This window comes from Periophthalmus magnuspinnatus, chromosome 4 (genome assembly GCF_009829125.3).
Source record: "Periophthalmus magnuspinnatus isolate fPerMag1 chromosome 4, fPerMag1.2.pri, whole genome shotgun sequence".
Taxonomy (NCBI): Eukaryota; Metazoa; Chordata; class Actinopteri; order Gobiiformes; family Gobiidae; genus Periophthalmus; species Periophthalmus magnuspinnatus.
This window is the reverse complement of record NC_047129.1, coordinates 12,712,410-12,825,956: the sequence shown is the minus strand read 5'-3', so window position 1 is coordinate 12,825,956 and position 113,547 is coordinate 12,712,410. Positions and strand designations below refer to the sequence as shown.

General features: G+C 38.2%; 6 protein-coding genes across 9 annotated transcripts; 3 read left to right on the top strand and 3 right to left on the bottom strand.

Moving 5' to 3' along the window:
* Nucleotides 1–2,129: 2,129 nt before the first annotated feature.
* Nucleotides 2,130–4,927, bottom strand: aldh7a1 (aldehyde dehydrogenase 7 family, member A1). Its single transcript, XM_033965830.2, has 2 exons — nt 4,821–4,927; nt 2,130–4,281 (listed from the first exon to the last, which is right to left on the bottom strand). The coding sequence occupies exon 2, from the start codon at nt 4,274–4,276 to the stop codon at nt 2,648–2,650; it is 1,629 nt and encodes a 542-aa protein (XP_033821721.1). The 5' UTR covers nt 4,277–4,281; nt 4,821–4,927; the 3' UTR covers nt 2,130–2,647.
* actl6a (actin-like 6A) lies at nt 4,914–10,691 on the top strand. Its single transcript, XM_033965842.2, has 14 exons — nt 4,914–5,082; nt 5,625–5,701; nt 5,839–6,013; nt 6,610–6,710; nt 6,800–6,897; nt 7,064–7,158; nt 7,238–7,344; nt 7,515–7,604; nt 8,843–8,904; nt 9,517–9,631; nt 9,719–9,799; nt 9,884–9,979; nt 10,061–10,147; nt 10,239–10,691. The coding sequence occupies exons 1-14, from the start codon at nt 5,058–5,060 to the stop codon at nt 10,317–10,319; spliced, it is 1,290 nt and encodes a 429-aa protein (XP_033821733.1). The 5' UTR covers nt 4,914–5,057; the 3' UTR covers nt 10,320–10,691.
* Nucleotides 10,692–10,831: 140 nt separating this feature from the next.
* Nucleotides 10,832–12,268, bottom strand: mrpl47 (mitochondrial ribosomal protein L47). 2 transcript variants are annotated; one of them, XM_055221148.1, is made up of 7 exons: nt 12,123–12,268; nt 11,791–11,936; nt 11,651–11,711; nt 11,482–11,578; nt 11,279–11,409; nt 11,109–11,204; nt 10,832–11,041 (listed from the first exon to the last, which is right to left on the bottom strand). In XM_055221148.1, exons 1-7 carry the CDS (start codon nt 12,254–12,256, stop codon nt 10,930–10,932), a joined length of 777 nt encoding a protein of 258 aa, XP_055077123.1. In that variant the 5' UTR covers nt 12,257–12,268; the 3' UTR covers nt 10,832–10,929. The 2 variants fall into 2 exon arrangements, with proteins under 2 accessions (XP_055077123.1, XP_033821749.2); XM_033965858.2 differs by having other exon boundaries at nt 12,075–12,258.
* A 188-nt stretch (nt 12,269–12,456) lies between these two features.
* ndufb5 (NADH:ubiquinone oxidoreductase subunit B5) lies at nt 12,457–13,994 on the top strand. The gene is made up of 6 exons (XM_033965862.2): nt 12,457–12,607; nt 12,871–12,953; nt 13,058–13,124; nt 13,205–13,266; nt 13,594–13,700; nt 13,788–13,994. The coding sequence occupies exons 1-6, from the start codon at nt 12,490–12,492 to the stop codon at nt 13,906–13,908; spliced, it is 558 nt and encodes a 185-aa protein (XP_033821753.1). The 5' UTR covers nt 12,457–12,489; the 3' UTR covers nt 13,909–13,994.
* A 584-nt stretch (nt 13,995–14,578) lies between these two features.
* On the top strand, nt 14,579–32,789 carry usp13 (ubiquitin specific peptidase 13). Of its 2 annotated transcripts, none has more exons than XM_033965808.2 (21): nt 14,579–14,912; nt 16,670–16,795; nt 17,994–18,054; nt 20,059–20,180; nt 20,761–20,903; nt 20,998–21,182; nt 21,612–21,709; nt 21,794–21,984; nt 22,139–22,210; nt 22,479–22,584; nt 23,088–23,213; nt 24,189–24,342; nt 24,746–24,920; nt 25,012–25,100; nt 25,368–25,490; nt 26,662–26,685; nt 27,095–27,238; nt 28,422–28,591; nt 29,929–30,118; nt 30,679–30,763; nt 30,836–32,789. In XM_033965808.2, exons 1-21 carry the CDS (start codon nt 14,802–14,804, stop codon nt 30,930–30,932), a joined length of 2,592 nt encoding a protein of 863 aa, XP_033821699.1. In that variant the 5' UTR covers nt 14,579–14,801; the 3' UTR covers nt 30,933–32,789. The 2 variants fall into 2 exon arrangements, with proteins under 2 accessions (XP_033821699.1, XP_033821700.1); XM_033965809.2 differs by having other exon boundaries at nt 14,621–14,912; nt 22,479–22,572.
* A 1,496-nt stretch (nt 32,790–34,285) lies between these two features.
* pex5la (peroxisomal biogenesis factor 5-like a) lies at nt 34,286–103,875 on the bottom strand. 2 transcript variants are annotated; one of them, XM_033965872.2, is made up of 15 exons: nt 103,593–103,875; nt 67,053–67,157; nt 58,240–58,351; nt 55,298–55,507; nt 53,883–54,006; nt 53,706–53,799; nt 53,309–53,338; nt 51,832–51,927; nt 41,717–41,833; nt 40,959–41,102; nt 40,245–40,315; nt 39,084–39,299; nt 38,201–38,366; nt 36,275–36,432; nt 34,286–36,000 (listed from the first exon to the last, which is right to left on the bottom strand). In XM_033965872.2, exons 1-15 carry the CDS (start codon nt 103,611–103,613, stop codon nt 35,799–35,801), a joined length of 1,866 nt encoding a protein of 621 aa, XP_033821763.1. In that variant the 5' UTR covers nt 103,614–103,875; the 3' UTR covers nt 34,286–35,798. The 2 variants fall into 2 exon arrangements, with proteins under 2 accessions (XP_033821763.1, XP_055077105.1); XM_055221130.1 differs by lacking the exon at nt 53,309–53,338.
* Nucleotides 103,876–113,547: the final 9,672 nt, after the last annotated feature.

Below are 113,547 nucleotides of genomic sequence, written 5' to 3'. Positions count from 1 at the left end.
ACTATAAATAGCTCATTGGAGCCCTGAAAGGTATCATGTACAGTGTTGCCAAATAGAGGAAATATTTGCATGGATGTAAAGCAGGTGAAGGTAGCGGACATGGATAACATGTGTTACAACGTTAGTATGTTAACAGCGATTTAGGTTTCTAGGTTTAGTTTTATTGGTAAACTTTTTTTTTTTTTTTTAACATGGTTCTTTGAATTTTTGGTGTAAATCTAGGCTTAAATTTACAGAAGTCCTGAAAGATGAATTCTTCTTGTTTTAATCAATGATCTTGCAGATAAATAGGTCAGTAAACTTCATTAACACACTGCTGATACTGTGTTACTGTATGTCCATGCTTAAAAAGAAACATTATTTATAGATATATAGTCCTTACAGCAGGTGTCTGAACAAAAGTACTGCTAAAATCAGTGATCTTATCATATAGGCCTATCAAGATGGATGCAACTTTGAGTCTTTTTAAATTAGCCTGCATATTTCTCTGTTCATTCCCATCTTGTGTTCAGATACAAAGACACATCCTGATAACCTACATTTGATACTTTGACTGTATCAAAGACAATTAAAGTTGTAGCAACAGTACAACCTTAAAAGGCTTTATCAGGGCCGTCTTATCCACCAGACATCTCCCAGGGAGGCTGGCCGTTGCCTGGGCAACCCTCACAAATGGCAACTGACGTCAAGAAGGTAGGAGAAATACCAGGGAGAGCCAGAGCTGCAGTGCATAATGGATTATTGAAAGAGGGCCCTTTTGGAGAGTGCAGAGGAAGGCTCGTCACTACTATCACCCTTGTCAATTTTTTCTTATGTACAGTACAGAGTATAGATGCAGTCTGATTTAAATTGCCAAGTGGGCATGAATAACTTCACATTTTTATTTTCAGGGAACAGAGGAGATCAACTGGCCAAATGGGGATAGACATTTTGAATAGACACACAGGACACTTACTCCATTTGGATTTTCTAACCTTTGTGTCTGACTTACTGCTATAAATACAGAGGCCTATGACATTCAAATTGAGTAGTAAAATACTGAGGGAGTAAACTGTACTGGACAAGGGTCATGTTGCACACTTTGCACTTTTCATCGTTTGATAAATCTTATTTTATTGCATGACTTATGTACCGCATTTCCAGTGGCCAAGATCAACTGTGTAATCAAACTGTATTTTGGGGTTAAAAGTAAAATAAATTCCAAATGAGTAAAATAAGTTACATTCTGTTCAAATTTTCAACATACTATAAATCCTGCTGTTTGGTTACATTTATGCCCCGACAGTGGCCATCTTTCCCCGGGCAGTAGCCTAATCTCTGAGCTATTGTTGGATCGCGGACTCTCAGGGTGGCATTTCTATGAAGAGCTCTACTTGTTTTGGTGATAATGCTTTTCATGTAGTGTTGAGAGTCACACTATCAACTACAGAACCACAGTGCAAGTCAAGTTTGGTGACGAGAACTGTATAGTAGCCTACATAACTGTAAACTAATGGAATAACATTAATTTAAATAATTGGCAACCAATCAGGATGTGTTCAATGACTTTGCTGACTCTTGTGTTTTGTAAATCAGGTGTGTTACAACTACCTTAAGCATAAATTACCATGCTGTAACTAGGGGGAAAAAAAAAAAAAATTATTAGGCCATTATTACAAAGAATTAATAATTGTAATACTGCAATTACTACCCCTCCTATTGCATTTTCACAGGTTTTTAAGGTTTACTTTACGTCACTAGACAAAACATACACAAAAAACAATATTAACAAGACTGATAAAGTACCTGATTCCAGTGCTGATGATTGGCAGAGGAAGTAAAATTTCCCTGGTTATATCCTGAATGGCTGAATGGCATGAATTATGGGTGGTGTAGTAGCCTGTGGTATTGGCTCTCTGCTTGAGTGGAGATGCTGTTGGGAGGAGGATCACTAAAAAGAGACAGAGCTGGAGTATGAGCAGCAGAAGGGGAGGGTGAGCTTATGGACACGTGTGGCATCTCTGTTAAAGGGATAGAGTGTATTTAGCCACTATTTTAGACCACTACCTACAGTCTTGAATGAACACTATGACTACTATGTTTTACTGTATTGTTCGTGATTTATCATTTGAAAAAAATTCTGGCCATGTGCGTGTAAACATTAAGTATTTTTATTGAACAAATTTCACAGCTGAAGCAACATTGCAGTTTGAATTTTTCTTCAATACTTTCATTACATAATGTCTACTGAAATTATTGTTTAGAAAAATAAAATTATTTAGTTACTATTTCTAAATATTGCTTTGAAACACAAGAACGCTTTGACCTTTCAAAAAAATCTTGAACCGCAAGTCAGTATCAAACCGTCAAATCCCAAAAGGTGTAGTGAAGCACCCCAGGGTGTATCCAAAGAAATGATAATGCTATTGATCATATACTAAATGTACAATTTTTTCCACCATCTTTAAAAACTTGAAACAGTCTGGTTTACATTTTTTCAGAAGTGCTTAATTTGGGAGTAATCAAAACCAGAAGAACTCTTTGGTTTTCACTTGACCCTTTTTTTAATTGTATATATTTCTACCGGATGGCAAATATTTTTGAGACAACACCATCACTGTGGGGGTTTAATATTGTGTGTTCATTTGATTGAGGTCGTTTACGCCGTTTACTCAAACTTGATTCCTTGAGCAAGAGGAAGATCCTTGCTGTAGTTTATTGTGCATGTTGAACGCCTCATGTACTGCTTCCAAGAGTCACTGCCTGACTCTCTTCCCCCTCCTGTGTGTTTCTCCCCACCGAAGGCTCCTCCAATCTCTGCTCCACTGGTAGGAATGTTGACATTCACAATGCCGCAGTCAGATCCTTTGGGCCCCAGCCAGCGGAAAACGCGACCCATGTCTTTGGTGAAGATGCTGCTGGAAAGACCTTGTTTGACCTCATTGTTCCAGGCAAAAGCCTCCTCTTCAGTGTTAAACTTCAGAACATAGAGGATGGGAACAAAGGTTTCTGTGTGGACAATGGGAGCATCGTGAGCCAGCCCTGTTATGATAGTAGGCTCAACGTAGTTACCAGGGCGGTCCATTACCTTTCCTCCACAAACCACAGTGCCTCCTTGTTGTTTGGCCTGCTCAATAGCTGCCAGATACTGGTCTACGGCTTGTTTGGTATGCAGAGGCCCATAGAGAGTGCTGGGGTCCCAGGGATCTCCGATGCGGACTTGTTTGTAGGCTTTGACAACTCTTTCCACCACAGCGTCATGGAGACTTTCATGCAGCATTAACCTTCTGGTTGTGGTGCAGCGTTGGCCTGCTGTTCCTACAGAGGCAAACACAGCAGAGGGGACCACAAGATTCAGATCTGCATCTTCAAACACAATAATGGCATTGTTCCCACCCAGCTCCAGAAGTTTGCGGCCGAATCGTTCCTGCACCATCATGGCCACGAGTTTGCCCACATGAGTGCTGCCTGTGAAGGACAGCAGATCGACACGCTCATCCTTGGCCATCGCTGTGCCAATATCAGCGCCTCCACAGGTCATGGAGCAGATGGCACCTGGAAGATTATTTTTCTCCAAAACTTCAGCTACAATCTTGGTAACTGCAACACTTGTGAGGGGTGTGGTGGGGGCTCCTTTCCAGAGGCAGACATTACCGCAGGTCAGTGCGATGGCATTGTTCCAGCCATAAACAGCAACAGGAAAGTTGAAGGCAGTGATGATGCCTACAAGACCTACTGGGTTCCACTGTTCAATTAAGGCATGCCCTGGTCTTTCTGAAGGCAGAATGGGGCCACCAATCATTCTAGATAGGCCTACAGCATAATCACAGACATCCACATATTCTTGAACCTCACCCACACCTTCAACATAGATCTTGCCCATTTCTAGTGACACAAGACTGCCAAGCACATTGATCTTTTTTCTTAAAGCATCACCAATCTGCCTAACAATTTCCCCTCTTTTTGGTGCTGGAATGTCTGCCCAGATCTTCCAAGCTTCTCTGGTCTTCTGAATAGTTTCTTCATACTCTGCCATCGTTGCCTGGGTGACTCTTGCGATTGGTTCATTGTTGGCAGGACAATATGATGTTATAACTTCCCCACTGCCACCCCAGCTTCCATTGTACACTCCGGGGTTGTCTTCTGACAGGCCTAGCTCCTTGAGCCAGGAGTATTTCTGCTGATTTATTAGAAGTCCTGACATAGCTGCTGACTGCTTGTAGTAGACCGATGCAAATTTGTTTCTGAGAAGAAGCCTGCTGTGACGGGCAATAGTCAGAGTGAGGCAGCGCTGCATGGGTGCTAGGGACAAACACAGTTAAAATTAATTTCACACAAGGAATACTACACACTGGCAAATGAATAACCCTCCACTGCATTGAATGTAGCGAAGAAAATTGATCTTCAAACCAATTCAGAAACTTGCTCAACACTGTCCCTACTTTGCGCCTGCGCAATCCATGGCAAAAAACACGAGGCTGCACAGTTGGCAGATGTCCATACTTAAAGCAAACTCTGCTTAGAACATTTATCAGTCGACTCTTGTAATGAAAATAATTTACTACTGCGTTTGAGATGTGTGTGCGCATCTATTCGAGTGAATAGGCATTCTCTTGCGAGTTTAACACGCTCTTGCAGTGCAAACACACATGCATTACAACTGTGAAACGATGGCTGCGACTAGTCTCAAGTCTACTTTTCAAGGTCCTTCAGTTTAAACGTCTATAATTTAATTGTGCTGACGTTCACACATTATTGTGCCATATGCATCGACGCAAAACCAGCTAGAGTCAATATTTACAACGTTTATAGAACCACATTAAATGCCAAACATCACTTACATTGATATGAAGTCCACAGGCCACGTCCACTTGGATCAGGAAAAGGAGTAGGTGCGTCACGGGTGAAGCGGAAATGAGGCTGTGCCGCGCTCTGATTGGACACCTCTCCAGACGCACGGTGGCGCCTGCTTTGTCCAAATATACATGCTAACAAGAGCCTTTGTTGTGATTTGCTCGTGACTATTATTTTGTTTCTTCAACACCTTTAAGAAGGTACGACTCTGACAAAACAGGAGGATGAGTGGAGGTGTATACGGCGGTGGTGAGTAAAATGTGTTAAAATCATCCGGTAACTGTCCACGCTGTTTCTTTAGCATTAGCGGCTAACATGGCATAGTTAGCTACACTCTTCAATAAAAAGATTGTAAATGCACTTAATTCCTGTCACTTTAACTGTACTACAGTCACCGATCAGACTTTTATTCTTGGCTCTTTATATAAAATGATTATGTATAATGCCAAACGTCCTTATCCATCGTATGCGCTCGTTAGGAGAATGAATGGAGACCGATTTACGCACCGCTATTGTTGTGCCTAGAAGAGTTTGTATTTTGGAAATGCTTTATTTGGGGATGAATTCAAACTGTTATGAATGAAAACAAAAATGCTAAAGATAAAGCACAGTTTTAATACTGTTTGTTTAAATTACTGCTCTTGTCACCCCCTTAAACTAAATACTAGCAATAATGTTTACACGTCCGGACTGTATTGGCAGCCAGTTATCAGAGTCATTGCTTTCTTTCATTTCATTTTGGGTGTTGATATGAAGATAATTAAATGGTCACACTTTTCTTATTCCTGTAGATGAAGTAGGAGCTTTGGTGTTCGATATCGGTTCATATTCTGTTCGAGCTGGGTATGCTGGTGAAGACTGTCCTAAGGTAAAGTACTTTATTAAATTACCTTTTAATTGGATGTCACTAAAAATAACAATATTGCTGGATAGTGCTAAGATAAATTACGTTGCCTAGGTGATGTTGTTTTGAATAGTGCTGACTTATTGTTTGACATGTCACAGGCAGATTTCCCCACCGTGATTGGGGTGACACTGGACAGGGAGGATGGCAGCACACCAATGGAGACTGATGGTGACAAGGGGAAGCAGAGTGGCACCACTTACTACATTGATACAAACCAACTGCGGGTACCCAGGGAGAATATGGAGGTCATGTCACCGTTAAAGAATGGAATGAGTATGTTTTATCACTTTAAATTCAACAACCAGAAAATGTGTAAGATAAAAGATTAAACTTGGACTTTATGATTTTAACGCTGAGTGTGTGGCTTAAGCATTCGTAACACTCTGAAGTAGCTGACCTATTTAATAAGTCTCCTCAGGACTGGTCTGGTTGAGGCTGCTAGGAACGCTATTTTGAGAAAAGTATTACACCATCCCTAATTGAAGTGGAGTAACACAATTGGAACACAGAGATCCTAAGAGGCCAGACCTGGAACAGAAGTGCCACTTTCAAATTATTATTTTAAAATAGCTTATTATTGCTCTATTTTCTCTCAACATCTGACCCAACTCTGATAAAGTCTGCTCATTATTTATGCATGTCAAAGGCAGACCTAGATGCCATGAACAAATCGCTTTTCATTCATTAACAGCACCTCTAAAAAACGACAACAAAAAACCCCCAAATGTAACCATAACTATCATACTGTATTTTGTTTTTTATACATAAAAAAACAATTACCTTTTTTATTCATTTCAGAATAACCATGAATGAAGTCATAGTGAGATGGTCATTTTTTTACATAGTTGTTTTGCCTCTTTTGTATCCAGTTGAAGATTGGGACAGCTTTCAGGCTATTCTGGATCATACTTACAAAATGCACTTCAAGTCTGAACCAAGCATGCACCCAGTGCTCATGTCGGAGGCATCAGTGAGTAATGTTTTCAATGTTTAATAGAAACTCTTGCAGCTTTAACATTTTATGAATAATGTAGTTTTGATTGCACTTTTTTCCCCTAGTGGAACACACGAGCCAAGAGAGAAAAACTAACAGAGCTGATGTTTGAGCATTATAACATTCCTGCCTTTTTTCTCTGCAAATCTGCTGTTTTGTCTGCGTATCCTTTACAGAAAACATTGATTAAATGCGTTTGTGAATTTTGAGCTAGACTTTAATCATTTTGTTACTTTCTGTTGTTATTTTAGATAGATAGATAGATAGATAGATAGATGCACTGCATTTTTGTAATATCTGTGTAAGCTTTCCTATACTCATCAAAATAGCTTTGCAAATGGTCGATCAACAGGCTTGGTTTTAGACAGTGGAGCCACACACACCACAGCAATACCAGTACATGATGGCTATGTTTTACAACAAGGTAAATACATTAACAGCAATCAAGAAAGCTTGCATCCATAATTTAAATATCTCTTTAAACACTTTGCTTTCTCTTACAGGAATTGTAAAATCACCCCTTGCTGGTGACTTTATGAGCATGCAGTGTCGAGAGCTATTTCAGGAATTAAGTGTTGAAATAATTCCTCCTTACATGATCTCATCAAAGGTGTGACTTGGTTCATTATTTATTTATATATATATATATATATATATATATATATATATATATGATTTAGATAGATGCGTTAAACTTTTGTAATATCAATGTATTGTAATATTTACAATACATTGATATTACAAAGAAAATTTGTAACCGCTTTTTTTCATTGATCATAGGAAGCTGTTCGGGAAGGTGCCCCAGCCAACTGGAAGAAGAAGGAGAAGCTACCTCAAGTCAGTCGTTCATGGCACAATTACATGTGCAATGTAAGTAGAAACCTTTCATTAGATATTCCACTTGTATTGCAGTTGTGTTTTTGAGATTAACTCGTTAATGCCCAAATGAGATTATGAGATTCCCATGCCATTTGCAGTGTTTTAGCATGATCAATTATTATTTTCTATGAAAATTGCCAAAAATTACATGAAAAAGTGAGTTCTATGGTTGGTCACAGTTGTGACTGGTGAGTTAAATACCTTGTATTGTGAATTAAAGGAGCCATAACATATATTTGATCTATTAAACGTAAAAAAAAAAAAGACCTCTATTTTTATATTAGTCACTGAGATGCTGGACACATTTATTTTTAAGGACATTTTAACATTAAAGTGTTGTTTTCAATTCAACAGATTTTGCAATTCATATAATACAGCACAATTACCCAAAATGAGAAAGATGCTGTTCTCACTTATAAGGGTGGGGTGTAACCCTTTCTGAGGTAACCTTGGATGTTTTTCAGACTTGTCTAAACGGCCCTGGATGTTCTTCAAGATTTCTCTTTATAGATTATAGAGGACCTTGGATGTCCTTCAGACTTGTCCCAATAGTAGCTAATTGACCCTAGATGTTTTTCATATTTTTCTCTTGAGGTTATAGAGGACCTTGGATGTCCATCAGACTTGTTTCTGTAGCTACTAGCGGACCTTAGGTGTTCTTGAGACTTGTTTCTATTGCAGGGAGAGCATCTTGGATGCTTTTCAGACATGTCCCAAGAGCATGTAGAGACTCTTGGATGTTCCTCAGAGTTGTTTCTAAAGCAGCCTGTTTCTAAAGCAGCCAGAGAACATTGGATATTTTTCAGGCTTGTCCCAATATGAGCTAGAGAACCTTGGATAGTCTTTGGACTTGTTCTAAAGGACCTTAAATGTTCTTCAGATTTCTCTCTATAGGTTGTAGAGGACTTTGGATGTTCCTTAGACCGAATGCCACAGAAGCAAACATCCCTATTGGGACAAGGTTCACCTGCTGCAACTAGAGGACACTGGATGTTCTTCAGACATGTCCATTGTCCAGCTAGAGAATCTTGGACATTCTTGGTTAAATTTGGTTTAAAATGGTTGAATTTAAGTAACTCTACTACCATTTTATTTGAGAGAATACTGGGTGTAGTCTTCTCCTGAAGGGTGTAACTTTTACGTAACCATCTCTGGTCAAGTGACAATGGTTACAGTTGTGACCAATGGGTTGAAATGGGTTAACAACTATTCCTCTTTATTATTTACAGTGCGTCATCCAAGACTTCCAGGCTTCTGTGCTGCAAGTTTCAGATTCCCCATATGATGAGCAGTAAGCAAATAATGCATTATAGTATCAAAAATAGATATCAATGAATACTGAGGGGGAAAAAAAATCACAAAATAGGACAAAGTTTAACCTATCCTCAATACTTTTAGAATGCTCTTGCTCTAATCAGCCGTATTAAAAGACCACAAGGTAGTAAAAAAGAAACTACCATTATTTTGTGCTGAAAAATTACACTTAAATGTGTTATTGTGGTATAAAATAAGTATCAAGGCTTAACTTTTTTGTAGCATTTAGACAAAACTATTACAATAATGAATTGATTGCAACTGATTAATCCTTTAGATAATCATCAACTAATTTAGTAACCAGATAATTATTATCCCTTATACAGACTCCAAAACATGTCCTGTTTTATGAGAAAAGGATTATGACTCAGACAGAGGAGTAATTGCATCAAAATAACACTGGAAACATATTGTCGGGATGTCCTAAAGTGGCATCACTTTAATTGGGTCAAATTTACTAAAAATCTTTTTCATGGCCCTTTTATAAATCTATTATTTCTTGCTAATATATAAATCTTTCAAGCAATAAGTTGATTAGTTGAAGTCCAAGTGTAAATCCTTGTGTCTAATTCCCTGTCTTTTCCTTTAGGGTTGCGGCCCAAATGCCAACCGTGCACTATGAGCTCCCAAATGGCTATAACTGTGACTTTGGAGCAGAGAGACTAAAAATCCCTGAAGGGCTTTTTGACCCATCAAATGCAAAGGTGTGTGCCTAGATTTTCTTAGTTTTTAAGCTTTGATTTATTTTATTTTATTTTTTTACTCAAATCTTCAAATCTTAAAAATTTTAGGGATTGTCTGGAAATACGATGTTAGGTGTCGGTCATGTTGTAACAACCAGTGTAGGAATGTGCGATATCGACATTCGGCCGGTAAGGCTAAATACATTTTTCTTTATTCCACTACATTGCTTTTTTGCATAATAAAAGTTTTACACGTTGAATGCTGTGTTTTAGGGTTTGTATGGCAGTGTTGTTGTGACAGGAGGTAACACTCTAATCCAAGGGTTCACAGACAGACTAAATAGAGAACTCTCCCAGAAAACACCCCCTGTAAGTATTCTCTAATATGTCTCATTCATCAATTACATGTGTTTGACTTTGAGATTAATTTTGTCTTGCTGTTCTTTGCAGAGCATGAGACTGAAACTGATAGCAAATAACACTACAGTTGAACGTCGTTTCAGTGCCTGGATTGGAGGCTCAATTTTGGCATCACTTGTAAGATATTATAGAAGCATCAGTGCCAATTATAAAACTCAACGTTATATAAACTAACTTTATCATGGAAATGTGCTTTTACCTGTGTTAGGGGACCTTCCAGCAGATGTGGATATCCAAGCAAGAGTATGAGGAGGGAGGAAAGCAATGTGTGGACAGAAAATGCCCTTGATTAATTTTTTTCCAGCTGGACCATGCCACATGGTCATCTTGTCACTCTGGTTTGTTTTTTCTGATCCAGGACACTGGGTAGATCAATTTTTGTATGTTAATGTGATTGCATCATCCTAAATATCTAGTGGAGCCTGACAATTTTAAGATTGCAGGCTCGTGGACTTTTCCCAAATACACAGAAGTTCTCTCATTTGAACAAAACTACACAACCAAATGTATTCATTTGACATTTCATGAAACTAAACAAGTTTCCCAGTGGTTGTGGAAATTCACAGCCAAAGTATGCTTCCCATTGTTTGCTCATATACATGTATTTAATTTACTTGTTGCCATCCACAATGCATATTTTAATAAAACATTATTTAGTAAAGGCTACACTTTTTTATTGGTAGGTTTGAGATGATGTCACAGTATTCAATAGCCCGATTATATTTATAATGCAGATGGGGGTAGGTAAAAAAAATAAAAAATAAAAATTGCAAAATAAAAATACATAGACATTTTAGTTTTAAGTAACTTTATTATTTAGCATGGTTTATAAACATTAACAACTTTCAAAAATGTACAGTGTTAGTTGTAGAGATGTGTTTCTTGAAAGGTTACACTTTTCAGGATGCAGAGACCTTCATTTGGGGAAACTTCTCTTTGAGTTTTTCAAGAGTTTCTTTCTGTAATGTTTTCTTCCTAGCTCGCTCTCGCATGTTCTTCTCTATACGTAACCTGCAAGAACAGTACATATTGGATTAGTATTTTAATTAACAGTTAGCAAACAAATATTCTTTCTAACCTTATATGGGGCTCAACAAATTTCGGAGTGTAAAACTGCTTCCTCTTGTAACGCCTATTCATGTACCATGGGATAGCATATTCTTTGAAACGATACCTGAAAAACCGAGCATTGACTTTCACAATTCTGAGTGACGTATAGCTTTAGGCTGCAAACATAACATTTTCTACCAATAGATGTATCCAAATTTGTTCTTCCTCCAGGCTCCTGGTCTACCCTTCTCTTGTCCTGTTTGTAGCAGCCGCACTGCAGTCTCTCGTTCATTTACTACAGTCTCCAGTCTTATCATGGATCTTTCAACCTGCCACAAAAACAAATATTACAATCTTAAATACAATTCTGATTTGTTTCAACTTCTACATCCAACACAAACCTTTCGTATTCTCTCTGGACTTGGCATTTGAAGCCGCTGCCTTTTAGCTTCCTGCTCAAGTGTCAGCAACATGTTCTTTTCTTTAAGGAGTACATACCTGAGACAAAAAGTATATATAATATACTAATTGCAAAGTGAAATTCATCAACACCTTTTCAGCAAAGTTTACCAAAGTTTGTGTAAATCTTCATTGCTCTTCGTCCTTAGCTGTTTAGCAGTCCATGGAGCACCTGTAGAAATCAACAAAAGTGTAAACATAAATGCTGTCTCAAAGACCACTGCTGATTATGTGCCAAAGTTGTACAGAACCTGACTTGACAGTAGTTTCACCCCTATTCTCAGGAAAGTCAAAGAATTCATCCAGTCCTCGCCTATTGATGGATGTGTGCAGGGTCCGACAGTGCAGATCAGAGCAAGCAGACAGGGATACTGAAGAAGCCAGGGGAGATATTCCTCTAATGAGAGAATAACATTAATGCAGTATAAAACAAAGCTTAACTGCAGGCTATAGTATGGTAAACATTTAGCTTCATGACATGTGCAGCTTACAAACACATTGGCTAAATAAATGTAAAGAGGTGTGAATAGCATACCCGTAAAGACCGACGTAGCCTAAATGTAAAGAGGTGTGAATAGCATACCCGTAAAGACCGACGTAGCATTTGTTAAAATAAAGAGTTGACTGTTGTGGTTTAGAGGCTGAAGCTATTTTCAAGACATTTTGAAAATTTCTACATAGACTGAAAATTCGTCCCACAGCCGAGGACGTCGCCATTTTTACTGAGTCCTTCCCACATTACCCAGCATGCATTACTCATACACAATATTTAATAACACATTAAAAATGTTATGTCTTTCGAAAAGCTGATACACTTTGACTGAAAATTAAACATTCCAGAGAAGTAATATTATTTATTTTCTTCTTTTCCCATTTTGTTCCGTGTCGGTGCCTGTCAATAATAATATCCAATCACAGAGCTTGTTGTTGGGCAGTGCTCCTCAGCAGAGATGGTGGGCATGAGTGTTCTCAGGTCTGCTGCTGCTATTGCAGCCAGACTGAGCCCTCTCAAATCTGGAAATAATGCCGCTAATTTGCTCAGTCGAACAGTCGCAAGAACAGATAAAGGTGGGATACATTTTGATTGTTGGTTTGGTATTTTTTATCATTATAAATGTGGCCGTCTCGTCATGACCTTGTAGCGGTCTGTTAGCGTGCTAACAACAGTGCTACCTTACTACTGTCAACAAAGCTGCTCAAGTTGAATGAAGTGTGTCTTTATTTATGTTGATTCAGCCCAGTATCTGTCCCTTTTAAAATGTTTAAAAAAACATAGGTATACTGATATGTGTGCATAGTATTATCTCAATGTTTATTTCAAATCTTTACAGTGGCGGTACGTTGGGGTCATGGAAAGAAAATGTTTATAGTAAAACCATCCGACTTTTATGACAGGAGATTTCTGCGTCTTTTGGTGAGTTACAAACGTTTAATTTTATTCATTGGAAATATGCTTTAAGCTTTTTATACTTAGTTTGAAAATCATTTGCTGACAGATTTCCTATTTTCAACTTTCAGCAATATTATGTCCTGTTGACTGGCATCCCTGTGGCTGTGTTTGTCACGTGTGTGAATGTTTTTGTTGGTAAGTTTAATTTTATTTCTTTTTTTCCCCTGAATGCTTCCATTTAATATTTATGTCCTGTCTGTGTTTTCTCTGTGCAGGCGAAGCAGAACTGGCTGAGATTCCTGAGGGTTATGAACCTGAACACTGGGAGTACTACAAGGTGATGTTACATTACCATTGTTCTACTCTGTGATTATCAGGACAAAATGGTTACTTAAAATATACCAATACCCTAACTGCACTGACTGTTTCCCTACAATAATAATTCCTGCACCCCTTTGTGTGTATAATATTCAGTGAGATATCAGAGTGACTTAGAGGTGATGTAGAGGTTGCCTGATATTTTGAGTTGTTGTTATTGTTACCTTGATGCTAAATGTCAGTCCAGAGTACTCTGATACCCTGACTCCTGATGTTGATGCCAATACATCTGTTTCAGTGTTTACTGGACAGTATCCTGACCTAAAATTATTTTGTCTCTCTATAGCACCCCATCACCAGGTGGATTGCTCGGACATTGTATGACTCTCCTGTAAAAGATTATGAGAAGATGATGGCTGCAATTCAGATGGAGAAAGAGAAAGCTGATATCAGGTGAGAACAATGCTTTAATTGAATAATGTTTACCTCAGCAAATGCTTGATTTGGTCACTTGTGTTTGTGTTGTTTTTTTTCTTCTAGATTGATGGAGCTGGAAGTTCGGCGACAGATGAGGCAAGAAGGGGATGGCCCATGGTTTCATTTGGCAACTCCAAATAAGGAGCTAATTGACAATAGCCACAAAGCCAGTCCTGACAATTGATTACATGATACTGGTGTGTGACCACAACATATTCGCTGTTGTACAGTTTTTCTTCTTGCATAAATAAAATATCTATATGTGTTTAATTTATCATTTGTATCCTTCTCCAATCAAAAACACAGATGGCTAAAGAGCAATGCTGGAGATTTCTCTTACTATGACACATGTGACACATTTTATATTTACTTTGAAAGCACTACAAAAACTACGTATTCATTGAATCAACAAGTAAAAGCGAGTCGCGACCAGCACAAATGGTTTGCAATACGTATTTAGTCCACTTGATGGCAGAGCTGTGCAGTGTAGCTGGACAATGGATTTTATTAAGAAAAATAACTCTTAATAATCCTGTAATTGGTTGTGTGCACAATTGTGGTAATAGGTTAAAGATTAATAGGAGTCACATTGAATCATACCAGTACATACATATTTTTACTTGGATAACAATACTTACTCATATCCTGGCAGCGTTTATTAGAATATTTTTGTTTTATAATTACTGAAAAATACTATACACACATGTGCAAATTTTATTTTACTGAAAATTTGGCAACTCAAATCACGAGCTTGAGATCTCTGCAACCGCCAAAACATAAGTGGGCGTGTCCCGTGCGACCAAATATTCCAGAGCGCGTCATTACGGTGAGGCGAGCAATGCGCAGGTCAAATGATTTTACAGGAAAAAAACAAAAGATCAAAATTAGCTTAGCATTACAGCTAGTGGCACTGCTGTCTCTCCGCCCCATCGTCATTTATTTTTATGTTTTTAGCGTCACATCCCCCTGGCTGGAGGAATGTAGAGAGACCAAGTGCTTTAAAAATAGCATCCTCTCCTCTGTCAGCGCTGCTCCGGTGGCTGGCTGCACTGTGGTGGGAGAAGCAGGAATGCGAACATGGCTACAGATCTAGGAGAGCTTCTTGTCCCGTACATGCCCACTATCAGGGTCCCCAAAACTGGAGACAGGGTTTTCAAGAGCGAGTGTGCCTTTTCCTTCGACTCTCCCGTAAGTGGCGTGTGTGTGTTTTGGTAGCGGGGCAGGAGTGTGTTGGTTTCGGGGTGTAGTGTGCGTGCGTCAGGGTGTAGTGTGCGTGCGTCGGGGTCTGCCTGCCTCACAATCAGTGAACAAAACACGTGAATTCGCCTGTAGTTTGTGTCACAGAAAAGAGATGGTTAGACGTCCAATCCACATGAGCTTTAAGGCAACTTAATGTAATAAACTGAATCTTCAATACATCACTTTGTCAAGACATCCTTTATTGGCAGATGAGGGAGATCCATATCTTTATTTTAGTAGTATTTACCTCGTGTGTGTTGTGGTGCTGCTACTGTCATGTTGTCTATGGAGAAAATAGATCTTATTATTTTTTTTATTTTTATTTTTTATATTGGTGTTGAGAAAAATCTGTTTTAATTTGTCTCTGCATCTCAATTGACCATTATCCAACGTTGTCATGGCAACAAATTAGCTAGTTAAAAGAGAAGTTTTAAGTCCTTTAAATTGTGAATCCTAAAATACAACAATTTGTGTGATTTTTGTTTATCCAGAGCAGCAGAAGTTGTTGTCTAACTGGTTCATAGACACCTGCTCAAAGTCTTTATCAGCTCTGTCATTATAAACAGCTGCTGTTTGTGACTTTACCGTAAGCTTCTGTTTTTCTAATAGTTATGTGTATGGGACTTAACACTTAAGTTGATGAATTCAGACTTATTGTAAACGTAAGTCCAATGCTGCAGTAATGTAGAGGTCAACAGTTTGTGTTCTTGTACATTTTTCACTTTTTCATTATTAAGTCTAGACAGAAAAAGAAGATTTATTTATCTGTCCATCTTCATAAAATCTTCTCTAAGAACAATGTAAATGTTAAGCAAATTTCTCCACAGAAACTGTTTTAAAGGTGACTCAGCTGTCTGGAGTTCATCATGCCGGCCTGAGGACTGGCTTATTTTTATCTTTGCACTGTTGAAGCTCATATGTCACTTTGGGCCACTTAAAAGTTATCACGTGGATTCATGTAGTTTATATGGCCTATATACTACTTGGACATTTAGTTAAATTTTTAAAAGCATTGTTGGTGTATAATGAAGGGAAAAAATGATTTCACAATTTCCAAAAGGTACACCCCCCCTCCTTACATTTTGATAGGCAGGTGGAGCACTTAAATTAGGGCCCTATATTTTTGTTTAAAATCTTAAATGTAGATTGTATGAGATGATAGAGTGTTGCAGGTTTTTTGCATCTCCTTTCACATTATACACAAATCTTACATTCTGAATTTGGAACATGTCGACAAGTACTCTCAAAGCAATTTTACCAATTTCTGCCAGTTATTTAAAAATAAAGAAGCAAACCATTTGGATTTATCCCTTAAGCTTTAACTGATATTGTTTTCTCAATTCACAGCTCTCAATATTCTCTTGAAGTAAATTTTTCATAGCTATTAAGTAGGGATGGAAAAGAAGATACATTTGCCACGATTGTGCACATGTTGAGTGATCTTCTGAGATGTTTACCATGTTTTGAATTTGGCGTGAACAAAAAAGTAATTTTAAAAAAGCATTGCTAAAATAAATAACAAATAATATTAAAATATAAATAAATCAAAAATTGTGTGGCCAAACTTGTGAACTGAGTTGCATTCATTTGTTTAAAATTCTGTAAAATTCCTGTCTTGGCTCGTTCTCGTGGACGCCATCTTGAAAGAGCTCTACGTGGTGCTGATGGTGACTTGTGTTGATTGTTGTTGTTTGTTTTGGTGACAGGAGTCTGAGGGCGGTCTCTATGTGTGCATGAACACATTCCTGGGCTTCGGACGAGAACATGTGGAGAGGCATTATCGCAAAACAGGACAGAGTGTGTACATGCACCTCAAGAGACACGTCAAAGAAGTGAGTGCTTTCTTTACTTAATGTCATTATACTCATACTTGCCTCAGTCCCATGTGTGTCAGGATGTAGTTAATGAGGAGTTAATGTAAACCTCACTAAGGCTGTTCAATATGACAATCTATGACAATCTACATTTTTTTGCACTATTCTCCATTTAATACAGTTGTCTTCTCAAATGCACACACAGCTTTTCCCACCCTTATGGAAGCCAGTTGGCCTCCATAAGCTCCATAAGAGTGAATGACAGCTGGATTTAACCAATCACAGTGAAGTGTGAACTTTCAGAAGAAGCAGTTGACACAAGTGAAAAATACAAAGTGCAATGTTTTGCTATGTTGCTCCTCTCTAAGCCTCACAGTTTATTCAACCATATATGTTAAACACTTGCTTTTCTTTATTATGGACCTGCAGGTATTGATTTACCAAATCAGTCATCTCTGCATTCAGCCTTTATTTGAACAGACCCACTGAGTGTATGAACTTTGTTTCTTCCATAAGTGAAGTTTCAGAAAGGCCCTTCAGATGCAGTGTCTCATTTTGAATGATATTTTTAAACTAAAGAATTATATTTGGTGACTGGGAAAAATAGATAGGAGATGTGTAACAAAAGTTAATTTCATATTAATTCAGAGAAATTATGACCGGTATGTGGTAGATTACTTAATTTTAGGAAACAACAACCTGTTGCGTCCATGCCCTCTGACTGGTCCTAACAGTGCTATAGCTCTGTTGCTATTTCCATTACTTGATCTGCTCAGAAACAGCTGCTGACTTCTGCAGTCTCCTGTGTCCACCACCGTTTACCCAAGAGTCCCCTCAGTCCCCTATGTGTCAGCATTCTCTTTATTTCTCTCCGCGTTAGCTTGGCCCCCTCTAGACCAAAAAAACTAAAATGTCCTCATAATTTAAAGGAACAATAAAAAATAAATTATGTATCATACGTTTAAATAATCACTGGCAAGTTATGTGTGTTAGAAATAAATATACACTGACATGACTGTAAACAGTCTGCCAAAGCAAGCAACGTTTCATTATGTCCGTCTCATGTAAGGGACTTCCCCACTGTCTTGTAATCTGACCTTCAACTTGACATGGCATCTATTTTCAAAAATGTTTTCACCTGTTTAATTTATCCTGTTTAAATTGGAAGTATGTCTGATTTTAAACTATTTCCACTCTTTTCCTTTTTTATCCTTAGAAAGCCACAGGAGCTGCTGGAGGGGCCATTCCTAGAAGAAGAAATGGAAAAGTCTTCCTAGGTAAGTTGAGTGTGGTTTAGATACAGTTGTATGTTATGTGGCTTCTGTTAATGTTTACTCAACAGTAGTTACCCACCAGTTGTTCTGGTCTTTACCCAAAATGCCAGTTATTTCCCATGACGAGACCTCTTCACCCCTTGTGCTCTAAATTTAGACCATTTATTTGTATGTGTGGTTGGTAACTGTTCTAAATCAAAGTGCCACATGCGTCGGCCGGACTATGCTTTGGTGTTTGGGGCAGAGGAGGGTGCCTTCTGTCAGTGGTCCGGTCTCACAGCTGCCACCTCCTGTCAGGGGACATGACAGGCTGACACACTTCCACCAAGCCGTGGGCACACCAGGTGTCTATGTCTGTGGGCTGCCTTTATATGAGACTGATGTTAGAAATCTTCATTAATTTAAGTGGCAGTAGTTTAGTTACAGCACAGCTATGAATGTACATCTTGTAAATGGGAAACCCCTGAAGCAGCTTGTAAATACTGCACAGTGCCTTTCCTAAACACCTTTCATATAACAACAAGAGACCAAGAAAAACAAAACACTCACAGTAATATAATTCTAAATAAATCAGGATATGAACTTGATATCCACATAGGGCTTATCGAGCGTAACTGAAGAATGTATATAATTTAGAAGCCATCAGCAGTACAAGATTTTGGTTCATTGAATTGTCCTTGAAGCTCTAATTTCAGTGTCCCCTTAAAAATAAACAAAGATGAGGGAACTTTAATGTTTCTCTGCCCAACTTGTTCCAAGTCTGTGGCTCTTTACATGCCACTCTAAAACTAGTACACGTCAATTTGCATTTGTTTCTCTAGTATTTCAACTTGATTCTTTTTCTTGAGGAGAGTATTAGTTCCTAATAAAGCAAAAAAGTCCTGGGATAGTTCTTTCTTAAATGATCTCTGATGTGATGACATGCATGTTTTGTCTATGTTCATCTCTATAAAAGCCCTCTGATCCAGAGTGCTTACATTATGTGTCACTATGAAACAAAGGAAAATAATAACACTGTGTCAAAGATAGTCCATGAGCTACATTTCATGAGTCATTACACAACTTTAGGTAGGGGTCAGCACTAGCAGCACTTTCTGTGCGCTCAAGTTCATAAGCATTTGTAATACGATGGGAAATGTTTTTACTTGTCAGTTAGGTATGGAACAATAAACAGGAATATTGTTTATCGATTTTTATAATCGTGATAATTGCCAACAAAGATAATCACCAGAATGTGCAGATGATCTCTTCTAGGGCATTGTTGTTTTCACTTATAACAAAGTACAATTTTATAACAGTTTAAATATGGAACTTAAAAATTATAAATATTCATATCCATAAAATTTTTCAGCAACTTTAATAATTATTGTGATATAATCGTTAATCACACGGTAATTGTGACACCTAATTTCAATATCACCCCATGCCTTTTGTCAACTAATGCTGTCGACCAACATTTATTATTAGCTAATTATTTACCGGTAATTGTAATTCTAAATTATCCAGATTTTTATGGACCCAGTAGAAAGTACATGTCTTTGAGTGATAGTGGTAGTTTGGGATTTGGGAGTGAATTGAGATTTTACCAATAAATGTAAAAATATTTGTGATTGTGTGAACTCCTGTGATCTTGTGGTCTTACTTTCATCACAGAAATACTTTATAGCACAATGCATAGCTCCCTTTTTAATTCACTAATTGATGCGTAGGGCATGTCAATCAAGAATTCCTTTACTCATTTTGTCAAATGTCTTGTAGCACTTGCATTACTCGAATAATTGACATCTTTTTAATACAAAAATAGTGTGTAAATTTAAAAAAATAAATGGTGCAACAACTATAACGAGCTGTTGCAATCAGTTTAAGATAGATTTCTATTTCTGTCGCTTGAAGTCATGTGGTCAATTATAAATATGTAATTAATATATAACAAACCAACAAGGAAAAACAAGTCTTAGGTAACATCAGCTGGGTTTTTTCCATCTGACTCTGTGTTTCCTCTCCCAGATTTAGAACTAAACCGTGATTTTAACGGGGAGGACTATGAATATGAAGACGAGGCCAAACTTGTCATTTTCCCAGACCACTTCGAAATCCCTTTACCAAATATTGAGGAGTTGCCCGCTCTGGTCAGTGAGTTGGTGAAGTGGGATTTGTGTGTTTATTTGCATGACAATAAAACAGATGCTTTGTATTTTAGTGAAGAAAAAGTTTAGTCACCACTTTTTTAATAGCCTGCTTCCTGCATGTTTTTGGCACGCGCTGTGTGAATCCATCGATGGCATGTTACAAGCATGATATTGTTTCATTTTTTGTCAGCAGTTAACCATGTTTTGCATTTAATGGTGCATTCTGTAATTTTTCTGGTGAAAGGTCCACCTCCTTGGAGATGCTTTGGCTTTGCCTAGATTGTTCGTCAATATGGATTGAATGGATCTTGGAGACAAGCAGGTTCCGCCACCAGGCCAAGTCAAGTTGTAGGTCAGGTCTGTGGAGAGGCGACCCTGTTGATAGTTAGAATGCCTGTTGTCAAGGTATTTGTAAGCAATACATGAAGGAAATGTAAGACCTGTTTTAATGCAAACAGTGCACCGCTCACCAGAAAAGTGATATAGTGCATCTTTAATTACCTTTTTAAGATTTCTGTATTTGTCAACTTAAAATCCACCATGAGCTAAAATCAAATATGTGTGTGTTTTGTGTGTGTAGGTAACAATTGCATGTGATGCAGTGCTCAATGCACCATCACCTTACAAGAAACAGGAGCCTGAGTCCTGGGAGGAGGATATCCAAGTGTCTAGACATGCCAGAAGCCTCAGACAGCTGGACAATGGGGTCAAAATCCCACCAAGGTACAATCAAATGTATATATTCTCTGTTTACTATTACACCACTTGCATTACAAAAAAAAAACATATCTGCACTATCCTTTGTTTTTGCTTGTAGTGGGTGGAAATGTCAGAGGTGTGAGATGAGAGAAAACCTTTGGCTGAACCTCACAGATGGCGCTATTTTTTGTGGAAAATGGTTCTTTGACGGCAGCGGAGGGAACGGACATGCTCTGGACCACTACAAACAGACTAATCACCCACTGGCAGTCAAACTTGATACTATTACCCCCGATGGAGCTGGTATGATCACTGTGTACTTTTTAAATAACTGTGACTAATTTGTATTTCAAAGTATATCAGTATATTTAGGCCTATTGCGCTAAAAAAGACTTTCATATTACTATAGAAAATATTGTGATAAAGGGTAATATTTAAATCAATTTTAGAAGGATAGTACACTCTTCTGAAACACACTTTCAAGAAATATATTATCTGCTATAATAATATGACACAATGAAACATACTAGTAGGTCACTAGTACCAATAAAGAGTCATAGTTGTTGAATTATTCTACCCTTTGCTACTCAAAATTAACAAAAAAGCAAGAAACAACAGAAAAACAAGTGTGTATTCTGTATTACGTTATTGTTGTTGTTTTTTTTTACCTAAGTATATCAAGTATTATTAAGTATATCATTTCTTTTCATGGTTGCTTGGTCCTGTGGTTAGATGTCTATTCGTTTGAAGAGGAGGAAGCTGTGCTGGATCCACACATATCAGAACATTTATCACATTTTGGGATAGATATGCTCCAAATGCAACAAAGGGTATGTTCATTTGATTTTAACTTTATAATGTAACTAAAACCATAGCATATTTATGATCCTTCTTGTTCTTATTTGCTCTTACAGACAGAAAATGGTCACCACACAGATAACAATGCCAGACCACGGGTGAGTGAGTGGGAGGTGATCCAGGAGTCGGGCATGAAGTTAAAGGCAGTTTATGGTCCAGGCTACACAGGCATCAAAAACCTGGGCAATAGCTGCTATATGGGTACAGTGCTACAGGTCCTCTTCAGCATCCCAGACTTTCAGAGAATGTGAGTGTTGTTTTCATTAAGAATATACAATAGTTAATAACAGTGTACTTCCTAAATGGCCTACCTAAATTTAAGTTAATCTGGCCTTCTATAACAGCCTCCATACTGTTCCTGTCTGACTTCTGTTTGACTGTGGCTTGTATTTGATATTTAGGTATGTGGGAAATCTTCAGAGAATATTTGACTATTCACCTCTTGACCCCACACAGGACTTTGCCACACAAATGTAAGTGATTCCAGTGTTACATGAGGCTGTGTTGTAATCCACATACAAGTTTTGAAACATGTAAATGACAGATGAAACTAAAAATAACTGTATTTAATAGAAGACATTTTGTATTGACAGTAGTTTAATAACATGATATATTGTACATAGGCCACTGTTGTATCTGTTTTAACTCATCAAAAAGATATCAATAATATACACAGAATGGGACATTGTTTATTAAACAACAACAACAACTACTTCACATTTGAACGTTTCTCTTTGTCAGGGCTAAATTGGGACATGGGCTTCTCTCAGGCCAGTACTCCAAACCACCAATGAAATCTGAACTCATTGAACAGGTGATGAAAGAAGAATACAAGGTATTAAACTGGGTATGTCCTGCTTCTGACTGCGGTCATAACCAAACACATTGTTTGGTGGGAGTTTTGCTTAGAGATTGAGCTTCAAGCGCTATGATAAATGCTTTTTTAGGATGGGCTGGATTGCTTTTTGTCTTCTAATGAAAATTAACTTATTACTTTGCCTTCCCATAAAAGTCTTGTAAACGTAATTAATAGAGCAGCACTATGAATTTACTCTTCCCTGTTGTCTGATAATGGAGTCAGCTTTAGACACATATTGACAGCTGCTGTCAAGGGGATTGGCATGCACTCTTCTGGGGAATAATTGTATCTCATTTACAAATCTTAATTTAAACAGGACATCCTCCTCTTATGCTATTTTATATGAATTTGGGAATTATCTGTAGTTGATTTACATGAGTGTCATCTGTTCGCTTGTGGATGGAGTGTTTATGTAAATTGCGTGTTTTATTGTGTGCATGTTTTACTCAGTTACAGACATCAGTTTTGATCCTTATTGTTTTTATTTACAGTTACAACAGAAAGGCGTCTCACCTCGGATGCTCAAATCCTTGGTCAGTAGAGGTCATCCAGAGTTCTCATCCAACAGACAACAAGATGCACACGAGTTGTTTTTGCACCTCATCAATTTTGTGGAGGTCAGTGAAGCTGTTTATTGAAGCGTTAAAAGAATTAAGGCTGCAACAACTATTTTAAATCTTTGGCCACATCTTGAGCTTTATTCAGTCCAAAGAGTTTTGATAAATAAATGAAAGAAAACATGCATTTTCTTTCATTTGTTATATGCTGTTTATTATTCAAAGATAATTAATCAAACAGCAATAACAACCAAAGGAATTGTTGCTGCCCTATAAAATACCTGTATAAAGTACCTTGTAAATTCATATGTTTGTGTGTTCTAAGGCTTTTCGATACATAGATCTGATTGTTCATCTGAATGTGTTTCGTATCTATGCTTAATATTTCCTTAGCCACATCTGTTTCTTTTATGTAGAACTGTAATTCCATAATTCATAGTCCAAAGTAAGATAAAAAATATTTGTCAGGTATATTCAGTATGTATTGAATCCAATTTGGTCTGGCACATGGGTTCGAGAGGGTCTCCCTGCGCTGTCCAATCTGTGCTATCTTTTTAGTTATTTTTAGCTCAGTGCTATCTGTTACACTGAAGACCAGATAATGCTTCCTATTCTGCTCCAGCCACAGCAGACATGTCCTGACCCCAACTGCCACTGGAAATTGTTTTCAAATCGTTACATTTCCCCGGGACTCACTTACACAGCCTTTTTCACTGTAGGAAAACTACATCTTCAATGGCGCCCCCTTTCTTCAAGTTACTGGCCCTGTCTGCAGCTGTCCTAAACATATTTAGTAAGGCGGTCAAAGACTGAACATGTCTGAACCCAGACCCAGTCAGCATGGATACTTTTATCACTTTGTATTTGTGTCACTGCTTAGAATAGAAAGTCGGTTAGCAGAAGAGCGAGGGAGCAAACATATATATTGTAAAGTAATGACTTCTCTGAATAGAAACGGAAAATTACTTGGTTATTTATTCTTCATTCTGTCTAAAGTCTGAAAGTCTAACTCCTTCTTTATCTGTCATTTCCCAGAGAAATAGTGGTGGCTCAGAAAATCCCAGTGACGTCTTCCGGTTCCTGGTTGAAGATCGTGTTCAGTGTTGCCAAACACGGCGCGTTCGTTACACTCAGAGAGTCGACTACTGCATCCAGCTGCCTGCTCCAATCGAAGCTGCCACAAACCGAGGTAACTGCACCCGCATAAGGCTGAGAGCCACAGCTGCTCCAGGCCAGTGCTCCTGACAGGAGTAGGATTGCCCTGCAGAAAGGAGCAGAGCTCAGGTGGACGCCTCAGGGAGAACCAGCAGGGTCCCAAAATCCTTCAGCACCAGACTGAGAACTATAAAGAACAGGAACATCTCACACTGGTCTAGATTTTGTTGTCTGTGTGACATTCACACTGTATTTTCAATGTACTACACACAATATGCCCCACAGTGATAACCTAACAAGAAATGTGTTTAAAATTATTCACAAAATATGCATTTATTCCCATTGAATAAACGCTATAATATAATTTGTTATAATAAGCTCTATCAAATCTGATATTGTTTATTATTTACTATCATTAATATGTTTTACATTTTCAGAGGAACTGCTAGCGTATGAAGCCAAGCGAAAAGAGGCAGAGGAAAATATGCGCCCTCCTCCTGAACCAGTGCGAGCGCGGATCCCCTTCACAGCCTGTTTGCAGGCCTTCACAGAACCAGAGAATGTCCCAGACTTCTGGAGCTCAGCGTTACAGGCCAAGTCAGCTGGTGTCAAGTAGGACATGTTTACATTTATTTATTTTGTTCCCTGTTAGCTAGACATTTGTCAGTTAATGATACATTGTTTCTTTCTGATTTTCTTGTAGGACATCTCGGTTTGCTTCGTTTCCAGAGTATTTGGTTTTACAAATTAAGAAATTCACATTTGGTGTTGACTGGGTACCAAAAAAACTAGGTACAGTAACAACAGTCTAAATGCATGAAAGAGAACCCCATACAACCTGAAATAACAAGCACGTATTCCTGTAATACCAGAACTGTCCATACGAGGGCAACATTCACCCACAACTTACTTGCATGTTGACAGCCATTACTGTATGTAAGGTGCTTTTTTGTTTCTGAGTGAGTTATGAGGCTCTTTAAAATCATTAAATTTAACTAGTGTAAATGTATCTGAATTTGAAAGAAGGATAGTTAATTAGTGTGTTGGCTTTCCACACAGATTTGGCCATAGATGTTCCTGATTTCCTTGACTTGAGTCGATTGCGGGCCACAGGACTCCAGGCCGGAGAGGAGGAGCTTCCTGATCTCATGCCTCCTATTGTTCTACCTGAAGATACTAGAGGTACATTTGATTTCAGATGCTAATTTATTACATTAAAAACCCTCTTAAAACACTGACTAATTTGTTTGTCCAACTAAGAGTAAATTCCGCTGTACTCCCTAGTCCCATGCATGACTCACCTACAGTAGCCTACATTTTGCATCCATGCATAAAAAAAGGGAAAAAATGAATTGGTCACCACTGGAGGGATTTTTGGACCTGCATATTTAGGAGCACAGAGCTGTAATTAAATTTAAAGGTCAATGACTTCCTCAAGCACCAGACATGGTTATAGATCTTGCATTTCAATCGACAGTTTGGAAAATTCTGTTACAGCATAAGCAAAGCCGCGTAATTCATTTTAAATGGCATTGTCTGAAGCTAGATAGAGTTGTGTGTTTCTAAAGCAGTTTTCATCTGCAGGTGTAGCGTTTTGTGAGTGTTAAATGGTGCGTGAAATTGTCTCTAATATGATATTTGGCTCAAAACTGCTGCCCTTCCTTCTTGGGGGCATATTCAATAGGATCTCAGGGGGCAGGTGGGCCTAAACAGTTACTGAGTACGTGTTGTTCACAGTGAGGTCGAACTTAGTACAGTATACAGTATGTACATGAGAGGCAATTAAGTGCTTGATTAGTGAGGCCTAGTTTATGGCTGCAAACATATGTTACTTCAGTTGAACCCTAATGGGAAAAGTTGTACTATAGATTCATTTCAAAGCATTTTATTTATTATACAGGAAAAAAAAAATCAAAAATGAAAAACAGTTAATTAGGTCTGACATAGTTAAAAGTGTTTACCAGAAGGTTGTTCATCCACAGCAGTGACATTACAATCACAACAAGAGCACATACAGGTTGCCAGTGATTAAAAGTGGCACTGTCAATCAGAAAAACTCTTTACACTTTTTAGTGAATTGTCTTGATTTTAAAAGTATGGTTCATTTTCAGTACTGTACCGCGATAAATTGTTCTTCACTTGTCAGGGTTAAGTAAGTTTCTGGGTGACAAGTTTCCAAAATCAGACCTGTGTAAACAGAAGTGCAGTTGTGATTGCTGATGTGTGAAACTGTGAGGACCACTTGTGTTGTGTCACAGCGGGGTGGTGACGAGGCACAAGCAATTTGTTTTCCTCAGCACTCACCTATAAAAAAAGTCTTCTGCGAGTAATAATCATATTTCTTCTTTTTCAGATAACTCCATGGGCTCCATAGACTGTAAGTACTTTTTAAGGTTATATAGTGTATTTAAATATGTAGTTTGTACATAAATTACATATTTTTAGAGCAGTGGAGAGATGATTAATGCTACAGACGACCGAGCTAGGCCCCTGACTGTGTATATATACTTGAGCAGGTGCTGCAGCTGCTCTCTAAATTCGAGATACTTCCAAACAAACTTTACTTTTCCGTGCAGCTTGTTTTAGTCGCACTCATTTCTCTTCGTGATAAATCATGCCTTGATAAAATAAGCTCCCCAAGGTTCATGCTTGTGCCAGCCTCTTTGTTTAATGAAGCCCGAGGAGGGAGAGATACCGTAAACTCTAGTAGTTGTTTTAAGTGGAGTTATTGGTAGAGCTGAATTGGCTTAATTTCAGTTATTGATGTGGCTTTGTCACATCCCCAGCTCCTGAAATAGATGAAGCTGCAGCAATGCAGCTGGCAGAAATGGGGTTTCCTCTGGAGGCCTGCAGAAAGGCTGTCTACTATACCGGCAACATGGGCCCAGAGATGGCGTTTAACTGGATCATAGCCCACATGGAAGAGCCCGGTAACCAAACACGCCAACACCAATAACAAACTAGACAATATAGCAATTATTTCTTTTTTTCACTTTTGGATTCATTATTTTTGTTTCTAATCTTACATTTTTTTCCCCATATGGCATCTCCATTTATGCCTGTCTCAATAATTGCTATAGCGACTTATTAATCAGTAGATCATAGCTGGAATCATAGCTGGCTCAATGCTTGTTTGTTTATTTATGTTTGTTATTTATTTATTTATTTATTCATTGGTTGGATCTTTTCTTTGCACTAATGAGGAACCTTTTTTTTTGTATTGCAATAACATTTGAGTGGGACAAATGATACATGATGGTACATTGGGAATAGGGATTACTTTGCAACATTTTATTGTTTCAGTTGCATAAAGCAATTTCACTATTTATATTTTCTCTAGAAATTAATTGCACTTCAAAACATTTTATCAAGAGGCTTCTCTCCATTTTGAACACAGCAAGTCTGCCTCCTAGAGTGCAGAGATTATAAATAGTATACTATACATGGATTGATGTCCTTCTCGATGTATCACTAGCAGTTATTGCTTGCTTGGTGCTAGCACAAGGAGTGCACTGGCTTGTGAGTGAGACTGATGATTTAAGACAGCCTAGAAGTATTCCCTGTCCTTTATAGCTATTTTACAAATATTTATACATATTTATGCACTGGTTAAATCCCTAGACATCATGTACTGTGGAGTTGTTCTCCTGAGGCATTTTTGCTTCACTTTTCCTCTTGCTTCGTGGTAAAGTGCCTCTAAACTGAAAATTAGAACAGCACCCTGCCTGTTTCAAAATGTGTCTCACATCTGCAAAATGGGTTGTGTTAAGTTTTGATGGCATTGAGAAAACAGTTGTCATTATGTATTCATTTTACTGAATCACTGGAAGTCACAAGCCATTGCCCTCTTGGGGCTTGTACCTAACACATATGAAAATGAACAAATCTGTATTTATATTTATCATTACTTTTCAATATTATTCCTTGCATTTTTAATTTATTAAAGAGTAAAATAAAAATCTAAATTTTGATCATTTTGATAAGCCCTTAGATAATATTGCATGTTAAGGTACACAGTATGAGGCCTTTTTAATGTTTACTTCATATTTGTTGTGATCTAATATATTCTTGTACTGCTTACTTAACTAATTTACCATTGTGGGGTCTCTGTAGACTTTGCTGAGCCACTGACATTGCCCTCCATGATGGAACCCGGCCCCTCCACCAGTGACAGTCCCATGGGGGCTATGCCACTGGCCAACTCTCCTCCAGAAGAGAGCATCTCCATTCTCACATCTATGGGATTCCCTCGCGCACACAGCATCCGAGCACTCAAAAACACGGTCAGCTTTTTTCATCAGTTACCCTTTGTGTTCTGCATAATCTTGAACGATCATATTATGAGTTTGAGGCAGACAGAGGGTTGTCAAAAAATATATATTCCCAGATATTAATCATTACTAGAAACTCACAACTAGGTATTTATTTGAGCACAAACAGATACTGAAATCAGATCATTCGGACAAAAACTGGACCCTTCCTGAATTGCCTTGATCTAGAACTAGACCACATGATGTTATTAGAAAAAAAAAACAACTCTTTGTGTATTGTGTATTTATGTATTCAAATAGGATTTTTAGTTATCCTTAATGATATTGAAATCAGTAGAGTCTTGAGCCTGTTCTTTAGTATCGAAATAAAGTTACAAATCTTAATCATAATATTTGTAGGGGGTCTACTGTATGGTACAATAATATCAATCACAACCATTAACCAGATTATTTCTGAGTAGATTTGGATTTACAGTAAAAGATCGTGGTGGCTTGTGGTATTTTCTAGTCACAACTGGAAGGCTAAGTTGTGATGAACATCTGAAACCTCTGAAACATACCTGGCTGGCCTACTTGAATGCCTTCCAGATTTGCAAATGTTGCAGGTCCCATGTGTCAGAGAGAGTAATGAAAAATCTCTGCTCAAGTAGCCGCTGTTTACAAATAGTCCCTACAGTGCATAGACACCTTTGCTGATGTGAAGAACTAAATCAAATGGAAAGAAAAATAGAGCCATTTTAGGTACCTCACAGTCCATCACACTGCATCTGTAAACATGCTCTAAACATCTTGCCTTTTAATCTGTTAGTCTAGCTGTTTTTTTAAATGGCTTCACTTTCTCACATGTCTTGTTTCATTTTTCCACCTGCCCCTCTGTATAAATAGCAGCTGGACCGTTAGTAAGACTCCAAAATAGACTTCCTTGTTTATCACCGATCTCCCTGCCAACCGTGATATTGTTAGACTCAAAAAAATGAACACACATATTTCTCATGTGGGGGGAGAAGGCGTGAAGCACACAGGGGTCTCGAGGCCAGGTTATTTTTGGACTGAAATTAGCAGGAGGAACTTTTCAACCTCACTGACCTGACATGAAGAGACAACGACCCATAGCTCCATTCAGACCAGTCTCCACAAATCACACCTCTATTTTTGTATGAGAAGGAAAATTCCCCAGGGAAAATCTGGCACGTTACCTCTAATGTAGATGTTGTTTGTAATATAGACTCTTAAAATAAATTCTGATGGTGTGTTTTCTTTTAACCACAGTGCTCCTCCATTTCTTAAGCACATGCCTTTATTGTTAAATCTTTCTCAGTGGTAAATTACATTTTCTGATTATCTTTCAGAACAATAACCTTGAGCGAGCACTCGACTGGATATTCACCCACCCAGAGGAGGAGGAGAGTGACGCCCTCTCAGACATGGCTGACACTGAGCCCAATGACAACGCCTTCTCCAACGCCAACTCACACAGTGACTCCACACTGTCCCCAGACAGAGACACAGCAGGCCCTCGGGTCAAAGATGGACCAGGACGTGAGTTTAAGATTTTACTGTTACTGTCTATTGGTGTTGTTCAAAGAGGAAACAACACTACAACTACATTTGAAAGTTTAAGTGCCCACGGGATTAGCATATTTACTAAAGTTTACTACATGCATAATGGGTTACATACGAGTGAACACTGTGCACTTGTCTGAAGTCCATAAAAATAGAGATTGTTGTTTCAGGAAAAGCTGTAGTGTAAATTCAGTTTTTAATAGGGCTGTAATAATTAATTAACTAATCCTGACTAGTTGACAATAGAAAATTATTGACTCAATCTACTCTAAAACACAAACGTAAAGACCTTTATAAGAGAAAAACAGTGTCAGTATTGACTCAAAATGTCAAAAAAAATAAAATAAAAAATTAGAATTTTCATTAAAAATATGCTTTTCAGCCTTCATTCACCACATTTCAACGTTTAGGTTGATAACATATTTAAATAGTCTTAATTTACAAGAGAAATAATTGTTTGACTTGTCGACTAATCAAATCAACTACTTGCGGCCCTAATTTTGGACATTGATTTTTTTATGTTATATATTTTTAAGGTTATGAGCTCTTTGCCTTTATCAGCCACATGGGAGCATCAACAATGTCAGGACATTATATTTGTCACATCAAAAAAGAAGGACGGTGAGTAACATACTAACACTAATCTACTTTGTTTTTAACAATTTGCACTCAGTTTTTTTTTTGTTCTTTTAGGTGGGTTATTTACAATGACCACAAAGTGTGTTTGTCAGAAAGGCCTCCAAAAGACTTGGGTTACATCTACTTTTACCGTCGACTGTCGAGCAGTTAAAGAACCTCAGTCTTCACTGGTAGACGACTGTAGCAGTGGAAGCAATGTACAAAAGAAATTTCAGACAACCAGCTCCTCTTGATGTCATTCAGGAAAACAACACCACTGGTCAGAAAGGGAAAGCTTATCGTGCATTTGTGTTGGCTTTAAATGTAAATTTCAGTTTTTATGTGTAAATGTGAAGGTACAGAGGGATTTGTGCAATTAATGCTGCTGGAAACACAAATGCATATCAAAACCCATGCCTTGAGCTACTCTGCCCAGATTTTTATGGTACTTTTTGTAAATTAAAACTAAAACACTTACTACCAGCCCTCATTGTTAAACAGAATGCTGCTTGTGGCTAATATTTGAAGCTACAGTGTGAGGAATGTCCTGTACAGACACAATGGTGTGGTTAGATACCAGAGAACAGATGTATGAAAGTTTTGTCTGGATGAGAGCATCAGATATCCATAAATAGTTGTAAAATATACCGCTGTAGAATATACAGTATAACTGCCTGACTAATGGCTCTGACCTGCCCCACTTTCAGCTAGTTATGACGCAGGCAAGTTAAGATTTATTGAGAAATCTTTTCAGTGTCATATTTTAATGCAAACCGTTGTCAGCCATAGCCGCTGACAACAAGCAGATCCCTCACACAAAGGCAAAGCTCTTCTTCTGAAACTCATACCACACTTTGTACTGACGTAATAGACTGGAGACTGGAGTCACTGGCTGTAAACAAGTGAATGAATGTGGTTCTGAAACCTCATTACTCCTTAAACTGGACACATGCGACATTTAAAGTGAAAAACCTGCTTACCTTGTACAGCCCAGCTGCAGCTTAATATATAAAAGTTTGCAGCCTTTCTATGGTTGCCTTCTTTTATGCATCTCAAGACAATATGCACAATAGGCAGGTTGACACAGTATTATAGTGCACTTTTAAACGTTTCAGTTACGTTAAACTGCACAATAGTTATTTATACCAGATAAATACAATGATGTGCCGAATGTATTCAGAATAAGGTGCTCCCTGCAACTAAAACCTCCCTCTTATCTTATTGTCATGTTATTACAATGTAACCTCTTCACGAACTCTATATATTGTTTTACCATACGCTCTACATTACCAATCATTATAGTCAATAACAAGTCCACATTTTGCAGGTTTAGATTTGAGTTCTTCTAATACAAAAACACTGTGCTTCATCTGTCATAGTTACTACAGGTTTCAGTTCAGAGCCTATGCAGTGTGAATGTGTAACATATCTCTATGCAAGTTTTGTGTTTCAGCTGTTCTTCCAATTCAGTCATTTTAACTCAGAAACCAAATGTCTACTGTTTGTCACCTCAAAAACAAAAGGAAATCCTTTTGTTACAACTGGATATTTGTATAAGCTGTTGTCTTGTTTATCAGTGTATTGTCATGTTCAGTAACTGTGCAATTGTTCTTGCTTCTCAGCACCTTTTATTTCTCTATTCTGAGTTTTTCTCCTTCCTGCTTTCCCACCGGCTACACTCACTTTCTTCAGCAGTTGTTAAGTTTGTCAGGCAGTTCACTGTTGGCATGTACACTAATCCTGCATTTAGACATTTCGATTGTACAATTGTACCATTTAAGTTTTTCTCCTTTTCAATTGACTAAATGTCAGGAAGGTTCTTTATCAGTTTTTACTCTGTTGCCTTTTTGAAAACAAGTTTGTGCCATTTTAGTTTTTAAGACCTACAAGGGATTATTTAAGTTGACTTTTGTAATGTACATGTTTATCCAGGTGTGTCAGTGTTTGTGAGTAGGGTCATAATATGTAATCTATGGCGCTGTTTACTTACTCTGTTTGGATAAATAAAAACACTTTTGTTGGGATTTCAGAGCATCATTTACACCAGTGTTTCTCAATCTGGGGGATGCATTCTGCCTCTAGTGATACATAGGGCCCTCTGCAGTTTAAGTAGTTTAAGTTTTATTTGGTCTCATTTTCATTTAAAACAGCCTTATCCATGGTTTAGTCTCATTTAAGACCATGTTTAGCCATAATTTAGACCCGATAAACTCCATGTTTAGATCTGGTGATACCTGGAAAGCAAAATAAAGTGGTACTTGTTGAGAAAAAATTTGATATACACTGAACACCAGAGCAGAGAATAGAAACAAGAATTTATTTGAAAAGATTACTTTCATTATGTGGATTTAAAGGTGCTAATGCTTTCATTGTGATTACATACAGTATATAATGCAATATAGTCAGTTTTCAATAAATATTTGGTCATATATAAAGGGTATCATTTGCCAAAATATTGTTATACATAAATTCATTGACAAGCCAGAACAAACTGCCTTTGTGAAGACAAGATGCACATGTACTGACTGATCTAAAAATATGCTTCGTAAAAGTCTTTTAGAGGTTCAAAGAAAAACAAAGAAAAATCTCCGACATGCCATGAAAAAGCATTTTTAGCTTATTTTATTTTTTAAAAACCAAAGTACATATGGATTTGGATTTGACTCAAAGTAACGTAATCCTAATTTGACAATTTATAGGCAGAGTATATATTATTTAACCAGTATACTGTGTTTATAAGTCAACAAGCAGGTTGAGAGTACCGATTTATAAAAGAACATTGTGTAATGCAGTTTATATTCCTTAAAAAGCATGTCACTTTTATGTTAGGACAAAAATAAAGCACTTCCATGTATTGCGTGCATACAACTCAAAATTGCATTCAAAAATAACTGTATAGATCTATCATGCAGTCCGCTTCATTCCTTTCGGAGCATGCGTTTCACAAAGTCAGTTCACCTGAGAAGGTAATGCAGTATTTTCTACAGAAACATCATCCTTACCAGCCATGTCTGAGTGTGTCAAAGTTATACATTACACCATTTTAAAGGTTTCTTTAAAAATGTTTTTTCACTATAACATTGTAATCAAAATAAAAAAAAAATAACACCCAAATCACCAAATACCCACTGTTGCATAATGAAAAATACAATTGATCTCCAAAAGAAAACAAAATCTTGCCGATATCAAGTTGTCTTTTCAGTTGACTCTTGACATTAAACAAATGAAAAATAATAAAACAATTCTCAGTAATAATAATCATCAGCATAATATGGCCATCTTCCCAACTGGGTCAGCAATTAAAGTTTTACTGTGGGATGTGCAGTTGTGGCAAACATTTTCACTCTTATATTCAGATGTGTGCTTGATTTTGTATCTACAAATATACAAATAGTACATGCCCACTATTAAATGTAACTGATTAATCTTATTATTTTAGTTTTATTACCAATAATAACAGTTTTGCCAATTTGCCATATAACTGAAACAAAAACTGAAAGTTCTGTCTAAGGTGTTTATCGGACATTTATTTAATTTGAAAAAGCACACTTCCGTTTGCTCTTGCAGTTTTTGAATGAAACATTTTCATACAGAGCACAGCATCAGAGCTGAGCAGTTAGGAAGATGAATGGCTCTGGAGCCAGCCTCTGGTTTCCCCTGATAGCATTCTTTCAAAGCTCTGAAAAAACACTTCCATTTGGACCGCTGAGGCAGACAGGAGCACAGACCATTCAGGATGGCAACAGAAAACATGACCTTTGCATAGGTTTGGAGAGAAAGCCTAGTTACACCGCTCACTCAGAGCGAGTGCACACCTGTTCAAAGCTGAGGTGAGGGTGATAGTGGAGATGATCCATCATACTCTGTTGCAGAGTGAGGATTTGCCCGTTTACATACAGCAGAAACTCAAAGCTACTGTGTTTCTGCAGTACAGAGTCAAATATATGTAGTTATAGAAAACTAAATTTCACAATAGTAGATAAGTATTCATAATGTTTGATGACTGAGGCTACCAGATTTAATTAAGTGAACAAACTCTTATTGCCAGTGGCTGTTCTGCAAAGATACAAATTACTACATTATCCTAGATGGTAAGCTGCTTCCTTGGCTTGCAGCTATACATCAGCTACCTGCTGTTGACTATTGCAAAACCGCACTACAATTTACACAGCTGTGAATATTAATATAAGTAGGATATTCATGTGTAGGATGTATGCTTCTACTGGTTATGGACTGGTTTGAAGTTAACTGCTCAACCAACTTTATAAAGGGAGCAAAGAGCCATCAAGTTTTAAAAACAGACACAAAAAGCAAATTTAATCTTTTAGAAAGTTCAGAAACAGGCAGTAGTTTTGAAGTACCCAAAGCATTGCCAATGGCTTTTTGTGTTGCCACATAAACTGAACAACTTTTCATCAAATCTATTTTGTAAGGCTGAAAACCAGGCTGCCACATTCCATTTGGGAATGTGAAATTATCTTTGTGCAAAGTGCAAAAAGAAAGATATCATGATCATTTTATGGAAATGCAATAGGTGCAGCAGTTTGTTTAAAATAAAACAATTTGGAAACATGATTTAGAGCTCCAGTTATGTTTCAATGTGGCTGATGACTAAAACCACTGTTCAGAGTGCAGACAGTTGTGAGTGTTTAAAAATCAAGTCTGTTAAAGGCTTTGCTCAGCGACCACTTAAAAACAGTGGGGTTTGTCCACAAAAATGGGCTGTCTATCCACCTCTGCTTCTGTTCCACCTGATGAGTGGGTTTAATTGATGTGTTCTCTAAGGCATTGCTCATACAATCTGTGCCTGTCCTTGTGCTCTTCAGGGAAATTGCAATTTGCGGTGCAAATTGATCATAATGCAGCCAGCAAAAAAACTTGGAAGAACCCGTCGTTGACACACAATCCTGACTGTATTAAATACTCAAGTGTAAAAACTCACGGCCAGGAAACTGGTCCACTCTTTGCTGAAGGGTGCACTTTGGACTTTTGGCTATTGGTGTAAAGTTAAAATATGTTCACCTCGTTTTCTCTCATCTTAAATGTCTAGGTTAAATGCCCTCATGAGTAGGTCTAGGTCCCCGATGTTAGCAGCCTGGAACAGTTCGGGCTGGTCCATCATAGACAGAGCTATCCTCAAAGCAGCCCAGATATTCCCTGACATCACCTGGTGGGACTGCTGCAGACTCTGACTCTTCCTCTGAAGGCTTAAGGCAGTTAGAAAGTTACTGGCCGCCTCTCTGGGAAAATAAAACAAACAATTCACTTTTATTGCAGCCATTTTGTTAAAAAAAAAGCAAAAAAAAACACCTGCCAAAACAAAAAAGAAGCAACCAGCGTCTTAAATGTACCATCAATCGTACTGTAAACCAACACTTCAACGACCATGAGGTTGCTGCCTAATGTGAGCAGTGAGAATCATTGTCATGCTTCAGTTAGGCATACCATTAACCTAATGGAATTGTATTCTATTTTTATGTCTAGTCTGACTGGGTAATTGGCCGCAGCGCTCACCTGTGTGCTCCCAGGTTGATGCAGCTGATGCCCAGGTTGTAGCGGGACCGGATAAAGCCCGGCTGCAGCTCCAGGGCACGGGTGTAGGCCTCCACTGCCTCCTCACTCCGGTCTCCATTTGCCAATGTGGCCCCAAGGCGGTTCCACAGTAAGTAGTCCTGCCACACATTTGGTTGTAGGAAGAATATAGATTACATATTACTGTTTCATGCATACATGCATTTTCTGCTATATGCTTGTAATAATACAGTCACAATTATATGTTGTCCTTTCCTGTTTATTAGGAGACACAAGAAGCCTATATTTTTGGACCTTAAGTGGAATACATGCACAGTGGTTCTTGTCACAGAGACAAAACAAAGGAGAGACTCCAGAGCAGGACCTTCAATCATCTCACAGAGAGACAAGAGGTAGTGACAGGCTTATGGCTGTGCTAAATACTATATACTATACTACATACATAACACCAGTTTGGACACATCCTCTCATTCAGTGTTTTTTCTTCTTTATCTTTACTACTTTCTACATTTCATGCACATATATATCACATCAAATATATAATACAAAATATATGGAATTATGTAGCAAAGAAAACCAATTTAAATATTTGTTTATATTTTATATTCAAATGCTCAAAGTATCTGTTTCCTTTGTTGTCAGCTCTGTAAACCTTTGGTCTTCTTTCAATGTGCATCATGATAAAGTCTCCTGAAACGGTTTTCACTTCACAGGTGTGCCTTGTTATGGTCCAGAAATACGAGTGGAAAAAGTGATAAAAGCAAAGGGTTTTACATATTTTAAATTTAAAACAAGTTTTGAGTTTTTTGAGTTTATTTTTTGTTTATTAGATTCCACATGTGCTCATTCATAGTTCTGATGCCTTCACTGAGAATCTACAATGTTAAGGAAATAAACAAGATAAATGAAAAAGTGTGTCCAACCTTTTCACTGGCACTGTACAAACATATTTTAATTCTCCTTGTGCAAAGTGAGAGTTATTTAAGGAGAGATGAGTAATATAGGATGTGTCCTTGTCATTATTTCCCACCTGCAGCCAAGGGACACACACAGAGGTCATGCCTTGCTGCAGTATAGAGGCCTTTTATCTTTGACTAAACCAAGCAGTGGGGTACAATTATCCCCTCTTGTGCTCAGAACTATGTTTCCACCAGGGGGGCGCATATTACCAAGTCAAATGTGAGGGCTGGTTCCACCCCTGTGTAATGTCGGCCAGGGACAGTGCGGTGAGGACAGACACTGGGTTTGCATGAAGGAAGTTGTTTTGTGTTGTGCTGTGTACGTTCCCAGTTTGCATGAGCCCTCCCTTGACATTTCTTGTTCTCTCTCTCTTCCTGGAGCACTTTAAAGTTGCATAAGCACGCATCATTTACAATTTTAATATCTTGGAAATGGGAAGAAATGTCAGACAATCATTTTTTTGTTTTGTTCTTTTTTTTTTATAATACTATATAGTTTCTGAGAGCGAGTTTGTTGAAACATTGCGCTGTATAGTTAACATTATTTGCTAGTGTGTTCAATGTGCGTTTGTAAAATGATCTGCCATAGCTAGCCATGATTTAATCTATCTATAATATTTCTGCAAAGCATTAAATGTGGGAAAATGTTTTGGTTGAGGTACAAGTGATGCACAGGTTTCTGTCCTTTTGTTAATTTTGAATCAAATCATTTTGCAACTTTTTTTTTTAATTTTAATAGACACTATAGACTCTTTTTACATGTCTTTGAAACATCAGCATCAATATTATCTTGTAAACAGTGTATTGCTCATCTCTCTTTAAGTCACAAATCATGTAATATGATCTATCAAATTTTGTTCTAAGTAGACAGCTTCAAAATTCATAAAACATCCCTTGCAAGCTGCCTGTCCTACTCCTTGTCTCGTTCTTCACTGTGTATAAAAGTTACCTCTGGCCGCACTGACAGCGCTGTGTTGAAGGCGTCCACGGCTTTGTTGAACTCTCCGCTGAGGTTATAGAGCACCCCGAGGCCCGTCTGCAGGTCCGGGTCGATGCCGTCAGACGTATGTTGAGCCGCCTCCAGAAACAGCTCCTTCACATCTGGCAACAAGGCGCTGCACACACACACATACACACACATACACACACAATGGGTTTCCATGCTTCTTGGGACATTACATTCACTTACATTCATCTAAGAGACTGATACTAACCTTAACCATAGTCACTACTAGCCTACCATAAACCAAACTTCAACTATTTTAACCCAAATCTGAACTTTAAGGTACTGATCTAAAAATAAAAAAAATGTACATCATGTGGACCTGCTTTTGACCCCATAAGTTAGGCAGGTCCCCGTGATGTGAGTGTATACAGAGTTTAGTCTCCACAATGTGATAAACACTCACCCCCGAGCAGACATTACAATCCAGTGAGACAGTGAGTGGACTGATTAACTTCCACATTTGCACTAATCATTAAATCTACAAGGAAATTCATTTGTGTCTAGAGGCCTTCATTTCTGGTTATTTACTTCAAAGTGCAATATATTACTTTTCTGGTGGGAGGTTAGCCACCTGCTTGCCGCCATAGAGAGTTATATCTTTGCATAGAATGTGGCATTGAACGTTATCTCAATAGAGGCGAGTAGGTGACATAAACTGGACAATTACAGGTCTTATCTGTGGAGAGGTGACCCGATATAAGAATGTATATTTTCACAGTAAAAATGTATATGTTTCAAGGTATTTTCAACAATAAATAGTCTAACATAGTGCACCTATAATAACCTCTATTAAGAAGGGCTATTGCTGACCCACTGCCATCCTCACCTTTCATGTCGGCCCATGTTGGGAACATGAGATAGCCTTCGATGGGAGTTGGGGGAGCCCAGATGACTTTTGCCCTTAAGCAGTTGTTTATACTTTGGGTTGTGTCGTAGCCAGCGGAGCAGAGTCTCACAGGCATCATGGCGCATCCCAGTGTTAGTGAGGCTTACGGCCAAGGCCATGAGGGCCGTGAGGTTGTTAGGGTGGAGCTCCAAACACCTGGATGGGAAAAGCACTAATGTAAATCAGAGGAGACATTACATAAGGTTTGCACTTCAAAGTTAATGTGGCTTTGGTCATTAATTTGAACCGACCAAAGCAAAAGAACATGAGGGAGAGGATAACGATTAGAGGCTCAGGGTGGATGAGAGCTCACTCAGCTGCAGCCAAGTTTTAGAGTGTATTTGCATTAGTTAAATGTGTTAGTGGTAGAACCAAACAAAACATTAATTTTTGTGGTAATAGTCTCAATGTATCTCTATCTGTATCTTCAATAATTAAATAATTGACAGATGATTCTATATTCAAATAACTTCTAGTATAGACTAAGCTACATAATATTGCCTTGGATCCTGACTCAAAATCTGGGGCTGGGTCCCTGGGCACAACACTAGGATCTCCCACTACTGCTGACAGGTTTCTCAAAGGCATTGGTTGAGGTATTACATGAAAAGAACTGAATTTCCCACTGAGACAAAGTTCTAAGCCTAATTAACAACTCATATGATAATTTGAACTTAGATTTTTTTTTTTAATTTTTTAAAGTAACTAAACTGACTTTTTTTTGAAAAGGTGAATATAATGAATTTTTTCAGACATCAATGTTTTGTCTAGTCTCACACCTGATGATAGGTGTAATTTGTGCGTTCACTCTTTTGAAAGTGGGCCACCCCTGACTGTGCATCTCTTATAACCTGTCTGGAACATTGGTCTGTCAGGTAAATTTCACATTTCACTTTTTAAAAATCTTTTATTGTTTTTTGTTCTACTTCTTTTATCCTTTTGACCACTGCTGGAACTGTAATTATCTTAATTAATGCAAGAAAAGTCTTACATTTCCAGATATACAAGCTATTAGAGGATGAATATTTTATGCATTTATTCATCACATTTGCACATTTTTTATCAGTCAGACAGTTTAGAAATGGTCCACTGTTTGCCTACCTTTGGAGGGAGACAATTGCTGCTTGCTCGTTCTCATTTTCAGCCTGGGTGGTCCCCAGCACTTGCCAAGCCTGCAGGAGCAGAGAGGATACCGTGATCTCAGGGGAAGATGAAGTACACATTTTGGTTAATGTAACTCACATAAAGTGCTATATTCTGTTTATATGAGTATTGTATCTACTGTAAAATCACAATGTTTTGTGTAAAATGCTGTCTTTGAAATAAGGGACAGTATTATTTATAAACGATTCAGAGGTCTTTGCAGTCAGGCAATAAGCCACTAAGCACCCAGAAGGAATTTCTGAATCATATTAGTTCCATACACCGCAGGATAATCCTCTCCTTGGAATAACTGGCACATTTCTGTATATTCCAGGGGATTCAAAGTACTTTGTATGAAAGCTTTGCTCTTTCAGCCTGCAAAGAGGTCACTCCTTATGAGAAGGCACATACACACGCAGTAACTTGCTAAATGACTTATTATTCAGCTCAGTGACTGAATGGAAACACTCATCAAAAAGCTGAACAAGTTTGTGGTTTGCAAAAGCAAACATTTCTCTTGGCATGCAAAACATTTGTGTAGCTGCTGTGTCATTTTATTGACAAAAACAGCTTGTTTTAGTCTGATCTTTTCTGTACTTAAACTAATCAAACTCAATAAATGGCTTCCACAATACATAAGTGTAGACATACAATTATACTTAGTATATTCACCTCTGAGTCATGAGGGTCTTGCAACACCGCTGCCTCCAGCAAGAGGACAGCGTTTTGTAAGTCTCCTTCCCGAGACTTCTTCTGTCCCTCCTCAAAGGCGTTGGGCATGTCCTTATAAGGATTATCTGTGTGGAAGTAGTACCCCTGTCAGCAGAAACAGAACAGTGTCAGTGTGTCTCCTCCACATTCAAACAAGAAGTCCTGAGCTGCAGGGACACAGCAAAGCTCCAGCAGCAGGAATTGATCTTTTCTGATGAACTTCAAACCAAACCCCCTGTGAACAGATAGTCTGTTCTTTGTAAATGTTCAGTCTGATTATCCTTGTGTGGTATTACGGCATCAGAGCACCAAGACCTTAAAATAGCTTTTCTTTGGGTCGGGAAAATATATCGCTGTAGGAGAGACTGAACGTACAGCCCATAAAAGTATAGCATAAAGTATAGCATATTGATGAACTACTCCCAAAAAGCCTTGAAATGAAAGAGAAACATTTGACTGGACATGGGTTGTCCTGGTTTAGTACATATCTAGAGCCCAGCGCTATACTGACCCATTTTCTTGTAGGATAGACACCCAATCAATAGAACATCTACATCTACCAATTTAAAAAACTTTCCAGAGAGATAGAAAAAAGTAAGGACAATCAGTATTCACTTGATGATAATGTTGATGCTGATGATGACGGCCCTTTGCTCCTTAAGAAGAGCATTTTGAATTCATTTTCCTGCTGAGTAAATGATTGACAGGTGCAGGCTGACCTTCTCATGTGGAGACACAGAGGAGGGGATCTGCGTCTGCTCATTCTCTGTTAGCCAGTTCCGCCGCGCTAGCTCCTCCCACTCAGCCTGCATCTTATCCCAAAACTCTGTGTCCGACTGCACCACATACAAACAGAGAGATAGAAACAACTGTTAAAATGCATATGAGAGGTTAGACTTTTGGTTTAAACATGGATAACATAATGATATTTCACTTCCTGTTGTCAAAGCGCACCTTGCCATCTGATAAACCTTTTTATATAGATTTCTGGCATTTATGAATCAAATCCCTGCTATGTCGTCAATATATTTTAAAACTCAGCACTACTTCCTCTAACTTTCCTTCACAACTTTACTGGTTTAAAACTGTAATTAATATATATTTTGTATTACCAAACAAAACTAAATCCTTATTAGAAAAAGATTTAAGAAAAACTTGTCATAACTGCACTTGTAACGCACAGTGAGTGATTAACAACAGTCATGTGTACTGCTGTTGCTACGGAACATATAAATCCCAATAACCCTGGTGTTAATTAATGTAATCGTGGTATCTCTGTAAAGCAGATATCGAATGTGGCAGTGTGAAGTCTAAGATAAGGCCTTCACCTTTTCATAAGCTTGACATTTCATTGGCTATTTGCTGGCATTTCAATTAACTGACAGATTCTTTGAAGGTTATCATGGAGGGATCAGCCAAATATGCTGCTTCATCTTCTGCAATAACTTTTTATTTTATGTTGGACACTATAACATTAGAACATTTCTCATTTCTCATTTCTTTTTTGTTGTTGTTGTTGTTTTTGTAGAAAATACCTACTCGTCTCCATAGAGAAATTATTGCTTTGCTTCAAATGTTACAACATTAAACATATTTATCTATTCTTAATATAGACAAGTAAAGCCATCAGGCCAAACTGTAGGTCAGATCTGTGGAAAGGTGATCCCACTCCAATCAGGTTTTAGACCCCACCACAGCACTGAGACTGCTCTTATCAAGGTGACAAATGACATCCGCCTGAACACTGATGCAGGCAAAGTCTCAGTCTTGATCCTGTTAGATCTGAGTGCTGCTTTTGACACTGTTGATCATGGGATCCTCTTACAGAGACTGGAGGACTGGGTGGGCATCTCTGGTACGGCACTAAACTGGTTCAAGTCCTATTTAGAAAACAGGGAGTACTTTGTTGAAATTGGAAAATGTATATCAGATAAAATGTCCCTGACCTGTGGGGTGCCCCAGGGTTCAATCCTGGGACCCCTGCTGTTCAATCTCTACATGCTGCCATTAGGCCAGTTAATACGCAGCAATAATGTGTCTTACCACAACTATGCAGATGACACTCAGATCTATGTCTCACTAGCAGCAGGTGAATATGGACCAGTGGATTCACTCTGCCACTGCATCCAACAGATCAGTGTGTGGATGCAAAACAACTTTCTCCAGCTAAACTCAGACAAGACTGAAGTTATCATCTTTGGCCCACAGAAACATAGAGAAAGTGTCAGCAGTCACCTCCAGTCTCTCTCTCTAAAACCTTCAAATCAGGCTAGAAATCTAGGGGTAATAATGGACTCAGACTTGAACTTTAACAGCCACATCAAATCAATAACATCTGCAGCTTTTTACCACCTAAAAAACATTGCAAAAATCAAAGGTATACTGTCAAAGCCAGACTTAGAGAGACTTATCCATGCATTTGTCTCCAGTAGGTTAGACTACTGTAACGGCCTGCTCACTGGCCTCTCCAAACGAGCCTTAACACAGCTGCAGTACATCCAGAACACTGCTGCTCGGGTCCTGACTAGAACCAGGAAGTATGAGCACATAAGTCCTGTGCTCAGGTCTCTGCACTGGCTTCCTGTAGCTCAAAGAATAGACTTTAAAGCAGCTCTGCTTGTGTATAAGTCTCTCCATGGCCTAAGTCCAAAGTATATCTCCGACATGTTAGTGCCATATGAACCATCTCGCAATTTGAGGACTTCAGGGATCGGCCTCCTGCTGGTGCCCAGAGTCAGGACTAAACATGGGGAATCAGCGTTTAAATTTTATGCAGCTAAAACTTGGAACAGTCTTCCTGAAGATGTGAGACAGGCCTCTACTTTGACAATGTTTAAATCCAGACTCAAAACAGTTCTGTTTAGCTGTGCATATGACTGACAGGTTTTTATTCTGCACTCTTCTCTTTTAATGTTGATTTTATGATGATTATTTGTGATTATTTATGTTTGATTTGTGTGATTTTAATGTCTTTCTTATTCTGTAAAGCACTTTGAATTACCTTGTGTACGAATTGTGCTATACAAATAAACTTGCCTTGCCTTGCCTCACAATTAAAGCAATAAAAACACCCCCAACTGAATAAATGAAAAATAGATCTGAATCAGAAGAGGTTTAATTGCTACGGTCAGTGAACAAAGAGACAAAACAAGTTTAATGTCATACTGTGGAACATTCCAGGCAAACAGGCATATCTAGCGGCAGAGGGTAGAACCTTCACCAGAAAAGTTAACATTTTTACAATTAAAATTCAATTACACTGGTCTTCCTATGTGGTGGATGAAGTGCTCAATTTTGTTACTTAAGTAAAAGTACAAATACAGAGATAAAAAATTACTCAGGTAAAAGCAAAAGTAAAAGTATTAGTAAACTATTCATACTTTAAGAGTAAAATATAAAAGCATTTCACACAAGTGTTGTTAAATGTAGTGATATTGATTAAAAAGTGATACATATTTTAGTCAGCAGTTGCAAAATGGATCAATGTCTTCATTTATTCATTTTTTTGTGAATTTTGTCAAGCCGAAGCTTTAACTCAAAAACTTTAGTCAGGATGTTACCATGAACATGGTAAAAATAACCCCTCAAAGTACTTTTTACTTTTCAGTCCTGTTCAAAAATATAGTGAAGTAAAAAGTACAGATACCTGATCTGACCACTGCAATGGTCAGGTGGAGGAGAAATGGGTCAGGCTCTTTTGATTGGCTTATTTGAATATTGACATCAAGGTTATGGCAGTTTTTTATTAATCCAAAATCATCTTGCAATCAAACTGTGTAACATTATTCGATTTGTCTGTTTCTCCCAGAGTCCATAAATGGGTTGAGTGATTGTGTCAGGATTCCAGTTTTTCCCTGTGTTTCTGTGTTGTGTCTGTGCCTGGAGCTGGGCGGAGAATATGACCCCGCCCACTTCTCACCTGCAGCCAATCAACAATCAAGCTACAACCTCTGCAGTACTGCTCATTTCTAGACACGCCACCAGATCGTCAAGTTATCCTCCAGTTTATCCTCCAGTCCACCCTCCCGTGACCCTGTTTTTTTGGACCCACCGATCACCTCAGCCTCCGACCCAGCTCTGCATCTTTTGATGCACCACTCTTTACAACACATTGTCAACATTGCTCACTTAATTGCGCTTTGCTTGTACAATTGCCAGCATTTAAATGGAGCAATTCAGTTTCCAAATGACAAAATATGTAGACAGATATATTCCCTTGTAACACTTCAAAGGGTGTTGTTTGGTTTACACAGAGTGGCACTTTAATTATGTGGGATGAGGCAAAGACGCACAGCTCATTTGAATCCAGAGTAAGATTAGCGAGGAGCCGGAGCTGTGAGCCTAATTTCTACACCTCTGACGAAGTGTTACGTGAAATGGAAAGGAGGAGAGAGTCTCAGCTGTCATGCAAGCAACGAGAGGAGGGCGCGAGGAGCATATTTTACAGAGAATATTTACAACGTGGATTATCAAAACAACACCTACTCCTCTGAACCGTTTTCTGCTTCCAGTTTTACAGAACATCATTTCAAATTGCCTTGCCTTGGATTATTGTGTTTCTCGTTTAGATAATAAACATAATTTGGGATTATGGGCAGCAATATTGGGATACATTTATTTGAAAACTGAAAAAAAATAAAAATAAAATAGGGTGAGTTGCTGAGTTGCCTTTAACATCAGCTCCAAACATGAAAAAAATGCGAAGATGAAGAAAAATCACTGATGCTAAACAAAGCAATATATTGAATTTTATGATTACAGAATGTCTTATAGTCATTAAAATGCAATAAATAACGTTTTTGGTGTTGGGCCTGCTGCCAATCCACAGAGAGGTCTTTACTTCACCTAGAATGGTCTGTAGATGACATAACAGGATGAGGTATTTGTTTTAAAATGTCACATTAATGCCATATTGTCATCACATCTCAGGCAAAGCTATAGCATCTCCATGGAGTCAAGCAAGTGGCAGACCCTTCACAAGAAAAGTCGCATAGTGCACCTTTAAACATTCACTTCTAAGAAACAGAAAGTCCAATGACATTTTTTAACCTCCCTAAATGTTTGATTATGATGTGACTGTAAGCACATGCACAGGAGCTAACTTATCCACTTAGCCTGGAAGTCTTACATTACCAGTCTCCTTATTTACCAGTGACACAGATCGAGCTCATGACAAACTCTTGCCTCATGCGGAGAGCAGGGCTGTCCTGGCCTTTAATTTTAATGAGCCTCCCACTGTTGTGCTGCGTAGGCCACTTCCGCGGTCACTCAGACTAAAATAGGCCAGAGTCAAGCTGAAACTGATAAAATGCTAAACAGATGCCCGGAGCAATAAATTACCCTTTATGATGCTGTCAAGAATGCACCGAGCTAAAATAATGCTTGTATTCATGTGTGATTACAAGAACAAGGAAACTCTGGTTAATTTATGACAATGACTTAATGTTCTTAATTAATTTAGACTCAAGTGGACCTCTGGCAAAGTTTTGTTTTTAAATGGTTGCACAGGGGTTGTTAATATTAGCAAATTAACTTTAACATAGGAATACTCTTCATATCTTATTTCTGGAGAATGAAGCTATTCATATTTTGTACTTGGTGCCTGTAACAAGCTGTGATGAAATGTGTATTCTCCAAAGGTGTAAGGCGACTTGACTTGAGGTCCAAACAAAAGGACTTTGACTGCAACTTGGACTTGAACCAAGGACTAGGTCTGACTAGTTTCAAGTGCTCCCCTCCCATTTTGAACCTGATCCCCTCTCATCATTCTCACACCATTCTCTCACTATTCTCTCACTCTCTCACCATTATCTCACTCGCTTACCACTCTCTAACTATTATCTCACTCTCTCACCTTTCTCACACCACTCTCTCACTCTCCCATCATTCTCTTACTATTCTCTTACTATTCTCTCTCTCTCTCTCACACCATTCTCTGACCTTTCTCTCACTATTCGCTCACCATTCTCTCTCTCTCTTACCACTCTAACTATTATCTCACTCTCTCACCATTCTCACACCACTCTCTCACCCTTCACTACTCTCTCACCATTCTCTCACTCTCATCATTCTCTTACTATTTACTCTCTCACACACTATTCTCTGACCTTTCTCTCACCACTCTCTTACCCTTCACTACTCTCTCACCCTTCACTCACTCTCTCACTATTCTCTTACTATTCTCCCACTCTTTCACCACTCTCTCACAATACTCTCACTCTCTCACCACTCTCTCACAGTTCTTTCACTATTTTCTCACTCTCTCACTATTCTCTTACTCTCTCACCATCCTCACACCACTCTCTCATTATTCTCTCACTCTCTCACCATCCTCTGAAGAGTTTTTAGGTGTCATCCATGCCTGAGTATTTTATCAATCGCCCTGGGCCCTGTTCAAACCCTCTTTACATTTACCTGTAAGATTCTGTGCTCAGCTCACAAGCCTACGTCACCCATGCTCCCACATGACAATTCTCCATAAATATACAACACATGATACAAAAATGTACACAGCAAGTTGACAAACCTGATGTGATGTGCAGTAGTGTCATGAACAGAATTTTTTAACTGCCCCTTTTCCTGTACTGTATAATTATACAAGAACTGGATCTCCTTATGTGCACTAATTTGATCTTGCAGTTGTTTGTCCTTCTTCTGGAGAGAGCCATTGAATTTTTGTAACTCCAAGTCTTTTTTTTTTTTTTTTTTGGTTGATTCACCTTGAATCTTACGCTTGTAGTCCAAAGAATTGTTTATTTGGACCTGGCTCTTGAACGGTCCAGGTTAGTGTGGGGCAGAGCAGAGTCTCCAGGTTGAAGTCCTCATCGTAGAGGTGGGCAGTATGTATAAATATTACTAAGCATACATATTACTGTTGTTTTCTATTTATTATATCTGAGAGAGGGTAAGTATAATCCAGGTATGCATATCACATTTATTTAAACCACCATTCTTTCATGAAACGCCTTGATTCATGTTTTAGATGACATATACAGTGACAAACAGGTCATTGATTACATTTTAAACAAGACATAATAGTGAATAATTTACTTTGTGGGGAGTTATTTTCATTATTATATTATATTACATTACCTATTATATACATTTAATTATGTTTGTATTATATTCATGGTTTATTATGTTTGTAAGGGGCATTACATTCATGGGTGATACAGCACTTTTCACAACTCTCAGAGACAAAGGCGTAGTTGTGCCTTGATTGTACAACTTGCATGCTAATGTGCACTTCCTGATTAGTGCACATTAAAATGTTTTCTAATTAGACCTAAAGACCTGCTTATACAATATATCTGTGCCAAGGCAAGACAAATTTTGCTCAAATACATTATAATACACAATACAAATTGAGTAAAGGGCCTTTAAAGGTGCCAATTTTAAGGCTTCTGTCCATTTAAAATATATAATTAAGCCTGAGCGCCAGAAGGCAGCGCAAAGCAATGGTCATAGTAGCTCGTAAGTGAACTGATGGCAAATGAAGTGCCCATACTGACCAGGGACCCTCGCCATAATTTAGCAATGTGCAAGTGCTTTCTGAAACTGTATATTTTATTAGCTTAAAAAAACGGAACATTGTTCCCGTATCAAAATATTATTAGGCCTGAGACCCTACAGGGCATAGGGTCTATTGGTCTCTTGGTCTTAAAGTTGAGTGCTTTGTGCTCAGTTTCGTCCTCTCAGTTTCCCCCACCATTAACAACAATATCTAAGCACGCAAGTCATATTTATAACTGGTAAAATGAATGGAACTCAATGAGAGGACCCAATGTCAGCACTCGTCATTCACCATTGACCCCATGGTGACGTGGGAAATGTTGAGAGCTTTCAAAAACATATAACATGTTGCTGCTTTGAAAACAGATCAGACCAGAAATTTGACCTCCTGCAATTAATAAAAATTAATAAAATTCATGTGTGCAAGAATTAAAAATATATATGTAGCGTAACTAAATATATATATTAAATGTCACGAACACGCTACCTACAAAAGTCAAAATACATTACGCCCATGGGAGTCATCCATGAAATTCGTTGTTGTCATGTGAAGCCAAACAAAAAAATATTATGGTCATACCCCGTGACAAACCTGAAGCCGGCCATCTTGGATTGACATTGCATTTTACCTATCTCCTCTGAGGGTGTTTCATGAACAGGGTTGAAAATCACTGTGCATCATCTAAAGTGGGGCATCAAAAGTTAATATCATATCACGGTTTACATGCAGCAAAGCCTCAAAGTTCTGTCAGAACTTCTGGTATTTTACAATTTCAATATTTGCTCCAGTTCGTGCAAACAAAGTCCGATTGGGATCAAATTTGAATCTGTTGTAAAACTTTCTTGACTAAACCTACGCATTGTGAAAGATAATGTTAGCACCCCCTATGGAATAACAAATACATTTGTATGGAGGACTGAAAAATTCCATTTGATCATTCTAATCAAAAAAGTTAGCGAAAACCAAGTTGTATTTTTAACTGTGTCGCCATGGTGATGGATGAAAGCGCCAGTGTTAGTCTAATGGCAATGATCCAGCATATTTTCAATGGTGTCGCTACATCAATGCGTGAAAGTGCATATGTTATTCTTATGGGAACATTTCCAAAATTTCAAAGTAATACAACAACTGATTAGCATCATTAAAGAGTGTGAAATTTGGCAGAGTGACTCTTCAGGTCATCACTGTCAAAAAAGTCGGGAAGCGCATCAGCACTTCCAATGTGTGTTGACTTTGACTGTTTGGTGACAAGTACAACCAAAGGCGCAATAACACAGAGACAAGTGGGGCGCTAGTGCTATCCTTAGGGAGTACTGAGTTGACCGAGCGCAAAGTGCAGCCTGCGAGTAACCTGTAAGCTTGTAGCAACAAAATGGTGCTCCAACATCCAACGAATCCTCAGACCAATAATCTTTACTGCCACTGAGGGACTGATTTTGTGCGACTGGCTACAAAAACACTGCTCTTCCAATCCATATTATTACCCTTTAACTGTCCCTGTGGCCCTCTGCTTAATAACTTTTTGACTGTCACTGGCCTGGAGTAATTGATGTTCTGCTCATTTGCTGTAGCCACTATACACAGAATGTAGTCATAAAACTAGCAGACTATACAGTTTGTAATCTTTGAATACACTGCACAATCTGAGCAATGCTGACAATGAAATCAGTTACTCTTTTCCTGACTTCTCTGTGCCACATTCAGTGGTGGAAAATAATGAAGTAAAAGTAGTAAAGTATTGCACTTAAGAAAAGTTTTAACTATCTGTACTTCACTTAAGGAGATACTTTTTACTTTTACTTCACTACATTTGAGAGAAGATATCTACTTTCTACTTCACTACATTTTTGAACAAGACTGAAAAGTAAATGTATTTTTGTTATTGTATGAGACCTGCGGAAAAGCCTGAAAAGTTTTTTTTTTTTATTCCAAGGTCATAGTTTGAGAAAACAAAAAATACAAATAAAAACAGCTAGAAAAAAAAGTAGTCTCTGTTGAAGAAAATTCTGCACAAATCTTTATCAAAATCACTACATTTGCAGCTTTATTAGATCTCAAACTCTCCGCAAAATACTTTTACTCTTTAAGTACATTTTTATCGGGTACTTTAATACTTTTACTTAAGTCGATTTTTTCATGTGATACTTGAGTTTTTTTTTTTTGTGTGTGTGTTCCGGTATCTGTACTTTTACTTAAGTAACACAACTGAGTACTTCTTCCACCACTGGTCACATTTCTCTAGATTTGCCTGATGTGAAAGGCTGGGTGCTAATTATATTCTTTGTACTATTTCTGACGCCATTTTGCTCCTTAAGTGTGGAGGCGTATGCATATGCACAGCTGCTATAATGGATCTGATCTTGTTGTGAGATGTGACACTAGAGCTAACTCAGTTGACCCATGCATTAGGACTATGGTTTATTCTAAAAATGTATTCACTCATGCCTGATGTGCATAAAAAGTAACATCATGTAACATCTGTATAATTGCCAAAGACCCATACTTCTGTCTAGTCTGCTACGATTCCTCTCTTGCTCACTTTAATTATTTATGGACTATTACAAAACTCAATAGTTAAGGGCTAAAAAAAGATGAGAAAATGGTACGAAACTAAAGCAATCTTTTTTTCTTTCAGCCAAAGTCTGGAGCAAAACAGAAGTTTCAAATGCAATGCAATATGTTTTCTTTTGTTTGGAGAGTGTAATTAACTTTTCACACTGTGCTCCTTTTGGAAAATCTTGAGAACGTTTATGATAACATTTGCGAACACCAATTTCTGAAAAAAACATCTGATAATTTCTTCAGCAAACAATGGCCTCTCTTCTGTTGGTGCAGAGATCCTTACAACAATTTAGTGACGAGCTAACACATGACCATTAGGAATATTTCACATCTCACTACATGCTGAGAAAGAAAGCCATATCTCGTTACAGTGGGCGTGTTCTCCTCTGATATTTGATATGTCTGCCAGTCGTGGCCTACTGTCCCTTTGTAATCTGGTGGAAAGTCTTAAGCACTAAGTTTCTAGGTCAGCCACTCTGTGAACTTCAGTGTGCTTGTTGGACATATTTACAGTGTCAGGTAGCACCAAAGAATGAACACTCTGCAAAAAGTTGTTAAAATTTAAAAGTAAAACAAAAGAGACACCAATGCCTGAACCACTGCTTTATGATTGTGCCTATGTCAGATGATCATTCAAATTCTGGTCTAATAGGCCATTATTTTGAATCCTCCTCATTCATACTCTTGGTTTCTGGAGACACCTGGCCAGTGTGCACACACATGATAGATGTGACGTGTACTAAGCAGCACTTTGCTTACCTCAACGGCAGCCTTGGCCCTCTCAAACTCCTCCTCCAGGGACTGGTGTCTGGACAAGAGGGCGCTGCCCCATCTCTGCTCCTTAGTAAGGCGAGCCTGTCAAACATGCACAGTTCATATATGCAAAAACATGAGTATATACAGATAACAGACATATGTTCTAAGACACACATGTGCCACATGACATCAGCCACATACAGCCCGCGGAGGGAGGGGCAGGCAGGGAGAGTTGCAGGGTCAGCTGTCTCTGCTTTCTCAGGAAATATCCTCCATTCACAGAGCCCTGACATGCTTTGGAAGCTCAACAGATTCACCACTGTCAGCAACTACCTCCCCTTTAGCCTAGTCCTCATCCAGACGCCATGCTGCACAGCCTTCACTCATCCCGTGCACCTGCACATGCAAAGTCAGGCTCCCACATGATAGACTAGCACACCATCCTTCCATCCCTGTGTAGTGCGTCTATATTTCTAATGGTGAGTCAGAGCAGACATTAGGCATGTGGTGATGTTTGGTGATTGTGAATCACACCTGTATAGTAACTGTGAGGGGTAAATGGTTCAAATAACCTCCGTTCGGTTGTGATTGGCCATAGGCCTTATTATAGTAATGGCTATATGTATCCCAGGGCAAGCAAAGCCATTATAGAGACTGAGCAATCCAGTGCTTCTGTGTTGAGTCAGTGACTTCCTCCTGTGAGGGCTGCTCGGCATATGAAGGCCAGCTATTAGCTACAACTATTCCCATCTTCACAGCAAGCCATTATGCAGGATTAATTGAGGTTACCTAATCTCTCTATTAATGGGTCCAGGAAATATAATGTACTTTTCTCAGTCATTTTAGAAAATCATATACTGTCAGGTTATTTTGAGATCAATTGTCATGGATTTTATGACATTCCTTGCTGGTATTGCTTTTTACTCTATATACCTTAAACTTTCTCCTACATACACAGGGACTCTTGTAGCTGTCAGTCAGGAAACCAAATCCACTCTTTTCAGTGCCTGTGTCTGTGAAGCATGTAGTAAATCTTTAGTGAAACAAAATGCCTGTTTGTTTGCCAATAACTTGCTTTCATCCTAGACGGCCATGTTTAATTCCAAATCTATTATTTATATGAGTGCTGAAAAGGTGATGTATGCTTAGCCGGCCTGGTGGGATCAACACTAATGGGCTCAGAGTAAAGCTGATGAATAATTCACAGCCTATTAATCTAATAATGGCATCAGGAAACAAGACCCCTAATGCAGACCTACACAGAGACATCAACTCAAGGGGAAAGCACTTGACATTTGGACCTCGGAGCACCACACAGAAGCAGCCAACAGGGTGCAAATAATTCTCATCTGATCTGTTTTGGTTTTAAACAATTTGAATATAAATAAATGAGACTCAGATGTGATGCTGCTTTTCTGGTGCAAATGCATAAGTCTTTCAATATAATACTGTATGGAAGGATGCATATTGAGAGGCTTACATGTCGTCCACTAATATACTGTCTGTTGAGCTGAAATGGAAAAATTAAACTTGTTAGTTAGTGGCACTTATGTATATAAGTATATGTGTGTGTATATATACAGACTACTTTGTTACTATAAAGAACTGCAAAATCTATGAAATTAAAATGATCAGTGTTTTCAAATAAACTGCAGTTATCTTGTTATGTGATCTATGATTGAATGTAATTCTTCTATTTGTTTAGTAGAATATTTCAGTTATCTCGCTAATATTAAGGCTCCTTGACATGTCTAAAAAGCAAAAGAAAAATAAATTTAAAAAATGAATATTTATTTTAAAAAAATATATTGCTAATCTAATCACAATTGTAATACATCACAAATGCAACACTTGTTAGAAACTTGATGAAAACTTACTTGACTTGCAAGGGCAGAATCCGCATCTGCTTTGGTATTTAACTCCAGTGCGTTTTTATTCAGTGGTTCAATTTGATTTTTACACTCTGTGGACCTAGATAAGAAATCATAGGTCACAATGTTAAAACTGCATGATTGTTTTTTTTTAATCTTATGTATCATGAGGAACAAACTTACCATAGAAACTCATTAGATGCGTTTTTTGAAGAACGCCGTCTCTCCAGCTTCCATTTCTTGTTGGCATTTCTTTCCACATTTGGATTAAGTTCCTCCCATTTATCAAGCTGTGATGCAATGGTAACTAATAAAAAACAACAAAAAGTTTAATTACTAGCTTTTCGCATATAACCTTACTTGGCTTATGCATGTTGTAATTGTATTTTAAGCAATGTATCATTCATGTGTGTTTGAATACTATTATATTAATTTGAACAGAACTCATTTCAATGTGTAATTTCAATCAGTGCTAAAGCAATCATTTTGTATTTTGCCTTTTAAACTCTCATTTAAATCTCTTTGCACAAAACAGTAAGAAAAGCCAGTGGGTACTAAATGATCTGCCCCCTTTTTTGCAACTCATTCATCACATCGCTATGAATTATTCATCTTATCTGTGGTCTGACTGTGCATATTTAGTTATCATAGGAGACTTTAACCTTTTCAACTTGCTAATACAATCATAATTAACAGTTAAATCATCTTCTTACTGTTTGTGTATCAGCTAAGAGACCTGTTTATACATGTACTGGGTCATTCCTACAGGGGATGATGGGAATCGTAGTTGTCACGGCCTGGGGGAGCACATGCAGGGAGATTAATGGTTGTGAGCTTTAAGGCCTTGTACCTGATTTTTTCCACATATTTGAGCAGAGTTTGTCTTGCCCCAGATATACGGTACATGTATATTGTATAAGTAGCTCTTGGTCAACATAAGTCTCCCGTGTGCTGTCTGCGTCTAATTAGACAGCATATTATTGCGAGATAATCAGGAAGTTTACATTAGCATGTTAGTTAGCTTTACCATTACAGCAAAATGCCACTCCATTCCACTCTGCTGTGAAAAGCACTTATGAACCCATCTTGGTGGATAATTGGGATATGCTAGCTTCCCCTGGCTTCCTGTGGCTCAGAGAATAGACTTTAAAGCAGCTCTCTGTGTACAAGTCTGTACATGGCTGAGAACCAAAGTACATCTCCCACATATTAGTGCCATATGAACCATCTTGCACTTTGAGGACTTCAGGGACTGGCCTCTTGCTGGTGCCCAGAGTCAGGACTAAACTGGAGAATCAGCGTTTCAGTTTTATGTAGCTAAACCTGGAACAGTCTTCCTGAAGATTCTGTCAGCTGTGCACATCACTGAAATGTTTATTCTGCCCTCTTCTCTTTTAATGTACATTTATGATGATTATTTTTGTTTTGATTTGTTTGTATTGTGATTTTAATGTCTTTCTTATTCTGTAAAGCACTTGGGAGGACTAACTTCGGACCACTGCAAACCAGTTAAAATGAATGAGTTCTGTTTTTCACATTTTTAAGAATCTACTTCAGTTCCTTTATGTGTGACAGAAGAGGACGTTGTGTATTTGAACCTGAGTCTAGCGACGCCCTCTCTGGAGTCCGTGCGTCGACCGCTGTCTGCTCCACCTCCACTTGAATGAGCTCCGTCTCGTCTGTTATCTTTTTATGTGAGTTTTTTTTGTGACTGTTGCTACGGGAGACCAGTGGTATCTTCTTGTCTTTACTCTGCCTTCGCTCTCCAGGTTCACTCAGATCCAAGAGGTCCAGACTAGAAGACAAAACTGTAAGAGAGACACAAGTATTAGAGTAATTCAGTGAAAAAATATCTCACGATGAATGACACCATGGCCAAACAATAGTGAAATCCTTAGTTTTCTTTCATTACCATTATCTAATAGTGTATGAAATCACATTGTCTGAATGCTTAAGTTAATGGGACATAAACAGCAGGTAAAAAGACACTGTTCTTTTAGGTTTCATTTTTTGGAGGATAGATTAAATTGAAATAACTTGTCAAGATTCATTTTTCTAAATCTCAGTGTGCATGTTGTTAACTTTATGTTTTCAATTGAGTCAGCTATTTGCTGCCAGCTGTGGAACATTATTGTTTACTGTCACTTTTCAAGGCTCGCTGCAATTCTATAGGTAACTCTAATTAGTATCTGAAAAAAACAAAAGTGAATTCCACATCAGATGACTTCATTATAAGTTGGAATTTCACTCAATGAACAAATGAAGAGAATATGCACTTAAAGCTACTTTTTGAGAAACCAGATTTTTTCTTGGTCCCTCGCTGTGTTTTTGTGAGCTTCAAACTAGTGAATGACTGCATAATTGGCGCGCCGCTGTTTCATGACAACCAACCGGGAGCATTTGTTGACTCAAATCTCTGAGTAATTAGAGGGTGCGCTTGCTTTCCATGCCTGGTGCTCTTTAGATGACAAGCACAATTACAAATCAAGGATGCACACTCTTGGGGAGGTGCCTGAAGAGTTTTAGCATAGAAAAATAGTGAAGCAGGTTGAACATAAAAGGCAAGTGATGTTGACTGTTTCAGTGTCCTTGACTCTGGTGATAGAGATAATAAGTGCAAAACTTATTAACTTATGTTTCAGACCGGAAAAGTTTGGCCATGAGAAGTTACTCAGTTGAACTTTGTTGTAAACATACTGTATTTTTTTCCTCCACAAAAATCCCCCCGGCTTACACTGACACTGAATAGACCGATATAGTGGGTGGCCGAAATTCAGCCTGCGTAGAACACAATTTCATAGTTTTATTTGGAACAATTTCATAATTTTGTATTATATAAAATTATGAAAATTTCTCCTACATTTCCTTCAAATATTGGTAGAGCTTTTTGACCTTATCTGGCAATCACAAAAATCACTATCACCCATGAAATTGATGTTATAACTACTTGCTTTTACAATTTATTCTCAGATATTGTTAGAGCTGCATTATGTATAATTCGGTGGTGATTACATCGTCTTAAAATTTAGTCTAAAACTTTGCCAAATTGCCTTTTTATTTATATCCTAGCAAACGAAAACAAAAGGAGTATGGTACAATATTATTGTAAATAGTTGAAAGCAAGTGTAACGAGAATGTGACCTCAAGACAATGTAATTTTCACAATAACCTACAGTTTTTCTGGATTCTGAATGGGTTGCTTGAGAAAAAAGTGCCCTGATATCCCAGGTGTATACACTGAGAAATGCTGACAATGAAAAACAAAGACTTTGAAGCCAATTGGATGCAGTTGCAGAGAAGAGAGGCTGGATAATGAGGCTGAATCTACATCGCTGTGTTGCATGGGAAAGCCTGGTTGCTATGTTTATGTAATGTGTTTTTTGAAGTGCTTTTCCCAGCCCCACAAATACGTGACACTTAAAAGGAGTAGATCAGCAAGAGGAGTAATTAATGCATGTGTAAGAGAGTATGGTAAAGCCCATAACATGTTTTATGCCTTCTGTTAACTAATGTTTCATTTCATACCATTGATTTCCTTGTTAATTCCCTCTCAGTAAATCTGTCAATCACATCTCATCCCCATATGATAATACAGGCAAGACCATTCATGCATGGAAGCACAGATGCACTAAATTTAAAGCTGCACTATCTAACGAAATGCATCTGTCTCCATGGAAACAAACCGATACCACCCCAGGCCAAGCTACAGGTCAGATCTAAAGAGAGGCAACCCGCTCACAGTAAGATATTTTTGAGCAATGAAACACCTGTAGCATACTTAAATATATATGCAAGATCAATACGTTCAATGCTGTACTGTAGAATATTACAGTCAAAACAATAACATGTGGAGACAAGTAGGTAACAGAAACCTGAACAAAAACAGAAACGTGTCATAATGCACCTTTAAATGCTTAAAATTCCTTACTTTTGTTATAATGAAGTATAATACATGTACATGGCTGTTTATCCATTTTGAGAGACCATGAACTTTTTAGAGACAGAAGGTTTCGCATCATTGGCCGACACTTTGCCGCCTGAATCAGCACAGTTAGTGGCCAGTTCTGATGTGATGATGCCCTCAGTCGCAATCTGTTTCACCAAATCACCCGATAAAAGATCATCACAAACTCATGTGCAAAAGTCAAGATGGAAATTCATGTGTCAGTAGAATACATCTTCCTCTTAACGTGCATATGACCGGCTTTCATGTTTTTCTAATTATGACTTGGTTTGGCGGGATAGTACCTGTGGTAAATATGTATAGTTTTCCGTCAGGCAAGTGACAGTTTATGATGAAAAGTTGAAACAAAAACTAAATAATGGTGTCGTTATATTTTGTGTTTGTCCATTTACGCCTACTGTGTAAATTAGACAAACTTCAGGACACTTTATGGTATTGTGTTCAACCAGGAAGTAAAATCACAAACATTAAAATTGTCAAACTGGGTCAAACAGTTCAGTTAACTGTAGGAAAATAGAAATCCAAGTATCTAAAAATGGAAATTGTGATAAAAATTGAGAAACAAAAATTCTTTACCAGCAGTGTTGGACGTCACAGGGCGGGACACTCCATCGCACTTGGTCTCACAGAGGAAATCATCAATAGAGGGGCTGAGGAGGGGACGGCTCTCTTGTTGCTCACTCACCAGCTGCAAATAGACAGGATTTCTGATATGTCTCTGTATTTAGTTCATATTAGCGTCTGCTGCCGGTTCAAATTTTTTAGCACACTGTTTGGAACAACAGTTATAACATGCAATAGGTTCTGTCACAGCAGCACACTAGCTCACTGTGTCTCAAAGCTAACAGTCACTTTCATTAAAATCAGAAAATATAAACTAAACAACCTATTAAAATTCAAATTAATAAAAAAAAAGACTATCCAATTATTTTTATATGTAGAATGCTATGTAGAATTATTACGCCTCAAAATTAGCATTAGCATTAGCATTGAGACACAAACATCCATATTTTCTAAACACCCACGTGTCCTCTGCTGAAATATTCATTTTATTTGTGTAGTTTATAACATGCAGCTCCCTGTCCCCTGCCTTATCTTTAAATATTTATTCATTTTAGTGTAAGTCTGCAAAAACATCATAGAGATAAATTTGGACAGGAAGAAGTGACGCTAACAGTGACGTTGCCGGGCACTACTGAGCATAGAGCCTGTTGAAATGTTCAGAGATTTTATAAGCATCATTCAAACATAATTCGGTTCATAGGTTCTGTCTACTTTCTCACTTCCCAAAGGCATGCATGTGAGTGAACTGATGACTCTTAATTTCTCCTTATAAATGAATGAAAGAGTGAACCATCTGTCTTGTTTTATGTCTGTGGTATTCTGGTTTGCCCCCATAACTGTGGACTAACTGCCCAGGTGATGAATGTACTCCAACTAGGTCCATGTGGCTGGGGAAAGCGCTGTGGAGCAACTGTGACATAAATCACCAACAAATTAAAATTGCAAAGACAGATATTATAATTTCCTCTGCAAACAACAAATAATTCCATCCCATAAATCTTTCTAACCCTGTAGTGTTGGCACGTTATGAAACGCATGTTATTCTTGTATTAGATTAGCAGTCCATATTTCAGTCTTTTCTCAAATGTTAGTGCTCCTGAATGTGTTTACAGTGTGCACCCTAAACAGAATCCTATACTGCAAATCATAAATCGAATTGAATTTCAATGTTTGACAGAAAAAAAATGAATATTTAGATTTGCACAAACTTGTTCAGCCGTATTCCAGCCTCCCTTCACCTGCTTAAAACAAGCAGAGGATATTGGATGAAACACATTTTGCACACTAATTCTCCATCAGTGTTCCTTATCTTACTTCCCAATCTGTGGATATGCTAATCAATTTTCCTGTGACACGTTCATTTGAGGTGGTGCCTGTGCAGTTGTAGAATAGATTATGTCCAATTAATTACCCATGGCCTGAAGATTTGACAGTGCAGGTGCAGCTGGTGTTCTCTATGCTTCATCATTGGAAAGCACTAATGTTTTGGGTTAGCCTGCAGCACAGGCTAGGTTGCACTGGCAAAAATAAGCCTGGCATTTGTTATTGCTAGACAATTTACAGACAGAAACAGAAGGTTCAGTTAGCAGCTATGGACAATTATTTAGTTGGTCAAAAATATGTAACTGGAAGGTACACTATTTGTTTGTTTTCATGGAGAAGTTATAATACAGTACGGCATTTAATGGCATTTATTTTTAATCCTGTGTTGTGGAGGATTCCAGGCAACCAATAACCAACCAATAACATCTCCACAGAAACAAGAAGGTGGCAGAAACCTGCACCTAAAAAATTACAGAGTGCACATTTAAGAACAATTTTGGATACATTTTGTGGTTACTAAAAGGGTATCATTATTGCTCCAAGTTCTCTTTTTTTATTAGCAAAGAAAAAAAAAATACAGACATAAAGGGGTAATATTACTTTGAATTAGGGCTCCTTTGCAAAAAAATGCTGACCCAACACAGGTAATCTCTTTCCCACTTGCTCATAAGAAATAATACAGGTCTGGTTCAATAGTCGTAACCGTCAGATTTCAGCTCCGGCCCAGCACATTCCCCAAAGACAGCTGTGGCCACTCATCATATTGCATTCTGGGAAGCTTAGTATTACTGGCTGATATATAATTAGTCTGTTATGCACTGTGTAAATAGTATTATTGGATTCTATAAATTGGTTTTGGTTCTGGCTTAAAGGAGCACATGTAAAAATGACTTTCAATACATATTATCTATCAAACTCTTCATATCAACTAATTCTGCAAATATGATTGTGAACACTGTACATTTTAAAAAAGTTACAATTTTATTTTGAAAACGTCATTTCAAAGGCTGAGTAAATGAAAGATGGTCAAAGTAACATTTCATGATTTTTGTTGGGTAAATAACATCTGAAATGTCTGAGATGTCTTTTCTGCATACATTTTGTTAGATCTAACTGACAGACTGGCTAAAGGTCATATCTGTCAAAATCTCCAGACATGAGCTGCATACACTTCTCATCTGGCTCATTAAATGTGTTTTTGATGGAACATGAATTCAGATAAAACTATACCGAATGTGATGCATACTGGTCATGACACTGTGGATACATGTTGTCAGAGGAGGTTAGACTAACCATAAAGTAAGAGTGTTACTTCAAAATAATATCACTCAGTACAAGTACAAAGTAGTGGCCCAAGGCATTACTCAAGAGTAAAAAAGAATTTGGGAGAACTTAAGTAAGAGTAACTGCCTGGATCTAAGATCTAATTTATAATTTGAAATTAATTATTAAATAGACAAAACATGAAATCATGCACAAAATCTGGAGTCCACAAAAATTTTGAAAAAAAATTAAAAAAAGATTCTTCCACTGTAACTATCCACCTCTGCTTGTTGTGATGATACAGACTATCTATTTTCATTTTTATGTTGCATTATATTGTATTATATATATATATATATATATATATATATATATATATATATATATATATATATATATATATATATATATATATATATATCTATATAATTTTGGCACATCACTAACCTTTGACTGCATTGTTCCTTGCTCTTGATATGTTCTTTATTGAAAGCCTTGAAATCTGACTTATACCCAGAACGTAATATCAAGATGTCCCTATTTTCTGTGATAATCATTGCATGTCTAAAGATACAAGCTGTTCAGGTGCACTTTGTCGCTGCATAATTATGTAAAATCTTGTATAACAGGGTACACAGTTCTTGCACTTACTGTAAACATAGGAGTTGGAGCTTTCCCTATGATTGTCACAAGGATCAATTTTAAATAATGGGTTTGAGAGCAGAAGATGTGCATTTACCACTCATCCAGTAAATGAGGATAAGAGAGCTTCCCATATTCATCAGGGGACATACACCAGCCACTTTGCTAGATCGCTAACACCAATTACTGGTTCACTATTAGCAGCCCATTATTAGACATGGCCTCTTGACACATTATAATAAAGCTCTCCAGCGATCCATGAATTTTCAAGCTTTTGCGTGAGCTTGTTTTTGATAATCATCATTAAAAAAATATGAGGAGATATGTTCACGATCACAAAATTAAGTCATGGAAAATGTTGTGCTAATTGCGCCACTTGGGTCTGACTCATTTTGCTGTTGAGGGAATTGTGTTCTTAAACTTGGAGTGCAGAGAATGGGAGTGAGAAAGTAGGAGAGTGGGTCCATCACCTGCTTGTCTACATGGAGATGTTATTGACTAAAATGTTCCACAGCATGGCGTTAAACTCATCTATCTTGTATTTATTATTCAATTACAGCTGTTTTTTTGTTGTTGCTCAAAACGTACAGAAACGTGCATCCTTATTGCATGTGAGCGGGCTTGCCTCTCCTCAGATCTGGCCTGTAACTTGTCATAGCCTAGTGGCAGATTTTCAAGGTATTCATGAGCAATAAAGGCATTAGTAATTGAAAATACAATAGATCTTTCATTTCATACCATGCTGTAGAACATTGCAGGCAGAGCAATAACATCTCTATGGAGACAAGCAGGTAGTGGACCCTCCAGGAAAGTTACATAGTGCACCTTTAAAAAAGAGTAATTTAAATAGCCTGAAAGCATGTTGAACCTCATCTATATGTTGCACATATATATTATCCAGTTTTAGCACTTCTCAAGAGGAAATGTTATGACTTTCATTGTTTGGTACAGCAGCATCTGTTTTATATTTTCAGAAGACCTTGTTCTTGTGGGCAGCAGTGACCGTGCTGTTGGACCTACTCCCACTGGTCTGATCAGCAGCAAGTTTTATGAGTCACGCAAAAGTCCTCAAGCGGAACTATATGAAGACAATGACAAGAACTTTGTTTTAAGTTTGTGTTGCTTTGAAACTGTAAGATCCACTCTGAACATTATTTCACTCCACTGGCCATTACACTGAGGGACTGCACAGACATCATTGTACTAAGAGCTTTTTAAAGTAGGCCCACATAGATCACTATTGTAAAGAATATACAAAGAGGTGCGACTAAACATCAGAACATTAACAGTTATGATATTGTACTTGGCGATCCAGGCGTACAGAATTATAGATGACAAATTAGTATGCAAATCACTGCGCAGAAGGAGGCAGATGATTCCTTGTGGCTACCCCGAGAGGGAAAAGCTGAAAGGGAAGAAGATAATGCCAACTTTATTCCAATTGAAATCCATAGCTCTAAATGTCATCTAAGGACACAGATTTTTCATAATTTGTAATGAAATACTCCTCCTCGAGTTTCCCATGATTTCCTGTTCAATCAGCATATGTTGTTATTAATAGTCTCCCTTAGTTTGCCCTTAAAGCTAAACCTTGCCCAGTCATCTTTAAGAACCCTCACCTCTGACTCTGAGCTCCATTGGGACTGTATAAGTGGTGTCAGTTGGACAAATGGAGTAGAGTGGGCTTGACATATGGCGTAAGGAGTGACTGTCACTTAGCCTCTGTCATTGGCCAAGGGACATCAAGCTGGGAGCACGGCAAACACGATCGCAAAGGCAATGTCTTATCAGTAACACTATATAGAGATCAGTTTGTAATAAGTTATCATTTTAAACATTTTTATAAGGTGCCCTATGTATCTTTTGTGTGGTCAGTAACCATGGAGATGTTTTTTTGCATTTAGTTACATGGTTTTATTGCTCAATAATACCACCCCCTTGTCTCCTAATAATAGGAGCTAAGGGGGTCTAAGGTCTTCGATGTGGGTGCTCACAAAAGTTAATTTAGAGCCTTTTAACAATGGAGCACACCCCCACCCCCTACCATGTTTGTTTTGCTGTTTAAATGTACTTTAAATGTAGTGAGCCTCTGCAGTGATTTATAAAAGATAACATGGAACTCTTTTTATTGTAGTCTCATTTTGAACTCTCTGGTTGACATTTGAATATTTTTAGTCGAGATTGGATGTGCTATAAAAAGTGGGGCAGAAATCTTTGGGGGAGCTATGGGCAGCTTGAGGGGGCCTTAGCCTCCTTCATCAGAAAAGTTACATAGTGCACCTTTAATTTACAAATCATCCTCCAGTGACTTGAAAAGGAATGCAATGGTAAGTGAAAGGATCCTGAAAGCTTTCCTCACAATGGGCATGAAATATTCACAGAACTCTCACAGAAACATTCTTGACCTGCAGCATCTGCTCATGTCTTGTTCATGTAAACAACAAAGTACCATTAGGGACATTTGTAAAAATGTTTTGGTTTTATAATTTTCTCTGATTCTTGCTACTTCAAATACCCCTCAGGGAAAGTTTGTCCTTGTGAGTAAGTTTAAAAATAAAACGTAAGACTAAACTACATGGAAATTATTGCTATGGATCCAAGACATTATTGTGCAATATTCATTAAAAATGTAACATCATGTAGCGTGCTCTGGGCACTTTAACAATTTAAAGCTTTGGACGCTACAAAGAGAAGCTCTGAGGATCACATTTAGTTATGGATTGTTCTTAACTGGTGACCTTTGACCTTTTAATGAATTCACTTGCTTTACCTTTTTTCAGGGTTCAAAGTTAACTGCAGCGTATCCTAACATCTTTGACCCCGAGGTGGAGAAATCTACACATTTCTTGGCGCCTCCATCACAATTTACATTTAATCAATATTAGTGTGCAACCAGTGGCCTACTGTTTTCAGTCACTGTTATAAGTTAAATCCACCCGTCACTCAAAGCATGACCAAATCATGGGTTTCAGGACATGATTATTTCTTGATTTGAAGCATTTTGTGTGGACGACAATATTTTTACTTGAATTTAGTTTGTGCTATAACAGGGCCATTGCCATATCAATTACTCCAAATCAGCAAGAACTACTAGGCCTGAAAGCCAAGAATTAGAGATGTGGGTGGGAAACAGTTGAGGAAATTAATCATATTAAAAAATAACAATAGACAGTCTGTCCTGCCCATAGACTGTATATATAAATGACAACAGACATCCTAGCTAACCTGGTAGCTGCCACATATCAAATAGGAAGTAAACATGGGCGCGCTTCTGGCTCCATCGACTCCATCCAATTCACTTTACATTAGAAAACTGTCACCCCTCTCTCTGTAACTGCTGCTGTCAGTCTCGTCATTTTGGCCTTAAAATGCTTGTATTAACCCACTCTACATGATCCAGGTATTTTTATTTTGTTATTGTGTCCGTAAATCAAAATATGAACATTAATAACAGACAAATCAGTTCAAACCTATTGCTAAAGCCAGCTCCCGCTAGCTCCCGCTAGCTTTAGCAACAGCTTTGATTGACAGCATTGCTAAGCGTCTGCTCCCTGCTAAACCAGCGGTGCGGGCGGGAAGGGGCGTGACCTTCAGTAGCTTCACTCCACATTGGCTCTTTGGTTGCTATGATACTCGTGGTCAGAAATATGGAACTTGGCTCCAAATAGGCTTCTATAACTGCTAACCTTGATGAACTTCATTTGACTAGAGCTGAACACTACGGATGACGTTACACTCTGTGACTGTATAAAGAAGTGGACTATGATCCTGACAGGCAGATTACATTGTTGTGCTGCTAAAACATTGGTTATATATTGGTTTTAAACATATGAATGTGGACAGGACAATTGTTATAAATATAGGTGAGTAGATTATAAACAGCATTCAACACGGGTTCAAATGTTTCCTTTGCACCCTTTCACATGGCATCAACAATCTATCCCCAATAATGTAAGGCCTTTGTGGCTCAGTCTGTATGGTCTAGAGCTGCACAAATTTTGGGGAAAAAAAAAAAAACTGATTAGATTTGCTGCACAGGATGCACATTGTAAACAATTCATGTTTGAGAGACTGAACTGAGAGAATATTAACTGATGAACTTATACAAAAAGAAAGATTATTTTGTTCTATTATCTAAAAAACTGCAGTCTTTAATTGATGTGATTGGTGATGCACTGACTCAGGTTGTGATTTCAATTTTATTTGAGTATTTTGCGCAGCCCTTGCCTAGACCAGAGTGAGCGTGTGCTATTTAAGAGTAAAAAAGTTTCTGGGAAAGTGCAGAGTCATGCTGCAACTTTCCCCTCTTGTGTGATGACTGTACAGTGCTGACTCCAAGTTATGTCTGTTCCACATGGCCTGGGACATTATCTAGCAGCTTATCAAACCAAAACAGTGAATACTCAAATAATGAAAGAGTTAGGGCATGCTTTAAAACAGATACATGCGGACACACACACAGCAGCACACACTCAATCAGCACAAAGCACAAAACTGCTGGAGCTCTGACTTCATCAGCTTACACTCAGAGAAGTAAAAAGCTCTTGAAGCTTTTGTAGCATAGTGTTTGCAGACAGCTGTCTAAGCCCAATGCCATGTTAAAAAGCATGGCATTTTGGAAAACAACTTTCACACTGTGTTTATGCTGAAGATTAGCTGCTTATGAGGTGTAGACAGTAAAAACTGTTTTTCTGACCCGATTAAATGAATGAATTTGCGTTGACCCTGCGGTTAATCCCACTCCTCCCTTTGCGTCTCTGCCACATGCACAATCAATGTTAAATGAGTGAGAGAATTCAGAGGTTAATTTGAAAGCATAGCAGTGTTTAAATGCCATGCAGTAATTATATTCTTTAAGAAATATTGGAATTGGAGGGATGCGATGTACTTTGACCAGTGGTGGAAAGAGTATTGAAAATTTGTACTCAAGTAAAAGTACACAAGTACAAGGATACTTTGCCAAATTTGTACCTCCAGTTTGTAAAAGTAAAAAAACTACTCACAGCACTAGTTACATTTTATGAACTTTTAGACCCGCATTTATGAAAAAGTGAATATCTTTGAACTTTGGCCAATCAGAGCAGGAGATGCAGTGCTGTTATGTAAAAGAGCAGAGACACTGAAGAGACAAATGAGACTTGTACAGTACTCAATGACTTATATTTATTTATTTATTTATTGGTTTATTTGACAGGGACAGTGTACATTAATAGCATTGCTGCAAATGCACCAGAATTAGCCAAAAGGCTATTTTTCATCTGTTGTCCCTGGACAGATGGCAAACCTATGATTTAAAATGTAAGTAAGTACTAAATTACAAGTACAGGTCTTTAAAAATTGCCAAAAAAGTACCAAAAAATTTGTTCAGTTACAGTAATAAGTTACTTTCCACCCCTGGCTTTGACTTGTATTGAGTTGAAAATAGTTGTAGTGATGTAAAGTTTGATACCCCATAGAGCAGCTTTAAAGAGAGGAGAGGCTGAGGCTTAAGTTAGGACAGTTCAGAATTGTAGCAGCCTTAAGCGTAGATGCTAACTGAGTAGAAAGAAAAGGTGCCTCGGATGGCAGGGGAGAGGGTGCTGAAATGCTGTGCCCACCTTAGTAGTCACTGCGAGGAGGGGCTTGCCTTCTGATGACGCCTTACTGGGTATCTCCTTCAGGACCATGGCAACAGTCTTATCTGCAGACCTACAGTCTTTCCCCTACAACAGTGAAATCAACAACGACTCAATCAGGAAAATTGGACAAACCAAAAGATTAGCCCCTCTTTAGGGTATTATACAATATATAACACTTTATTGTCTTGAGTGGATGGACATATTGTGTGACTGGCTAAAGACATTTCCACAACACTATGGTGATGGGTCACTGTATGATGTGGAGGTGTGTACACAGTGATGACAAGTGCTGTTCGAGTGTGACAAGTTTGAACACAATTACACACAGAGCCATGTGTTCTGTGTGAGCAATGTGGGACAAGTGGTGAGGGATAATGGCACCTTTAATGGGGAGGTCACGATTTGCATTTAGTGTACATGTCGTCTTATGTCTTCATTTTCTAGGCAGAGGAAGGTTGAGCCAAAGACAATACTCAAGCAGGGGTACTCTCACTTCAAAATAATATTCAAGTAAGTAAAAAAGTATTTAGGGAATCTTCTAATCAGGAGAGAGCAACTGTAAAAGTAACTGTCTGGGCATCTGATTTCTATTTTTAATTTGAAGATGATGCACGAAATCTAGTGTTTTCAAAGGATTGACCAGAAAAATGACCAAATCTATACCAAAAGTGCAGGAGTGGAGTGAAGAGTAACTAGAACTTTTACTCAAGTACTGTTATAAGCTGTCTGAAAACTACTTGGGAAGTACAAAAAGTATTAAAAACTTACTTGAGTAAATGTACTACCCACCTCTGTATTATCTACATGATAAATTAAGACAACTGGACTTACTTCCTAGATGTCATCTCTGCTAATATATGCATGTCTCTGAACAACAACTGCTATAAAAGTATATTTTTCGCAGTAGCATTGACAAAAAAATCCAGAGTAAGAGATTGAATATCTGCTTCCCGGGAAAGTTGAAGTGTTTCATCAGATTGAGCAAAAAAAAAAAACAAAAAAAAACTATAGCTTGTATCTCTTAAATAATGCAGTGCACAACAAACCACATTACTCTGACTAGGCACATGCAAGTACAAGGATACTTTTTGTACTTACAGCATGTAAAGTACTCAAAGTACCAGTTACATTTTATGAAATTTTAGACCCGGTTTTATACAAAACTTTATCAATTAAACTATGTAAAACTGAGTGTAGTTTCTTTTTAACCCGTTACTACCTAAGCCTATTTTGAAGACAAATTTTCCAAAAATGTATATCCATTTATAAACTGGTCTATTTCAGCAACCCCAAGGTGGATTTCAATGATTTTTGTACCATTGTAAAGGGATCATTGGGCAGAATAATTTGATATGTCATTTATCCATGTATGTGTTACTGATAAAGAGGAAATTAGGATGAAACACAGCAAAAATTTTGATTTTTTTAGCCTCGCCTAAAAAAAAACATGTTTTATGATGAATAACTCTTTGGAATGTTGCTAACATAGCCTTTTTATTTCATAAAATAGAAACCAAACATGTGAACATTATCTCTGCAAAGGTTGAAACTGATTAGATGAAGCAAATCAAAAAGAGAGAGATTTTAATACAGGTATGTCAGGCGAGGTGTCCATTTTGGCACCATTTGGCACCATTTGGCACACATAGTGCCATTTGCATTTCTGTCATGTAAAAGTTATATATTTCATTTTTATATCACTAATGGTGTTCAGTAGACCTAAAGAAAACATTTTTTGGCATTTTAAATTTTTTTGTATTAAATTAATAATTATTAATTAATAATTATAATAAATATATGTGTATATAAATGTTTCCCCTACAAATAAAATGACCGCATAAAGCATTTGAATGATTTTTTAGAGATGAATTTAGTGAAAAAAGCAAATCTAAGTTTGTCCGGTGCGCTCTGTGTCCTGTGCGTCAAGGCGCTGTTACGCACACAAGCGTGCTTACTGTACGCGCGGACATTACTCCCCAGCGGATTGGTCAATATGCATGAGTGACACCTCTCTGGAATCGTGAAAGCCAATAGAAAAAGGCTATAACTTGCAATACAAGATTGACAACACAGCCAGCCAACCAGAAGGGGAAAAAGAAAGCCACGTGAAAGTGCCATGCTCCTCCATTGGTTTACAGTAAGCGCTTGGTATGACCTATACATCACTATTGTACCGCTCAGAGTGGCGGAAGTGACGGACAACAGCCGGGGCTAACAGGAAATAGCGTTTATTTACTAATGGAATATACTTATCACGGCAAGACGACAAAGGTAAGACAATTTTTACTAATGTGGTTTTGAAAAGCAATGTTTTGTGATCTGATGCGCTGGCTTATATCTCCGCGATGCTTTGGTGTACAGTGCTGGGGCTTATATCTTTGGAATCGGTAGAGTCTCCGCTTTCTTTTGAGGCTTTCTTTGTGTGGCTAGCGTGAAGTACAGCTGTTATGGAGCCGTAAATGCGGCGAGTGGTTTGGCCAAATTAAGTTTGGAGGATTTAGTTTTGTGGTGTTCTCTTGGGTGTCATCTGAGTTGTGTTTGTGGACGGTGAAAATAGTTTACATAGCCTTGTAGCGCTAGCGGTGCTGTTTAATTTGATGTGCCACATTAATGTATTCTCCGTGATTAATGTGTTGGCTCATTGCTAAACAAAAATACATTTCCCAAAGTCCCCCATTTGGGGGACCCTCGGTAGTAACCACAATCTAAATATCTTTGAGCTTTGGGCAATACTTGCTTTCCATTTACAATCCTCTATTTTACAGAGAAACTGCACAGTTGCCAATCACTTCAGGGTCACAATAGAGTATTCTAGTGCTATCTCTAATAAATGAATACACTTGCACCAGGGCAGGGCATCTGGGATAAAGTCGATGCCAATGTATTTTTTAAATTACTCAGCACTGGGAGTGAGATTATTTACTGTTGCGAGTGACCCCAGAGAGAAGTAGATTTATCTCAAGGTGAATTATATCCTTTGCAATATACGCTCATGTATACCTTTGCATCTGTCACTGAATTAACTGTCTGGCTGTTAAACTCTTGATGACAGAGATGACATAAGTGAAAATCTCATTGCACCAGAGGTCACAGTGATGTGTCTCCATGTTATAGTTATATCAGATCAATACTCCCACACTGATTCAAAATATACATGCTGGGTTTCCATGCTTCTTGGGATATTACACTGACTTACATTTCCTGGACACTAATCCTAACTTTAACTATAACTATAACTATAACTAGTGTAACCTTAACCTAAATTCTAACCTTAATCAACCCATATTTTAACTTTAAATCATATTGTTGATCTAATAATAAGGGATTTATTATAGTAGCTCAGTTGGTAGAGTGTGATTTTAGCTCCCGCAGTGGAATTTTATCATTTTGTTCTTGGGCAAGACACTTAACCCACCTCCAGTGTGTGTGTACACTGGTGTATGAATGTGTGCGTGAATGGGTGAGTGGTTCTTTGATGTAAAGTGTTTGAGTTCCTTGAAGGTGGAAAAGCACTATATAAAAATGTGACCATTTACTATGACCATAAAGATCTGAATTTTATCCCCATAAGGGCGGCAAGCCAAGGATAGAGTGTGTACAGAGTTTGGTTCCCACAATGTGACGAATACATTACACATTAGACTAAACATCTCATCCACAAAAAAAAATCTCCAAGCTCAAATTGCTGATCATTCTTCATTTGTGTTGCCACGGAAATGACCACAAGGTGTGCCGAAAAACTGTTTCTTGCCAGTTAGCACTTTTCACGTCCATTATCTATTACCTCCACGTCTTGTGTTTGTGCTGTACCTTGAGGGAGTCTAGCCTTGAAAGCCTAATGCCATTAATACAGCCTTCACAGCCACCTGCGTTCACTTTCCCTACTTTCTCTCTCACTATTTAAATGAACATCTGTGAGAATATCTCGCTGGCAGAGAGTTACAAAGCCAGGGATAATTCAGAAACGCTTCCAACAAACCACAACATAAGTTTTTTTTTCCACTGAGTGACAGATGATGCTATTTCAAAGCGCTGCTCTGTGGTGCCAGTAGTGTTGATATCTCCCTCCCACCACTCAGTTTGTATTGGCTTACACATTTGGACAGCTTTTGTTGTTGGGTTTTTCAGTATTTGTGGAACTGGCTCCTATTTCGCAGTAAATTATCAAGTCGTTAGTTTCCAGGAATTGTTTACAGCTTCTCGACACAGGGATTTTTGCTTATGGGGATGCACATAATACCCCATGGTGACAACATGACTCTTTACACAAGAAGCAATGCTATCTATTCCACTGAGACTCTTTCTTTTTGTTTAACCTTTTCTCACACACATGTTAAAAAATGTAATTTAAGTTTAACATAGCCAGATCATTTCGTTCAAAATTCGTTCAAAAACAAGTATTAAGCATAACGCATAAAATCTACAACAAAACACCTGGCCACTGTGGGATGGCAGTAGAAAATGAACTGGAGAAGAAGCAGAGATACATATGAAGTTCATATTGTTTTAAGAATATAAAAGTTATAATCCTCAAGACTCAGGACTGCATTAACCATTCTGAGTCATAGTTTATGTAGAAAATATTTTTAAGTGATTTAAAAACATGTGATATCTATCTGAATAAGGTAACACATTGTATCCTAATAGAATTTTTTTTTTTTAATGCCAAAAATGCTTAATTTTATTCACATACATGAATGTTCAGGCTATGGCAATATCAAATCCCATATCATCCTTATTAAAATGTATATTGAATTTTAAGCTGCAAAGTCCAAGTCTTTAGTTATAGAGTTGTGCACAGGGTATATATTAAAGGCAATAGAGGCTTCTCAATTTCATGCTGTGAATAAGCTGAACTAATACTTTAAAATACACATGAATTATATTGTGAGGGGGTTTCTAAGCTGTGCAGCTTCCAGTTTTGGAACGTAATGAAGTAAAAGTAGTAAAGTACTGTACTTAAGTACAAATTTTAGGTATCTCTACTTAAATAAATTTTAAAGTGTTTGCTTTTACTTCATTACATTTTGAACAGAATGTTCAAAGTACAAGTATTTTTTATTATTATTTGAGACCTGTTAAAAAGCCTGAGGGGTTTATCTTTAACGAGTTTGTAATTTGAGCAAACTAAAATATTAAAGGGCTACTTTCATACTTTTACTTGACTTTTTCATGTGTTACTTACTTTTACTTGAGTATTTTTTTGCTCCCATATCTGTACTTTTACTTAAGTAACAAAATTGAGCACTTCTTCCACCACTGGCAGCTTTTACGTTTCATCTATTACATTTATTAGTTATTTTACTTAGACACGACTGGGCCCACATTTTAGTTTTTTACGCCAACACTAATCATATCCTGAAGCACATCTTACAACGATAAAATGCCCCTTCTTTCTTTGAGAACACATTATCGCCCACTTGAGGTCACTTGAGCTCTGCACTTGAAAAATGTGACATTAGACCATTGCCAGGCTAATAAACATGTCCAGTTTGGAGACATGATCTAACTATCCTGTTCAACCAACCAAATGCACTTTCAAGTTTACTGTTATTCACATGGAAAACATATTACACTGTATGACAACTTTGTGTTTCTAAATTATGTCTATTCCTCCTCAGTGGCTTGTTTTCTGTATGACTGAGAGCCATTCAGGCCACTGGACTAATTAATAGCACAGATTTAAGCTGTTTCAAATGTTCACACAACCTTATCTAATGAAGCATAAGTTACACTTAACAAAAGACCCACAAGCAAGCTGAAGTTATTTTCATTTATCGCCTCATTTACCCAAAACAATATTTAGTGTTTGAAAAATTATAGTATGCAATCCATACCCATACTGTACTTTAATGCAACCACTGAAGCTTCAGCAGCAGCTCCTATGTTAGTGTCAAATTTAGCCATATTATTAATAAAGATGCACCGTGTAACTTTTCTGGTGGAGGTGGAATATCTGGAATTTTTCACAGTATGACATTTAGCTTATCTATCTCCAAGGAGGCAAGGGCAGGAGTTATAGGTCAGATCTGTGGAAAAACGATCCCGCTCACCGCAAGAATGCATGTTTTTTCCAAGATATTTTCATAGCAACAAAAAGACTTACTGTAAGTTAACAAATGCAAGACTGATATATCAAAGCAATACATCTCCATTGAGGGAAGCTGGTGGCAGACCATCCAACACAAATGTTACACAGTGCACCCTTAAACTGCCATGTTTAGCTTGAACTGCATTGCTAAATAGGTCTAAAAGTGTTTGTCTGTCTGATATCTGCCATCACCCAGTGCTCACAGCGTGTTATGGACTTAAGCCCTGCTGAAGCTGGAAATCCTCAAGTCAACAAAAGGGGTTTGAGGCGATTTGCTCAAAGCCGTGCTGTGGTGCTTTTTCTGCACTTGTAGCAGTTCTGAGCCACCGGGCACGTCCACTCAACTCCTACACACACCTATATGCTTTAAGGGACAACGGTTTAACATAGTAGTTTTACTTTTTTGACCATTGAGAATAACAGTGGTTTTAGCATCTCTAGATTATTCCTGTAGCATGTATCGTCAACTCACCCTCTCACAAAATACATTTAAATACACATATATTTAGGATTTGGTATATAAAGCTTGAACACAGAAACCCTATCATAAAACAAACACTAGTTGTAAATGTTAGCTATAACGTTCCAGTGTCTTGAGACCATGCTCTTAAAGGCCACATATATCAGAATCTATGTGATCTTCTGTGTTTTATCCAAACAGCACAGTATAAATGTCACAGAGCTGTGCATTTAACACATCTACAGCCCAATATGACAAGCTCTAAGTCGGGGCCATACACAGATATTTCATAAAACTTATTAATCTGCACTTTCCACAAACACACAAGATCTAATCAGCCTTATTAGAGTCTCATACAGGGAAATAATCATTCACTCTTTCTTTGTAAACCTAATTTGGCTGGTGTGTTGCAGACTGTATTTCATTACAGAGGATGTGCTTTCACCAAAATTACATGACACTGTTGGAGAAGCTATAGCCACTGTAATGCCTTATAATGGGGATAGATGTGGAAAAGTGGTCCCTTGGGGTTGGAGGACAGCAGCTTAAACAGGACTAGTGTGTAGCTGTGACTGTTATGGGCATCCACAGTTTACAACATTATAGATCACCTTGCTCTGGAAATACAAAGACTTTGGTATCAGTGTTCCTGTAAAGTTGGCAAAAACGACTGTACCTTGTTAGGCAACAAAGTACAAGCCTAAGTGAACAGCTGTCAAACGCCTTATGAATAGTTTCTGTTAATAATGACACCTTCTTCATTATAAGATATAACCAATTATATTTAATTCCAGCTTTTAATGCCATGTTTGGTTTGAGTAACTTAATTCTTTGCATCACCCTCCATGTGCAGTTATGTCCATACATTTTTCATTGGTCAATTGTTGAAGATGATATTGGACTTAATTAAAGTCCAGTGATCTTGCTGCTCTGGGACAGACTTGTTATAAATAACAGCAGAGCACAGAGGCAGATTTTTTTCTGTAATTAATGGTTTCAATCTTTGCTGACATTTAATGTCTGCACTTTTACTCATTCGGGAAGAGAATTAAATTGAGATGGTCTTTGTTTATCGACTGTCTGGTCTGCTATAGAGCCTTTTTAATTAAAATGGGTCATGTATTTCATTGATCAAGGGGGATTTAATGACGTTTTAGCCAACACTATAGGTCTCTGCTCTTTTGAACAAAATTTGTATTTGTATGTTTTTATGACATAATATTGAAACTAAATGTACAAATGCAGTGAACTCTTTCAATCATATATTTATTCATAACTGATAACTGTTACGTAACATCAAGCAACGAAAACCCATAACCTCCCTGTTGATACTGGGGTTGCAAAGCTGGCAATGGATGAGTGATTATCACTCTCGCCTCACAGCAAGACGGTTCCGGGTTTGACTCCCAGGCTGCCTGAGATATGTACAATAGGTAAAAGCAGCTAAGCTACCCCTGACCATGCCAAGCTCACGATCTGAAGATGGGCCCTCTGGTACTGTGGTGCCCTCTGCTCCTGACAGACTGCCCCAGGGGCATTGAAGGATGGGTCAAATGCAGAGGGACAATTAAGTACCTTGCTTTAACCTTTACCTTGACCTTTTACCTCCCCAAGAGGAGATGTCAGTTGTTCATGAAACTGTTCAGGAGGATGTGTGTCCTCCTGGAGATATGAGATCTAACTTATAAGACATCAGAGAAGCAAAGGCAGGACAGAAAACCCTACAACCCTTTCCCAAATCCCTAACCATCCCAACTGGAGCTGCAAAAAATAACATTGGAATTGAATTCTTTCAAAGCTGTTTGTATTGAAATTAAGTCAAATGTATGTTCAATTGGAAACAATATTGGTCCATATCAGTAAGGTAAGCTCAAATTGCTCAGTTTTCATCATGTTGAGTCAAACTAGCAGCAAGACCAAGTTGAAAACTGCTAAACAACTCTATTCTACCCTATTGAATGAAACCAGATTACATAGATTAAATACTGAATCTAGAAATGCCCAAGTTGTGATGTAAATTTATATTTAAAACTCCCAACAACAGCCCACAAATCAATCCTAAATGTTACAAAATATGATCGCGCTTAAAAGCAGCACCAGAAACATTAGTATTGCCCCAGTTTTATCTGACAAAGGACGGTGTCAGAGGTCATGAGGTCACAAGGTTAAGATGAGAGGATTACATTTACAAAACAAATTGAATCCCTACTGCGCTGGAACAGAACAGAGCATGGGTGAGAGAGCAGTAGATATCAGAGCATGTACGATGGTCTATATGAGTTTTCCCTGTGGGCAACCGCAGCTCGTGCTCAAATGTGAACATGAACCGAGGTGATGCTTATAAATGATTAACACAGGATCACAGAGCATGTAAAAAGCATGTCAATTTCAACTTAGGCTATGTGGGCACACGGACTCTAGGAGCAACTACACCCTACACCAGGAAGTATGTTTTTCCTCATTAATATAGATGCGGTGGACACTGTACACCGACACGAGTGCGAGAGAGGCAGCTCTGCAAGTGTCAAGATCCATGTAAAAAGGGGCTTGTGGTATTCGTTACAGATCATTTTACGGAGCCCCAAAAGGGCTGGTTGAAGATTTAAATAAAGAGAATTCTGAGAAACTACCTTGCGACCCCAAAAATGTATCATGTGGTCCCAAAAAATTATCATGTGATCCCAAGAAATTATGTCCTGGTCCCATAAAAAGTATCTTGTAATCCTGTGAAAGTATCTTGTGATCCTGTAAAATTTTCTTGCATTGAATGAATGAAGATGGAATGAGAGACCATCTTAACTAAGGTCTCTGCTGTATTCCATGCAGTAGAGATGATGGGTCTCTGGGTGCACAATTCAACTGATTCAATGCGCACTTTTTTGTTCTACCAGCAGGCTGTCATTCTGCCCCAGTAAGGCTATGTGTAAAGCTCAGCACACTTCACCACCTGACCTCACTGTTGTGGTCACGAGGTTGTGATGAGAGCACAGATAACTATCTGTGTGCTCTCAAACTTTCTGTGCCACACCTCAACCTGCTCTCCACTCTGCAAACATCACAGCCAATAATGTCCTTTGTGCGGCCGGTCATCAATGGCCAGTGAGCAGGGTTGTTTGATGATGCAATCATTACATTTTTATCCTTGTCACCGGTATTCAGTGATTGCTTATTTTAGCCTATTTATAATTAATTTGTTATTATTGCATTCATACATTCAAGAGCAGAAATTACAAAGGACTTATGTGTGCTACATGTATGGCACAAAAAGTGAAGTGATTTACGCTACAAAACAAGAATTAGTTTCTGAAGTTATGACGCTGTCTGTTACTAATTCCAAGGGTCAGCGCTGGTTTTATTGTTTATAACTAACCACAGGATTGAGCAAATAAAACAGACAAAAATAGAAAGTTGAAATAAATGAGTGGACCAGGGACATCTGTGCGTAAGCGACAAGTGTAATGGCACACAGCTGGTATGTCTGCATGAGCACCTTGTACACTAACATTACACATCTGTGTCCAAAACAAGTACAATGACCTCACGGATAAATCCACAAATGCTTTGTGGTGCCATAAAACCACACAAAAAAAACACGCTTAAGCACATGCACGTGAGCACTCACTTGGGTTCAGAAGCAACATCTCTTTCATGCTTTGTCTCCTCACTGAAGAAAAGTGCAATATTTCCTCCTTAAGTCCTGATGTCCCATCGAGTGTCCAAAAGTTCTGTCACAATTCTTTGTCTGATACAAACAGTCTGGGCTCCATGCATAAAGCGCTCCAATGATGACATGATCGTTCTGCTGTGCAAATGTGTTCATGAGTGCACAGGACAATATTCGTGTGCGCGCTTCAAGATGAGCAGCTTTTATGCACTTGTTAACCTGGCACCTCCATTGCGCTCTCATCATAGCCCTGTGAGCACATGGGGGAGATCACATAAATAAAGAATGTGGTGGAGTACGTGAAACTTTACGCACAGCATCTTGTGCCACTCCATTGGCACAAGAGCTGGCTGCACATGGAGCAGCTTCTCCTCGTGGGCACACTTAAGATGAATAACTTTCACCTGCTTCACTTTTTAACCCAGCACCTTCACTGCATTCTCAACACAACCTTATGACCACACATCGGGAGGTCGGGTAGTGAACTGTGCTTTACGCACAGCGTGCTCAATTGGCACGAGAGGAGGACACAAACAGAGCCACTTCTCCTCTGGAAAAATAGCTGACCAACCCACTCTCACCACCAGGCAGAACAAATAATGCAACAATTGAATTGTGCGCCCAGAGACCCACAGCCTCTACGGCATGGAGCACAGCAGAGGCGCAGTTACAACGCTCTCTGCTTACCTGTCTGCCTCTTCATTCATTCAATGCAAGAAAGATTCACAGGATCACAACATGCTTTTTACAGGATCGCATGATCATTTCTTAGGATCGTTGGATAGTTTTTCAGGACTCTCCGTATTTAAATCCTCACCTGGAGCCCTTGTGGGGCATTTTGTTTACCACTAGGCTAGTCACACAAGAGGGGTTTTGGCAAAGGGAGGTTTCATTAACTACAATATGATTTAGTTAGGGGAAAAAATAAACAAAACACAGCTTATGAGAGTTGCTTTGCGAGGCTGATTTAAGACTCAGAATAGTGGCTAATGCATTCCCATTTCTCATTATTTTTGCATAATTTACCATAGTATTATTTATATTGTGCAGCTCCATCAGCTTAAACAGAGAAGCAGTTTTAACGCTGTAAACATATCGTAGATGTGGGCTAATATAATTTGCTTTCCTGTCACGCTAATTAAACATCCATCGAATGTGTTTTGTTACTAACGATGACTCTTTTCATTTGTGTTCATTTATAGCATTGTTTTTATCTCCATCCTTCTTATGATTGAATAAACTGTGAACATAAGGACATTTATGTAATCCATCTGTCTCTTATGTCTCTAATTGTAATACTTGCATAATAGTGGCACGATTCATGTTCACACGCTTGGATTAGCACACTTGTACTTTCTGACTTTAAGTTGCACAGTCTATTCCCCGGAGATGTCAGGTACTGTGGCACTACCAAATAATAGGCTTTTGTTTTGACGTCCACTCTTCACTGCAGGAGGAGAGTGATTGTGTTAAAGCTGACAGCGCAAACTATCGAGCTTCTATTCGCTCTTTGCTTCACGATTTTTTTTTTTCCTTCCTTGTGTTTTAGGTTGAATTGAGGGGGGCGGTACTTTATGGACGTGTCAAATGCAAGGACGACCATGCCTGAGGTGTTCATAGGAGGAGAGCCTTGACCTTGGGGTAAGCACGCAGCCACATCCTTATAAACCCCGTCAGCACTAAATCAAGTGTCATTTTTAAGATTCAAAGGAAAGCGTGTGGTTGAGCGATATAGTTTTCTGCTTGCGCAACATAATATTCCTGCTGGTATTTAGAGAAAGTGTCTGTAGATGTAAGAATTATGTAGTTAACCCATGTCAGTTTCTTATTAAACACATTGGGTCACTGTATTTTACTCCATAGCATCCATATGGGTACCTGTGAGATACTTTAGCTGTGAGGTACTTTACAACAGTTCACAAGCACAGCAAGAAAGTTCAACCTCAATTTTGTTACTATTTTGTTACGTAAAAGTACAGATATCAGAGCAATGAAATACTCAAGTAAAAAATTCACATGAAAAATTCTACTAGAATACCCCTTTCAAAATGTAAAGAGTAAAGAGTAAGTTTTGTGCAGGTCTTATAAAGCTTCAAATGTAGTGATTGATTGTGATAAAGATTTGTGCTGAATTTTGTTCAACAACTGAAAAGATTTTTTTTTTCTCCTAGCTCTTTTTCTATAATTTTCTTCATTCAAACTACAAATGTGTTCAAAATAAAAGGTTGAGGGGTTCCTCAACCTTTTCAGCAGCTCTAACAATAATAAATACAAAAAAACAAACAAAAAACTTTTACTTTTCAGTCCAGTTCAAAAAGGTAGTGGAGCAGAAAGTACAAATACCTTCTCTCAAAAGTAAAAAGCATCTACTGAAGTAACGTACAGAAACCTAAAATGTATACTTAAGTACAGTACTTTACTACTTTTACTTATTTATGTTCCATCACTGATTCTGAATGCCACCAAATGAAAGATTAACTGTGCCAGCAGAAAGTTACTCAAATGTATTTTTGGCACATGTAGAGTTACTTCCCTCCTCTGCATAGTGATAATGCAGAAAATACAATGATTAAATAGCATCCTGTTAACTACCTCAAGGACTGAGACTGACTCTTGTCTATTGTCTGATCTCAGTGTGAGTTTTTTTGGATAGAACTGTATTTTCTCTCTTTAAAATGATGAAATCAGCTTAGTCCTACTTACATCAGGGATGCAGCTGTATTGGACGTTGCATCAGCTCAGCAGGTGTACTGTCTGTACACAGCACTCTTGATTTATGGTTTGTTCTTCCTGTTCCCATCTGGAGGTTTCACTCACATATTTTTAACCTAACCTTAAGCTGTCACTGTTATGTCACTCTACTTAATCTCCATCTGTTTGTTCTCACTTATCAAATTGTCCAGCTCATGGTCACACACAGTAAAATCATATGGTCAGTCCTTCAGTCTCAAAGTAAGAAGGTGCTGTGGATCTGCATGTTCTCAGTGTCTGCACAGATTTCTTAGTGGGACTATCCTCATAAAGATTTAATAAAATTAAATTAAATCAAATATTTCTGTGATACTTTAGTTTAGGAACCACATCTTAATTGCTAATTGTAATTGGCAAGTTAGTTAGTGTTCATTCAGGTATTAGGTCATGTTTATAAAGTATGTATTAAGGCATAAAGCACCGACAACATGATGCTACAAAAAGGGGATTAATCCTGTTAATGGAAGAAATGGGTTGATGCCAATAAAAACAGCCACAACAGTCTGAATAAAACATTAACATGTACTAATATTTAATATCTACTACAAAGATCTAATTAACTTATACCCCTACCAAGTTAGCCATTAATATGTGATCATTAAACTCAAGTGTTAACAATATTTATGCCAAATCTATTGTATTGCTAACAGACTTGTAAACAGTGGTGGAAGGTAACGAAGTACAAGTAGTAAAGTACTGTCCTTAAGTAGAATTTTTAGGTATCTGCACTTTACTTAAGTCAGTTTTACAGTGGATACTTTTTGCTCTTACTTTACTTCATTTGAAAGCAGGTGTTTGTACTTTCTACTTCACAACATCTTTGAACTGGACTGGAAGTAAAAAGTACTTTTCATATGATTTGAGGGGTTATTTTTCTCATGTTTGTAGTAACATGCTGACTAAAGTTTTCGAGTTCGAGCTTCAGCTTTGAGCAAACAAAAATAAATACACAAAATTTGTAATAAAAATTATTACATTGATTCTTATTGCTTCTGTTGACCGAAATCTATATAATTATAAATGAATATCACTGCATTTAACACTTAAACAAATTAACAACATTTGTGTGAAATACTTTTACTTTTTACTCTCAAAGTGGATTTTTAAACAGGGACTTTAATACTTTTACTTAAGATTTTTTCACATGATACTTTAGTTGAGTAACTTTTTACCTCTGCATCAGTACTTTTACTTAAGTAACAAAACTGAGTATCCACCACTCCTTGTAAATATGTAAAAAATTAACTTCCATCAATTGCATCCACCATCTGTGAATCAGAGAGCCAAGAGCCAAAAACAATCGCGTCAGCATTTTTAACGCATGTTTGCTCCTGACTGGATTCTGCCATTTCAGAAAAGACAAAAGTTTACATATATTTTCTTCTCCCAGTGGAGTGTAATAAACTGATAAAACAATTGAATCTCTATTTTGTGCAAATATAGAGCCAAAGTCTATCTAAAGCGTTTTGTTCTTCTTGTTCATTTAAAGAAAGCCACTGTTCCCTTGCACTCACTTCCTGACCCCAATTAGTCTGTTTCCCAATAAAAGCCACAGGGATCCGGCTAATGGTATATCTGTGCTGGTAATTCCTCAAAGCACAGCAAAGAGCACAGCTGGAGGCCCATAAAGGAATGTGTCTTTACTTCTTTGTGCAAGTAATTTATATTTGCATTGCTAATTCATTTTTATGAGAGCGAAATATACAAAACTACTATTATTGCAAATTACAGGTATTACAGGCAGATTCTTCTTTATTGGCCCATACATGAAAACTGTATACTAGTAAATGCCACTGCTAATGCCAATATAGTAGTTATGTCCATTTAATACAGCTATTTTTAATGTGAATGAAAAATTATACTACAAAAACAATGTTACTTCACAATGTGCATATGGAAGTTAAATATTTTAAAATAATTTTCTAATACTCAAATGCAAATAAATACTCAAAAGTAGTATTTAAACATTTATAATCTTTACAAAATCCTGAAGTAAGCTGGAATTCTGAAAAAAAAAATTGCACATACCATTGGAAATAAATAATAAACACATTCTACTCTCCAGTACATATATATATTATATTTTAGTCTTTATTTAATGTAAAATGAGTATATTTAAAATGAATGACTCCTGGCATCAGCCGTCACATGGCACTTGGACTGGCTCAGAGCAGAAAGCTGTTATAATAATGTCTGAGTGGTAACACATACCCAGAGGTCTATAGCTCTCTCTCTCTCTTTTTCTCTCTCTCTCTCTCTTTTTGTCTGTCTCTCTTTCTTTCTCTCTCTCTCTCTCCCTCATCACCCTTCTCTTCCACTTTCTCTTTGCTCTTTGCCTCACAATTTGACAGAACAAAAGCCCCGGTCGTACAGCTCCAGTGGCCAATTTCCTCCTCTAACGTTACCTGGCCATTAAGGACAAAGTATGGGCAAAGACAGAGCGGTAGCCCGGCCGTGTCATTACTTACTGTGCCTGCGTCTGTAGCTGCTAATGATGAGGGATGGCAGCGGGCGGAGGAGGAGGATCCCCTTAGTGCATTGTGGCGCGCAGTACAGTAACCTGATTACTGGGAAATGGCATTACATTCTCACTGCAGACTGTCCTAGATCTGAGTGCCAGCAAGATCTTTCTACCCATCTGTCTGTCATCCCGGTGTGCTTTGTTGGCAAAATGCTATCTATATATTACAATAAAAGGGCTTGGCTAATTTAATCCCCAACCTACAATAAGGCAGAAGGCGATCTTTTATGACATCATAATTTAGTTGAGAATAGTACGCCAGAGAGTAAAGATGATTTGTGAGCACAAACCTTTCAGGTGGATGCTTATAGACACAAATAATAGGATGTTATAAATTTGATGTCTGTAGTTTAGTAAAAAATATTTGCAATGGCAATATGTAAAAGAAACATTTCTTGTGTGTTAATAGCTTTAGCTTTACTTCTTTTTCTTCTGTTAGTTCCTTAACCATAAATAATTAATATATTTTTTTGTAGGACATGTTTTTGTAGGATAATTTTAGTTATAACTGAGAATATATTAGTAAAGAGATTAATAATTACTAAAGAAACACTGGTACACGATATAAGGTTTGTGAGACAATGCTTATGGAGTACTCATGGCATAGAGGACCATGCCAGTTCAAGGTACTTTATTTTTATACTTTGAATCTCAAAGTACTGTATTAGAACTTTTGAATAGTTTGACTGCTTTTTGACCATTGTCCCAGAGGCTGAAGGGTTGTATTCAATAATGTAAAACTAGAGTCTGCTCCATGCAGTAACACCAGATGAAGTTTGATTTTTAATATTATTTACATGCTACATACTACATTTATAAGGAGAGGAATTACTGTACTTAATAATGTTCAATGTTCACAATTCAAAATGAGAAATCAAGCACTTCCTCCTCTACTGTTCATTTCACAGTTCTATCTCAAGTATCTACGGGAACAAAATGGGCATAAGGCTATTTATAGATCATGAGTGAGCTGGAAAGATAGACACTGACAGATCCCTGGCAGTGAGAATAATCCTAACTGTCATATATCAAGAATTTCTTTTTTTCCTTCTTTCAACTTGGTTTGACCAGGTTCTGCTCTTTGAGTGTTTGTGTCAGGTTTGAAGTGACAATGAACCTCTACACAGCATCTCTTATTAAACCCATTGGACCAGCAGCAGACCGGACATGCCAGGCTTGTTGACTGTGGTGCCTCTGCTGTACTCTGCCACTGTGCACATTGCTCAGACAAAGACCCAGGAGGCTCTTGTTACCTTGACTGACTTTGGCCAATTAAAGCCTTTGAAAAAACATCCGCTCCAGGAATAAAGAATTGTGTAGCGGGAAGAGGGTAGGTCATTATTGGTGAACCTCTGCATCACAACAACTCCACACTTGCTGATGATGACACTGTTAGGTTTATTTTTCAGGTTTTTTTTTACAGCTGGCCAGCTTTGATGAAATTGTTCAAAGTGTTCTTATAGCGTAGTTGTCTCCAGCTTGTCAGGGTAAAGTTATTTTTATTCTCCCGAAAGCAGGTTCCTAAGCAGGCCCGGGTCTACATAAGTTTAAAAGTGTTTGCACCCTCATTTTAGGCAGGTGAAATAATGACATTTAATGAAAGAGTACTTTATTTGCACTGTTTTGAAACTTGGATGCACTTCCAGTTAGTTTTGGTCTGGATCCAGGCCTATTCCTGAGTTTTAAAGTAATGCAGTATAATCAGCCAAAATATTATTACCTTCTGCCTTTTTGTAGAAGCACCAGTCCAACTTTTTCAGGCCATATCACTATACAATGTTGTAGCTTTGAGTTTCTAACAATACACACAGACAACCAGTGCCCCACATCCCCAGAGATTATTTGGTCAGATGGTCACTTCATGCAAAAAAATATTTATGGAAATACAATACAATCCACTCATGTGATACGGAAATTTGCCAAAAACACTTAAATAAATGTTTATGTATGTAAATAAGAATATTTATTAGTGTATATGATTTTGAGGAGGAGTTCCAGCATTAGTGTTGGTGCTATTCTAGTCTTGTAATGACCACATTTTCAGAACAAAATTGTGATGCTTAGTATTTTATAGTAGAATTTCCTACAGCTGTTCTTTATTTTCCCACTGAACCTTCCTAATACTAACTCTGACACACTGACATGCATGGGAAGACCACAAAACAACATCGGGTTTGGAAAATTCTAACCCAAAATAACAGCAAGATGGATTCTCGCGATACACCTCACGAGCGCCTAAGCGAACCAAAACAAACATGATGACAGCTACAGTTGTACTTCAGCCTCTGTTAGCGACAATACAGACTATTTAGTGTGTGAAAAATGTGCAGAAGGTAAGTGCTTTGTGCATTTCTGGACAGGGAAGGTCTGTGCTTTTTCTCTCAACTGCGTTGAAAAGAAAAGTTAGATTTTTCAGCTTATAACGCTGTTGTGACGCTTCGACCAGTCAGATTGATAAATATGAAGAACTCCCTTCAGAGAGCTGCACATATCAGTATGGAGTGAGCCAGGTTAAACCAAAATGCTCAGTCATTTTAAATACTGCCCTTAGTCTTTGTTGTGAAAAAGTCGATTTTTCTGCTCCTCGGCCAATGTTGCTCTCAAAACAACTTATATACCTTTAAGTTATTACACTGTCTGGCTCACTCTAATAAAGATGCAGAGAATTGTTTTGTTACCTCCGACATTTCATTAGTAGACTGTTTGCTCCTCCTGTGTAATCATTATAACCTCAACATTCTCAACTCTCAACAGCAGATGTGCTCAGACAGTGTGTGGAAATCTCTTATTTCAAAACATGATGGCGATTATGTGCATCAGATATTCATTTAATATAATTTATTGTTTAAATTATTGGAATTTTTGGACATGAGACTGCAGTGCCCCTTTAAACACAGACTGCATCAACTGGATAAATGTCAATCATGTCATATATATTTAGATTGAAATGTTTTTCTAAAACCCTGCAGCTGTAATTGCTAATAAAACAGCTTCCCAGAATCCCGTTTAGACCGCGCTCACACCAACAGTGACATTAGCGACCTGAGCGATCAACTCCCATTAATTTCCTCTGCACACTTTTTCAGTCAAAATACACAGAAAATATGCTTTTATTGATGCTTTTTGAGAACTAGATCAACAATACATGCCCACAATGCATTGATTAACCATCAGAGAGAAGACTGGCTTGCATTGATTTTACACTTTTTAAATTTTCTTCCATAAACTCTTATGTCTGACCTAACCAGGCCAGAGACAGTGAAGACAAACACATGTTTTGGGGTAGACCTGTTCTATTGGCTATAATCTGCTCTAGACTTCACCATAGAGAAACACAGAGGCTGCAGCTGCTCCTCTGCGCTCGCTGCCTGTGTGTCATCACTCCTCTCTCCACAAGGCAGCTCGGCTGCCGAAGACGTGCAGCTCTCGTTTAATTGTGTGCAGTGTTTCAGGCGTTACGTGAGACACAGGGAGAGGGACAAACAAGATATTAGCGATGCTTTTGCCGTCTTGTTAACAGAGCGAAACAAGCGAATGCACTACCTTAAGCCATGAACCAGGCCAGAGCCCAATAATTGCAAATGGGAATTAGCCTAAATCAATTTCAGAGCCTATATAATTCCTTATTTTGCATCGTTTTTTTTTTTATTTAATATTTAAACCGTGCAATGCAACATTTGGGTGTATATTGTAAAGAGGCTTAATATTTGTATGTCTTTATAAACCTATAAATTGCATAAATTAGGCTACATCGCACATAATAAATCCTCAGTCAAATGACATTCAACTGTCAAAACTCTGGGACCACTAGAAATGTTGATGTCAGTTTCAAAAATATGATTTTGTGGCATCCCTAATTATTATAAATCAGTTTAAATTGGACTAGGCCATTTATTTTCCTGCATATGAACGTAGTGTCTCTGTCATTTTAGTTATCCTAAGGCCCTCTGTCTGTCACTGCCTGGTACATGCTTTCTGGTCTTTCACTGAAATTGATCAAAGCCTGCTGTGCAAACAAGATAAGCTGCCAGTCCAGGCTTTTGTAATGTTTGAGGATGAGTGCCCCTGCTGTGAGGGGAAATAAAAGCTATTTGGAGCCATCCATTTACATATCAAAAATGACCGGAGAACAGACAACAATTATGCAGTCATCTTTCTTCGATTAGTCATCATATCTGAAGATTTACTTACACCAACATTTAGAGACACATTTTTGCTTTTTGTGGAAGACATTTTAGGCAAAAGATTAGTTGAGTATTTGGCCAAAGTACACCAGGAAGCTTTTGGACTTTGAATGCACTCTCTTATCCAAGTGATTAAGCAGAAAAAAAAAAAAAACAAACAAAAAAACACTCTTGGACAGAAGCAGAGAAATTAAGAGAAATTACAATCCAAGATGGCCAACTCCAGCTGATACATGGCGTAGATTTTCTAGTGTGATGGTGATGCACGTGCTCCTCATATGCCCTGAGTGCTCCATGAATACAAATGAATTGATTACTTCAGTGCTTCTGCTTGAGCCTTGCTTATTCGGGCACCTCACTTACAATGATGCAACAAGAGACAGACTGTGTGTACTCTCCAGTCTCCACAATAATATTTAGCTGAGTCAAGTCAATCTGATCTGCTGACTTTAGCGTTGCCTGGAATAGTTTTACAGTAACTATAAGCCAGCGCATTTCTCTTAAAGGGATGCAACAACCTTTTATGCTAATGTAAATGTATTGTAAAGATACGCCCAGTGCAACCACTAGAATAAGTAAACAGATGCACATAAAAAAGCACAGTAGACCTAGGTTCTCTGAAACCAAATTTATCAGTTCAGTCATAATAATCTATAAAGGTTGATGACTATAATGGTAAATTCAATCATGTGCATGCCCCCATTGCCAACAAATTCCAATCAACTGATAACGGGGCTTAAAAATACCATATGGTGAGTGACTTTCTACTTCAAATCTTTGCTCAGTATAGTGTGGTGTGTGAGGAGAGAGACAGATGTCTATAGACAGCTCATTGCACTTCCAACACAATGAGGAGGAATCCGTCCAGAGATAAATGCCTTCTCCAGTATCATTGATCTGAGTGGAGCCAAGATACCATCAGACTCAAAATGGCAACACATCACGGCTTACAAACATGCTTGCAATACAAGGCTACAAATCTCTGTCAATAAGGACAATTCAAGGTAATATGTCTCACTTTTCAGGCTAAATGTTTTAGCACTGACGCTTTTATTAAATATGGCGGTTAATCTCTCCAAAGGTCAGTGGACTTGAGCCATCTATTGCAAGTCAAAGCAATAATAGAAAATCCGTGCCGGTGGTGTGTCTCTGGGGCTAAACTCAAACCAGGTCGGATTTTCCCGCTGAACGCTTTATAAATCCGTTATAAAGTGTTAGTGCGAGGCCAAACTCAGGGCCATGCGAATCCATGCAGAGCAGTTATGCAAGGTGAGATGCAACAGTGATTCTCAAACCCAAAAATACATAATAAACTTAACAATGACTGATGACACTGGAATTAACCAGGGCCTCAAAAGTCCATAACTTAAATGTAAGCCCAAACAATATTAATGAAAGCTGCACTATGTAACTTTTCTAGTGGGGTAGGGTTACATGTTTCTCTCTATGGGGTTGTTATCACTTTGCTTGGAATGTTTCAGAGTTTGACATTAAAAGGGCTGTACCTATTTTTGTCATGTAATAAAGTAAAGTTGGTCTTGTTCCAGAACAGAAATGTTATATAAAAGCAACTCTGGGGCAAAATGAGACTGCTTTGGGCTGTCTGCATCTGCATTTTTATCATCTAAGAACCAAAACTGATGCGCTCTTAGCATGCTAGTTGTTGTTAGCATTACTATGAAGGCGAACCTCTGTTCTGGCCTCTGAAAGTTAGGAAAAACACTTCTTAAGTTCTAAAGTTCTGAGCAGGGAATAATTAGGATGCTAGGACTCCATTAGGAAAGTGAGGAATAAGTCTGGACCGCTGTAAACTGTTTACAGCGGTCCAGACTAATTCACGGCAGTATAAATCAGGTACAGCGCCTTTAATAAAAGTTACATAGTGCCCCTTTAAATAATATAAATCTTTCATGTGCCTCCAGACCAAGCTGCCTACCATCTATCGTACACGTGCCACAGTTTGAGAACCACAAATATTTTCCAATATTTTTCACTTTGTTTGTACCAGAGTTATTGCCTTTTTGTTTTGGGGCATTCTTGTCTTCTTCCAAGCAGCAAGCTCAAAGTCCGTGCTCACTTCATTCTTCGCTGAACAATGTATCGTAGACAAGGCAGCCCAATGGCATCACATGTAATTAAGCTTATCTGATACACTCTCACCCGTTGGCAAACACACAGACACTTCAACCCTTCCATGCCAGATTATTGAAGACAGTGACATGCGTCTCTTTACAAATAGGTGATAACATTGACTTGCTATTCCAAGACCTTCCGCAATGGCTGCTGTAGAAGAGAAAGAGCATAGAACAGGTAACATTATTGGGTCATCATACTTCTTGTATGTTTGTATTGGAGTAACATGGAAAGTGGAAGTTATGGGAAGGTGTCAGGATGTTGAAGCAGGGTTTGATTTTGAGGCGTACAACTGATAAGGCTGTATAAAGTTGATTCTTCATGCATTATATTTTACTATTATTAAAGAGCCTATTATGTAAAATTGACTATTGTGAGGTTGTAGCCATGTTAACAAGTTGTTACCTCATCAAAAACATACCCGGAGTTGATTCATTCACATGTTCGAGTATTCCTGCGTTAATGGGCTGTCTACATCTCCAAAGCTCAAAATGCTCTGTTCCACCATGTGATGTCATGAAGTGGTAGCTAACAGCAACCTTTGACCTTTCGTTTAGTAGAGGTAAGCAATCCCAACGCTGAAACTATCTAAATGACTCTATCGAAGGTGTATGGAGTTTAAAAACACAGAGGAGCACTTCCTGTATTACTACATGACATCACAAGGTGGAACAGAGTGTTTTCTGCTTGAGAGAACTCAGCCTAAATATGCACTGTGTGTGTGTCTGTGTTAAATACGTGAATGAAACAAAACACAACTCCAGGTCTGTTTTTAGCAACAACATTATCAGCGTTTTATGGGCACTTTAAAGTTGCACAAGGTAACTTTTCTGGAGAACTTATTGCTTTGCCTGCAAAAAGGGGTCTTCCGCAGATCCAACCTGTAACTTGGGCTGGTGGTGTCACTTGCTTGTGTCCATGGAGTTGGATCATTTCAGCGCTATACTGTGGAACATTCCAGACAAAGAAATAACATCTCCATGGAAACAAGTAGGTGACAGTGCACATTTAAAAATAGTTTGCATATTATATTGCTCATAGTAATATATTGTATTGCATATTCACTTCATATGATTTTGTCCCTAATTTAGTCTGGTTAAATTGTGGTTAAATTTTTGTACTAAAAATATCCAAATTATCACTAATGCCAAGTATCAACATCACAGTAACAGTAATTTGCCATTCATTGTGCAGCACCCGTTTGTTATGCATGTTCTACTTCTCCCTAATTTCTTCCTAATTTTACAGTTTCCTATTTTCAAAGGCACTTATTGATTACAAAGTGGGTGCCTGATATGACACCAATCACGATGAGCTATATCAGCATCAGCTCTCCAAAGGCTGTTGTTATTTTTGAGGCTGTTCTGAAGAGCTTCATGTAAATTCCAAAGAAATAATCTCTTAGGAGGTGATCATCAAAGAGGTTTTTCCCCCTCTTACTGATGGCGATGGTCCTTCAGGAAGTGTGTGATGGGGGTGTGGTGGTCCGGACAACCGCTCTTCACACAAGACTCTATGTGGGCATTGGTGCTGATTGCTTGAGAGGCTAGCGATGACGTCATGCAGCTTAGTGTGTGTTAGTGCCTCGTGGCCTTTGCCAGCCTGGAGAGTTTCCACCTCAACGGATGATTTATTCAAACTTCGTGCAATGGAACAACAGAGGAGTGGCAGCCATTATGGGACTAACATGTGATTTTCCTCCTACAGTTTCAGCTTATATATGGAATGAAAGCCTTGAATAAAGTCAGCCAAAGCAATGGTGATAATAGGCATAATATTGTTCTTCAAAGCAGGAAATACATCCAGTTTTGGGTTCCGTTGAGGAGCATATTTACACATAAAACATAGTCTGTAGGGAGCTGACAAAGCAGTCACTTCTTACCTTTTTGTTTGCTGCAGTCCATTATTTTTATTTCTCTCATGTTTGTTTGTTTATTTTGAATCAATTTATTTGCATTTTTATTTTCTCTATATCTACATCTGCTTCATACTATATATAAAGATGAAAGCAGGTATTGGGAAAAAAAGTATAGTACAGGTACCAGTAAAGCAAACCTTGTATTGATCCCGACTCATTTTCAGATTCTGTAATGTAAAGTCACACCCCCTTGGGATAGAAGTCAATATTCCTGTGTTGAGCTTATGGCATATTCATCAAAAATATCCAATATGAATTGTGCAATTTTTCCAAATGAGTTTCCCCAAAATAGAAACATCACTTCCTGGTGTAAACAATGCTGTAATTTATTAATAAGTTTAAACTTATATTTTATTTTGAACTTTTATCTCCTCTACAGAGCAGCTTCCTATAGTGAGTTGTGTCCTTTTGGTGACACCCCATTTGTCTCCCTGAGGTACAGCCTGCTTTAATTGATGGACTATCTTCTTATTAGTCGGGTTGGTGACAGTATGTTGAAGTACAAAGGTTATGTTGGTGAAGGATTACACCTTAAAACGTCTTATGTGTTGTTGTGACTTATTAGGAGAAGGTGAGAGTCTCTCTAAAGTTCAGGTCTTGTCAGTCCATTGTACATAGGTTTGTGATGAGAATCATGAACCATACACCTATTTAATGTCTTTTCAAATCTTTTATTAATTAATCATTTTCATGCTGCAAATATAACACTAGCCCTGAGACAGTTCTTGGTAGCTGCTTTGCTTTAAATATCCAGGCATTTTATCTTGAGAGCTTGCTTATCTTTTGTACATTGCAACACTATTTCTATATACTGTCCACTCTCTTGTCCCCGTACCATACATCCGCTAGAGATTCTACTGCTCATATGATGAAAGGCATTCACTGGACTAAATCTGCCACAGAAAGCAGAATGTGAGTAATTAACTGGGCTCATGTTTGTGCATAGGTTTTTATTAGAATCACTGACCCGGCTTGATCTACATTTAACAAGATTAATGAGTGTCTATTCAGCGAGTTATATCGTTATGGAACAAATTATTATTCACATGATATCTGAGCTACTGTGATTGCTGCTCACGACTCAAGCAAATGACAGAAGCTTTAATTTAACTTTGTGTATTTTATTATAAGACTAAATAATTTCTTTCTCCAGTACAAGCATAAGTATGAGCAGAATGTATCAGTACAGAATGTGCCTCTCTACTCCATCTAGTGGACAAAGATAGGCGAACAAGAGATAAAACATTAGCATCGACTTGGATAACTATACAAGGTACTGTATTTCAGAAATATATTTACACACATAGGTCCATACTGAGCCTCTCCTGCCGCTGTGTTGGAGCTCAGGGATTTGACTTATTGGCTCAATATAAGTGCAACTGTCAGAACCCCCTGAGTCAGTTCTTAACATGAATACATTTTGATACTCTGCAAAATAAAATAAAAATAAATAAATTAAGATGTTGGTTATTATTATTATTATTATTATTATTATTATTATTATTATTATTATTATTCATTTTGGGTGATTGGGTGATTATTTATGTTTTGATTTGTGTGATTTTAATGTCTTTCTTATTCTGTAAAGCACTTTGAATTACCTTGTGTACGAATTGTGCTATACAAATAAACTTGCCTTGCCTTGCCTTGCCTTCATTATCTGAACTTTTTCAGCATTTATGTTTACAAAGACAAGGTGTGTATGAACTATGAATTTGTTTAGGACAATGAAGTTATGTGGAGGAGAACTAAATAAAGCTCTCTTCTATCTAAACTTTCTCATCAAGGTGAAGCGAGGTGGTGTTCACCTGGTGCAGGACAGTCATGTGACCAGCACAGAGGACACTGAACTGGGGTCTCTCTGGTGGATGAGGCTTAAACATAAACGCTATTTTAATACGATTATGCACATGTTAATCTTTCCATCTGTGTTTCAGACAACCTTGTAACTGTCCATGGCACTGCAAACTGAAGTCAATATGGTAAAATCAAGGTCTAATGCAACAAATGTGTTTGTTCTTGCTTTCTATGCCACATGAGGCTTTTCTCTGCATAAATGCACAGAGACACATCGCTGTGACCATCAGTGATAGATTGCTCTGACACTGGATGAATTGGAGGATACAATAGAGCTACATTTTTCTGTCCACAGGAGATGGAGTGAAAAGGGAGAGCTTTAAAAGGGACCTTTGCTCTGAGATGTGCCTTTGTTCTGCTGCTATGTTTTTACATGGCTAAATTGCAGCCTTCATTCTTTGTTTGCCATTATACTGCACACAATATAACATGATCTTAAAGTAATTTCTACTAGAGATTAGGTTGTCAAAAGTATCTAATACTAAGCAATACTAAAACTAGTACCAAAACTAAATGCTCATTTGAACAAGTATCAATACTAAAGAATCACATTCATACGACAGAAATAACCCCTCTCTGAATAGCTTTAGAATGATCTTGAGTTGTATCAGAACAAGTATAAGACAAAGACTAGTATACGCCAATGAATCACTATGGAATTATCAAGTCTATTCCTTAGTATGGAAGTCAAGTTTGAAATTTTAATATCGTGACAACACTATTAGAGATAATGTATATTACATAAACCCAACAACACTGCATACTATGGATTTCATTATAAATGTATTACAAATAGCTTACCATGTTAAATACCTCAAATATCAGTGTGTACAAATGTGTTGCATTTTGATAGCAGTAAAATTCTGTTAATGTTCCAACCTTTGATGTTGTTTCATTGTGTGTTTTCACAATCACAACAGCCCATTGTGTCATTGACCAGTTTCTGTACAGTATTCTCTAGAGCCTTCTGTTGTCCCTCCCTCTGTTGTGTTCAGCTGCTCATTTGGTCTCCTGTGCTGCTTTGTGGAGGACCAGACTGTGCGCTGGGGCACTGTGACCTTCGACCCCTTGTGTCATGTGCGCACATATGAATCACAAGCCTGTGCCTTGCCTCATTACCTACACTTGTATGGAGAAGCCAGTGTGCCCGCAGGCTCACAGATGCCCTCCCACACAAGTGTTAGAGTGCATGTTTTGGGAGCAGCTCACCTCAGGAGAGGGGCCGTGGTTTGATTATGAAAATCCTCCTGTCTCCAGATCTTTTGCTGGTGTACCCTTGAACTATGCATACATCCCATCTGCACAGCCAGGTGTCAAAAAGCCCAGATCCATTTTCTGCCAGGAATGTGTGGACATTAGTATGCTGAAACTAATTTAGCTATAACACACATAGATCATTATTTTATATTTTGTGCATTTTGCCTTGGCAAACAGCAGATTTTCATTGACTTGGTTTGTTGAAAAATGGTTATATAACATTTTTGAACCATGTGCCCTAAAGACTGGCGTTTTTGGAATAATTGCAAAAACATACAGAGCAGAGGGCAGAGATAGGCTGTAGGTGAAAACAGGAATTTCCTGAGCACTAAAGCCTTAAATGCAGAACAATAGGATTACTCAAATACACATGAATGAATGTCAATACAACACTGTGTAAGCTAATTATGAGGGAACATAACACACATAATATGCCCCCCTTTAACTACATGGGTCCCATATGTATTTATAGACACTTTGCTTCTTGCCTTTGACATAGTATACATCGAGGAAGTCATCCAGCATTGACAACAAGATAAAGAGACATGACAGTGTAGTATTATTAAGCATTCATTCATTTTTCCTGGCTTATTCCCATTAGAGGGGTTTCAGTTGGCTGGAGGCTACACGAGCATCAGTGTTGGAAATAATGAGGTGAGTTTGAATTTTCAGCACTTTAGGTCCTCTAGGCTTGAAACATGACTTTGTGCGTTTCCTTATTCTGAGCTCTTAAGAAACTGTCTCTAATAAAGTCTGCGCATCAGTAGCCAAATAATATGCAATTAGTTATAACTCATATGACACAAGTAGACCTCAAAGCACTGCTTCAACTGCTCCTTCAAGTGGACCACAAAATGCTTACATCTCCACACTATAGCTCATTCAGTCTTCCTATTATTAACATTTCCAAAAAAATAATAAAAAAACATTACAATTCAGTAAAAGTTAAAAACCATTACTTTCATGTTCTTACCAAGCTGCAATTTCAAGCATATTATCATAACAATTTTGCCCAATTTATTCTCAGTGGCAAACAACAACAAGTCATTTTTAAGACAAATTATCAGGCTACACAACCAAAAGCCATTGAAATACATCTAACAGCAAGAACAGGGCCATCAGTTCCACTTGTGCAGAGTATCTTGCTTGTTCCCTTCCTAAGTCGACATTAATGATCATTAGAGGGCAGTAATCAGTATTTGTAGGTTTGTGCTAATTGCTATAATAATACGGGGACATTTCTTTCCTATCTCATAATTATCAGAGAAGGCTCGGGGTGAAAAGCAGAGGGTGAAGATAGAGTGGCTAGGCTGAAGTCTGCAGGCACATGTCGGCAGTGCGTTTGTCAGATCTGCTGCTAGAGGCGTGCAAACGGATTCTCTGAGTTAAACTGCGACAGGGAAGTGCAGAGATAGAGACAAGAGCCATGATTCATCTGTTAACTGTGTGCCACCAATTCTATATCTCACTGCTGAAAATAGTCTCTGCTTGCTGCTATAAGGGCCTTATGATGGCTCTTGCATCGTTGGTAAAATGGAGTTAATATGTGGTGTTTAAAGGTGCACTATGTAACTTTTATGGTAAAAGGCCTGGCATTCTTGTAATGAAAATGTGTTTTGCCTGAAATGTTCTACAGTATGATGTTACTCTTGCCTGGGAAAACCAGACTGATATCCCTGTGCATTTTTTATACAGATTGATATCAGTCTGGTTTTCCCCTCCTTCCGTTGCGCCTCAAGCCCAGCCAAATCATTGTGCAATCGGATTTGGTTTTTTTTCAGTGATGCCAGTGAAACGAAGGAGCTCAATGGTCATCTATGATTTACAAATAAAATACAATTTATCTCACCTTTAGTTTAATGCTTCGCTCATTGATTCTTCAAAATCTGCAACGTTTTTCAGCCCTCTGTTATATTTTTTTCCTTTATTTTTTCCAACACAGGCGGACCATGCATGTCCCCGATTGGCAAATCCACCTGTCAATCATGCCCTTTTGAAAACAGCAAGATTCACCAGACTCACATCTTCGTAAAGTATTGAACAAGTCTGTTTTCTGAAACTCAGACAAGTGTTATACATATCCAACTTGTATTCATTCAATTATGGGATTTAAAAATTTATATTATATGTCTTGAAATGCATTCTAATAAGCAGGGTTGCCTCTCTACAGATCTAACCTGCAACTTGCTTGTCACTATGGAGATTGAGATTTAATGTCTTACTGTGGGACATTCCAGACAAAGGAATAAAATCTCCATGAACCACCAGCAAATTTAGCACCTTTAGGAGCCTTGTACAAACTTCAGTTAGATTTTTATGAAGGGCACCTGGTGCAGAAGTGATTCTGTAAAATGCATTAGTATAGTATAGTTACACAATATTCTCCATAATCAACACACATATAGTCAAATGCTTTTGCTTTGACTGAAATGAAATAAGTAGCCACCTATATTTTTTGTATTAATTGAAATTAGGCTGTAATGTTCTCTTACAAACAATTATATGGTAATAAAACAGGTAATAAAATGATAGCTGGTATGCTTTGAAGTAATGCAGGTATATTAAGTGTACACCCATTCCCCTTTATAGTAAAGTGAAGGTGACGCTCACATCTGCCACACTGATGTGCGCATGTGTTTATCAACATCCACAATCGCCTCTATCTCCCCCAAGGATCGGACACTCTCCCCCGCTGCCGCCTGGAGACGCCTGCTATCTGGAGCAATGAATTCCCAGTTGGAGAAGAATGTTATGAATGGCTCAGGCGAGTGAGATGGATGGGCTATCCGCTTCCCCGCACGCCCCTCTGCTCTCACGGTAACAAAGATGCTGGGGCTTGTCCTACTTTTGTGGGGGGAAAAAGTGGCTTTGTACAGTAACTCGCGGGACTTTCCATGTGGGGTTTAGAGGGCTGCTGCGTTAACAGACTCAGAGAAGATAGATGCCCAAAGGAAATCTAACAAGAGAGAGAGCTGTGAATATAGGTCCTTAACAGTGATGCTTTTGAGAAATGTTGTCTGAGAACGCTGTCAGTGCTGCGGTGACATTTGGCAGTTGAGTCAAGAGTTCAGGCCAAACCCTCCCCATAATAATGACTCCAAGACATTTGTACGGTCTTCACTGTCTATGAGGTGAGACAACACTGTTATGTCATCCTGGCTGTGCTGAACAAAATATTAGTCTTGCCGAGCTTAAAGGGCCCATAGTACAATTTTTTCTGATCTCTGTTATAATATTGTTTCTACATCACAAATATAACTGGAGTTGTGTTTTGTTTCATTCACTCACATTCATTAACACAAAAACCCTGCATGTTTAGGCTGAGTTCTTCTCTCAATCAGAAAACACTCTGTTCCACCTTGTGATGTCATGTGGTGATACAGGAAGTGCCCCACTGTGTTTTTAAACTCACACACACTCACACACCTTCACTTGAATCATTTTGATCATTTCAGCTCTGGCATTCAAATCTCTACAGAACTAAAGGTAAAAGGAGCTGTGAACTTGAAAATTACCAATTAATAATAAAGTGTTACTCAAACATGTGTGAATGAAACGCACAAGTCGAGGTATGTTTTTGATGAGGTAACAACATTCTGCCATAGCTACCAAGAGTCAGTTTTGGGTAATATAGGACCTTTGAACTGAGAACACCACTCTTTGAATAGACACTGATGTTTTAGTAGGTGGAGTCTTGTCTGTATCTCAAGAGGACGTAGTTTATTTAAGCTCCCTAGTTAAAATTGAGATCCACTGATATGTTTTTTTGTTTTTTTTATGGTTGATGTAGATACCAATTGTTTAGAAACTAGAGAAATCGATGTCAATAAGCCAATATGTTTGGGCCAATATGTAACCACAACCTTATTTCACTGCAAACATCAGAGAAGTGTGTAGTCACATATGAGCCTATAAGGTAAAGTTTCAGGTTTAGGGTAATTTTCTAGTTTTATTATTTTATTACAAAACAATCTGAACTGGAGTGTGTATCTTTTGGTAATTGAATGGATTTTTAATAAAATTCTGCAGAAAACATTAACACATTGTATTCCATTTGTTGTTTTCTTTAGTTGAATGAAGGAATAAATGATAAATCACTGCCAAGAAAATCCATATTCTGACATAAACCATTACAATCTCTAATTGGAGTTGCTGAAGTGTGTCAGTAAGGCTCCTACTGGCACTGAATTCAGGCAACCACATAGTACACAATGAATTATCCATTTTTAATCAAGATGCATTTAGGTTTGATCCATTTTCATTTTTGGAGATGTTTTCACTCTCCTATCTGACCCCATCATCATTACATTTAGTAGCACTGATACAACAAGGGCAGAGCCTGAAAATCTGTAAATATTCACACAGCAAGAACAAATGCTCTCTGCTCAATCTGCTTAAGGCCCCAATGCTGCTGATGTGACCGAAATCCTTCTTAGTCGCCCTGTAGTCCGCTTTACCAGTCCTACAAGCTGATCATGTTCTCTGTAGCACATTAACTACTCAACCACGGACTACCACTGCTGCCAAACACTGAAAACTGGGTGCCACAGCGTACACAGACAAATTCCCAACGACCATAACAAGAATAGTTTTTGTTGGCATTTCTAATTCTATCTCGCTGATGTTGCCACTTTAAAACATTAATCAAGAAGAAGGCTGACTCTTCACAACTGTGGGTCCCAACCTGGCGATGTTAGGTAATTTAGCTGGTACATTTAATCCGGGTAAACAGAAAGCTAGTCTAGTCAGTCATATAACATTACAAGAGATTACGTATAATTTTTGTCCATGTCAAGTCTGGATGAATGGATTAGGCTGCGTCAGACCATCAAAAATATGATTTATACAGAAGATGGGCCAGAAGGGAGCCATAAAGGAAAAGAACTTGAGATTTTAAGAGTGGCCCTATGTCACAACAGAAATTAGGACCAGATCTTCACTCAATGGAATATGTTCAATCAGTGAAAATTGGGAATTCACTGTGAACTAATCTCTTGTATGTGGATCTGATATTTCTGGCTCTATCTTGTAATACATTTAGCCAATATCAGTTTCCAGCTCTGTAGTGTATCATAACAAAATTATGTAAAAAATAACTAAACGTTTCTATTATTTTTCCTACATCAGATGCCATTTGGACAATATAATGTTTATCTATAGATGTTTGGCAAGAGATCGTCCATATGCTGTTATAGGCTTGACAAAAAATACTATTCAGAAGGATTAAACTCTGCTGCTTTTGAATAGAAAGCTGGCCACACTACACATTTTTACTTCTCAGTCCAAATTCGCTTAATTCAAAACCAACCCAAAGCCACAATGTGAGATGCTATGACGTATTCACGGCTAATAACGGTTTGAGCAAGTCTTCCATTATCGGCATCTCCTGTACTGTAATGCATGTGAGTTCGTTCCAGCTATGTTTGACTGATTACAGTGGGCTCCGAAAGAGGCAGACCTATTAAATCACCATTAATCAAGAGCTCACTTCTTTAATCAAAGCGGCATTAAAACTCCCTCAGCGGAAGTATTTGGACGACCTCCTTTGTCGAGTATTAACGCTGCCCACAACTGTAGAACATCTGGACTTCTTATGAAATGTCAGCAGTTATGACCCTTGAAATTACCAGAGAAGATACAGTACGCATGCTCTGTCTGCCTGTTTACCAAGCCATTGATTTGATTGATTTTACCTTACTTCCAGTATTCTATGAAATACAGCTTTATTTTTCTTGACTGGTATATGTTGAATTTGTTCATATATTCTGCTCATTTTAGACAAGATAAACAACATATCCAGTCTTAAAATATCTCTATGTTTGTGTTTATATAAAAGGAGGGCTTTAAAATGGCAGAGGCTGTAACATAATGGGAGTGGGTGCTTCCTTACCAATTATTCTTGAATAGTTTTGCCATCAGTTTAAGATTTGGCAATAATTACAGTCTATCTCCATTAGGACTGGACAATCAATGAAATTTGAATCAAGATCATTTCTACTCATCAAAGATCAGCTGAGATCTTTTTATCTGAGAGGTCTAGACAGTTCATACTTTGGAGGAATACATTGGGCTATTGTTGGTCACATTGGTCAAGTAGCGCTTTTCCATCTTCAAGGCACTCAAAGCACTTTCAAAGAACTGCTCACCCATTCACACACACATGCATACAGGAATGTACACAGACACTGGAGATGAGGTGGGTTAAGTGTCTTGCCCAAGGACACCATGACAGCATTTATCTGTGGGCACTGGAATCGCACTATGAATCTGTGGGTCAGTGGATGCGACCCCTCAACCAATGATGTTTACGTCGAGAGTGGGATTCAAACGACCAATCTTCGGATCAGTGGACAGACACTCACAACACAAGTGAGAGACTGTTGTGTTAAATAGCAATGATAAAAAGTCCTTATTGATTATATTCAGGAAAAGAATACTGAAAGCCGTTTTATTGGGTTTTAGTAAGAAAATAAACTTCATTTAAAAACAAAAATGTTTGTAACCTATCAATTACCTATTGTTTAGATTTTACAGTGTCTCAACTCTCACAGGATTGGGTTTGATGGACGTTTTATGATCTGTGACGTTACCAAAGAGATTAGAGTGCAAGCATCCTGTCACCCCCGTTAGCATGCTATTGATTTTATTGATGCCTCTGCTTTGTTTGCTAACCTAGAGAAAAATACTATAACCTTCCAGCCAAACCTAAATTAAAACAGATTTTTTTTTTAGCTCTGACTGGTATTTATCTCTTTTCATAACATATGTTTATTCATGCTAATTTGAGTTCTTGACACATCTTATTTGGGCGAATGCAGCTGGAAAAATTGAAATGCAAATTCACTAAATTAATTCTGAATAACTCGTGCTTTTCCATAGTACTAAATTACATATAAACAAGCAGCCAGTTATGCAATTTTAAAACCCAAACAGTAATGAAAAGATACTGTAGGATTTTAAGACGCTCAATCTTGATCAACACAAGATTTTTCCTCGGGGATTGTGAATATGCAAATAAAATTACATAACCGTGTTGTGTTTAAGCGAGCAAATATCCAAAGGCCTTCACACATAATTTCTACTGAACCAAGAAATGTCTTTTACTCACAGTACAAACAGTGACTAATTAGATTTACAGTAAACATATGGAGCAGGGGGGGAGCGCACTGCAGCCTGAATCAGAATGTCACAAATGTAATAGGAATGTGCCATAGAGGAACGCATTAAGCTCGACGGTGTATCGATTGGTATCTTATCTATGTTTGCTTTTATGGGAGAGTGCTGAGTCAGCTCCTCCTCTTGTCTTCAATTGCACCTTCAGAAGCACAGTTCACAAAGAGCAATGATATCCACACCTCTCAATTACTTTTTATAGCACATTGGTCTTCTCCATTACTAGTAACACAATCTTTAGCTGGCAAATTAAATACTGAAATATTGGCACATATGTTTCACCAATCTGTCCCACATATGGAAGAATTATACTTGTAAATCCTGAAAGTAATAGAACAAACTTAGATGAAAACAAAGGCAGACGTAGACCCAAACTAATTGACCTAAACTAATGATGTATTTTGGGATATATTTAACATTTTGGCGACCTTGTAAGACCATACAAAAGCCTTGTTCCGCTCCAGGTGAGAGGGGAAGTTTTGTTACCGCTTTGGAATCCATCTCAGTATAAGATATTTGATCCGGGCGATATTGTGTCCATGTTCAGAGCAAGCATGTTCTTGGTAGACAGAGTTCCTCGGTTAGACAGCTAAATTAAAAGTGGAAAGAAGGAGGACGAAAAGCATGTGCGTTTTCTTTATCTCACCTGACTTATGAGTTCTAAGTGAAAATTCTGATTGATCAAAATGTACTTTTCTTGACATCTGATATTACAGTGTGTTTGACTAATGTTTCTCTGTCCAAATGGCTATAGGATGCGTTTTGAATTTCTATACCGTAATGTGCTCTCATAATAATATAATGACCTAAGCAAAATACAAAGGTCCCATTAGGATACCACACTGTCAGAATATACAAAAATCATGAGTATGCCTTATGTGTAATCCCATATTCAATCAAACTTCAATTCAAAACCAAAATTATTCTCCTATTCAATCATGAGTTTTTGCAACATTTTGAAGACTTTTTCATATTCAAAAGGTACAATATGTTTTAAATTGTTAATCGCTATGGCAACTGTCCTAGTCCTAAATTCTTATCATTCTGAAATCCATGGACATTGGGGCACAGTAGCTGCAGATTCACCACTACTTTTTCCTTTAGAGCTTTTTGGACAAGTACAACTTTTACAGACAGTAACACAAGGTGACAGGGTGTTTTGGAGATGCACTGACCCATGTCGTCCATTATAAGTCCAGTTTTTTCCCAATTTCAAACACATCACGTTTTTGGACAAAATGTTCACTATTTGTGGTCGAATATGTCCCATCCCCTAAGAAGTGCGGTCGTAATGTTATGGCCAATGTCAAAGATAAAAAAGGGCACATTTTTCTTGCGCCCTGTACTGTCTCATTTTGAACTACAACCTCAGGCAACCTCACACACACGTACACACACACACATCTGAAGAGAAAGTGTTTGAAACAGCATGATAAACACTTATGTTACACAAGTCGTGCGTCACAGCAAGATCTATTACCATCAGATACAACGATTACTGGACATTTGGAGCTAAATTGGGCTCATGAATGTAACAGAGGACGACTTCCTATTAGTCTGAATGCAAACAGTGCACAGTGTGATGGCATGCGTGTGGTTATGAACATAAAATGGGTGAAATGGGTACTATTACATTGCTAGTACATTGGTTTTCATCTGACTTAAAGCAGCCTCTCCAATGACCCTTCACTAATAGAACATGGATAAAAGTAACAAGAAGAGGCGTCCGCTTTATTCATGCATTTTCAATGAGTGGTGTAGCAGGAGAAATATATCATAAAATATTAACTTTTGGTCCTTAATGCTCTCCTCAAAAGCCCTGACTCAGGACTGGTCTTTTATTACATAATCAACTGTCTGGAGCTCCAGTGTCTCAATCAGCTGACAGCTCTGCTTTAAAACAAGAAGAGTGAAGATGACAATAGCTCCTAGCCTGCTGTAAAGGCTGTTTCCATTACAGTGCACGCACATTTACAATACATAAGCACCCGTGTTAATAGCACACGGGAGTAAGAAACCTGACCATAAGATCATTTACAAAGTTCACTAACTTGTCTAAATTTTCCCCTACAACGTACTGACGTAAAATTAGACGAATTAGCAAAATAAACAATAGTTTGCACATCAAAAAACTACAATAAACGGCCCAGTATTTACCGTGTCATCATTATGGCACACTGTTTTCATGTATCCGTGCACGTGGGACGCAGCACGAGCTTGTTTTCTCGCTGATGACTTGGAAACATAGAGCTGACAGAGCGTTGAGAACAATTCCCCAAGTGGGCTCTATCCAAGATAATAAACAAATTACAGCATCTTCCTTCTGTTGAACAATAACATTTATGAACAGAGCGGGTTTGTCTGCCAATAGTCGCTGCGCTGTCAGCTGTGATGAGTTCTCTTTTGCTCCAGACTTGTCTTGACTGACACTGTAGAGTAATAAATGTCCTTGACCTGAACTATACGGGCGGTATGACTCAAAGTGTGCCTCGCTGCGTTAGTGGACATACCTGTAAATGTCCCTGGTACATATTGAGCTCGAAGTGCGTCGGACCTCTCCTTTAGCGTGGACTTGGACCAGACTCGAGCCAGTCTGGAAGTGAGCGCATCAGGAGCGGTGTTCAGAGACCAGGGTCCGGGTCGCGCCACGGAGCTGTCCGCTGTCAGTGCTGAAGCCTGGAGCTCATCCAGGGTTTGGAGCGTGCAGCTACACGGAGGCGCGCCGGGCGCACGGCACGAGGTCACACACACTTGTGCCTAACGCGCTGGAGTTGATGACGCTGTTAAAATATGAGGTCAAAAACAAACCTCCGCTTTAAGTCGCGCCGCCCGCTGCTGCCCACATCTCCACCGCTCCTCCGCTGTCTGTGCTGTTTTGACGCTGTCCCGCTTCATTCTCTACTTATAGCGCGCTCCTCTTCCCTGTTTGTTGTAGCTTAGAGCCAGCCCTCTGGTTCCTCCTCCACTGCTGACGTACAAGAGCACAAGATCATTCAGTCACATTTCACTGCACAGAGCCTCATGGGCTTGAGAAACACAGTTCACTTCAAATAAGCTCATGCTTGATGCTAAAGTAAAAATGATAAGTGAAAGTTGTCGTATTTCCATAATGCAATGTAAAATGTTTGTAGGCTCGTGGACATAGGCCTATTCGGAAAAGACTATTTATATTTCACATGCAGCAATGTGCAAATATTAATATTAGTCTATACTCAAACAGCAGATCATCCGTTTTATTTGTGTCTGTTTGCTCAGACAATGTTTATGCAGAATTCACTGCATTGTGCTGAACTGTATTGCTCATTAAATGGAAAGGCGTGGGTAGCTCATACAATGTGTGAAAGAATCAATTAGTGAATGAACACTGCCAAATATGCATCATTGTTGTCTGCCTATTCTTCGTGATGTGATTGAAACTTCCCCCCCTGTTTGCAATGTTCATAACATTGCAAACTGTAAACACAGTTCATAGGCTGTGTTTACAATATAACACAAAGACGCTTGCCTCTCACTATATCTCTGTGTGGTGGAAATGAGTTATTTCTTGTATAACCTGATCACATCAACATGCCGATTGGTCTTTAATTGCACACAAATGTAATCCTCATTTGTCGTTTTGTTTAGAAAGTACTCTTCCACTTCCCACTAGAGTCCACAAATGTACCATAACTTCAGTGTGGTTTTAAAGTTTATGTGGGTGAGGCTTGTAGTCCTGACCAAACCTCACAATCTGGAGATGTGTCTCAAGGCAACACTGTAGCATCTACTGCTCCTGACAGGTTCATTCAGCATTGAGGGATGGGTCAAATGTCAATAGACAAATGTCCCTACAGGGACAATAAACATGACATGTCACATTTTGTGTTTTGCTGCCCTTCCAGTTTTGGTCAATGAGCATTAAGAACCCATCACTGATGTAGATGATCAAGTCTAACTTTACTTCACATCACAAAATGACAAAATTCATGTTCAGAAAAGTTTCTCTGCAATATGGCATCTGAGAACCATACCACAAAAATGACAAAATTACCCTTTTGGAAGGAGTTGGTTATGTAATCCTCTGTTATCTTCCTGGCAGCTGCTGGCCTCAATTACACTCTGAAATAGTTTATGACATGTCAGATTTAATATAGGGTGTCTCAGCCAATGCATCAGGTGTCTATCCGATGCCCGGGATTGATTTGCACAAACATGGGGTGGATTCCATTTGATTATCTTTCTTTCTGCAGACAGCAGCATAAGGGAACATATGGTTCAGCCCATAACATTGGACAGAAAGCAGACTATACATACATTGAAATCTGTTATGCAACAGTGGCTCAAACATCAAACCCAGTAATGTTCGTAGAACTGGCACTGAGATATCTGGGAGTCCATCCCCCCATTTTCATGTTCCTAACCTACTAGATCAAAACAAATTCTGCCTCAAGGTGCCAAAAATCCACATCATTAAAAGACCTTTTGTTTTATTTACTACAGAACATAATGTACCCTTTGTACCAATACAGCTTCATATTTCATATGACATCCAGCATCATTTATCAATGAATAATGATGACTTTGATGTGAATGTGTGTGTGCTGATGATGGACAGGCCTGCGTACCTATTTTTAGATGACATAAGATTACTATCTGTTCCATCAATCATTTATTTTTGACAGACACAAGCAGGATATGACACAGAGGTGGATTACTGTTTCATACCAGACAACAGTGCTGTTTGTCAAATTATTACTGATGAATTGATTTTTTTCTGAAATGAGCCAATGGGAACAGACTGGAAAATGATTTGGTTTAAGGTATAAGGACATTACCTCACATGGAAAACCTATTTTAGGCCATTACAAATGGGTTATATAAATGTTACAAGAATAGGCACACCTCCTAATGAGCCCATTATTTAATATTGTGACTAATGAACTGATTAAAAATGTATACCTCATTATGTCTCATGTATCATTGTGTGTAGGTGTATCAAATATAATTATGATTGAAACTTGATCTGAAAAACACAATACCAGATGGTTAAAGACTTTGGTTCTATGGAAGATATTCAAAGTTTTGTTCAACTTCCTGTTCCTGTTGCTATAAAATCCAGTAGCTCTTTGTTGGTATTACACATGCCACATTTCAATTTAATAACACATTTATCTTCCCTCTGTCCAACGATTACACTTTTACTTTCTATATATAGAGACAGTTACGCAGACAGGATAATAATGGGGAAAATACAGAAAGATAGACCAAGCTTGTAATCATATTTTCCATCCATAGTATGCTTTCTACCAGGTGCCTAGATTCATCTACATAATGTACAGCCAAAGTGCCAATTATGTTTGCAATTATTTCTAAAAGGGAACGACAGACAAGCAGTTCTTTAGCATTCCTAGCATTTTAATAGTGGATTATACATTTATAACTCTGACCAAGAAAGACCTTTTGTTCTGAATATGAAGGTATATGAATATGAATATGAGCAGGTCATGTTTTCACATAGAGTCTTGACACTGGTGGAGATGAGGTCCTTAGAGCTGCTGATGCTGAGAAAAGATAAAAGGAGATGTTGTACTGCTGAAGGGGGAGGAGCTTTACATTTTATGAGGAACAGTTTGGCTGTGGAGTGGGAGGACGATGTGATAATGACTACTTTATTTTTCACTGTAATTAGCACTGTGTACACTGGCACACAGAGGTTTTGGGTTAAAATCCCTGAGCAGGACACCTGGGATGATCTTATAATAATAATAATAATACATTGAATTTATAGAGTGTCAAGACAAAACGCTTTACATTGCCCTGAGAATGACAGAAGTGACGTTGCCAATCCGAGCCATCTGCCCCTCCCACTAGTGCCAACACTCACTCATACACCACATTCATAGACAAGGTGCGTCTTGCCTAAGGACACAATGACAGTCACCCCTAGATCCACTGCTGCTCACTGTGGCGCCTGATATTCAGATCATTCCATGTCCTTCCACAGAAACTGCGTTCTTTCTTCACCCACCATTAATGCGTTGGCTACAGGTTTATTGTCTACTGCACAAACACAAAAGTTGCCTTGCCTGGTCAGCTCACGAATCACCATTCATTTTCATGTTACTCAAAGCTTAATGACCGCTCTAAAACCTTATCTGCTTTTTGGAGGACAAGTCATCAAGGGACAGCCAACCAAATGGAGCATGGGAGCAGCAGACCGTAAGTTAATAGAGCAAAGAAATGATTATCTTCTCTTCACAAACATACTCTGCCTTTGAGGGAGATTAAACAAAATAAAACCAAAGTATTTATTTTTTGTGTCTATTGTAAGTCTAAGCTCATAAATACTGCAATTTTCCTCTTAGATGTCAGTCAAGACCTCCTCAGCGTTCTCCTGTTTCTTTGTAAGAGCCCTTCGTGGCCTTCGTTCTCGTCTGATTGGACACATGGTTTAAGTTAACCCTGATGTATTGGAGGATTTAACAGCAAACCTTGGCCTTGTGGTCTCTCTTGGTAAATAATAGCCCATGTGTTGTCTGCAATAAACAGATAAGGATCAGGTAAGGCTAATGTTGCAGAGGCCAGACTGAGTAGACAGAGGGACGCATGGCAGTAAAAATCTAATTAAAAAGTACATGTATATTGAGCCAGGTCAGACCCCTAAATGGGAGACATTTACCATTTTTACTTATTAATGACATGGTATTCTCATTACAAACATCCTTTTATATTAATGAGTGGACAGTAACTTACTACAACAAAAATAAGCATTTTAACAACATGAATTTTTGTAATCCCCCATCTGTAACAAAAAATATTGGATTACAGAATGTTGTGACGTCATCTCAGACCCACTGTACAATGCACAATGCAACAATGTGTTTGCATTTGCCAACCTGTGTTTCTACTTTAACCTCTGTCTTTCAGTCATCGCAATATATGCCGAGATTGAATTGTTATTTAGTGGTGATATGTCAAGGCCAGTGGTGGAACATAACAAAGTAAAAATAGGTATTTGTACTAGATTTTAAAGAGGATACTTTTAACTTTTACTTCACTGGATTTGAGAGCAGCTATATGTACTTTCTACTCCACTACATTTTTAACTGGACTGAAATTATTATTTTTATTATTGTCTGAGACCTACTTAAAAGACTGAGGGGTTTATTTTTAACATGTTCATAATCTGATGAAGCAAAAACATACAAATAAAACAGCTAGAAAAAAACAAATCTGTTCAATTTAGTTTCTGTTGATCAAAATTCTGCACAAATCCGCATCAAAATCATTACAGTTGAAGCCTTATAACTTCAAAATCTGCACAAACTTTTTACCCTTTAACTGCATTTTTTTCAAACAGGTACTTTAATACGTTATTTGTTTGCTCCAGTATCAGCACTTTTACTTAAGTAACAAAATTAAGTACTTCTTCCACCACTGGTTAAAGCGAACCAGTAGCCTACATTTGCAATACTATAATACTATTTTGCATTTCCATTTGATTCTAGATACACACAATAATTCCTTCAGTTAAAGAAAAAAAATATATATCAAGATCACGTGGTCATATTATGCTTCATATGTGTTCTTAAGAGTTCATGCATGTCAATGAGCATGTTAATATATATAGCACATCAATATTTACTACATATCAACTGATACTTTGCAGGGACATTACTCTGACTTATTTAACAGGCACTTCAAAATCAACTCACATGTTGTAGTAGTTTCTGGTCAGATTGTGCTAAAAGAAAACTATTGTAGCATTCTGATGTAAGGAAACCACATTTGTTCTGTTTGTTGTTCATTTTCTGCACACATGGGCTACTGTAGGCCAAAACAAGAGCAAAACATCAGCAGTCTGAACTCGGTCACTCCAAGTCCCACAACTTACCAGCAACTGACAAATAAAACCTCCACGTCAACACATAAATAGTTACAAGAACAACAAAAAGTGTCAATCCTGAGCTGAACACAAATCATCAGATCATTATATACCTTGATATAACTTGAGTCTCAGAGGTTCAAACAGAGCAGTGCCTACAGTTAGAAAGGTACCAATGAGCCACATCAAACTGAAATCTTAAATACATATATTTTGATCATCTGGATTTCTCCGTGTATGAATTAAAGTTGTCTACAGAATCTATAATTTCACACTTGGATCTGCTCTCCCCTCTGTCCTGTCCCCGCACATGTTGGGCCATATCACCACAGCTGAATCATTGATAGCCACATCACATGTCCACAAAGAACTGTCCTATTTTAAAATGTACCCGATCTGCTTGTTCTGCCAGCTTCATTACTCCACTTATCGGTGGAAGATAACCCATTCATAATTCATGTTTCTCAAATATTCCTTCAGATGAGTACACAGAAATTCCATTCATCTCCATTGCAAAGACATAGGCCTACTTGAGCTGCTGCAGAGAAGCCAACAACATCGTAATTTTACAAGTGTCTTTTAATAAAACATATTATATTGACAAATACAAAAGTAGATGAAGGGGTCTGTATTGCTTTGATATTTCCACTCACTGATTGTTAGCGTGTTTAGAATGCAAATGCAGCCCTGGTTTGGTGTTTTGTTTTGTGGTGGCCGATAAAAGCAGGTTGTATTCACAAGCCCACAGAGCTGCCTTCAAACACAGCTGACCCCACTACGCTGCTCCTTTTATCTTTGCACTTTACTGTTCACAGCGAGGTCAATTACATCTACAGCACACGGCATTATCAGTGTTTTATTACACAGCCTTTTAAGCTCATGCCAGAGGTGAGGTCCGTGCTTCCAATGTTGGTTGTATGTAGACAGAAGGATGTAACTCCTCCCACTTATGCAAATCTGTTTATGTAAATAGTTTGGAACGTTGCAAATTCTTGGGGGATGTTATGTAAGGAAAGGGATTGTCCTGGTATAGCTTTGGCCTTGTTTGTTCATGTTTTATGTACATTTTCTAGGGAGTGTGTAACTTTTCTGCTGGTCTGTTACCTGCTTGACTCCGTGAAGATATTAGTGTTTTGCTCATCAACACCATAATTAAAACAAATGCTAGATAGATAGGTTTACTGCCAAAATGTGGAATATTCCAGGCAAAGCAATAACATCTCCGTGGAGACAAGCAGGTAGCAGAAAAAATAGTGCACTTATGGATAACTGTTTGTGTAAATGATAATAAATATGATACAAAGCCTTTTCTCCTATTCTCCTTGTTCATGAGTGAATTTAATCTCCTTGGAGTATGACGCATGCAGTGTCTATGCCTGTGTGTTTTCTGTAAGCAGCAAACAGGACTTCTGATGTGTCCATTCCTCTCATCTTCCTGATCCCGAGTCACTGAGCCCTGCAGAACACACTAAAGCACAGTGTTTTATAGAAGGAAACAAAGCCTTACATTGTGTTGGTGATGCTACCTGATAAACAGCTTCTTATGGACGACAAGAACAGATACTAGTAACAGATTATACACATTTAGAATGATGCAAATAACCCCCTTGCATATTTAGCGCAACAGGAATTAATTGCATCCTACATTCCCACATCAAAAACAATACGTACCATCCTGCCAAGTGGAGCTCATTTCATAAAATAGCCAGATTTTTTATATAAGGCTTTGTAGCGGTATAGCAGAGTTCTTCCATAATCAGCTTCCCACAGTAGCATTTGACTAATTATTTGACTTTTAATTAGCTCGGGATGTAAACTGCAGCTGTGACATGCACTGCTATAGCAAAACACACTCCATTATGTATTATTTTTTTTTTTTTCATAAATCTAAAAATAGAAATCATTCTCATGGCTCTTGGGAAACATATATGGAAAACATACAAATGGCAAAAGTAGCTTTAATTGAATTCATTTGATTAAGTTTCACATTTTAGACTCCATTCTTACATGACAGAAATCCATTTTAAGCAGTATTCTTGTATCTGATCTTGTCTTCTTTGTACCGCTTTCTTCCTGTCTGCATGTCATGGCTCACTTTGATTTGAACTGTAATCTGACACCTCCTGAACAAAAGCAGAGGAATTTGATGAGGAGATTTGAAACTGACAATATATTCTGTGTACAGCCTTAAGGCACTGAAGGTTCAGAAGGATACAGATGTCTTTTAAGGTTATTGTAGTGCACAATATACAGTATAAAACAGATCATACGATAAAATAAAATTGAACTATTTTATTTTATTATAAATTTGCAATAAGACAATAATACAGTATTTCTGAAAAGTGTATGGACCAGACAACATTACACAATTGTAAAAGGAACATTTTTCATTAGACTTTTGTTTGTCAAAGACTGACTGGAGATAACTGAAGAAGTCGTAATTATGATGAGTATTGCTCATGTGCTGGGGTCATTTACTCCTTTTAATTCCTTTTAATACTCATATATCATATGTGCATATTTTTACTATTTTAATTACACAAATGCGCTGATGACGACCAAGGTTAAGGTTAATGTACACTTTATTGTCCCCACAGGGAAATTTGTCCTCTGCATTTGACCCATCGTTCAATGCCGCTGGGGCAACCTGTCATGAGTGGCAGGTGCCACAGTGCCCTCAGGGACCAATCTCCATCTTGAGCTAGGCGTGGTCTGGACCATTGAAGATTTGGTAGTTGAACCCTGAATCTTTTTGCTGTGAGGTGTGTGTGCCACCGTTGTTACCACAGTGACAGAAACAGTAAACCAGCACAAAACAACAGCCACATCACTTTAATTATGGGGCTTCACATTTTGACAAGGGCATCCTGACATGATGCACACTGATGGAAACAGTACCCTGCCTGTGTCACTGTGCCCAGGCCCCACTGTGTGTGAGGCAGCTGTAGAGTCATCAGGAGAGAGCACAATCACCACTGACCGCCTGAACCGCAGCAGCTGGCTCATGTCCTCACAAATCCACACCAGGGACTTGGACACGCAACTAAGCTCCTGTTAATCACTTCACCATGTGCTTCTTCAGCAGTTAAGTGTGAAGGCACCAGGGGATTGTTTTGTGGGAAAAACCGAGGCTCACACATAACAGTAGGTTATAGTAAACAAGTCTGAAATACATTGCCTGGCCAAAAAAAAAAAAAAGTCACCACCAAAAAAACCCCCAAAACTTCTAATATTTCATTGGACTGCCTTTAGCTTTGATTACGGCAAGCATTCACTATGGCATTGTTTTGATAAGCTTCTGCAATGTGACAAGATTTATTTCCATCCAGTGCTGCATTAATTTTTCACCAAGATGTTGCATTGATGGTGGTAAAGTCTGACCTCTGCACAAAGCCTTCTCCAGCACATCCCAAAGATTCTCAATGGGGTTAAGGTCTGGACTCTGTGGTGGACAATCCATGTGTGAAAATGATGTCTCATGCTCCCTGAACCACTCTGTCACAATTTGAGCCCGATGAATCCTGGCATTGTCATCTTGGAATATGTCCGTGCCATCAGGGAAGAAAAAATGCATTGATGGAATAACCTGGTCATTCAGTATATTCAGGTGTCAGCTGAACTCATTCTTTGAGCATAGACTGTAGCTGAACTTAGACCTGACCAACTGCAGGAGGCTCGTACCTATTTGCTTAGGTAAATCCAAGTGGCGACTGTTTTTTTGGGGGGGGGTTTTGGCTAGGCAGTGTATATTGGTTAATGAAATGCTGCCTTTGTCTATGGAGATGTTATTGTTTTGCCTGGAATGATCCAAACTTACCTATCTTCATTTAGAGAACCAGATAACGCCACAAGGTCAAGTTATTATTAGATCTGTAGTGAGCTGACCCTGCTCCCAGTAAGAATGTGTGTTTTGCAAATGATGTTGCAGAAATTGAAGTATCTCAGGACTTAGAAGAAGCACGAGGCTAAAGTTTTAACACAGTTTTTTCATCATCAGTACGATACCCAGAAACATGAACCCTTAAAGCATTAGTATTGTCCATTCTAGTTTAGCCCAGTCTGTCTATGCTTCCGTTGTAGGAGTATTATGCTTTTGATGACATAGGCCAAGATAACAAACTGAGCTGGCAGTGTGGGGCTGGCACAGCACAGTAATGCCATTTATCAGCAAGGTATTTTTAAGCACCTTGTTGCTAATTACAGGTAAATGGGCACGTGGACATTGAGGTGATTGACTGACAAGGTGAATGTAATCACGGACAGGTTTGACTGAATCCGCTGGGCTCAATGAAATGAGATGGAGCAATGATGGAGGTAAGTGCAGCAGAATCAGCCTCAGTATCATGTCCTCTCTGTTAGTCTCTCTGGTCCCTGAGTTTTGACATATTTCTGTTCAAGCCCAGTCGTGTCTTCCTCCTGACAGGTGCACAGAGGGGAAAGCAGAAGGTAGTAGGTGTTTTGAGGTTTGCTGGATTAGAAACATGACATGATAGTACTGTTACTGATGCTGTGTTAAATATATTCAAGCTTTACACCCAACAAGTTATTAGGGTTGCCACGACTAATCATAACAATTATCACTAATACACTACTACTACTGA

Excerpts from the sequence above, each read along its gene's own strand:
- pex5la (XM_033965872.2), bottom strand. The coding sequence starts at position 103,613 with ATGTACCAGGGACATTTACAG. Across the intron at positions 41,103-41,716 it reads CTGTGTCTCCACATGAGAAG|GGGTACTACTTCCACACAGA; the intron begins GTCAGCCTGCAC and ends TTCTGCTGACAG. Across the intron at positions 39,300-40,244 it reads GCAATTGTCTCCCTCCAAAG|GTGTTTGGAGCTCCACCCTA; the intron begins GTAGGCAAACAG and ends TTTCCCATCCAG.
- usp13 (XM_033965808.2), top strand. The coding sequence starts at position 14,802 with ATGGCTACAGATCTAGGAGAGCTTCTTGTCCCGTACATGCCCACTATC. Across the intron at positions 24,343-24,745 it reads CGAAGCTGCCACAAACCGAG|AGGAACTGCTAGCGTATGAA; the intron begins GTAACTGCACCC and ends TTACATTTTCAG. Across the intron at positions 25,491-26,661 it reads TCTACCTGAAGATACTAGAG|ATAACTCCATGGGCTCCATA; the intron begins GTACATTTGATT and ends CTTCTTTTTCAG.
- mrpl47 (XM_033965858.2), bottom strand. The coding sequence starts at position 12,256 with ATGGCGACGTCCTCGGCTGTGGGACGAATTTTCAGTCTATGTAGAAAT. Across the intron at positions 11,410-11,481 it reads GTCCAGAGAGAATACGAAAG|GTTGAAAGATCCATGATAAG; the intron begins GTTTGTGTTGGA and ends TTTTTGTGGCAG. Across the intron at positions 11,042-11,108 it reads TTTGTTGAGCCCCATATAAG|GTTACGTATAGAGAAGAACA; the intron begins GTTAGAAAGAAT and ends CTGTTCTTGCAG.
- actl6a (XM_033965842.2), top strand. The coding sequence starts at position 5,058 with ATGAGTGGAGGTGTATACGGCGGTG. Across the intron at positions 8,905-9,516 it reads GATTCCCCATATGATGAGCA|GGTTGCGGCCCAAATGCCAA; the intron begins GTAAGCAAATAA and ends CTTTTCCTTTAG. Across the intron at positions 9,632-9,718 it reads TTGACCCATCAAATGCAAAG|GGATTGTCTGGAAATACGAT; the intron begins GTGTGTGCCTAG and ends TAAAAATTTTAG.
- aldh7a1 (XM_033965830.2), bottom strand. The coding sequence starts at position 4,276 with ATGCAGCGCTGCCTCACTCTGACTATTGCCCGTCACAGCAGGCTTCTT.
- ndufb5 (XM_033965862.2), top strand. The coding sequence starts at position 12,490 with ATGGTGGGCATGAGTGTTCTCAGGTCTGCTGCTGCTATTGCAGCCAGA. Across the intron at positions 13,267-13,593 it reads AACACTGGGAGTACTACAAG|CACCCCATCACCAGGTGGAT; the intron begins GTGATGTTACAT and ends GTCTCTCTATAG. Across the intron at positions 13,701-13,787 it reads AAAGAGAAAGCTGATATCAG|ATTGATGGAGCTGGAAGTTC; the intron begins GTGAGAACAATG and ends TTTTTCTTCTAG.